This window comes from Zalophus californianus, chromosome 14 (assembly GCF_009762305.2).
Source record: "Zalophus californianus isolate mZalCal1 chromosome 14, mZalCal1.pri.v2, whole genome shotgun sequence".
NCBI classification, from domain to species: Eukaryota; Metazoa; Chordata; class Mammalia; order Carnivora; family Otariidae; genus Zalophus; species Zalophus californianus.
The window spans coordinates 26,552,920-26,661,375 of NC_045608.1; the positions used below are offsets into that span (position 1 = coordinate 26,552,920).

At 53.7% G+C, this 108,456-nt stretch overlaps 7 protein-coding genes across 12 annotated transcripts; 4 read left to right on the top strand and 3 right to left on the bottom strand.

Annotated features, from left to right (window-relative positions):
* The first annotated feature begins 8,678 nt into the window (after positions 1 to 8,678).
* DERL3 (derlin 3) lies at positions 8,679 to 13,962 on the top strand. The gene is made up of 7 exons (XM_027577260.2): positions 8,679 to 9,552; positions 9,666 to 9,731; positions 9,816 to 9,889; positions 10,009 to 10,102; positions 10,587 to 10,782; positions 11,317 to 11,407; positions 11,513 to 13,962. Exons 1-7 carry the CDS (start codon positions 9,460 to 9,462, stop codon positions 11,592 to 11,594), a joined length of 696 nt encoding a protein of 231 aa, XP_027433061.1. The 5' UTR covers positions 8,679 to 9,459; the 3' UTR covers positions 11,595 to 13,962.
* Positions 13,958 to 50,742, bottom strand: SMARCB1 (SWI/SNF related, matrix associated, actin dependent regulator of chromatin, subfamily b, member 1). Of its 2 annotated transcripts, none has more exons than XM_027577247.2 (9): positions 50,470 to 50,742; positions 46,703 to 46,814; positions 44,824 to 44,953; positions 40,398 to 40,535; positions 38,205 to 38,332; positions 28,557 to 28,723; positions 22,128 to 22,318; positions 14,719 to 14,850; positions 13,958 to 14,295 (listed from the first exon to the last, which is right to left on the bottom strand). In XM_027577247.2, exons 1-9 carry the CDS (start codon positions 50,560 to 50,562, stop codon positions 14,256 to 14,258), a joined length of 1,131 nt encoding a protein of 376 aa, XP_027433048.1. In that variant the 5' UTR covers positions 50,563 to 50,742; the 3' UTR covers positions 13,958 to 14,255. The 2 variants fall into 2 exon arrangements, with proteins under 2 accessions (XP_027433048.1, XP_027433047.1); XM_027577246.2 differs by having other exon boundaries at positions 46,676 to 46,814.
* Positions 50,743 to 50,846: 104 nt separating this feature from the next.
* On the bottom strand, positions 50,847 to 62,193 carry MMP11 (matrix metallopeptidase 11). Its single transcript, XM_027577236.2, has 8 exons — positions 61,981 to 62,193; positions 56,720 to 56,949; positions 55,654 to 55,797; positions 55,441 to 55,574; positions 55,059 to 55,300; positions 54,756 to 54,972; positions 53,703 to 53,960; positions 50,847 to 52,759 (listed from the first exon to the last, which is right to left on the bottom strand). The coding sequence occupies exons 1-8, from the start codon at positions 62,089 to 62,091 to the stop codon at positions 52,626 to 52,628; spliced, it is 1,470 nt and encodes a 489-aa protein (XP_027433037.1). The 5' UTR covers positions 62,092 to 62,193; the 3' UTR covers positions 50,847 to 52,625.
* A 2,257-nt stretch (positions 62,194 to 64,450) lies between these two features.
* Positions 64,451 to 66,427, top strand: CHCHD10 (coiled-coil-helix-coiled-coil-helix domain containing 10). Its single transcript, XM_027577266.1, has 4 exons — positions 64,451 to 64,608; positions 64,879 to 65,092; positions 65,970 to 66,117; positions 66,218 to 66,427. Exons 1-4 carry the CDS (start codon positions 64,568 to 64,570, stop codon positions 66,235 to 66,237), a joined length of 423 nt encoding a protein of 140 aa, XP_027433067.1. The 5' UTR covers positions 64,451 to 64,567; the 3' UTR covers positions 66,238 to 66,427.
* C14H22orf15 (chromosome 14 C22orf15 homolog) lies at positions 66,398 to 69,116 on the bottom strand. The gene is given in 8 exon segments (XM_027577270.1): positions 66,398 to 66,956; positions 67,308 to 67,468; positions 67,549 to 67,623; positions 67,861 to 67,998; positions 68,093 to 68,179; positions 68,800 to 68,826; positions 68,998 to 69,083; positions 69,085 to 69,116. Coding segments are annotated over 7 exon segments (585 nt in total). The 3' UTR covers positions 66,398 to 66,956; positions 67,308 to 67,328.
* A 3,731-nt stretch (positions 69,117 to 72,847) lies between these two features.
* On the top strand, positions 72,848 to 74,056 carry VPREB3 (V-set pre-B cell surrogate light chain 3). The gene is made up of 2 exons (XM_027577267.2): positions 72,848 to 72,947; positions 73,599 to 74,056. Exons 1-2 carry the CDS (start codon positions 72,899 to 72,901, stop codon positions 73,913 to 73,915), a joined length of 366 nt encoding a protein of 121 aa, XP_027433068.1. The 5' UTR covers positions 72,848 to 72,898; the 3' UTR covers positions 73,916 to 74,056.
* A 583-nt stretch (positions 74,057 to 74,639) lies between these two features.
* ZNF70 (zinc finger protein 70) lies at positions 74,640 to 84,431 on the top strand. Of its 5 annotated transcripts, none has more exons than XM_027577228.1 (2): positions 74,640 to 74,660; positions 78,625 to 84,431. In XM_027577228.1, the coding sequence occupies exon 2, from the start codon at positions 78,701 to 78,703 to the stop codon at positions 80,045 to 80,047; it is 1,347 nt and encodes a 448-aa protein (XP_027433029.1). In that variant the 5' UTR covers positions 74,640 to 74,660; positions 78,625 to 78,700; the 3' UTR covers positions 80,048 to 84,431. The 5 variants fall into 5 exon arrangements, with proteins under 5 accessions (XP_027433029.1, XP_027433032.1, XP_027433034.1 ...); XM_027577231.1 differs by lacking the exon at positions 74,640 to 74,660 and adding an exon at positions 75,460 to 75,586; XM_027577233.1 differs by lacking the exon at positions 74,640 to 74,660 and adding an exon at positions 75,499 to 75,519.
* The last annotated feature ends 24,025 nt before the right edge of the window (positions 84,432 to 108,456 follow it).

The following is a 108,456-nucleotide window of genomic DNA, read 5'->3' on the forward strand; positions in this document are numbered from 1 at the left end:
AGACGAAACCAGACAGGGAGACAAACCATAAACCTAAGGGACTCTTTTTTTTTTTTTAAGATTTTATTTATTTGATAGAGAGGCAGGCAGAGGGAGAGTGAGAAGCAGGCTCCCCACTGAGCAGGGAGCCGGATGTGGGGCTCGATCCCAGGACCCGAGCGGAAGACAGACGCTTAACCACCTGAGCCACTCGGGCGCCCCAAGAGGCTCTTAATCACAGGAAACAAGCTGAGAGTTGCCAGAGGGGAGGGGATGGGGGGGATGGGGGAACTGGGGGATGGACACTGGGGAGGGCATGTGATGTAATGGGCACTGGGTGTTATATAAGACTGAGTCACCGACCTGTACCCCTGAAACCAATAATATAGTATATGTTAATTAATTGAAATTAAATTTTAAAATAATAATAATCAATACAGTAAAGCCAGTAAGACTCCCATGGGGGTCCACACCCGCCCCTAACCAGCCGGCTCTGATGCTCTTTACCCTACAGAAGCGGCAGGGCCCCCTCTCCCACCCGGCCTGTCCCAGAAAATGCCTCTGCCTGTTGCCCGGGCCTGGGTCCCAGCGCTGGCGCGTTCGGCGGGAGTGGGTCCGTGGGGGGCGTCCCAGAGATCCGGCCTCCAGACCCTCCAGGGACCCGTTCAGCCCGCCCCCTCCCTGCTGGGTTCTCGAGATTTCCCCGCCGCCGCCACCACCCGCTCTGGCCACGAGGGGGCGACAAAGCCCAGGCTGTGCCGGAGCGGGTTCCACCGCGCTCCGCCGCCTCCGGAGGGGTCTTTTTTGGCCGGGAAACCACAAGGCCTCTGGTGCGGTGGCACTTCAGGGGAGGGAGCTGCCCCCCACCCGGGGGGCGTCTGAACCCTGGCCTGTGCGCCCGGGCCGAGGCGCCCCCTCCTCCCCCCACCCCCGGGTGATTCCCCTGCTCTGTCCCGCGCACCCAGCCTGTGTCACACCAGGGCCTGGCCCTCCGCACCCCCACCCCCACGCCCCTCGTCTCTGAGCGCGGGCCAGTGATGTGGGTTAGTGCCTCCGCCCCTGGAACCGGGGCTCACTTTGGACCCAGAGGCTCAGGCCAGGGGAAGGCCAGGCCATCGCTGGGGCTGAGCGGTGGGCGGACCACTACTCCGGGTCGGGGTACCTAGCACCTGACTTAGGGCGCCCCGTTCTGGGCCTGCCGCTTAGCCTCTCTGGGCCTCTATTTCCCGGAAGTGCCGCACAGTGGGAGCAGCCTGTTCTCCCTCTGGTTCAAGGCCACACAAAGGCCCCTCCTCCTTGCAGTCTTTCCTGTTTCTCCCACGTGGATTGACACCTCTGCCCCACCCCCAGAAGCCTCCCAAGGAGGTAGGGGGTGGGGGGGGCACAGGTCAGGAGGCCTGCTGACCTTGGACATCAGACTGAGAGGGTGGCAGCGAGCGGCCACCAAGCACAGCATGTTGGCTACCGGCCTGGAGGCAGCCCACCCCAATGCAACCCCTCCATTTCTAACGGATACCTCCTCTCTCTGAGCCTCTGTTTGCTTACCTGTAAAATGGGGACATCATAACAACTGGCCTGCCCACTGCACAGGCATTGTGTCTCCAGGCCCCTGTGTGTGTCTCGTGACCTTCCCTGCCCTGAGCATCCTGAGGACAGGCACCAGTCCCTCTCTCCATCCCCACACTTGTCCCAGACAGGCCCTACCCTCAGGTATGTGAACACAGAGGGGGCTGCAGCCTAGTTGGCCATCCCCAGCGGGGGCAGGGGTGCAGGCCCTACCCCAAATCCTGCTTCACCCCTCTCCTCAGAGCTGGCGGGCATTCATTCCAGTTCTGGGTCTCATTTCCAATTTAATGGTTCAAAAAAAAAAAAGAAAAGGAAGGAAGGAAGAAAGGGAGGGAGGGAGGGAGGGAGGGAGGGCAGGCTAAACCAGCTGAAGCGGCTCCTCCTGGCCACCGTTTGATATTTGAGGACTGGACAATGAGACTGGTTGTGGCTAGGAAATTTGAAGCCATCGTAATTAGAAGGAAAGAATGTCCTTGTGGTTGGCTGCTCTAAAAATACAGCTGTGCCCACATCTGGAGGGGAAGGGTGGGAGGTCGGGGGAGGTTGGGGGGTGGTCAGGCCGGAGTCTGAAGCACTGATGCCTTCCTTGGGGAGGAGAGGACCCCCTCCCAGCAGGGCCCAGAGAAGAAGGAGAGGGGAGGGCACCGAAGCGGCCATTCCCCTGTGGCCAGGCCACCTGCCACAGTGTGGGGATGTGGGAGCTGAACAGGCCTCCCAGCCCTTCCTGGGTACCCCCTCACGCCTTCACGGAGCCCTCCCCACACCTCCCTACCAGCCCCTGCCTGACCTGCCACAGCAGGCCGTCTGGCCACAGGTTTCTCAAGATGGAGGGATTATTTTTCTGGATTTTATGATGTTGGGTGGTATTTGCCAGCCTTTATGAATTTAGTGTTTGTTTTGTTTGAGTTCTCTTTCTAAGTCAGTGTTTCCTTTCGCACCGAATCTTGCCATTTTCATTTTGCATTTGTTTTGTTAAAGAGGCCCCAGTGGCTGGGGTAAGCCAAGGGCGTGGAGGCGGAATTCTGGTGGCACGGCCATGGGCGGACAGGCCACAGGTGGACAGGCCACGGCCATAGGCGGACAGGCCAGCACTGCCTGGTGATCTGCTAACGAGCAGGAAGACAGCATGGCTCCGGGTTCCACACACTCACCTCAGGGCCGCAAGAACCACACCCACATTTGCGGCCCTCTGGGTGTGCAGACAAGCAGCACACACTCACGGGGCTGTCCGGTCTTTTTACCACGCCTCGCGCTTCTCCTTTCTCAGTGAACTGGCATCCTGGCCCTGCCAGGTGGCTGACTCTGACCAGCAGATATTCTGCTTCTCCTGAAACACCACCCACAGCGCTGAGCCCGAAAATAGCTGAGGGCAGGGAGAGGGAGGCTCCGCCACACGCGCTGGGGACTCTCGAGTGGCAGGCGGAGGTGGCTTTGACCTTCCGGCAGTGGCCACAGAAGGAAGTGGGAATTAAGGGCAGTTGCTGAGGATCGAGACAGCTGGGCCCGAGCTCGGGCTGGCCTGGCAGCTGAAGTTGGGGAGGGACCGGCTCATCTAGCCATCTAGGGTCAGAGACAGTGAAACTGAGGCCCAGGCAGAGAGCCAGACACCCACACTGCTCAGCAGAGGAGTATCACCGAGGGAGCTGAGGCTCATGTTGGAGACACTCCAAAAGCCCAGAGGTGGCTAAGAGGTTTTGCCTCCAAACTCTGGCTGGAGAAGAGTCTGAGGCTGCATGATGCTGGCTGGTCGGTGGTACCCTTCACAGGTGCCTGCAGGGGATGCCCCTCGGCCCCCCGCGCTGAACTCCCCCGTGCCCCACTATAGGATAGGAGCAGCTCACCACCTGGCCACCAGCCCCTTCCATCACGCCTCATGGTGGCCAAGCCAGCGCTGGCCCCTGGTGTCTCGGTACCTCTCTCCCTAGCTGAGTGTCCTCAAGTGGGTGACTTACACTCTCTGAGCCTGTTTCCTTATCTGTAGTGGTAACCTCCTTGGTAAGGTGGTCATGTGATATTGTGTGATTCATAAGAAATAGATATATTTGGTCATTCAAATGACCAAAATATATTTCTTGTATATATTAGGTCTTCACCCACAGTTCCTTGTTCACAGCTCCCCAAACCCTTGGAATTCCTGGAGGGATAAGAGCAAGGGGAGCATCTTTTGATTTGTTCTCTCATCCTCAATTCCTGAAGACTCTTCAAAGCCATAAAGGTGAAATGGGTGTCTTATTACTCATAACAAGGTCCTTTCCATCGCAACTGGGTTTATGTTAAGGAGGTGACTTTCAGAAAGCACTTAAGGATGGGGGCTGGTTGCCAGGGGAACTTTCAGTCGCACCCTGTCACATGGGGGTGGAGGGGGAGAAGAGCTGGAGGTGGGTTCAATCACCCGTGGCCCGTGATTTAATCAATCGTGCCTAGGTAATGAAGCCTCCAAAAGGATGGGGTTCTGAGAACGTCCAGGTTGGGAAACCAGAATGCTTCTCTGTGCCACTGTGCAGAACTCCAAACTCCACAAGGGCAGAAGCGCCTTTGTTTGGGACCTCACACCAGGTATCTCTTCCTGTGGCTGTTGATAGATATCCTTTTTTTTTTTTTTTTTTTTTTAAGTAATCTCTGCACCCAATCTGGGACTCAAACTTACAAACCCAAGAGCAAGAGTGGCAGGCTCTACTGACTGAGCCAGCCAGGCACCCCAATTACTACCCTTTAATAGCTTGAATTAAACCAGTAATCTAGTGAGTAAACAGGTTTCCTGAGTTCTGTGAGTCACTCTAGCAAATTAATGGAGCCCAAAGAGGGGTCGTGGAAACCTCTGGTTTATAGCCAAGAAGTACAGGTAATAACCTTTTGACTCTACCCTGAAGTAGGGGGCGGTCTTGGGGGGGACTGAGCCCTTAACCTGTGGAATCTGATGCTATCTCAGGGTAGAGTGTCAGAATTGAGCTGAATTCTTGGACACCCTGTTGGTGTCTGAGTTGCTTGTTGGTGTGGGGAAGCCTGGACACACACATACACATACCCCACACACACGCATCAGAAGTGGGTCTAGGAACCCGGGCTTAAGTGAGGGGTGCAGAATCTGGTGAGGGGTCACTGAGCAGCTGTTCTGACCATGGCGACTGGCTCCAACCTTGGCTCTCAGGCCCCCACTTGTCCTTGCCTTCCCCATGAGACATGGGATTCTTTTTTTTCAACTTAAAGATTTTATTCATTTATTTGACAAAATGAGAGAGAGAGAGAGAGAGCACAGGCAGGGGGAGTAGGAGAGGGAGAAGCAGGCTTCCTGCTGAGCAGGGAGCCCGATGTGGGGCTCGATCCCAGGACCCTGGGATTATGACCTGAGCTGAAGGCAGACCTGAGCCACCCAGGCGCCCCGAGACATGGATTCTTTCGTGCCTCCACACCTTTGCTCATGCTGTTCTCCCCACCACAACTCTTGTCCTCTCCCGGCATGATGTCTGTGTCTTCTTCCACAACCCCACCCGAGCCAGACCCTGCTGCCTCCCTCCCAGGCCCTTGAGGCCTCCATGAATGTTCTCCACTGCAGCTCTGTGAGAACTCTGGGCCAGGAGGAGGCGGGCGAGAAAACCAGCGTCAGGGAGAGAGTCCTGCCTTGGTGCATTTTCACTCTTTCACGGCAGAGACCAGCCTTGGAGGAGGGGCAGCCATGACTGTGTCACAGGAAGGGGCCCCTGCCCAGAAATCTGATACCCCCCCCCCGCCCCCGCTGCCATAGTAGGACAGACTATAGCTGAAGGAGGCTCTACAGATGGGTTCTTCCCACCAGCCCATTTCACAGACCGGGACACAGAGGCTCAGGGTGGGGACCTGGCAGGGTCAGGTCTCAGTGCCAGCCCTCTAGCACAGGTCTCGGCCTTCTCGAGGCTCAAAGGTCACTGGGGACTTCCGGGGATAGACAGCATGGTGCAGCACGTCTGTGGGCGTGAGGCGCGCTCTAGGGGACAAGGTGCTGGGAGGACCAAGCTGGGGTGGCCAGGGAGGGCTTCCCCGAGGTGGTCATGTCCCACAGCACCCCAGACTTGACCTGTCCCAAGCCAATGGGAGGTCTCCCTCAGAAACCCACGCTCACCTGTCTGCCAATCACTCACTAAGGCTTGTGGCTTCCACCTCCTTGACCCTTTCACTCCCTCTGTCACTCACCCCTACTGCAGGCTGCTGCCATCTTCCTCCACTCAGATGAGCGCTTCTATTCTTGTCTCCTTCCTCCTGAGAGCTGCCATCTGATCGTCACCCACCACCATGCTGAACACTCTGAGGGCTCCTCATTGCCCTTGGGACAGAGACCGCAGCCTACACAGCCCTGCTCAGGCTCACATTGCACGCAGCCTCTCCTCCTTGCCACACCTTCTTCTTCTCTCTGCACCCCCACCATGGTGCCTCAGGACCTTTGCACAGGCTGATCCCCTGATGGGCCTGGCTCATGCTACTCATCCTCTGCCCCAAACTTCCTCCTCCCTTCCCATGCACCCCAGAGACCTGCTGATTCCTGGAAAGTCTGGAATCTGCTACCAAGCTCAGAGGGCCAGGCCCAGGCCTGACACAGCCCACCTGGACAGTTTGTTGTTCTTGCACTCTGGCCATGAGCAGCTGCTGCCTCATAGGTTCCGGATTTGGTGCTAAAAATACCCCGTGACCCAGACAGGAAGGGCCAACAGGGACACAGCTGCTCCTGGGAGGGGCTGGCTGGAGCTGCCGGGGCGGTGGGGGGGAAGCCTTTCCACTGCAGTTTGGGGTCCATGTACGGGAAGTGGGTGGGCACTGAGCTCACAGCCCCTGAGGAAAAGCCCCCGACGGAGGAGGCCCAGGGTCAGAAAGGGGCATGTTTATGTCAAAAGGAAAATACCGCAAGGCCCAAGGGGCAGCTTGAGGAGCAGGACTCATTGTCACCTTGCCCAGGGACCACAGGCCCTCCTTAAGCCACATCCTCAGCCCAGGAGGGAGGGTGGGCCCGGCTGGCAGATCTGCCTGCTTTGGACGGGCAGGCAAATAGACATTAGCATCCGGCACACTGCCTACCTGCATCTCTAGGCCCCTGGGACCGTGGGGTGTCCAGGGCTTCTCTCCATAAATAACTGTCTGCAGGTGCCTGAGTCAGAGAAGTGGACCTGCCCTGGGCCTGACACCGGACAGGAAAAGCCTGGACTGGTGACAGAGATCTGCCTCAGGCTCTGCTGGGCCTCCTGCTGGGCCTCAGTTTCCCCATCTGAGAATACCCAGGCTTCTGAGGAGGGAGCATCTGCAGTGGAATCCAGCCACTGTTCCCCTGGATGTCCCGTTCAGCTGGCAGTCCCCACCTATCCCGGGCTCCTGGCCTCCCAGGGAATGTGCTTCTCCGTTCCCAAGCCAGGCGCCTGCCTTATCGGCCCCAATCAAAGGGGAGACAGATGCCCCTGTCCGCAATGACAGCCCCTCCTATTAGCCCCAGCCTGACCCTGAGTGGAGGGTCCAGAGCTTGCTGGGTGCCTGGAGGCAGGAATAACCTCCACTTACCCATGCTGACATGAAACCTGACCTCCCTGGATGGCTTTCATGACTGGCAGGCGCCAGCTCTGGCGTCTGAGGCCCTGCATCCCCACCCTGCTGCCCTCCCTCCACCTGATGGGATCTACTCTGCTGGGCCCACCTGAAACATGACCTTGGCCTGCTTTGCTGGAAAATGGAGGCCATCCAAGGGGGGGGGGCTCCCAACACCCAAACTCTCAGCACATTGGTCCAATTCCCCCTGTATCAGGCCAGACCTGTTCTCACTCCAGAGTCAAATGCACATCCCCCTTCAATGGTTCCAGCCTCTCCCTCCCCTCCCCTGGGGACTCCTTGAGCCACTCCTTAGGGAACCCCTTTTGGCACCCTTGTTTTCTTAGGATCCACCTGAGATAACTTTGTCAGCTGGTTCTCGGCCTTTCCAGTCTCCTCGGGGGACTTCAGGGCCCTTTCAGGGCATGCCGCATCTCCTACACTTAACGTCCTCACCTGAGCTCCCCACGTTGGTACAGGCACATCTGTCTGGGCACCTTCCTCTCCCTCCTCTCCTCCGTTATCCTGGTTACAGGGGCCTTGGCGTGGCTGCATCCCACTGTCTGTTCCCAGGCCTCATCTCTGTGAGCTTCTCACTGCCTTGCTCCTGAAGCCCTTTCTTGGCTCAGCTCTGGGAAGCCCTCTCCAGCCTCCCCCGGCCTCCCTAACCAGGTCTGCCTTCTCTGACTGCAGAAGGGTAAGCGGCCCAGGCGGAGCCTCTTCTCCTCCGTTTAGCCTCACCCCTTGGACTCCTCACGCAGGCCCAAGACTACAAATGCCATTGGCCTACTGAGGACTGACATCCGCAACTAGACTGCCTGACCAATCTCTCCCCCAACACCACCCTTGGATTTCTCCAGGTGGATGTCACATGGATGCCCCAAACTCAACAAGGCCAGAATGGGATTCCATCTGCCCGCCTTTTCCCGAAGCGTTCTTCATCTCAGTAAAGGCCACCATCCTCCATCTGCCCTGTGGCTCAGACCGTCAAGTCACCCTTGGTTCCTCTCAAACAGCTCTGTCCCATCCATGGGCAAACCCACCTCCCACCCCTCCCCCACTCTCCAGGCTCCACCCTGCCCAAGCCACCACTGTGCCTTGCCACCTCCCTCTGCTCACGGATTCTTCTGACAGTCTACTGTCCTTGCGGCAGCCACAGGGACATTTTTAAAGTGGCAATCAGGTGTCACTTGCTCACAGAGGCTTCCCAGATCACCCCATCTACAGTGATGGCTCACTACCCAACCCTCCACTCTTGGCATTATTTGCATCAGTTCACAGTCCTGTGAACACCAGCTCTCATATTAGTACAGGCCTATGACTGCCTGTCTCATCTTTTCTTGGCTGCTGTATCTCCCGCATCCAGAAAAGCACATAGTCTGTGTTCAAGGAAGGTTGACTTAATGAATGAATAAATGGAGTTTCTCTTTTCCATCAAAACGATGAGGCCCTGGGGCGCCTGAGTGGCTCAGTCGGTTAAGCATCTGCCTTCGGCTCAGGCCACGATCCCACGGTCCTGGGATCGAGCCCCACATCAGGCTCCCTGCTCAGTGGGAAGCCTGCTTCTCCCTCTCCCACTCCCCCTGCTTGTGTTCCTGCTCTCTCTGTCAAATAAATAAATAAAATCTTAAAAAAAAAGAAATGATGAGGCCCTCTCCAGGCCGCCCACTTGCTCTGGCCAGTGTCGGCACTCTGGGGTCCTTGGGAAGACTCCCTACAAGGAGTCCGCGCGCGGTCAAGTGGACCGCGGCGGGGGTGGGGGGTGGCTGGACACAGTGCTTGAGCGCCTCCTCTGTTGTGGGACAGGTGGCACTGCCTTTGGTTCTCAGTAGGGGAGAAAGACCCGACCGAGTCGCTGCCGGCCCTGGGGGCCTCATAGAGCCTCCAGCCCCGACTCGCATTGGTCCCGCCTTGCCCACGCCCTAGGGTGACCCCGCCCCTTCCGGTCTCACAGCTCCTCGGTCCGGTCTCACAGTTCCTCGGTCCCGTCTCACCTTCACTCGCGGAGTAATCTTAGCCCCGCCCCCAAAGTCTTGTAGGTCTTTGCTGTTGGTTCTCTCTAGCTCGCCGCGAAGCGACCCGTTCCTCATTGGCCACACGTTCTCCCGCGCCACCACGACAGCCATCACAACAACCGCCACGTGCTCACCCGTGGGGCCTGCTCTTTGGTCCCGAGTCCCGACCCGCCCACTCCCCTGTCCCGCCCCCGGCTTCCCGCTTCCTCCTATTGGTTACCGGGCCCCGGACTCCTCCCTCGGCCCCGGGCGCGCTGCGCCTCCGACGCGGATTGGCCGAATTCGGGAGTGAGGCGGGGTTTGGAGGCGGGTTAAAGAGCGCGCAGCAGGTTGCGCCACGCGTGTCAGAGAAGTTTCAATGGCGTGGCAGGGGCTGACGGCCGAGTTCCTGCAGGTGCCCGCGGTGACGCGGGCCTATACCGCGGCCTGCGTCCTTACCACCGCTGCTGTGGTAAGCTGGCCGGGTGGGTGGGGCCGTCTCCATGGCTGCAGCCCGGGAGGGGTGTCGTCATGGTTACCGCTGGATTCCCGGGGGCTGTACCTGACGCGCCCCTGGTTCCGCAGCAACTGGAGCTCCTCAGCCCCTTCCAGCTCTATTTCAACCCGCACCTCGTGTTCCGGAAGTTCCAGGTGAGGCGGCCCCACCCATTGCACCTGACAGCCAGGCCCTGCCTGCCCTGCGCCTGACCTCCTGCCTTCCCTCCATCTCCGTAGGTCTGGAGGCTCGTCACCAACTTCCTCTTCTTCGGGCCCCTGGGATTCAGCTTCTTCTTCAACATGCTCTTCGTGTATCCTGCCCCGCGCGGACCCAGGCGTAGGGCGGTGGGCGGCTCTCCGGGCTGGGGGGCGGCCCGGAGTGGGGAAACGGAGGCTCCGCCCGGTGGCACTTCCTTTACGGACGCCGCAGGTTCCGCTACTGCCGCATGCTGGAGGAGGGTTCCTTCCGCGGCCGCACGGCCGACTTCGTCTTCATGTTTCTCTTCGGGGGAAGCCTCATGACCGTATCCTTCCAGGCTCTGAAACTTCAGGCCGCGGCGCCTCAGGGGCCGGCCTGTGCTGGCCCTGGGGCCTGACATGAGCGCCCGGGCCGGTGAGGGACAGAGTAGTTCACTCCAGCTCAGGATGTATTTAGTGTACATCGTGTGCTCGGCTCCGGATGTCAGCGCCAGCTCTTCAGTGCTGTACCCAAAATACCACAGGGTGACGTGCAGGAGAGCCAGGTGGGGTGCTTGGGGGCTGAGCCCTGCTTGCCCAGTGTTTGGAGGCTGGGGCGCGGTGGACAAGCAGACAGGTCATGTGGGGCCTGACAGCCACAGTGTGGCCCTTTGATTGGAAGGGCACATCTGGACAGGGGAATGGCACATGGGGGTGATGAGGGAGGGGAAACTAGGGAGGATTCCAGGGGGTTCACAAGTCAGAGGTGTCCCAGGCAGGGGCTCTGAGGCCTGCACTAGAAGGCCTCCAGCACCTTGACTCTGGCTCAAGCTGCTGGGGCTCCTGGGCAGCCTGTTCTTCTTGGGCCAGGCCCTCACAGTCATGCTGGTGTATGTATGGAGCCGCCGCAATCCCCGAGTGAGGGTCAACTTCTTCGGCCTCCTCACCTTCCAGGCACCATTCCTGCCCTGGGCACTCATGGGGTTCTCTCTGCTGCTGGGCAACTCGATTCTCGTGGACCTGCTGGGTGAGCCTGCCTGTGCACTCGCCCTCCCCAGACAGGCCTGTCTGCCGTGCCAGGGCCCTCCCTCCTACCCGCACTGGACCTCTCACCTGTCCTCCCACACCCCCCCCCCCCCCCCCCCGCTTCCTGCCCTGCTAGTTCCGCTGTTCTGGGCCCTCAACAAGCCAGCCGGCTACAGGCTCCCCACCTTCGGTGTACTGATGCCCGTGTGGGTCCTAACCAGGGTGGGGATAGGTGTGTCCAGTTCCCAGCCTTGGCTCCTATTCCTCCCATGTTCTCAGGCCCTCCCCTCCCCAGGTCCTGCCCACTTCTGGGCCAGGTAAGCCTGTCCTTCAGGGTCAACCCTGCTCTCCCATCCCGGGGCGGGGGCGGGGGCTGGCAGTCTGTGCAGAACACTGGGTGCTCATACTCTGGGGCCTGAGGTTGCTTGGCCTGGCTGTGCCTCCGGAACTGTGCTCGGAGGCAGGGAGCAGGCTGTGCTGGCCTCGGGCTCTGGACTGTGGAGAGTGGCCTCAGCCATCCATGGCTCTCCTACAGGGATTGCTGTGGGCCACATTTACTACTTCCTAGAGGATGTCTTCCCCAACCAGCCTGGAGGCAAGAGGCTGCTGCTGACCCCCAGCTTCCTGTGAGTGCTAGAGATGACAATTCTCCCGCTACCCTCCCTCAGACGGCTCCCTACACCAGTGGGGACGCCTGCTGGCCTCAGCTCAGTGTGGGCCCCTCCCTACAGGAAGCTGCTACTGGATGCCCGACAGGAGGACCCCGATTACCTGCCCCTCCCGGAGGAGCAGCCAGGACCCCTGCAGCAATGACCCTACCCAGGGCCAGGGCCAGCCCCAGCCCCAGCGGCCTGTTTTCCTGGCCTCTGGCAGGCCTCCATTCCACCCCTAACTCCCGCTTACAGGACAGCAACCTGTCCTGGAGATGGGGCTGGTGCCCAGGGCCTGCCCAAATAAACAGAATGACCTGCATCTCTTTGCCCACAGCACTGGCTCCCTGCCTTGGCTGGCCACATCCTTCCACACTGGGCAGGTGTTGCTGGCCTTGACCTAGGGCCACCAAGCCTGGTCTGCCCTCTCAGACCAATTGTAGGTGGTAGGATGAGAAGCCCAGAGGGGGTCAAGAACCTGCCCACAGTTGCCCAGCAGCTTTGAGCTCACAGATGGCATACTCGGGGTTCTCAATCCAGCTTTGTCAATGCCTTAATGGAGTCTTGGGCAAATCCTACCTGCACTGATCTCTGCTCAGGGCCAGGCAGCAAGGGGCTGGCCAGGTCTCATTGGCTGGGGCCAGGACCGGGATGTCCCTGTCATGCCAAGCCCAGTTTGCAGGGGCTCCTGCCCATGGTACCCTCAGGCTGATGCCTCACTTGGCTCCTCCTGTCCCTCAGTGGCAACAAGTGGACTTTTGCCCCACTTTCTAGCTGAGCAGTCAATGGACGTGGCCAAGGCTCCATGGGGTCAGGTGCGGCAGAGGGCCAGGACCAGGTCCTCGGCCCTTTCTGCAATCCCAAAGCTTTGAAAACTTTTCACCTCGGCAGAGTTCTACAAAGCTCTCTCCCTTATATTTTTAGCTGAGAACCATGGGAGCCTGATCTGATCCCACAGCTCACTTTTTTCTTTGGTAAAGTGGGCACCAGACACCCTGGCCAACTTGACCTCAGAGTTCCAGTTGGAACTCTGGTTTATTCCTGGATGATGAGCAGCATAGGGGCTCCTCCAGCCGCAGGCTGTCACATTCATGGATGGCCCAAGTATTCACCATGGAGTCTAAGTTTGTAGGGAACCGTGTGGAGTCACAGCTTGCTCTGCAGTGCTCCAAGGGAGCGCTCAGCCCCTGGGCGGGCCTGGTGGGCTGACCTGCCCAGACGGGCTGAGGCGGGCAGTTTCACTCCATCCCACCAGTTGTAGGGGCACATGGACCAAGCAAACCCTTCAGCAATGGAGCCCACTTATCTCCAAGGCCAGCGGAGCCTGGGCTTGGAATCTTCCTCTTTGTTCAGGGCCTTCCAGTGAAGCCCAACCACCTCCTTGCTGTGGAGCTCCAGCAAGTTACACTCCTGGATGAAGGGCAAGGGGCTTGAGTACAAACTTCCTGGGAGGTAGGAGCCGTTATGTCCCAGGACATGTTCATGGGACCCCCAGCCCAGAGGGCCAGGCCCATCTAACCCTATTATCCTGGCAATCAAGACCCCAATTCCTACTCAAGAGCTCTGCCCTTGGCCAGTCTGGGGCTCAGGTTGGAAGCCAGGTGGCATGATGCTCCTGCCATGCTCCTGGGGAGCAGAGCAGCCCTGACCTGACAGGGGACACCTGGCAGCAGCTGAAGGCACCAGCCCAGAGCTGGGGGTCTGTTCTCTTCGGTAAGACTGCAGCTGTGTGCCCAATTCACCAAGCACTGCTCGGCTCCACGAGGAGACCCACACATGCCACCCGCACGCAGCCCACATCCCTTCTGTAGAGTGGGGACACTTCCACATGAGACAAGGATGCAGACGGGGCAAGCAGCTCACTGGAGGCAGAGGTGAGGAGAGGCCCAGGGCTACGCCTTCTTCTCAACACACCACATCCCCCCACGGCTGGCCCTAGGCAGGCGTGCTGCTCCACGCGCCTCATTCTTCACAACCGACCTGAGAGAGAAGAGCTGGCCTGGCCCATGGTGCCAGCCAGGGGTGCAGCTGGAAGAGCCAAGCATGGGCCCTCAGGCACCCAGGCTGCTGACACCCCTGTAGCACCCACAAAGGACATGGCTGCTGCAAAGGACTCCAGAGAAGCAATGCTCCGGGGCGGGGCGGGGGGGGGGGGGGAGCGACAACAGTCTGGACACAGCAGAGCCCAAGGACAGCAGGAAAGCCTAAGCAGCTTCACAAGGCCAAGCAAAGGAGGCGTGGTGGGGCTGTCACTGCAAGGTAAGTGGGCCTCCTGCCCTCTGAGCCTTGTGACCTCACTTCTGTCCATCGGTACGAGGACGGCCCAGGTGGCAGGTGGAGGGCCTGAGGAAAAGCACGACTGCTGCCGTTGGCCTTGGATGCAGCCTTATCAGCCCCGGCCTGCCCAGATGGGGCTCTGAGGCACAGAAGGGCAAGAGGCCTGGCATGCCAACCTTGGCCATACACCACCCCAGCCAGACCCTGCTCCTCGTCCCTTCTTATTTTTATGCTACCACTTTGAAAAAATGGAACATGACCTGTTGTCTTTATTTAAAAAGCGTTGCTAGCCCTACCTGGGGCTCCTATACAAAAACAAAACACAACCCAAAAACGAGGCCTCTCTCTGACCAGAGACTTGGGTGGGGACTGGGGCTCAACAAATGGAATGTGTGCCCAGGGAAGAGTGAGCGGAAGCCCTCCCCACACCCCATGCTCCTCAGAATAGCCCCGGCCTGCCCCCTTGGCCGCCCTCCTTGCCAGAAGATGAAGGAGAGGCGGTCCGATCTTCTGAACGCTCCGTGGGAGCCATGCACCGATGGGCTGGTTACCAGGCTGGGGCAGTGTTGGCAAGACGCCTCATACGCCTGCAGGAGGAGAGTAGGCAGTGACCCAGATCCCCCCAGGGGATCTCTAGTACAGCCAGGGGAGTGGGGACAGAGAAAGGACACGGAAAGGGGGGGATCCCCAGCCCCTCGCTCACTCTAAGCCTGTCTGCTGCGTAAGGCCCTGAGGCTGCCGTCTCTCCAGCTTGCTCAGGTCCTGTCTACCTCTCCAGGGCTCCAGACACATAGGTCTGGGCTGTGGTCAGACCCAACCTAAGGGCTTAGTTTTGTTCCCGGCAGGGACACCCACCCAGGGGCTAGATTGTGACTTATCACTCAGGGGCCTGCCTCTGGCAACTTGGTACCCTCCCAGAAACCAGGTCATCGGGTCCCTCCCCTGCCTTCAAGACAAGTACCTTTGGGCAGAGCCAGCTGTAGGGGGCCTGGGGGTGGGGTGGGGGGTACCTTGTGTTCCTGTCCTGGTCGCGGATCTTCTTTTCCATCTCGGCATCTGTCAGAGTCTCCAACAGTGGGCACCACTGGTCAGCGTCACCTGTGTTCCGGATGGCAATCTCCACCGTGGGTAGGGGGTTCTCACTGTGGGCCGGGGTGGGGCGGGAGGTAGTAACTGCTAGTGCACAGAGTAGCAGCTAGAAAGGCCCCCAGAAACCAGTGTCCCCCCACCCTGCCAAAACACTGGAGCCAGGGCACAGCAGGAAGGCCCACACCTTTCCTGCCACCTCCTCTGCCTCCTCCCTACCAGGCCGTTTCCATGCCTGGCTCCTCAGAACAGCACTCCTGAGGGGAGTGGCCTGGTCATCACCTGTCACGCAAACCTCAAGGCAGAGTCACTGGAGATGCCAGGTCCCCCCACAACAATAGCTTCTCTTCAAAGCACTCTCAAATACGCCTTTTGTTGCTGCCTAGGTGTCTCTGGTCTATAAGCCTGGGGAGGGCATTCCCCATGACCAGTGTTGCTGGGGAGGCAGGGGAGGGCGGTCTACCCCACTCAGTGCCCACGGCCAGGACCCACCAGCCTCGACGCCTCATCACTGAAAGCCGCTGGGCCAGCCTGCTCCCGAATATTCTGCACACTTGCCCCTCAGCCCACTTCACTGGCCCAACTAAATCCCAGAGAGCTGGGCTATTTGCTTAGGACAGACAGCTGGGCCTGGGACCCTTGTCCCCTGATCACTACAATCCATGGCCCTTCAGTGACCACCCCGATGGCCACCTGCGCACCCTCTTGCCAAGGAGACACAGCGTGGGTGTGTGGGTGTGGGGGGGGGCAGACACACACAGGAGCACCATGGGAGAGAGGACACAGCTGAGCTGCCGCCTCTCTGGGCCTTGGTTTCTAAGCCCATGTGACAGGAGGCTGAAGAGGCAAGGATGCTTCGGAGCTCACAGCTCCAACTCCTGGCCTGGGAGGCAAGCCTCAGAGCGTGGCCCTAACACTGACCTCTCCCACCCCCTTCCCACCGTCACCACCCCAGCCTCACCGGGCCCTTTTCTCCCTCCTCCAGCTGGGCGGCCTGCACCTGTGTCCCGAGGCTCAGCACCCCCAGAAGGCTAGCCCTGCTCCACTGCAGCCCTATCAGGCGTCTGCCCACCTGCATAACAGCTCGCTCTGGGAAGAGTAAAGGCGGGCAGGGCCCGGGGGAGGCACCTGGAGGACACGGACAGAATAAAAGGGGATGGCCCCTGATCGGGAGGCCCTGGTTTTGATACTTCATCTGGGAAACAGAAACAGTATCACGGCTGTGAGAGCTTTTTGGAGGATTACTATTATTTAAAGCAGCCAACGTATGTCCACCAGAGGAGCTCCCTAGGGGCCAGGCACCTTGTCACGGAGTCTCCCTGTAACCTGTGCCCAAGGTTGTGAGTGGCCCACTGGGGAGGGGCGTCCACGCAGGCCTGACCAGAGGCTCTGCTCCTCATGCTGCCAGCTGACCCACAGCAGCCGAGGGCCTGCTCCGGCCTCCCCTGTGCTACTCTCCTCAGCCAGGAGTCCCAGCTCGTGGGCTGAGGCTGCCACCACAACCCAGGGCTACCCCTGGCTCCTCTGCAGAAGTGGGACTCACCTCTTGCTGCCGAAGCTAGGCCCCGAAGCCCCAGCTTGTGCTGGTGACTCAGAGGCCAGTGACAGGGGCAGCACCAAGCCGCCACCCGTGCTTCCCCAAGGCCAGCCCTCCTCAGCAGCTCCTGACAGCTCTTCTGCAGCCAGTGTGGTGGTTTGGCAATCCTCAGCCCCCCAGCCACAGACCCAAACATCATTCCTCACCTCAAGGGCTCCCGGCCGCCTTCCTCGGGAGGACAGACATGAAAGGCGCCAAGCCCACGCTGAGGGGAGCAAAACATGTTTTTCTCTTAATTTAAACAAGAGCTCATGAGTAGGTCCTGGAGGCCCCTTTGTTTACCTCCCCTTGGCTCTGGGAAGATTCCACTCCAGTGGGTTTGTTCTAAAATAAGAACTAACTCGATCCAACCCTGTAAAAATGGGCCTAGAGCCAGCAGGCCTGCCTCGGGTTTGGGACAAATACACAGGCGGGGGAGCCACCTCGCCTCCCACTCCTCTGAGCGGGTTCTGCATCACGGCTTCAAGGTTACCTGGGATCACAGATGCTCCTACCACCCTGCAGAGTCCAGGTGGGGACACAGAGCCTAGGCAGGGGAGGGCTGTGGCTGAGGTGACAGACGGCCCGGGGCCACAGCTTGTAGGGTTATCTTTGGGTGATCTTACTGTTATGCCCTCACGTGATACAAAATGACAGCCAAGGAGCACTACTATGCCCACTTCACAAAGGAGAAGGACAGAATCTTGGAGGGAAATGACCTGCCCACAGCCACTCAACTGGGAGCAGGGAGAGACAAGACTTGACATCACCCTCCTCTTCATAGTCAACTGATTTTTACATGGTGCCAAAGTCCACAAAATGGGGAAAGAGCAGTCTTTCCAACAAATGGCACCGGGGCAAGATGACCTGCTGGGTTAGGCAGTGGTTTCGTAGGTATCGCATTAAAAAGAGCACAGATGGGGGCTCCTGGCTGACTCAGCTGGTGGAGCATGCAACTCTTGATCTCGGGGTTGTGAGTTCGAACTCTACGCTGGATGTAGAGATTACTTAAAAATAAAATCTTACAAAAGAAAGCACAGGCAACAAAAGAATAAATTGGACTATGTTAAAACTTTAAACTTTTGTGCTGCAGGGGCACCTGGCTAGCTCAGTCAGTGGAGCGTGAGACTCTCAATCTCGCGGTTGTAGGTTCAAGCCCCACCATGCCGGGTGTGGAGATTACTTAAAAAATAAATAAATAAAATGTAAAACAAAAAAAATAAAACTTTTGTGCTTCAAAGGACACTGTCATGAAAGTGGAAAGACAACCCGCAAAGTGGGAGAAAATATCTGCAAATCCTATCTCTGATAAGGAACTCATATCTAGAATACATAAAGAACACTTACAACTCAATAATAAAAACACAAATGACCCCATTAAAAAACAGGGGACTCGAGCAGCCATTTTTCCAAAGGTGATATACAAATGCCCAATGGCACCCGAGAAGATGCTCAGGTCATGGCCAGGGAAATGCCAATCAAAACCATGAGATCCCCCTCCCGCTTCCCCTAGGATGGCTAGAATTAACAAGTCAGATAACAGATGTTGCTCGAGGATATGGAGAGACCAGAAGCCTGGCTCTGCAGGCTGGAAAGGAAAATGGGGCGGCTCCTCTGGAAAGGAGTTGGGCGGTCCCTCCAAACACTAAACATAGCTATCACGCGACCCAGCAATTCCACTCCTAGCATCTACCCAAGAGCACTGAAAAGAGGTGTTTAAACAAGAACTTGTACACAAATCCTTGCAGCACTACTCTTTAACAGCCAAAAAGTGACAACAACCCAACTGTCCATCAACTGCTGACTGGGTAAATAAAACAGGGTCCATCTGTATGACAAGATCTTAACCCCAAAAGGGAATGAGGCTCCGATACAGGCTACCACAGGGAGCCGTGATACTAAGAAGCCAGCCACAAAAGACCACGTGTTCTAGGATTCTATTTATATTGAGTACCCAGAACAAGCAAGGCGATGGAAAGCAGATCAGGAGGTGCCCAGGGCTGAGAGCCGTGGGGGCAGGACGATGGCCGGGAAAGGGGGTGAGGCTTCCTTTGGGGTGACGGAAACGCTCTCGAACTGTGATGGCTGCGCCACTGCAGATCCTACAAAGCTCATGCTAGCTGGCTGGACTGTCCCGTACGTGCACTATACCTCAAGGAAGTGGTTCTAACAACGGACAAGCAGGCAAGCAAGCGCTGCAGCTGTCAGGTGGGCAGAGTTCCAGGAGTAACCTCTGTGGCTCCTGGTCCCCAAGTCCAAAGTGACCCTGGTGTCTCTCAACCCTGAGACGCACCAGTGACACCTGCATCTCTGTCCCCCATCAGGCCCAGCTGCCAGGTTCTCTGGCAGGTTCCCTTGCCTGTCCCCAGCTTCCTCCCAGCTGGCACCCTGCCCGGCCACCTCCCTCCAGGGTTTCATGCTCCCTGCCGATTACCTTTGGTGGCCACACACAAGTCTCCTCTACTAGACAGCATACTGTTTCTTCTCTGCCCCCAGCTGCAGGTACAGGAGGGGCCAGGAACTCTACTGATGCAACTTTCCTCACAGGTAGCGGCTCGCGGGTTTGGGTCAATGTCTGACAGCCTAGCATGGGCTGCTCAGCTCAGGCCCTTCCCGTGGTGGAGCCCTGTCCCCTCCTGCCACTCACCATCTTTGTTCCATTCCGCTGGCCCCCGGACATCTATGTCTTGTTCCGGTTCAGCTCTCTAGGAGCTTGGGGCCCCCAATCTATTTGCCACATGCCATGCCCCCTCCTCATGCCTGCCCACATCAGGCCTGCCCCTCCCATGGCTGAAGGGAAGTCTGTTCTCTGCCCTGGCTCCCTTGACTTGTCTGTGGGCATTCTGCCTCCGTTCACACATGCCCCGTGACCAGCAGCTCACCTTGCTCCACCGCGGACACAACTCAGTGCCACCATCACTGAGGAAGGCACTGCAGCCCGACGCACTGGGCTCGGTCTGGGGGCAGACAGACTGCACTGGCTGGCGGGAATTCAGAGCATTTACAACACAGGATGATGGAGGCCCAGGATTTAAAGCCCCTTTTAAGGAGTCACGTGACTTAGCAGTTGCCAAGCTTTGCGTGTAGCAGAGACCAGGCCGGGGCTCCTGGTCCCACCCTCCATAGACCAACTGGTCCCTGGTCCTGGAGACATGGTAGCCCACTCTACTCTCCCCAGGCAGCGGTCCAGAGAGAAGGACTGATATTGGTCTCCCTGGGGAGAGTCAAGAGTGGTTGGAGGGGTGCCTGGGTGGCTCAGTGGTTAAGCGTCTGCCTTCAGCTCAGGTCATGGTCCCGGGGTCCTGGGATCGAGCCCCACATCGGGCTCCCTGCTCCGCGGGAAGCCTGCTTCTCCCTCTCCCAGTCCCCCTGCTTGTGTTCCCTCTCTGGCTGTGTCTCTGTCAAATAAATAAATAAAATCTTAAAAAAAAAAAAAAAAAAAAAGCGGTTGGAGCTCCCAAAGGATGGCGTGGTGCAGCAGTGATAATGTGGGTCAAGGTCAAGAGACAGAAGTTGCAGTCCCCTTCCTTGCTTGCCTTAGAAGGCCACAGTTCTGTTCCCTGGACGATAAAGCCAGCCTCTGACCCTAAGCTCCCCTTCCTGTCCTGCAAGCTCTCTCCAGAGTGTCCAGCTGCCCAGGCCACACACAGCACACACGACGGGCTGGGCCTAGCAGGAGGAGCTAAGGAAGCCTGGTCAGCTGGGAAAACACAAGCAGCCGTCCCGATGCCAGAGAGAGGATGAGGCTGCCTCCCAGATCCCAGGCAGGCTGTGTCCCACGGGCTGAGGCTGCTGGCAGGGGGACGTGTGCTCACCCCGGTCTCTGGGAGGCGGGGTCCTGGGATCGAGCCCCACATCGGGCTCCCTGCTCCGCGGGAAGCCTTCCATCCCGAGGACATGAAACCTGCATAATCAGCACTCGCTGAGTGCAGCGGCCCAGGGCTCTGCGATGCCCCCCAGCCACCCGGCTGGGAATTCATTAAGTGGCTTCTGAGATGGGGGGGCTGGGGGGGATCATCTGTTAAGTCCTGACCTGCTGCCACCAGGGACTCCCGAGGGGGGTCTGCTCTGGAACTGTCTGGCATACTGCCAACGGCCTGAAGCCTTGGCAGGGGCTTTTAGGAGGACGCCTGGGATCACCCCAGAATCAGAGCAGGAGGGACACCACCACATATCCCACCATCCTCCGGGTCTTGCTGCTTTGAGCAGCATGACAACCCCACCCCACACAGCATCTGCCAGCCAAATGTGGATTCTGACCCAATCAGCATCTCGGGGCTAAGGTACCTGGGGTCGATGTTACTCCCACGACCTGTACCACATCACCACCTCCCAGGACCCCAGGGGGCACTCCAGGGAGCGAGGCCACCCCAGACCGGTCTTCAGGCCCATCGGCCTTGGCTCAAGTACAGCATGAACGGACATCCACGGCCACACCTCCAGCCAGACTCTTCACAAGAGCAAGACGCCGCCACATCATGGCTCACAGACGCCTCCTCCTAGGCAGGGCCTGGACTCTGTCTGTGAAGCGAGACCACCTGGTCGGCAGGGCTGCTGGGAGGTTACGGGAGGGAACATGTCTCAGCCCGGATGCCGGGAGTGCAGGCGGTGCTTGGACCCCCACGGAGCTCACTGGTTTCCCAGGGCCAGGATCTCAAGGCCTGAAAGTGTATGGTCATTCCTTCTCTCTTGCTCAGATTTACAGGAAGCAGTCAGAAAGCAGTCTCCTGGGATTTCTGGGAAAATCAGCTGAGACACAAACATACTCACGAGCTCCATTAACTGTCCTATCTTTGCAAAAAGACCTCGGTACGGGCTCCTCATGTGCCATTTTAGGCTCCCGTCCCTGAGTAATGATTGCCAAATGTAGACAATGACAGTTTGATGAGCAGAATAAATCCTAACATCCTGTTTTGACGCAGGGACACTCCACGCCACCCCCAGACTGCACTTTCCCAAGGGCTGAAAAGGAGCTCAGGGAACAGGATGTGGCTCTTTATCTTTCATGGCCCCCAGGTCGGGGTCCAGCCAACATGGGTGTTTGACCGGTCTCTGACTTAATGACGGCGAGCTAGAATAGTAGAAAGAAACTGCTGGGGACACCTGGGTGGCTCAGTCATTAACCATCTGCCTTCGGCTCAGGTCATGATCCCAGGATCCTGGGATTGAGCCCCGCATCGGGCTTCCTGCTCAGCGGGAAGCCTCCTTTTCCCTCTCCCACTCCCCCTGCTTGTGTTCCCTCTCTCGCTGTGTCTCTCTCTATCAAATAAATAAATAAAATCTTAAAAAAAAAAAAAAAGGAAAGAAACTGCTGGAGATCCTTGACTCTCATGAGCTGGGGAGGGCTGTTTGGAGCAGCCCTTGTTTGAGATAGAAGGCAAGTCCATCAGATGACAGCTCCTGGGGTGGGCGATCCGTCCCTGACGGGGGGAGGAGTATGGGCGAGAGTAGAGGCAGCGGGGCGGCAGGGTGCAGAGGGGCTGCTGGTAGCCAAGTGTAGCCCTGGGCAGTTGCAATGGGGGCATGGGTACAGAGTGGGCAGATACGCCACCCCCTTAGAGCCACCCCCCCACACACCGTGATGAGGTTGGGGAGTCCTGCCACTGAGACGCATGAGGCAGGAGGAGTGAGCCAAGAAAGGGCCGCTGAGCGGCTGAGGCTCCAGAGAGACCCAAAGTGTCACCACACATAGGGAGCCATCTTTTCCCCAAAACACGTCTGCAGAGGAATGAGGGCGGGGCTCACGTGGTCTCCTACCTGAAGGCATAGGTCTTCTGATGCCAGCTCAGCTGTCCCCGGATGCTGTACGCAATGGTGGTGACGAACTCCCCGCCCAGCCCCAGCTCTGAGCATAGCTTCAGGGCAAATTTCTCTGGTGAGTTCTCCTTCTCTGACATGTCCCACTCAAACTGGTCCACCAGCGAAATGTTTCCCACGTGGATGTTCAGCTGGGGCGAGAACCAAAGAACACAAGTGAGAGGAGTCAGAACGGCGCCCAACCTCGGGAGGCCTCAAGGAGGTGAGACAGCCCACTAGGGAGTCGCCAGGCCAGGCCGGACCCTGCCCACAACTTACTAGCTGAGAACAGGGGCTGGCCCTTGTCCTTCTGGCCACAGGTCCCCATCCAGAAAACGGAGATGACACCGCATACGTACTGGGACTGCCACAAGGGGGCTCTGGCTCAAGACCTGGCACAGTCACCCATCTTACTTTATAAGTGTGATCACGGATGCACACCCCACTTGAATAGCCCATAAAGGCGCCCTCAAAACCTGGGTGGGCAGCAGAGGCCCACAGCCAGCCCCGCCTACCACGCTCCCAGCAGACACCCTGCTGACACGCAACCTGCCACCAGGAGAGAGTCCGGGCCCTGCCTGTGCAGCACCCAGACCAAGATGGAACACAGCCTGAGCTCCAGGAGCTCCCCACCTACACCTGCACTCAGAACCACCATCTTTACTCGTCACGCCACAGATGAGCAGGCCTGCTCTGAAACAGGAAGGACTCATCAGGGTCTGGCTGTGTTCACTGGGCGCCGTGTCCACAAGGCTCCTTCCTATGACTCTATGGGGCTGGGAGCACTGCTTGCTGCTCTCCAGGTAAGCAGGCCACAATGCACCTGCCCGTTCACCCTACTATCCCTGGGTGCTCAGTTTTTTTTTTTTTGTTTTTAATTTGACAGAGAGAGAGAGAGAAGACAAGCAGGGGGAGCAGCAGAGGGAGAGGGAGAAACAGGCCCTCCGCTGAGCAGGGAGTCCAACGTGGGACTTGATCCCAGGACCCTGGGATCATGACCTAAGCCAAAGGCAGACGCTTAACTGACTGAGCCACCCAGGTGCCCCCGTGCTCAGCTTTTTAAGACAAGGATCAGGGTGGCCACTGCTCAGGACCTACCCTGCTGCCCTCAGAGAAGCGTGAGACCCCACTCCCTGTCCCCGTTCACAAAGCCCTGCACCTCTGGACCCCGCACACCACTTTTCACTCTCTGCAAACAAGCCCCCTGTCCTTTCCCATTTCCGTGTTCTGCTCACGCTGGGCGACTGACCAATGATGGTTAACAGAATGGAACCAGAAGAGCTGCCTCTTGGCCTAATAGGAACCGAATGCCCAGTGAGCCCTGAGGGCATGCTGGGACCAAAGAGATGGGAAGCAGCAGGCAGCCCAAAGAAAAACATCAAACAGGGCCAAATAGGAGCAACCGGTGTAGCCGTTCATACACAGCCCCAGCAAGCTCTGCCCTGGTTGCAACGGCAGGAGTCCTCCTGGCCACCAGGCGGCACCATGCAGACTGGGGTGCCTGTGCCCTGCCAGTTAAAACTGGTCATTAATGCTTGCATCTACTCAAAAATACAGATTGTGTGCCTACTAAGGAAGAGGCACAAGGAATGCAATGGTTAGTACCACCAACTAAACACTGTCTTCATGGGCTCACATTCCAGTTGGGGGAGAGATACCTAAGGAAGTTAATTATGTGAATGTATGGTACCTGTCATGTGTGGCCAAGTCCTAAAGACAAAATGAGGGGAAGGATAGAAAGCGCACAGGAGGCCACGTTAGCCAGGAGGCCCAAGAAGGCCTCCCTTGGGGAGGCGGCATTTTAGGAAGAACTGAATGGGCAAAGAGCGCAGGCCCTGTGGCTCCTTGGAGAGAAGGGTCCTGGGCAGAGCTGGGCCTGAGGCTGTCCGAAGGGCTCCAGCCTCCACAAGGGGCTGGAAGACCTGGGGAGTGTTTTGAGCAGAGAAGAGACACTGACTGCCACTGAGACCTCTGCTGGAGGGAGCCATCTAGCAGTGGGCATGGTGAGGTGGTGAGGAGTGGCTGGACTCTGAGTGGGCTCCGAGACGAGGCAGGGCCAGGACCCCTAAGTAGGCATGCAGCACTGGGGCCAGGCTCCAGCCATCTCCCCAACCGCCAACCCTTGTCACCACATGCACCTGCACAGAATGGGCCCGGTCAGCCCCGCAGAACCTCATGGCTTGACGTGTAAGAAACACTGAGCCTCCCAGCCCCGAGACTGAGCAGAGCCAACCTGCGCCAGGTGCCCTGGTAAAGGCAGCCAGGTCTGGGCTGTAGTCCCAGAGTCCCCAAGAACATCTGTAAATGGCCACTCCGCACTAAGGCACCCCTTCGTGAAGAGAGACACTCCTCAGGTGCCATCGCGGCCAAGATCCTGGCCCTCCACCATGTCCCAGGAGCCAAACAACAAAGAATATCCTCATAGAAGTACCCAGCTCTCCTTGAGTCCCTGTGACCCAAACCTGGGGTGTGACCTTCAGTTTCCTCACCTATAAGATGGGCGCTGTCCCCTAGGCCACCATGCCCATGAGGGCTCTGACCTGATAGACACAGCACTGTCCCATAGCAGCAAAACTTCTCTGGGCCACAGCTGTGTCCGACCTTGGTGTCAGCGAGCCCTTGCGTCAGAGGTGGGCAGAAACCCAACCTGGGGGTGGGGATGACAGGTGGGATGGAGGGCCTGAAGGGGCCCCACAGCTGTCCAGTAGCCAAGAAAGCCTCTGGTCAGGAGAGATGGTGGCAACTCCTGGCAGATTCTCAACTGCCTGACAACTTTCTGTATGGCTGCCCACAAGCTCCATCAGGATTTAAAACAAAAAAAATTCTGAGAAAAGTATCAGGAAGCCAGCTGGTCAGACTCATGAGGACCCTGATCATGGCCGCATGTTGGTGGGTGTGGCTAACTCCATGAGGCCACTTTCCCACTACAGTTACAGGACAAAGATTCGGCACAGAGCAGAGTCCTCAGGGCCATCCTTTAGAGGTGAGAGGCTAGGCATGAAGAATGCAGGTGAGGCTCCCATTTTTGTATGAAGTTCCTCTTCTTTCTCAGTCAGGCTCTTTTTCTGCTGGTTGGCCATAATATGAAACTAAAATGGGTTAAGAAAAAGATTCGTATTTCTCTCAAAAAAATTAACCAGTGGGGCATCTGGCTGGCTCAGTCAGTAGAACAGGCCATTTTTTTTTTTTTTTTAAGATTTTATTTATTTATTTGACAGAGAGAGAGACAGTGAGAGCAGGAACACAAGCAGGGGGAGTGGGAGAGGGAGAAGCAGGCTTCCCACTGAGCAGGGAGCCCGATTCATGACCTGAGCCGAAGGCAGACACTTAACGACTGAGCCACCCAGGTGCCTTTTTTTTTTTAAAGGATTTTATTTACTTATTTGTCAGAGAAAGAGCGAGCGAGCACAAGCAGGGGGAGAAGCAGGCAGAGGGAGAAGCAGGTTCCCCGCCAAGCAAGGAGCCCAATGCGGAACTTGATCCCAGGACCCTGGGATCATGACCTGAGCCGAAGGCAGACACTTAACCGACTTAGCAACCCAGGCATCCCCAGAACATACAATTTTTTTTATCTTAGGTCACAAGTTCAAGCTCCACGTAAGAAAGGAAAGGAAAAACATTAAGGGAAAAAGAAAGGAAAAAGGAAAAAGGAAAGGAAAGGAAAGGAAAAAGAAAAGAAGAGAGGAGAGGAAAAAGAAAAGAGAAGAGAAAAGGAAAGAAAAGAAAATGAAAAAGAAATTAACTAGTAAGGAGACTGAATGAGTAAACAAAAACTTCCCCGCAAAGAAAAGCCCTAGATCCCAATGACTTCATTGGCGAATTCTACCAAACACTGAAAGAAGAATTAGCACCAATCCTTTTCAAATTCTGCCAAAAAATTTAAGAGGAGAGAATATACTTCATAATTCGTTGTCCCGATATCAAAGCCAGATACAAGAAAGGAAAACTACAGACCAATATTCCTTATACACTTGATGTAAAAATCTTAAACAAAATGTTAGCAAACTGAATTTAGTGGCATATTAATAGAATTATATACCATGACCAAGTGGAATTTATTCTAGCAATGCAAAGATAGTTCAATACAAAAACTGACCAATGTAACACACCATATTAACAGACTGAAAAACCACATGACAACCTCAATCAATGCAGAAAAAGCATTTGACAAAATTTAACACTTTCCTGATAAAAACACTCAAACAAACTACAAAAAGAAAAAAAACTACTTCAACATAATAAAATCCATGTATGAAAAACCTGCAACAAACATCATATTCAATGGTGAAAACCAGAAAGTGTTTCCTTTAAGATCAGGAACTAACCACTTCTAGTCAACACAGTATTGGAATTTCTAGCCAGAGAAATTAGGTAAGAAAAAGAAATAAAAGGGATCCAAATTGGAAAAGAAGAAGTAAAATTACCTCTATTTACAAATGATGATCTTATATGTATGTGGAAAACCCTAAAGATTACACAAAAAAACTGTTAGAACTAGTAAATTCAGCAAACCAACAAGATACAAAGTCAACACACAACTATCAGCTGCATTTCTATATACTAACCAATAAACAATCTGAAAAAAAATTATGAGAACAATTTTATGCAGAACAGCATCAAAAAGAATAAAATACTTACGAATTAACCAAAGAGATGAAAGACTTATATAACGAAAATTACAAAACACTGCTCAAAGAAATTAAAGAAAGCATAAATAAACGGAAAGACATCCCATGTTCATGGATTGGAAGACTGAGTATTACTCAGATGTCAAGACTATCCAAATCAATTTACAAATTCATTGTAATCCCTATCAAAATTTGAATGTTTTTTGCAGAAATAGAGTAAAAACCCATCTTAAACTTAAACTGAATCTAAAGTACCCTGAAGAATCAAAACAATCTTGAAAAGAAGACCAAGGTTGGAAGACTCACACATCCTAATTTCAGAAGCTACAGTAATCAAAACAGTGTGGTACTGACATAAAAACAAACACATAGAGCAACAAAATCCCAGAAATAAACCCTCAAATATACAGGTAAATGATTTTTTTTTTAAAGATATTTTTTATTTATTTATTTGACAGAGAGGCAGAGAGCACAGGTAGGCAGAGGGGCAGGCAGAGGGAAAGGGAGAAGCAGGCTTTCTGCTGAGCAGGGAGCCCGATGCGGGGCTCGATCCCAGGATCCTGGGATCATGACCTGAGCCGAAGGCAGTCGCCTAACCGACTGAGCCACGCAGGCGCCCCCAGGTAAATGATTTTTGACAAGGGTGCCACAACCACTCAATGTGGGAAGGACAGTCATTCCCACAGACGATGCTGGGGAAAGAGGACAGCCACATCCTTAAGAATGAAGTCGGACCCTTACCTAACACCATTTACAAAAATTAACTGAAAATGGACGAAAGACCCAAATATAAGAGCTGATACTATAAAGCTATTAAAAGAAAACAGAAAAAAGCTTCATGACATTGGATTTAGCAGTTATTTCTTAGATATGAGACCAAGGGCACAGGGAACAAATGAAACGACAAATTGTACTTCATAAAATAAAAACTTTTAAGCATCAAAGGACACTATCAAAAGAGTAAGAAGGCAACCTACAGAATGGGACAAAATATTTGCAAATCACATATCTGATAAGGTATTGATATCGACAATATATAAAGAACTTGTTAAACTCAACAACAAAAGAACAAAATATCTGATTAAAAAAAGGCAAAGAACTTGAACACACATTTCTCCAAAGATCTACAACTGACCAACAGGCACATGATAGATATTCAATGTCACTAATTAATGGAAATACAAACCAAAGCCACAATGAGATGATAACTCACACCAAGCAGGCACTGCAGCAGGCAGGCCTAAGACCCAAATCTCAGCACTACCACTCATCAGCTGGACAGTATGGGCAGTATGGGGCAGGTGATGTGTAACCTCTCCATGTGGCAACCTCTTTACCTGTAACACAACGGGTAAGGCAGCATCTTCCTCCAGAACTGAGGTGGGTTAATAGACAGTGGGAAGTGTGGTTGACCCAGCTAGTCCACAGGAAGAGTGTGGCACTGCTGTTCATCTCACCGTGGGCTTCCCTGCTCTGCCTGGCAGCTGGCTTCATCTCCTCTGTACCACCCAGGCTCTGTTCAACACCTGGCGGTGCCCCAAATACATCCAGAATACATCTCTTACTCAGAGAAATCAGAAATTAGCCCACAACCCTTCCTGGGGTAAATAGCCACATACTACTTTTAAGACAGCCTTCCAGAAGTCCAATCCCACAGCATGGACCCCAAAACCAGGGCGGTCCAAGGCCTCAATGTACTCTCAGCACCCTGTGACCCACCCAGGACAAGGAAGACCCCGGAGCACGGTGAAGAGCTGCCCACCTTAATGATGACACGCTGGTCTGACTGGTCCTCCAGGATGCTGTCCGTGGGATAGGACTCTATCTGCTGTCTGATGGCAGAGGCGATGGCTGGGACAAATGTCAGTGGGTTCAAATCCAGGTCATCACAGAGGATTTCTGAAAACATCTCAGGGGTCATCAGCTTCTCTGAAATCAGGAGAAAGGGCACGAATTGCCAACTGATCACAGGACCTAACTTCACCATGTTTGGCCCTAGCCGCCCCATCCCCTTCCTCCTCTGCTAGACATCCCCAACAAAGAATGATAACTCAGGGTGACCCTCCCAGACATGAGGTTGGGGGAGGAATCATAGGACGAGCATCACCCCCTTCTGGCCCTCATTCCACACACACAATCCTTTGATACCTTGATCTGGGACTTCTAGACTCCAGAACTGAGAGGAAATAAACTGTTGTTTAACCCACCCAGTCTGGTACTTTGATATGGAAGCCCGAGCAAAACAGCACAGTCTCCTTCCAGGTAAGTCACTTTGAGGTCAGTGTCCCACTGGCACACAATCATTCACCAACTTCCTCCCCAATAGAGAAATCCCTGAGATAGTAGGCTGCTTGTGGCTTTTTATGGACCTTCCCTCAGTTTCTGACTCTCTGGGCAGCACACACACATAACAAGGTGACAAATATGCAGATGTAAATGGACCCTGGATCCTGGAAGTATAGCCATACCAGGAATGAACTTGCAGGGGCCATCTGCAACTGGTCAGATTACAGCAAGGTCCCATGTGGTCAAATGTTTTCTCTCTGTTCTGCCCTGTTGTTGTAACCCAAATTTAATGGCCACGCACCACTTCTGGGATGAGCCACAGACAAGAAGAAAGTCAAGGATGAAGAAAGTCAAGGATGAATCCCCTTATTGGTACATGGCATGATTACATCATCAAGAACCAGGTCTGCTCAACAATTTACCCCACCATTTCCTCACTAGCCCAGAAAGGCTAGAGACCAGCCATCCTAACAGTACCATCAGGACACACACTCAGCCAGTCTATGATCAGTAACTCATATAGCAAGCAAGCATAGTTAATTTCAGAGATTGCCGCATGGAGCTAAAGTGCCCTATGTGAAGCACCCTACGAGTACAATGTGCAGAACGTTATTAAACTTTTTAGTGTGAGGTAATTATAGATTAATATGCAGTCTTGATTACTGTTGCTATATATTAAGACTTGAGACTGGGGAAACGGATTCTCCTACTTTATTCTTTTTTTTTTCAAAATTGCTTTAGTTATTCTAGTTCCTTTGCCTTTCCATATAAATTTTAGACAATTTTGTCTATATGTACAAAAAGTTTTGCTGAAATTCTCACAGGAATTGCATTCAACTTGTGTATCAATTTAGGGGAACTAACATCTTGAGTATTCTAATCCATAAAAATGGTACGCCTTTCCATTTATTTAGATCTTTTTAATTAATTTTATTGGTGTTTTGTAGTTTTTGGCATACAAGTCCTATACATGTCTATTAGATTTACACCAAAGTATTGCTTTTCTTTTTTTAAAGATTTATTTATTTTTAGAGACAGAGAATTCACATGTGCATGGGGTGGGGGGCAGGGGCAGAGGGAGAGAGAATCCCAAGCAGACTCTGCACTAAACATGGAGCCCAATGCCACGACCCTGAGATCATGACCCGAGCCAAAACCAAGAATTGGTTGCTCAACCAAATGCACTGCCCAGGTGCCCCCAAATTATCCCTTTTCTTATTGAGTGAATATAAATGGTAATGTTTTTTTTTTTTTTAAAGATTTTATTTGACAGAGAGAGACACAACAAGAGAGGGAACACAAGCAGGGGGAGTGGGAGAGGGAGAAGCAGGCTTCCCGCGGAGCAGGGAGCCCGATGCGGGGCTCGATCCCAGGACCCTGGGATCATGACCTGAGCCGAAGGCAGACGCTTAATGACTGAGCCACCCAGGTGCCCCAAATGGTAATGTATTTTTGAGTGTCCATGTGTTCACCAATAGTACATAGAAATACAATTGATCTTTTAAAAAATATTTTATTTATTTGACAGAGAGAGACACAGCGAGAGAGGGAACACAAGCAGGGGGAGTGGGAGAGGGAGAAGCAGGCTCCCCTTCAAGCAGGGAGCCCAATGCAGGGCTTGATCCCAGGACCGTGAATTAGTTAGAAATGTGTTACTTAGCTAACAAGCATTTGCATCCATTCTGGTTGAAGAACACATAATTTAAAATTTCAATTCTTTTAAATTTGTTGATGTTTGTTTTATGACCCATGACATGGTTTGTATGGTTTATAAGGCAGCCGCTTAATAATTGAACCACCCAGGCGCCCCAATACAATTGATTTTTGCATGTTTATCTTGTATCCTATGATGAACTCAATCATTAGTGTTAGCAGGATTTTTTGTAGATCTCTTGGAATTTTTTTTTTTTTAAGACTTTATTTATTTGACAGAGAGAGCACAAGCCAGAGGGAGAGAGAGGGAGAAGCAGGCTCCCTGCTGAGCAAGGAGCCCGATGTAGGACTCGATCCCAGGACCCTGGGATCATGACCCGGGCCGAAGGCAGCCGCTTAACCGACTAAGCCACCCAGGCGTCCCTCTCTTGGGATTTTCTATGTAGGCAATCATGTCATCTACAAATAGGGACAGTTTACTTATTTATTTTTTAAGATTTATTTTAGAGAGCGAGAGAGTGTGTGAGCAGAGGGAGGGGCAGAGTTAGAGAATCCTGAAGCAAAATCCCCAGTGAGTGCAGAGCCCAACATGGGGCTCAATCCCAGGACCCCAAGATCATGACCCAAGCCAAAATCAAGAGTCGGCCACCCAACTGACTGAGCCACCCAGGCGCCCCCAAACAAGGACAGTTGAATTTCTTTCTTTCTGATCTGTATGTTTTTTATTTAATTTTCTTGCCTGACTGCACTGGCTAGGAACAAGAGTGATGAGAGCAAACATCTTTGCTTTGTCCCTGATCACAGGCAGAAAGCGTCCAGTCTCTTACCATTAAATATGTTAGCTATAGGATATTTAGTAGATACTCTTTATTAAATTGAAGTAGTTTCCCACTATTCCCATTTTTCTTAAAGTTTTTAATCAAGAATGAGTATTTTGTTAGTTTTTCTGCATCAAATTGATATCATCTGGTTTTTCTTCTTTAGTCTGTTAATATGGTGGATTATGTTGATCAATTTTCAAATATTTAACTAGATTTGCATCCCTGGAGTAATGAACCCTACTTGAGTCATGGTGTGTAATTCTTTTTATATATTGCTGAATTCTGTTTGCTAATGCTTTGTTAAGGATTTATGTGTCCTGGTGCCTGGGTGGCTCAGTTGGTTAAGTGTGTGACTCTTGATCTTAGCTCAGTTCCTGATCTTGGGGTTGTGAGCTCAAGCCCTGCGTTGGGCTCCACACTGAGCATGAAACCTACTTAAAAAAAGGGGGGGGGGGAATTTATGTCTATAATCATCAAGGATACTGGCCTATAGTTTACTTTTTCTGTACCGTCTTTAGTTTTGATATCAAGGTAATACAAGCCTTATAAAATGCACTGGGGAAAAAAAAATTAAAATTCATTGGGAAGTGTTCCCACTTCTATTTTCTGGAAAAGACTTCAGAGAATTGATGTTAATTCTTCTTTAAATGTTTGGTAAAATTCTCCAGAGCCACCATCTGTGCCTGGAAATCTCCTTTTGGGGTGGTTTTTAAATTATGAATCATATTTCTTAATAGTGATAGGGCAACTCAAATTATCTATTTGATACTGAGTGAACTGTGGTAGCATATGTTTTACAAGAAATTGCTCCATTTTGTCTAAATTGTCAAATTTATGTGTGTAGAGCTTTTGTGGTACTCCCTTTTGATATCCACAGGGTCTGTAGTGATAGCCCATTTCATTCCTGAATTTGATAATTTTTGTTTTCATCTTTTGTTGTCAGTCCTGCTAGGTCAGCTTTACTGAGCTTTTCAAATTATCAGCTGTATTTCATTAAATTTCTCCACTGTTTTTCTGTTTTTAATTTCACTGATTTCTGCTCTCTTATGCTCTGCCTTCTGCTCACTTTGGTTTCATTTTGCTTTTCTTTTTCTCAATTCTTAAAGTGGGAGCTTATAGATTTCAAACTTTTCTACTGTAAACACTGATGCTACAAATTACCCTGTCAGTACTACTTGAGCTATATCCTACAAATTTTGGTATGTGATATTTTCATTCAGGTCGATGTATATACATTTATTTCCCTTTAGATTTCCTCTTTGAACCATGAATTAGTTAGAAATGCGTTATTTAGCTAACAAGCATTTGCGTCCATTCTGGTTGAAGAACACATAATTTAAAATTTCAATTCTTTTAAATTTGTTGACATTTGTTTTATGACCCATGACATGGTTTGTATGGTATATGTCCCACATGAAGTTAAAGAGAATATGTATTTTGCTGTGACAGACAGAGTGTTCTATAAATGCCAGATACTGTTGGTTGATGGTGTTGTTGGGTTTATATCATCTTGCTCATTTTCTGTCTAGTTATTCTCAGTTGTTGAGATAGAGAGATGTCAAAGTCTCCAATATAATTGTGGATTTGTCTGTTTCTCCTTTCAGTTCTATCAGTTTTTGGTTCACATCTTTCCCAGCTCTGCTGTTTGGTGCATACATACTTAGGATTGCTATGTCTTTTTGGTAGACTGACCCTTTTATCATTGAAGTAGTCCCCCCAACCCTTATCTGTGGCTTTGCTTTTCACAGCCTGTTATCTGTAGCCAACTTTGGTCTGGAAGCAGATGATCCTCCTTCTGATGTATCATCAGAAGATCACAGTAGGCTAATCCTACACCTCAATTCATCTCATCACGTAGGCATTTTATCATCTCCTATCGTCACAAAAACAAGGGTGAATACAGTACACTAAGATATTTTCAGAGAGACCACGTTCATACAACTTTTATTACAGTATTAATTGTCCTGTTATTGTTAATCTCTTACTGTACCTAGTTTATAAGCTAAACTTTACCATAAGTAGGAATGCTTAAAAAAAAAAACATAATATATATAGGATTTGGCATTACCTGCAGTTTCATGCATCCACTGGGGGCCTTGGAACATATTCCCTGTGGACAAGGGGGTACTACTGTATTTAATCTCTCTACCTGTGGTAATTTGCTTTGCTCTTAAGTCTGCTTTACTAATACTAATGCTACTGTTTCTGCTTTCTTCTGATCAATGCCTGCATAATGTATCTTTTCCTATGACTTTACATCCAACCTACCTAATCATTATATTTGAAGTAAGTTTCTTATAGATAATATATCATTGGGTCATTTAAAAAATGCACTCTGCCAGGGGTGCCTGGCAGGCTCAGTTCTTGGAGCATGCGACTTGATCTCAGGGTTGTGAGGTCGAGCCCCATGTTGGGTGTAGGGGTTACTTTAAAAAACGAAGTGTTAAAAACCATGCACTCTGGGGGTGCCTGGGTGGCTCAGTCATTAAGCATCTGCCTTCAGCTTGGGTCATGGTCCCAGGGTCTTGGGGTCGAGCCCCACACTGGGCTCCCTGCTCAGTGGGAAGCCTGCTTCTCTCCCTCTCCCACTCTGCCTGCTTGTGATCCCTCTTTCACTGTCTCTCTCTGTCAAATAAACAAATAAAATCCTAAAAAAAAAAAAATGCACTCTGAGAATCTCTGCTTTTTTTAACTGGTAATTACTGACCTATTAAGTCCTACATCTGCCACTTTGTTTTTGTTTTTCCTGTTTTCGTTTTTTACCTTCCTGTGGGTTACTTGAACACTTTTTAGGACTCCATTTCAATTTATCTACAGTATTTCTGAATATATCTCTTTGTGTAGAATTTTTAAGTGTCCTTCTCTATATAACATCATATACACATAACTTACCAGTCTACTGGTTTCTTCATTTTTACCAATTCAAGTGAAGTACAGAAACCGTACCTCTCATCATGTCCCTTTACATTTCCTCATTTATAATGTAAGTATCTTAAACTATTTCCTCTACAGGGCACCTGAGTGGCTCAGTTGGTTAAGCGACTGCCTTCAGCTCAGGTCATGATCCTGGAGTCCCGGGATCGAGTCCCACATCGGGCTCCCTGCTCAGCAGAGAGTCTGCTTCTCCCTCGGACCCTCCCCCCCCTCATGCTCTCTATCTCATTCTCTCTAATAAATAAATAAAATCTTAAAAAAAAATTAAAAAAAATTTCCTCTACATACATTTAGAACCAATCAGACAGCATTACCACGTTTGCTTCAACTACTAAAAGTAATTTAGAAATCTCAAGAGGTGAAAGTAAGATTATATTTACCCGTATGTTTGCTTATCGTATTCTTTCTTCCTTCCTGATGTTCCAGTTTCTTTTATCATCTCCCTTTCTTTTTTTTAAAAGATTTTATTTATTTGAGAGGGAGCGAGTGAGAGCACGAGCAGGGAGAGGGGCAGAGGGAGAAGCAGACTCCCCACTGAACAGGGAGCCTGATGCAGGGCTCGATCCCAGGACTCTGGGATCATGACCTGAGCCGAAGGCAAACACATAACTGAATGAGCCACCCAGGCACCCTATCATCTCCCTTTTTTTAGGTTAGGTCTAAAGACGATAGTATTCCTTCATTTGAGGATTTCCACTTCATTCCTGAAGGGTATTTTTACTGGGTGTAAGATTCAAGATTGGCAGTCTTGAAAAACCATGTGCCATTTCCTCCAGCCTCTGTGGTTTTGGATGAGAAATCTGCTGTCATCCCAGGTCTTTCCCTCTAAGTCAGGTGTTCTTTTTCTTGGCTCTCAAGATCTTTGTTTAGTTTTCAGAAGTTCAACTATGACGAATCTTGGCATGGATTTCCTTGGGTTTATATTGCTGGGATCCACTCAGCTTCCTGAATCTGTCATTTGGGGACTTTAGGCATCCAAAGTGAACACATGGACACAAATCTCTAGAACCTGCTTCCTGTAGCCATGCCTTACAGAGTTAACCTGCAGGGCCCGGGTCACCCCTGGCCTGGGTGCAGGAGCAGATTCCACACCTTCTCCTGAGGCAGCTCAGGGCCCTGCCTTGGGATCCCCTCAACCCCTGGTGGGGCCATACTGACATCCATGTGTTCTTGTTCAGCAGCTCATCCTTTCTGGAGGATTTCAACATACCCCAAGGAGGCTGCTATTGAGACAGATAATGTCATACTTCACCAGCAACTCACAGATAAGCTCTCTTTCATGTCCTTCTAAGAGAAGATAACCTTGAACTCGTTGTTAACAGATATCTTCCCAAAGTTTGTTGGAGACAAATCCTGGTTATGAAGAATGTCTTGGTTCTGAAGGACATGTAGTTCATTCATGCCGCTCAATATTTTTAGTCCCTTTGTGATAAAATGTCTCACACCCACCTTTATGGTTACTTGAAATTTCAAAGTAAATTAGATACGACCACGAAAAACACCAGCGATTTTGAACATGCAATTTTAACTCTCATGGCAGGGGCACAGCTTCCTAACCACCAGTTAAGAATTACAGCTCTTAGATATGCTAAATACCACTGTGGGCTGAGGAAGAGTTCACAGAACAAAATTATTTTGGTTCTCCAAGGGTTTGTACCAAATTATACTTCATGGGGGATATGGTATGCTACCGGAGGACTCCTTTGAGGAACAGCCTGGAGAAACTCATGGCAGGGTTCCCAGAAAGATATAGGTCTTCACTGAATTATACTGTGTCCTCCTCCTGAGGGCCAGAGGGAGAGGTTCTCCTGGATTCAAGTACTGTGTATGATTTTGTCACTTCTGAGCCATGAGTGGCTGCTCATCTTGACCACACTGGGAACTGCAGAACCGATCATCCTGTCGCTCTCTGCCTGGTTCTAAAGGTCCGAGCGTCATGCCCTGCCCTCACAACGTACACCTACTCAACTGTGAATATGGCCCAGAGCACTGGCTTCATTTGCTATCTTCTCGTTTCATTTTCCGCTTCATCCGATTTTTCCTCACAACATCTTTTGCATTTGCTTTGTTCTTTCCTACCAAGCATTCTCACGTAAGATGCCTTATCCCTTCTGGACTAGGGTGGGAGTATAAATAGTCTGAGCTTTCTACATGTTCCTCAAAAGAAAAGTAACATGCTAATACATGTAGGGAGTCAACTGGAACAGCTAAGTTCCTATGCCATGGCCTACGGCCAGGTTCTACGCTAAATGTTGTAATAAAAGCAGTGATAAAAAACATGCTCCCTGACCTTAAGGGATTGAAATGGGGGGAGAGAAAGATGAATTAATAATTAACTCTAACAAACGCCAGCTGAGATCAGCAGAGAACGGTGTAACAGAAATGTGCGGCACAGGCCACCGCCTGGCGCTCATCAGCTGTCCTGTGCCCATGTTGGAGTATCACCAATGCACCACGCCTGCCCTGTCTACACTCATCACAAAGTCCTGGAACCCCTCACCACATCTCCCCTTGGCCACATCCTCTCTCACCAGCTAACCTGTGGGCCCTGGAGGACAGGCACCCGGCTCTCAGGCCTTGTTCCCAGAGCTGGGCAGAGGCCCCTGGACTCAGGCCTGGCACATCAAGTGCCAGGACATGACCAAAGGAAGCAGGCTAATGCCTCCAGAAAGTTCCAGGCAACCACGTATCAAGAACTACACATGTTCCTCCCTGAGGAAATCCCCTCTGGGAGAAAAAAGTTGTTAGCGATTATGTTCTCTGCCCTGGAAACGTCTAATAGCAGAAGGAGTTCTAGCAAACAGAGGCACTACAACTCATCAGAAAATTGTGCGCCAATTATGAAGCCCAGAGAAACCAGGAAGATACTTCTAAGCGAAGAAAAATAAAACTATACTTGCACTATAACTACAACTCTGTTAAATATGTTTGCACGTGCAAGTGACGGGCAGGGAAACTACTAGTAGGAACGGTGAGATTCCGGGGATTCTCAACTTTTCTTCATTTAAAAATGATACTCACTGGGGCTTTTTCATTGTTGTTGTTTGGTTTTGGTCTGAATATAAATAATGTGCTTGTTGCAGAAAGTCTGAAAGATTCAGGAAAACAATAAAGAAAAAATAAACACAGGTGCAATCCTCTTTCCTGAATGGGATACGGACGAAACGCTCTGGAGAACATCTCCTATGCTTTCGCTTGCTCATTTGCACAGAGTCATGCTCAGATTTGGGGAGAGAGGCAAGAGCAGGCACCTGACCCAGGACTTATAGAGCGAGGATGGGAAGAGGAAGAACAGACAGAGTGAGGGCAGACCTCGAGGGGCTGAGAGAGGTAAGAGCACATACACACAGCACCGTGAAAGACCAGAGGGGTGCACAGGGCTGATGGGAGATGCGTGGAGGGCCATGCCCCCAAACTGGTCTAAGCAGCATCAAGGTCATCATCGAGCTCTGTGGACAGACAGCCTGCATCGTGACTGGCCCCTGACCCACCCAAGCTCACTGGGAGAGGAAGGAACCTGAGGCTCATGTGCCCAACCCACAGGAAATGGGGGCAGAAGCAGGATTTGAACCCAGAGTCCACACCCTCCCCATCTACGCCATGAGGCTCTGAATGTCGCGTTCAGAGTCCAGGATCCCAACGAGCAGCAGGCAACAAAAAGGACTGTTCGCACCGTAGCCGGCCCTGGGCTGCGCGCAGCCCAACCGCCCACATACCATTCATGTTCCAAGTAAAGGCATCTCGAAGCTTCTGCCCGTCGATCTCCATGTCCAGCCGGATGGGGACCAGCACCTCAGGCTGGGATGCGTTCTCATGGATCACAGCTGGGTCGTGGTCATCAAAGCTGGAAGTGAAGTGGCAGCAAAGTCAGCAGGGGGTGCTGTGGGTCTCCACGCTCAGGGCCTCCCTCTCTGCACTGCTGGTCACTGCAAGTCTGGCGAGAGGGGAAAAGCCCACTTCTTATGGCGACTTGTCAACTAAGGGCTGAGCCAGCAGAGACGAGCCAGCAGGGGTCCTGCAGCCACAGGGGCAGAGCTCCACACTTCAAGGGCACACAGGGAAGGGAGAGGGAGTTGCAGCCTTGGGCAGTGAGAGATGACCTTGACGCATCCCAAAGGAAAGGAGATTTAAGTCCCAAAGCAGGCCGAACTTTCACAGAAAACTGCAGGAAAGGAAGGGTATTTCCAGAAGAGGAAATACTTGAGCAAAAGCCAAGGGGCAAGAGCGGTGAGGAGCTGTTGAGGGATCGAGAGCAAGAGCACCGAAGGCAGGGTGCACTTTGGCGGGGGGAGGAGAGCAGCGTGGAGGACGCAGAGATGCTACAGGGTGTCCAGGTACCCATGCTTCTCCACCTCAGGCTACAGAATCCAGCTTCTACCCTGAGGGAGCCCCAGGAGAACCCAGAGCAAGGCAGTTCTGTGGTCATATCTGTATTGTAGGCAGACAAAGAGGGAACAGGTTGGACTGGTGAGGCAGATGGGGGAATGCCGGCCGGTAAGGGGACCCTAAGGGTGTCTGTGGAATACAGAGGGCTGAGACCTGCTCTCAGGAGGGGCACAGATGACAGACAAACCAATGAGGAAAACACACTGCATGCCAGACACCAATGCTCTGGGAAGCATGGACAGGGAAAGGGACAGGAGTGGCCATTCTAAAGAGGGGGAAGCAGCTCTGGGAAAGGGACATTCAAATACTGATGGGAAGGAAGAGGGAGAAGGGGTTCAGCCATGTGGACGGTGGCAAGGAGTGAGTTCTTGGCAGAGGGAACTCCAAGGGCAGAAGCTTCTGGGTGGCTCTGAAAGCAGCGTGGAGGCTCATGGGCCTGAGGGTGAGTGAGGGCGGCAAGAGAAGAAGCCAGAGAGCGGTGGCCGCTGTGAGGACTCCCTGGTGGACACGTGACAGGGTATCTGGAAGACCTGCGACAGGAGTGGTACCATCTGCCCTGGGCAAGGGAGCCCACACCTGAGTGGGGGCTGGCCAAGGGCGGTCCAATTCCAGACACTTGGCACGCTGAGAAGGGAATCTGCTGAGACTAGCTCTGTGGCATGAGAAGGAGGAAGTTCTGGGATTTCAGGCTGAGCGCAGGAAGGATGGGATTACTGTGTCCTGAGTTGGACAAGTCTGCAAGCAGTGTGTGACGGACACCCGAGGACAGCATGTAGGGGTGAGGCTGGGCTGCAGAGGTGAAAGTGGAAACTTGAAAAAATGCCTCCCAAAAGATATCCAGTGCTAATCCCTAAAACCTGTGACCATTATATGGCAAAAAGCGGGAGAGGGGACTTTGCAAATGTAATTAAGGATCTTAAGAGGAGAAGATTCTGCAAGTAACCCTGAATCACATCACAAGTGTCGTTTTAAAAGAAGACAGGGCCATTTCACATACACAGAGGAGGAGGCCCTGTGATCCACTGAGACACAAACTGGTGATGCAGCCACAAGCCCAGGAATGCTGGAAGCGACCAGAGGCCAGAAGAGGCAGGAACAGCTTCCCCCCGAGAGCCTCCAGAGGGAGTGGGGTCCAGCCAACACCCTGATTTTGCTGCACTGAAACTCCTGCCCCCAGAACCGTAGAAATAGATTTGTGTTGTTTTAAGCCACCCAGCTTGCAGTGATGTGCTCCAGAGGCCACATGGAACTAACAGTAGGGATCTCAGTGGGATGGCGTCTCAAACCACAAGATCCAAGGGCTGCACCTTCAGGAGCACCACTGGAGGCGCTGGGGACACAGGAGAGAGCGGCGAGAATAAAGCAGGCAGGGCCCAGGGCTGGAGTGAGCCGGAGACTGGCTGTTCCAGAAGCCGAGGGGACAGTTTCAAGAAGGCAGCATAGTGTTTTAGGGAACACAAGGTCAAGGCAGAGGGAAGAGGCTAAAACTGAGGTGGAATCCGGGGGGGGTGAGGCATACTCACCACAGAGGGAAGGTTCTCTTCTTGTCCCGGCCCATGCGGTTCCTGTTGATGGTCGTGGAGCAGGGCACAGCGTCCAGATGGTGGGAGCTGTTGGGCAGGGTGGGCACCCACTGGCTGTTCCTCTTGGCTTTCTGTTCCCTGGGGAGACACGAGAAATGCCCCTGCTCAGTCCAGGAGCCCACTACTGGCGATCAGCCTCCAAGTCATGGTCAGTTGACACCCACTGCACCCCTGCCAGGCTCCAGGACCCTGTGGGGACCCCTAAGCACCCCAGATTCTGCATGTATCTACTCCTGAGGCTCCCACTGGCACCCATTCAGAGGCACCCGTGCTAGGGGAAGGGTGCAGAGCGGCCCCAGACACAGCAGAACAGCGCCCAGCCCAGCACACGAGTCGCAGTATAACACGGTATGTGCTAGGCATGACTCCATGGAAGCATTATCCCCTCTGCAGGGAATGCACATGAGGAGGAGGCTTCCCAGGGAAGCAGACCCTGGAGTGGGGCCTTATGCACTGAATTGGGGCTCACTGGGAGTGGGGGGTAGGGCATTTCCGGAAGTGCACAGGTGGCAGCAGAGAGGAGGCTTGGATAAGTTGTGGGCTTGGCTGGGGCTGGAGAGGCGGGACAAGGAGAGGGTCCCGATCCTAGGGCTGGCATGCTCCGTGAGAAATGACTGCACTCGGCAGGCGACTAGGAGTCCCCGAGGAGTTTGAAGAGGGAGAGACAAGATCAGACTAATCTTTTAGGTACACAGGCCAGCTTGAGATGGACAAGGCAATGCTTCTGGCTTCCAGGTTTCCAGACCAGGAGGGCTGAGGAGAAGCTGTGTTAGTGAAAACTTTCTATAAAGTGAGGCTCAAAGCAAATAGCATACCATAAAAGGGCTCACTCTTCTCTGCAACTTATAGGTTCCTCTTACTACCAGGAAAATACCAAAAGGCTATTTTAAACCAAGGCTCCAGGGCTGGGTTGGTTTAAAAGACAAGTGCTCGGGTTCCCACTATGCCCTGTGTATCACTTTATCATCCTCAGGGCCACCTTCCCTAGTGAGTCTGAGCAACGTGAGGGCAGCGCTGACTGTGTGTCATTTGCTTTTATATCCCAACACCCACACCACATCTCCTTCAATAACTGTGGGCTACCGTTCAGAGAACATGACAGCAACTGCGCGATTTACCTCCCATCCATGTCCCCACAGGAGGGGTGGGGAAACGCGGCTGGCAGCCCTTCTTTCTATGGGGTGGTGGAAGGCAGAAGCAGTGGCCATGACCTGCCAGGCCCCAGGCCCTTTGACTCTTTCCTCTTCTAAAGCTGGGGCCACCTGCGTCTCCAATGCTACAGTTCCAGAGTGCCCCTTTTCTGAGGGTGGGGCAGGGAGAGATATACAGTACCAAACTCGGCTGGAACTCTGTCAAGTCCCCCATACCCACATCTTACTCTCATCTGATGACCGGCCTTAACACATACCAGAGGCCTGGGAGAAGGAGGAACGTGGAACTAATTTGGGCAGGGCTTACAGGACAGCAAGGCTGGGGTCCCCTACCACAGTCCAGCTGGGTCAGTGGTTTCGAATCTTGGCTACACAGACTCACGTTAAGAGTGCAAAATTTCTGGTAGGAAATCTCCGAGCCTGAGGAAGGCCCAGGAATACAAGTTCTTTACAACTTCCCTGGGCAATGCTGGTGCAGCAGGGCCTGTATTTGGGAACCTCAGGTCGAGACCACCACCTCTTTCCCGAGCCTCCTAGAGCTGGCATTAAGGTTCCCCCTCTGCCCGAAAAATCCTGCCTTATCTCAGCAGAGATCTCGCTCATTCCCAGGCCTGGGCAGCTGTGCCACGCCCCTGTCAGGTAGCTGTCTCAAGGAGCGTGCAAATCTTGTCCCAGACACGGCGAGGAAGCCAGACACTAAATCTGAGAATCTGGCGGGATTCAAACTTTCTTCTGCTACACGTAGGTCTGCCCAAGAGGGGATATCCAGCCTCTGCCCTACCTTTCCAGTGACGAGGGGGCATGCCAGTCCTCCTGTGGAGCTGACTGGGCAGTGGGAAGGCACTTCCTGAGCACAGGGCCCAAGGAAAGCAGCTTCACTCAACCTCTACTCCCAACCCTCCCGGCAGTTTATTTATTTTTTAAAGTAGGCCATGTCCAGTATGGAGTCCAATGCAGGGCTGGAACTCCCGACCCTGAGATCTAGCCCTGAGCTGAGACCAAGAGTCGGCCACTTAACCAACGAAGCTACTCAGGTGCCCGCCTCTCAGTAGTTTTGGGCTCTGGGGTAACTACAGTACTCTATTCCCTCAGCTGTTGCTCATATGAAGTGTTTGTATGAAGTATGAAGTCTCATCAAGAAGTGTTTACTGCCCCATAAAAGGTTCCTGGCTGACATGTGCAGACTTGAAAGCCCCAGCCATATGTACATGATTTCCTTCTGCCACTTCCCTAGGAAAGTCTAGCCATCCTTATGTTCTTACCACATCCCTTGGGGAAAGAGGAATCTGCAGAGCACACATCTCTAACACTGGCCAAGTGGGATGTGTGTCACCTTTAGGTGAGGGTGGGGGGAGGATTATAAAAACGACCCAAGAGTAAAGTTGAAAGAAAATCTAGAAAGAAATGATTTTTCCATAACCACATCACTCAAAACAATAACCCTCCTTCCCCCCTCTTCAGTGTCCCCAGGGTTTTGCGCATCTAAATGCATGTGTTCTTGAGAGCTGAGAGGGTAACGGAGGTATCCTGCACAGCTCACTCACACGAACCATGTTTCTGGTTGCCACAAAGTCTACTTAACAGTTACCTTATCCCAGTCTATCTGGTTCAAGGATATAGTCTCTCCTGGTCTACAGCCTAGTCTGTCACACCCTAGTCTACTCAGCTGGCTGCACGTTCTCTCACTCAAGCCTCTCCCTAAGGCTGGATGCTCAAGTGGCTCCATACTGTCTGTCATTACTCATGATGCTATCGAGTGCCTCTCAATGCATATAATGATTTCTGCTGGTGGTGGTGGCCTTCTAAATTATTTGTCTGAGACACATTCCCAGGAGTGACATTAATGGGCTAGAGAACAAAAACAGGTTGGTGTCATCACCATGGCCTTGTACAAGGCCTCTGCAGGGTGCCTGAGTGTGCCAGCTCTATCCTACCTTCTCCAATTCTTTATGTCGCTAGTCATTTATTTTGTTTTACTTTGAATTCTTAACATTACACAAGGACAAACATCGTCTCCTCTATTTGTTTACTCTGTGTGCTTCCAGGGGGGCCCACTCTTTACCTATTTAGCTACCGGGGTATCTAGGTTTCTCTTATAAACGTGAATGAGTAAAAGCCAAATAAAACTACCTATGAAAATGAAAAGATAAAAAAATTTAAAAATAGGGCGCCTGGGTGGCTCAGTCGTTAAGCGTCTGCCTTCGGCTCAGGTCATGATCCCAGGGTCCTGGGATCGAGTCCCACATCGGGCTCCCTGCTCAGCGGGAAGCCTGCTTCTCCCTCTCCCACTCCCCCTGCTTGTGTTCCTGCTCTCACTGTCTCTCTCTGTCAAATAAATAAATAAAATCTTTAAAAAAAAATTAAAAATAAATCTGAATGAACAGACTCTATAATGTAACCACCGTCCAATTACTTACCTAATTATTACTGTAAATACTCTTTCAAAGGTTCTAGGCTTCTATATTAAAATCTATCATTCACAGGCACCTGGGTGGCTCAGTCAGTTGAGCATCCAACTCTTGGTTTCCGCTCGGGTCATGATCTTGGGGTCATGGGGTCAAGCCCCCTGCGCTCAGCACGGAATCTGCTTGAGAATCTCTCCCTCCCTCTCCCCCCTCCCACAAGGCTTACACATGCGTACTCTGTCTAAAATAAAAGAATAAATAAATTTTAAAATCTATTGTTCGTTTCTTTTGTGAATTTATCTGGGCCACTCATTTTTCAAACAGATTAGTCCCACTTTCAAAGCATTCCTAATGACTTTCCAGAACTCAAGACTTGGCTTATGTTTCTTAGAAATTCCAAAGATACAGAAGAAACTTGGAAACCTGGCTAAGACAATTTGTAAACATAGCGGGTGAAGTGTTTAAAAGTATTTTGGTTCAGGGGTGCTTGGGTGGAGCAGTCAGTAGAGCTTCTGACTCTTGGTTTCGGCTCAGGTCGTGATCTCAGGTCCTGAGATCGAGCCCGGCACCCAGCTCCGAGCTCAGCAGGGAGTCTGCTTAAAAAAAGACTCTCTCTCCTTCTCCCTCCGCCCCATCCCACGCCCTGGATGTGCACGCACACACTTGTGCATGCACTCTCTCTCTCTCTCTCTCAAATAAATATACCTTTGAAAGTATTTCAGTACAACTGAACCGCAATCAGTTCTAGAGTATGAGAAAAATACCTGCGGGTGTCGTCCCGAGAGCATGCCCCGGCTGGGGGTGTACTACCTGAGGTAGGTGGGCGGCTCCGTGCTGATGGACACTGCCTTGTACTTCTCGTCGTTGCCGTCCAGAATCTCTTCCACCTCTGAGGCTTTTAACAGCGTCACGCTGGTGGCCAGGGTCGTGTACCCGTGATCTGCAAGCAGAGACGCCGCTGCGGTCACCCTGCTGGCGGGGCAGCGAGGAGCGGCAGCCGGTGGATGCAGCACATCGAGGTCCTCACATGCACGAGGGAAAAGCAGGTGTCAACCTTACTACTGCTAAATGCTGGCCTCTTCCAAAAGGGCAATCTGGACGGAGTGCTTTCGGGGTCCTACTGAGGAAACACTCCCAGAGGACTGACTCATGCTAATTTGTGCCAGGAGCACCGGCTCAGGGCACAGAGGAAGCGCCCGGGACGGCAGCAGCCACGGCACGGCACAGCCAATGGGTGCTCTTGGGGGGGCGGGCGGGGAAGGAAGCTCCAGAGTAATACCACCAGTGGGAAGAGGTCTGACACCACGGCAATCCATGACACGAAGCAAAGTGGAGAGATGGAATGAAAGATGAAAAATACTTTTCTTTTAAAACAAGAGCCCAGAGAGTTAGAAAGAGCTGCTTCACACCGAACGTCAATTCCCAGCCTTGTACCAGTCAATGCATGCCATCTAGGAAGCAGGACAGGTTCTAGGCAGCTTGACCCATAGCTCTTCTAGGGAACCTCGGTCAAGAGCTGCTACCTGTCAGCACGTTCAGACTGGCTTCTCCTGGAGAAACAAATCGGTTATGGGAACATGTCTCCAAAGCACAGGGCAGAAGAGCCACTGAGACTTCACTTGAGGCTTGCGGGGGTGAAAGCAAAGCTAGGAACTCACTGCGTTAGTGACTGGTGCTCCACTCGGGGGGGGAGGGGGCAGAGGGAGGACAAAAAAGGAGACTTTTTAAAGGAAGTGAGTGGCAATGTTATAGCAGCAGATAAAAAAAGCTCCGGCTCCTGCATTAAAAGAACCACTACTTTGCCCACAGTGGACAAGACCATAGCAGTACCTACAGACACAACCAAACAGGATAGACGGACGTGCACGCACACGCGTCCACACACACACACGCGCGCACACACACACACGCATGCACAGCTTCAGGCAGAGTCTTCACCCAGGCCCGGGCAGCTGTGTATAAGGCGCCACTGCCAAGCTGAAGCAGTTTCGCCACCTGCCAAACGCCACGCCGCGTCCAACCCGAAAGGTAAGGGGAGATGCTCCCGTCAGAGCCCTCGGAGCGTCTGCAGAGCATCTTCTGGCCCCGCGCAGAGCCACCACTGCCAAAGCCCGCTCATCTCTCGAGTGTCGGGCAGTTCAGCCAGCGAGCCCCAGGCACGCCTCAGTCACACCAAGCAGGGACATGCACATGAGCACTAGCACGCTGCTCGTCAGATGAGGTGCTACGGGATGGATGTGCTCTGGGAAGCGAAGCGGTGAAAGCCCCAGAGGGGAGTGGGAGCTGGGGCCACCACCCGCCGCTTGGGCTGCATGGAGGGTGACTATGGCGACAAGCCCACGGCAGATGGCAGAGCATCACAGCATTCCTAAAACGTTTTGAGACCAACATGTCTTCACAGCACCCGCTCGTGTCCCGGCCCTGCCGCCCTCACGCCCCCGCTGGCCCTGCTGAAAATACCTGACGAGGGACCACCGGCTCCCTGGAGCCGCTTTCTCGCCTGAGCTTCGCGGCGAGCTCCGGGGCGACCCTGCCCCTCGGACGCTCCCTGCCACACTAAGGTCAGGGCTGCAGTGAAGACACTCTGGAGTGAAAACGTTTTATCTTCATGACATAAGCGAGTGGTTTTGAAACAGGTTTACAAACCCTCGTGAAGACGCACCCTTAGTGTTAGGTTTTGTTTTTTTACCATGTGACGATGCAACTATTTTCTTCCTCTCTTCCACAGTGGCTAGTCGCCTCCAGAGCGAGGGGTATCTCTTGTACAGAGAACCTCGGAACATACGGAGGTAGTTTCCCACCTATGAGTAAAGCAAGAAGGCTCATTATGAGGGTCATGTCTCGGCGCAGAAAGAGAGGGTCGAGGTGCAGAAGCTCTGCCCGACTGAGTGACAAGCAGAACACGAGTTAGCCTCCGGGCACCAGGCTTTCTGCAGCCATAAAAACACATTCTGCTGACATGGAGGGTTCAACCGCAGTGCACATCTGGCCCACATCTGCCCCTCTAGGCAGGGGCCATGACATCTGCATCCTGACGACAGGATCAAGTTCTGAAAGGCCTGACCAGACACTTCTGAAGCAGGCCCCCAGAGCTCACTGAGAAGCTCGTGGTGATTTTGATTTTAGACTAAGGATCCCAGGCCCTTTCCAGAAATGTAAGTCCTCTTTGACTTTCTTTTATCTTAAGAACAGACTTTGATATTTTTATGATGTAATAAACACCAAAAAGGTCTTTTAATTTTAGACAGATGCAGGATAATTTTCCCCATAGCCCCTGTTGGCTTTGTTTAGTAACAAAACTCAAACCAGGAACACGAAAGGAATTTTCCAACGAGTTTAAAAAGCACTTACTGGCAATCAGCAGATTACTATATAAATCATTGCTGCCCCAACCAACTGCTTCAGTTTGTCTGTACCGGATACTCAAAGTATGACTTCCTTAATGAAAAGAAATCTAGTCTCCAAGTTTTCATCAAGAAACTCGATTACTGGGACACCTGGGTGGCTCAGTCGTAAGTGTCTGCCTTTGGCTCAGGTCATGATCCCAGGGTCCTGGGATTGAGCCCCACATCAGGCTCCCTGCTCAGCAGGAGGCCTGCTTCCCCCTCTCCCACTTCCCCTGCTTGTGTTCCCTCTCTCTATCAAATAAATAAATAACATCTTAAAAAAAAAAACTCGATTATTTAACTGACAGTGACCACTTGGGTCCCCTGAAAGGGGACAGTCGGTAGATTGAGTGCCATATGTGGCTCCACCTGGGGCCACGAAGCACAGCCCTTTTCTGGGTCTACTCAGTCATCTGTCAGACATGCAGCAACTCTGAACTTTGACCCATGGAGGACCATTTCCATTATTCTTCCCATTTACCTACCCAGAACGATATATTTGTTAAATTAGAATCGGTTTCTCCCTTTTTCATGAATCAAAGATTTTTATGATCGACAACCAGGGCTGCTGAACAGCCTGACAGAAGAGTGGCCACAGCAAGTTGCTCATGCTCCACACAGAAGGCATAGACCCCTTTCTGCATTATTTGGCTTGAGTACCATTATCATCCAAGGGCAAATGGATAGTTTCCGCTAGGTTTTTCGAAAGAAATTGACAACAATGCCCCCGACCATTACCTTGCAGGTCCTGTAGGGCTCCAGGACACCTAGATCCTTCCCAAGACCCCTTTGGAACTTGGGAGACCGGGGCTTGCCTTCCTGGCTTTCCCCTAAACCGGCCCTCACCCTCTCTTGATGCAAGTGTCCCAAACATAATATGAAGGTTGGGGCGCCTGGGTGGTGCAGTCGGTTAAGTGACCAACTCCTGGTTTCGGCTCAGGTCAGGATCTCAGAGTCGTGAGATCAAGTCCCGAGTCTGGCTCCATGCTGAGCGGGGAGTCCGCTTGAGATTCTCTCTTCCTCTCCCTCTGCACCTCCCACTCTGCTTGTGCTCTCTCTCTCTCTCTCTAAAATAAGTAAATAAATCTTAAAAAAAAATAAAACGAAGGTGTGAACCTGGGGATTTCTTAGGGTGTTCTCAGCTCTGTGACTCTGGCTTGGTGAACACAGCTGTCTGCAGATGGCAGGAGAAGAGTGACATACACGCTTGCTGCAACTGCAGATGCCTCCCCAGAGCCGCTCCACAGACGTGGAATGGCAGCCCTGGGGCTGTTGCTATGGCTGACCCAACCTCTCTGAATATGGTGTCTGTTTTCCAAGGCGAAGGGGACTAGAGGCCATCTATTCAATGCTGTCACAGGAGCTACTGGTTATCTATAGTCAGCCTCCTGATCTTGAATCCTTTGCAGACCTCCAGAGACCTGACAACTGTTCAGCCCGGCCCAAGAGAGCAGACGCCTCTCCCCTCTCCCATCTGGGTTTCTACAGACTGGGTCTCAGGACGACTCTCACTCAACAGGGCTGAAAAAGAAGCCTACAATTAGCCTTCCAGAAACAAAGAGGTGTTATGGGGAAGATCTTAGAGACCATCGTGTCTAAGCATCTCTCACATACATGAGAAAAGTGAGGAGGCAGAGCAGGGCTGGAACCAGGCCTCCTTCTTCCCATCTCTCAATATACTCCACCTAATAACTGAAAGCTTGCTTTTCAAAAGTAACATCCACTCACAGTGAAGGCCAAACTGAGTGCTTTTCCTGTCCACTAGATCAGATAAGGGCTTCTTTAAACAAAGTGCCCAATATCAAAGGAAACTCCTCAAATGCCTTGTATCCTGCATTTAGGCGCTTCCTACAGGTCACTGAGCTGTGACACACAGACAGGCACAGACTCTGCTTCCCTGCTATGTCTGAAGAACAGCACTGATGTGATAATGTGAAAAACTGATTTATAAATCCTGCCCTTGTTTTATAAAAGTTGATGAAAAATGGACAGTAAAGTCCTGACGCTACTGACGATACTGGTCTCCTAACCTGATATACCTAAAACAAGCCAGGAATCACAGGGTATCCTGAAAGCCTCAGTGTGACCATCATGAGGCTCCATTCATTCATGCTATGTTCAATCGCGAGGGAAAAAAATCCCCCATTATTTTAAAAACGGGAATGAAATGCTGGCATAGGACACTGAACACTGCTACAAGGAGAAACAACCCTAGGCGTCTTGTAACTGTTTTAGCTCTCCAGGATTGGCACTTATCTCATTACAAAGACTCTACAGCTTGGTATTTGCACATCTGAACTGCATATCCCCAATTAAAAAAGGGGGGGGGGAATATACACTAGCTTGGGATTACTTTTGGATCAAAAAGAGCTGGTTTGAGGCAATCTAGAAAAAAGCTTAGTTTTTAGTACAAACTCCCACAGAAAGACCAACTGCAGGGTTTTCCTGAAGTCAGCTGTCCAGCTGATTCAACAAAACGCTGTCACTTCTGGTTAAGAATTGAAAATATTTAGAATCTCTCCCTCAAAATTCAGAGTAAGTTCAGGATAGTCCAAGTGTCAATTTCTTCTGAACTGCTGATTGATCTAGCTCAGGGACTGGGGCCTTATCTACGCAAAAGCAAGCATCCTCCTCCTTATTTCTCATTGGTAAATAAAAATAACCAACACAGAGAGGAATGAGACGTCAGTGAGCCCGTTTCCAACCTGCGATTCCAGGATCCCAGATGTAGCAATAGAGGAGGGATGCACGGGAAGCTTTCAAAATCTCTCCCCCAGGCGCTCCAGGGGCTAACCGAAACATCCTGTTTCTCGGCGGCTGCCTGGAGTTGTACCAACTCAGGGCGGAACCAGCGGCTCCTCGCGCTGCCCTAAGCCCTGACAGCGAACAGAATAAGCAAACCCTGAACAGGGAGGTGCGCGGGGCGGGGCCAGCCGCCCCGCCCCTTCCTACAACCCCGCGCGCGCGCCCGCCCGCGGCGATGAATGGAGACGCGCGTTCCCGGCGCACAGACCCGCCCCGAGGCTCCCGCGGGGCCGGAGCCGGAGGGCGAGGACGCGCCGCGGGCTACCTCAGAGCCGATCATGTAGAACTCGCCGTCGTCCTCCAGCTGGAACTTGACGGGCTTCTGCCCGAAGGTCTTGCTCAGCGCCATCATCATCATTGCTGCGGCGGAGGCGGGCGGCCGGGGCCGGGCTGCGAGGGATCGAGAGGACTGAGGAGGAGCCGCAGCGTGCCGAGCTGAGGAGAGCCGAAGCCGGGAGGCGACGGGCGGGCCGATCCGGTGCTCGTGCCGCCGCCGGGCTCCTCAGCCGCCGCTGCAAACGACGACCAGGCCGCTGTCAGCGCGCATGCGCGGGGCGTTGACGCTGACGCGCGCGCCGCCGCCGCCGCCGCCGCCAACGCCGCCCAAACAAAAGGCCGGGGCGCGCCCCTTCGGGCCCTTTAAAGGAACCACGACCCGTTTGTCCTCCAGGCTGCTTCCCAAGTGGAGGTACCGTGTAGAACTTCTCACGGACAGAAATAGCAACCGAGGCCCTGGCTCAAGCGGTGGCTTTCCCAGCCTCGCAGCTGGGAGTAGAACTCAGTCCAGTGGAGGAGGAGTGAAATGAGGTCTGAGGCCGGTAGGAGGCCAGAGCTCTCCGTGCCTCAGTTTCCCCATCCGGAAAACGCAGTGTAGTTGAGTAGATAAGAGGGATCCTAGGAACAAATACCCTATTTCCGGGTCCACAGCTCTTCCTGCGGCTGTGGAGATGGGCAGAATGACAACACTGGGTGGGGAAGTGGCATGGGCAAAGTTTCCCCAGGCTTGGCAGCATTCCAAGGCCCAGGTGGTGTTTGGTTTGGCTGGGGCATCAGTGAGCTGGAAGGGAGGCAAACTTCTCCATTCCTTCCTTAACTCTGCACTCTGTGCCTACAACAGGCGCAGCTGTGGGGTGGTGAGCGAAACTAGATAGCCTTGCCCTGCAGAGCTTACAGCTGGGAGTGGAGCTGACACTAATGAAAGCATCAAAGTGTCCGTGTGGCCGGCTGCACAAGGCAGCAGATCAAAAACGGCCCACTGCTGACAATTTCACGTAGTTCAGTCTAGTACAATTGCAGCTGTGATAGGTGAGGCTGGGTGGCAGGGCAAGGCCACCCTTCAGAGTTAAGTGGGGTCGGCTGTCGTAACCATTGAGTTTTGTTCTGTGTCCTGACAGCAGTGAGAAACAAAGTATTACAGGATCGGGGCTGGGGTGGGACATGATCAGATAAAGTGACCACCACTTCGTGGAGGATGCCCTGAGGGGCCAGCAGGGGAAGCCTGGAATCAATTACACAGCCACTCCAGGTGTCCAGCCAAACAAGATGGAGGAATAGAGCAAGAGGAGCCATCAGCATAGAGTCCGCCCCCAAGGACCAAAAGCTTGACTAGGTGGGTGGAGTAGGTCCTGAGCCTGCTCCCACCTCCCCAGCTCTTTTCCCCTCCTGGCCTCATAATTACAGAAAGAACTCAGGCAGGCAAGTAGAAAATAACCATATTTAATGACAGTACTCAGTAGAAAAAAAAAAAAAAAGGCTTTGTATACACTGTACACACATTTACATGACTTTGGAGGGTCCCAGTGCTGCAATGAGGGCTGGGAAGGATCTAGCCCAAGACAGGATTGAGGTATGTTGGGGCTTCCAGGGCCCGGGGTCTCCAGCAGGAAACACCCCCCCTCCCCCAGCTGACTCTGGACCTTTTGGCCTGCATCCTGGAGAACACATCTCTAGGATCACCAACTAGAAGGCAGCCAGTTCCAAGCACCTACCCAGAGCTGACCTCTCAGGAAAAGGCAGAAGGGCCCCCCTGTGCCAGCACCCTGCAGGGACCTCACAGCAGGAACAGAATGAGGGCTTCGGCTCCCCCAGCCCTGCTGAGGTGCTAACCTGAGGGACAGGGATGCAGACAGGGCAGCAGGGTTTGACTGTGACCTGCACAGTTTGAGTGGAGCTGGCCTGAGAAAACCCTCACCCTCAAGGAACACCAGAGTCTCCTTGCCCAGTCTGAGACAGTTGCTGGCAGGTGACCACGACCTGCGTGGCTCTCCCTGCAGTTGTCAAGATGACAGCACCCCCTCCCCACCCCCCTGAGGAAACACAGGCTCTATCCTGTGCCTGAACCCACAGCCACAAAGATGGCCACTGGTCTCTATCCGCTATCAGTGGCCTGGCAGGGGTCAGGAGCCCTGAGAGAAGTTGTGGTTAGTGGAAAGTGTTGGCAGGCTCGGTACAGCCGAAGAAGTCGGGGCCCACGAGGCGGGGGAAGCCCTCCAAGGCTTTCACCTTCACAGGGTCGAACTTCCAATAGAGGCGACCGCGCAGAAAGTAGGCATAGCCTGAGGAGAGAGGAGGGTCAGGCTGGGGTGAGTAGACACTGGGCCCTGCACCTGCCAGTCAGGATGTGCCCAGGGACAGGCACAGGGGGAGGTCAGATTGCCAGGGCTTGACCACTGTTGAATTCCTTGAAACCTGTAGGTGCAGGGTGGCCGTTCCAGAACTTTCCATCCTTCGGAATCCTTCCCGCCCCCGGGTCTGAGCTGAACTGTTGTCCAGCTTGACAGATGCCTGGAGTCTCAGAAACTCAACCTAGGAAAGCAAGTCTCCCTCCCCTCACCACACCTCTTCCCCCCACCCCACCTCAGTCTACTCCTGTACCTGCCAGCCAGACTATAGACAGATATCCTGAGGCAAGGTGGACCATGCAGGTGACCCAGAGCCCCAGAGCCACCACAGGATTGCTCTGCCAGCAGGTCCTGAGGTGGGAGTGCAAAGAAGCAAGCTTGGGGGTATGGGGGAGAAAGTTCCAGACTGCAAGTCAGTCCTACTCTAGTCCCTTGAGATTGTGGGAGGCCAGCCAGGTGGTTCGGTGGTTAGGGGCAGGCACTGCCTGGGTGGGAGGCTTGGCTCCCCACGATCCACCTGAGTGGCCCTCATCACCTGAATCTCTGTTTGCCCCTCTGGAAACTGGCTTCGTAGCAGGTGTTATGTCAGAGGGCTGTTCTGCGAACTGCCAGAGACACACAGGGAGCTTAGCATTGTGCTTAGAAACATCATCGGTCCTCAGCATGCAGCAGTTATTATTATTTTACCAGTTATGACTCTGGCTCTCAGTCTTCCCATCTGTAGCATGGGCGCATAGCACTGGCCTGGCGCAAGGAGGAGGGTGGATGGGGAAAGCACTGGACAAAGGACCTGCGATGAGGAGCTAAGGCCCAGCCACCACCGGGTGGGAGACGTGGCTCTTGCACCGCTCGTACCAGCCTCTCCACCCCAACGCACCGTCAGCATCCCGGAAGGCGGCGTCGATCTCAGAGGGCACCCCTCGCCAGTCAGTGGCCCGGCGGGGCACGGGGCTGTCCACTCGGCGGGTGCTGAGGTGGAAGCGCCAGTAGTCTCCGCCTCCAAAGAAGTAGATCTTGTTCTTCTCGGGGCCCCAGGCCAAGGCGGCCTGGATGGGGGACCCCAGCAGGCCCAGCTCAGAGAGGGGTGCAGGGCCCAGGACTGGCTTCTCACCGTTGTACACCCAGTACTGAGCACCTGCCGGAGAGGTGAGGCTGCAATGGAGCTGCCCGACTGCTGCGCCCAGCCGCTGGGGACCCATGTGGCCACCCCCACTGCCACAGACTTCCCCAGCCTCGGTTTCCTTGTCCGTAAAACACTTGGGCCAGTAATCCTGCTCAGCTCCCTTTATCCCCAGAGGGAAGTCAGAGCTAGAGGGGATAAGCTGGGATGATGCATGCTCTGGGAGGTACCATGTGGGAAAGGTCATTCTAGACAGAAAGGAGGCCTCCTCAGCTCCCACTCCATCCCCTGGAATTTAGCTACCTGTGACAAGTGCTTCTGACCAGTCCCTGGGCCCCATCCTTGCCGCGGCAGGCTTGGGCCTCTTGCTGAAGTCCCTGCCACCTAGAATGTTCCAGGCTCTTGTCTCTCCCAGTTGAAAGTTACGGCACACGCTCCGGGGTTGCCAGAACTAGATGGAATCCCTACTCTGTCTTTTCCACACTGTGCCCTCAGGCGAGTTGCTTAACCACATCTACTCCCCAGAGATCTCATCTCTAGAACAGGTATACTAATCACACAGGCTTCAAGGGTTGAATGCACTGATGCATGGCCCACCGGTAATACCTTCTATTCTATTCCCATCTTGAGAGCCACCTCCTCTGGGAGCCTCCCAGCTGCTCCTGGAGAAGCGAGCCATGCTCTCCCTTGGCCCTCAGGCTTCAGGGCACCCTCCCCCTGCCCAGTATGTCTGGCTGGTGGGCCCTCTCCTTGGCCATGATGTTCCTGGCTCCTGGAAGTCTCTTGAGCAGGAACCCCAGTCCACCTCACCTTGGAAGAACCAGATGTGGCCCTGGGCATCTTCGAAGGCTGCATCCACGGGGCTGGGCAGTCCCTGCCAGTGACGGGAAGCCAGTGCAGGGTAGCCAGGCTGCAGCCGGCCCCCACGTAGCCGCCACACGAAGCCCGCCTTGAAGAAGAAGAGCTCGCCACGGATGGTAGAGACTGCATCAAAGGTAATCTCGCAGGCATCTGGTGGGGCTTCCGGCTGGCGTGGGAGAGAAGGGCTAAGAAAGAGCCCACATTGGAGCCATGGAGGCCAGAGGGTGAAGGGAGCTGGGAGCAGGGCCTCACCTCCAGGGGGGCAATCTCGTTAGTGTCCACCCCAGCCTGCGGGCCCACAGCCGGGGGACTGGAGGTGGGGGCTGGCCGGGGTCGGCCATAGAGGTGCTGGATGCCCCTGCGGTCATCTGGACTGAGGCTCAGTGGGTAGCGGAAGGTGTAGAAAGGGGACATAAGTGCCTTGGCAGCCGTTGTGTGCTGCAGCCCCAGCACGTGGCCAAATTCATGGGCCGCCACCTGCAGGAGGTCTGTGCCTGAAAAAGGGAGATAGCCCAGCAATCCTCAAACTTCCTGCCGCAAGGACACCCAAGCTCCAGAGCCCAGCTCAAGGACTTGTCCTCGTTCGTTATGATCTTTAGTTGCCCCATCTGGAAAACGGGTCCCCAGCCCGTACCCTGGTTGTTCCCGATAGTCCAGGTCTCGTCATAGTCAAAGTGGACATCTCCTTCTCGGTGGGTCTTGGGGAAAAAGGCGTGAGCCAGGATGCCCCCAGGCCCATCAAATGGCAGGTTGTCCCCATGCCAGTACCTGCGGGTGGGTGGGGCAGAGTCAGTGGCTACTGACCGGTGGGGCTGGTGCCCGGCGGGGTCTTAGGCCACTGGTTCACCTGGTAAAGTCGATCATGATGTCAGCATGGCCCTCATGCACCTCGGTGAAGGTGAGTGGTGTTACCTCGCTCCACACCTGTAGGGCATCTGCCACCGTCTGCCGTACCTGCTCCCGTACCAGCTGCCACGGGAACCGAAGGATCCTGGGGGGAGGAGGAGGGGCCTGGGCCTCGCTTGGGACAGCCCCCTGCTGGCTGATGGGCCAGAAGTTGCCCCTGGATGCTCAGTGGGGATGCATGCACGTGGGACACAAGCCAGGTGTGCTCTAGGCCTCAGCTGCGGTCCCTCTTCCACGGGGGAACATCTTTATGTGGGTTTGTATGTCCTTTGGTGCACACAGGTGTCTGCATTTGGTGGAAAGAATGCAGAACCAGGAGCCCCAAGACCCACCTTCTAGACCTGATTGTGCCACTCACTGTGGGGAGACCCAGGCCCCTTGACCCCACCTTGGTTTCAGTTCCCCATCCAGGACATTTCTGAGCTCCGATCTGTGTGACACCATCATTCTTCACATGCCTTCTGTCCCGGGCCAACTCCCCACCTGCAGAAATCTCAGCTTCTGCGTCACTCCCAGCGTGACCTGTCCTGCTCGCTCACCACCGTTCCTACCCGCATGGATTCCAAGTTCTGATGGTAGGTCTGAACACTGACATGGTGAATGCCTAGCTCCCTGAGAGGGCAGGCCATGTTTCCTTCATTTACCGCAGAGTCCCAGGGCCTGGCACTTACTAGGTCCCCACTAGAGGTTGCCTGGGTGACTGAGGCCATGCCCCACATGTCGATGAAGCCACCAGCTGTGTGCTGAGACTTTGCATGTTGACAGATCTACTGCCCCTCTGCCGTGGGCAGGCCTCGCTGTGGTAGGGTGTTGCCTGTGTGTGCATCTAAGTTGGGGTTTAAGGGAGTTGGTCCACGGATGGCTCGGGGGGTCAGTGGACACACAGGTCTGTGAACCACAGAGATCTAGCTCCAGCGCGTGTGTCAAGAAGCAGAAGAGGGTGGCAGTTCACACACAGACACACAGGTAGAGGTCTAGAGCCTGCTCGAATAGCCACTGGCCCCTACCTGTAGGTGAGGTCCGTTTTTTCCCAGCGCCCGCCTGACAGCACAAACCGCTTTTGTCGGTTGCGGGCACTCAGCCCTTCAGGCGGGTCAGGCACACCGCAGCGGGGAGGTCTGGGGGTGCTGGCAGGCTGGGGAGTCTCCTGGGCAGTAGGGGCAGGTGCCAGGCTGCCAGGAGCAGCTTCATGCCAAGGCTGTGGCCCCTTCCTCACAGGGTGGCGGCGGTATGCATCCTGGGCAGGAGATAGGATGCAAAGGCTTGGTCAGGCCCCGGGTCCTCATGGCCCATCAGCATACCAATGCTCAACCCCAGCCCATCCTGTGGATGGGCAAACTGAGGGCGAGGTATGCAAGCCATCACACGGCAGGGCCCTTTGGCATGGACTGGCTCAGATTTCCCAAGGCCTTGTTCTGAGGCATCCTGCTGCCTTCCTGCCCCCTCCTGGAGGGCCTGGGCTGCCTATCCAGCCCCTTGGGCCAGTAAGGTCTGGGTCAGGGTGTAGCCCTCTCCACACTCACCCAGGAACTCACCCTGCTCCCCCTACTGGCCCCTAACCCAGCAAACACTCGTTCCCCTTCCTTTCTTCCTGCCTCCCCCCTCCCCCCACGGCCCCACCAACTCCGCCCTCTCTTGTTACCTGAATGGGCTCCCACCCAGGACACCCACCACCACCACTCCCCAGTGTGGAAGAGCTGCAGCCCTGCAGTGCAGCCTTGATTTGCTCACCTGACAAATGGGGAGAATACCTCCCCAGTGTTATCCATGTGTGGGTGGGTGGCGGGGGGGACAGACAATTAGCAGATGCCCAGCCCCACCCAGCCCTGACCTGCTGGAGCCCCAGCACCACAGATGGGCATTCTGACCTGGAGCTCCCACCTTCTGCAACATCCGGGGCGGGGGTTACAGTTCTCATGCCTTAAAAACAGCAGAAGCTCGGGGAGGTTGGGAGACCCTTCAAGGTCACCTAGCAAGGGCACGGGCGGGGCCAGGTGAGGACTCTGGTGTCCCAGGCAGGAGGCAAAGGCTAGGCTAGGGATGCTACGCAAAGCTGGAGAGGCATGGAGCCATGCTGTTTGTTAGAGACTAAGCGCCTGTCTGGTCTGGGGCTGACTGGTCTGGGTGGCTGGGGCCTCCCCATAGCCATATTTGGGGTGGGAGCCAGGCCATGCAGGCTCCACCCTCACCGTTAGCCTCTGGCAGCTCTCCCAGGCCCTAGGCATCCCAGGACTCTGATCACTGTCCCAGCACCCCCCATCTCCCAATTCCGGAGCCACCAATAACTCAACCTCCCAGAGCCACCCAGACTCAACCCCAAGAACAGCGCACTAGGAAGGGGTCTTCTCAACACCCAGCGACACAGCTACCCGGGGTATGAGAAGAAGCCTGGACCAGCTTTCTAATTTCAGAGCTTGGTTAGTTATCTGGCAGAGCCCAGCCTCACTGGCTTGTAGGTTCTGGTCAACACTGGACTTACTGCTAGTTAAGTACTTATCACTTGCAGTTCACCTGTATCTAGGCTAGGACCCTACCAACAGTTCCACAGACATGCTCTTAGCCCCTGATGGGATCTCTCACTAACTCCATTGTCATCATCCCCCATTTCTCAGATGAGAAAACAGAGCCCAGAGAAGTTAAGCAACTTGCCCAGGTAACAACTGGCAGGTGATAGGCTCTCTGTGCTCACAACCCACTCCCTACCTGCTACCTCTGCTGTGCTCTTCAGGCTGGAGCCACCCTTCCCACCCTGGAGGAGGGATCCAGGCTGGCCTCACCTTGGTGACAGAAGAGAAGGAATGGGAAATTATTAAGCACCTGCTACTTCCCAGGCACTCTGTCAGCTTATTGAACTTCCACCCTCATACCCCCAGTACGGCGGGGAAGTTACATAAGCGAGGTCTCACACTGAGGATGTGGACCCCAGGTCTGTGTGCCTAGCCATGAGAGCCTGCCCCTTCTCCTCCCCAGACTGCCCCCTTGACTTCCTGGATAAACAGATTCCTTCCCCCAACCCTGGAAAGGGCAGGACTGGGTTGTCCCCTGGGAGCCCCAGACAGCCCAGGGCCCAGCCTACCAGCTCTATTCACACCTCTGCGCAGAACTCTCTCATCTCCTCTGCCCTCCAGTGAGGCCTGGAGCAGCCGGCCATGGAGGGAGGGTGGGTAATGGACACACACACCATCCCTTCCTCTCCTGCCCCCATGAAGCTCTAGGTCCATGCCCAGAGCCCTGGAGCATGGTACTCTCCCAGTCCAACAGAAAGAGCCATAGTCTGAGATTCAGAGGCCCCAGTCCTATGCCACGGTCACCCTGGAGGGAAGGACCCTGCGCAAGTCCCTTCCCTCTTTTAGCTTTGACTTCTCTGTCCAATGGGGATGGCACCATAGCAGAGGGATTTAAATAACCTCCTCTACTGCCCACTGCAGCCTATTCCCTGGCCCAGCTCCTTGCCCCTGTGGGCCCTCCCCTCCCACACCGAGAAATCTGCTCTTGCCAACTGTGCTATAGCTCCCACCGCTCGCCTGGGGGCCAGCCCCCCAAAGTTCCCAGACTAAATCATAAACAGGAATTGCAGCTAGCAGCAGGGAGCTTGCAGGCCCAGAGCAGAGGGACTGGTGCAGGGTCTCCCCCAAAGCCAGAGGCTCAGGCTTATTGTCCGTGTCACATTCACTGGTCTTGGAGTGAGTGAGCAGGAGGCGCTAGAATCAAGGTCTCCTTTCAAATATTTGGTGTTTGGAGCCCATCATTTAATGGCTCTTGGCCTCAGTTTCCCCATTACTGGAAAGGGACACATGCTTCCTGCCCCGCAGACCTCCCACACTTCATCTTTCTGAGTCTTTTCTGGCCTGGGGTCAGGCACCTTAACTGCAAGGCCTGGCGCAAAGCCCCTTGCTGATCCCTAAGGTGTGCTTCATCCTCCCAAGGCTTCTGGGATTCAGTGAGATGGGGTGGTGGGCACAGACCATGCCTGGCCTCATCTGTAGCTCTGGGAGGGCTGGGGAGCAGGCACATTTCTCAGAGGAAGAAACAGCCCAGAGAGGTCAAGGACTGCCCAGGGTCACACAGCAAGTCAGAGAAGAGGTGGGCCTAGATCTGGGGCTCGTGCCACCCTCCCCCCACCTCTTCAACTCTTGGCCTATCTCCAAAACCCACATTCCTGGGAAGTGTTTCTTTTTCCGATGCCTTCCCTTTTCCTCCTCCTCAAACAGGAGCTTCCCCTGGCCTGCCCTCAGTGGTGGGCACTGAGCTCACTCACCCCGCCTTCCTCTTGGGGGCACCAAACCACAGCCTCAAACATACTTGAGGAACTTCTTAGCTAACTCTGTCTCCTGGCTGAACTAGAGGCTTGGGGTCAGCGCCTGGGTCAACTTCCAATCTAGAAAATGGGAGGCACCCCACAGAGGGGAGATAAAGGACCCCAAACCAGAAAACTGCTGGGTAGGCCAGGCTAGTCTGAGCCTCAGTTTGCTATTGGTCCAATGGGGATAATTAATAACAGCAGGAGGCGACCCTGATGGAAGGGCACTTTGTAAGGCGGTGAGAAAGAATGGGGAGCATCACTGCACCCGTTCTGTGGAGCACCACGCCCCTCTGAGGCTCAGAGAAGTCAAGCAACCTGCTCAAGCCGTGCACCAGGCAACAGGCAGGTCCATCCACTGCCCCCCTCCCCTGCTGGCTCCAGGAGGGAACACAGCATCGGTCCCACCAGGCTGCGGGGCTTTCATCAGCCCTGAAAGCTGCAAACTGGGATGGATAAATATTTATAGAGTTTTCCTGGCTCTGCGGATGGCAGCCTGGGGATGAACATGCGAAGGCGACCCCTAATGCTCCCTGCATATCTTCAGAGTGACAGACAACAGCCCAGCTCAGACCCGGCCCCAACTGACCCTGCACGAGTGTCAAAGTGGCAGTCACAGGTGACAGTGTGTGTCCGGCTTGACTGGCTGTGCCCTCTCCTCCCATTACCTCATTTAATCCTCAGTGGCCAGCAGTGGGCACTGTTATCCGCCCCCCACAAGACTGAGGGGTGGGGTCCTAAGACAAGAGGACTCACCTGGGGCACATGGTGCAAACCCAGATCTCCAATTCCTGAACCCAGGGGGTCAACTGGCTACCCACGGGGATTCTGGACTCTGCCCCAAGTTCAAGGGGACTGGGAGGAGTTGGGGAAGAGGCAAAGCCTCTGGACTGAGGTGCCCCCCCTTCCCTACCCACCCATCCTCTCCTCTTCTGCTCCCACAGCCAGGATGGGGCAAGGCTGGCCAGCGCAGAGATGGTGTGACTGGACAGAGGGGGCCCAGCTGGTCAGATCTCCCTCCTCACCATCCCACGACTCTTGCCTGTCACACCTCCTAATGCTCCCATCCCAGCCTGAGCTGTCTGGATGCCACAGCCGAGGTCCAGGGGGCCTGTGGGCCTGCAATTGCCCGGGCTCTGCCTGGCCACACTCGTGAGTGGTTCCTCGAGGCCCCGGCTGGGCACACACAGGCCGTCACACAACAACCCGTGACTGCCTTTCCTCTAGTCACTGGGCTGCCCTCTCACCCAGATTGTCCTCTCTCCTGATCACACATTCTTCTCTCTTCCCTTTCTCTCCCCACCCCCATCCTTTCTGAGGGTCTCTGCTGCCCACTCTCGGCTCTTCTTTCTTACTTTCTCTGGCACACATACATGCACACACGTGCACCCTCCCCGTAGCTCTCACACTCGCGCTGTCCTGGCTTCACACCTCCCAAACTTGCCACTTGTAGGTGCCCAGGTTTTGCCACCTCTTCTGGACTCAGACCCCATTTGTCCCGGCGCAGTGCTGCCCTCCCAGCTCTTCCTTAATCCTCCAGCTCACTGCACCCCTGGAGGTGTGCTCACTGAGGCCACACACCTGGAGGCTGACACCAGCCTGAGGCTTTGTCCCCGGAATGAATAGGAGGCCCTGTAACCACTCCCTCGGCTACCTGACCCCGCACATAGCCCAACATCTGCAGCTGGGGCGCCGAGAAGCAGGTCCCCACGCTGGGAGGGGGCGTGCGTCTAGCTCGGAGTCTCGCCTCACCAGCCTGAGCGATCCAGGCGCAGGCTCCACTTGCACACCTCCGGGGACGGGAAGCTCACTATCTTTCACGTCCACAGGGACCCAGAAAGCGTTTCGGGGAACGGGCCACTCCAGGCCACCCCGAGCGCCCCCGTGGGTCCAGCTCGGCCGCTGGGCCCAGCCCGCGTGCCCGACACTCCCTCGGCCAGGAGCGGTCGACCGGCGGCGGGCACTCACCGGGGACCGCGGGGCCCAGGCCAGCAGCGGCGGCGGCGGGAGCAGCAACAGCGCCAGTGGGAGCAGGAGGGCGCGCAGGGCCGCGCCGCGGAGCCGGGCGGCCCGAGCCATCCGCCCCGGGACTGCTGGGCCTGCTGGGCCGCGCCGGGCCACCGCCCCTTATAGCCTCCGCCCCGCCCCTGGCCCGCCCCGGTCCCGCCCCTCGCGCCTTTTGTTCTAAACTCTCCCCGCGGTGTCCACGGCCAGGGTGGGGGAGGTGGACGGGGAGGGGCTGGCCCGGCTGGGGCCGGGGGCCGAGACCCAGTCCTTCCCGGGGTCATGCGGAGCCTGACGTCTCTGAGGCCTGGTGCGGGGTGACCCAGGCTAGCTGCTGCGCCTCCGGGCCTCAGTTTCCCGTTGTGCTTTGGGGAGTCTGCGAGAGGTTGGGTTTCACTCCTCCTGGTCCCTACCCCCCACCTTTGGAAGGCTTTCCCTAGCTGGTCTCCCTGATGGCCTGACCTCAGACCTACTGCTAGCCTATGACAGGTGGTTGTTCCTATGGGCAAGTTTTCCTACCCCTTACAGCCTTAGCTGGTACAATAGCTGAGACAAGGGATGTGTCCCAAGGGAAATTGAGGCATAAGGAGGAGGCTGGCCAGCCCCCCAGCTTAGAATAGAACTACAGACAATTTATAAATGGGAAAACTGAGGGCCCAAGAGGAAGGGACCAGATCAGGCTTTCCCAGACCAGCAGGCAAGTGGAGGGGGTTGGGAGGGAGGGTGCTATCAGCAGGCTGAGGCAGGTGGGGGGACGTTGTCTGAGTGGGGTACTGGCTGCCCAAGAGACTAACTTGCTCCACAGGGGCCCTCAGGGCCAGCCTCCTGAGACCTGAGAAGAGAAGAGGTGAAAATCAAAGGAGAGGGTGGTGTCCATATTCTGGAAGGGATCCTCCACACTCATGACCTGGGGCCTCATCATTTCACCAGGGCAGTCTGCTCCATCATGGGCAACCGTGTAGAGCCCAGACCCAGGTAGTGGCTCCCATCCTGCCAGGCAGGGTCCTGAGAAGCTGCAAGGTGAGGCTGTGGGCACCCAGCCTGGGCCGAATAAGGGAAGGAGTCCAAGAGGGACAGGAGGGCAATCAGACCCACGCAGCTCTTCCCTCCAGGGCCCAGTCCAGGGAGTCCTCATAGCCTCTCCAGGAAGGCTCCACAGAGACTCCTAGAGGGCCAGGAGACACGAGACCCACCTGAAGTGTTAGCAATCTGTTTCTTTAAAGTGACTCACTTTTGCTTAGGGTGATTTCATCCTCTCTACAATCCTGGTGCCACAAGCCCTCCCTCCCCCCCCCCCCCCCCCCCGCATGCGGGATGGTGATAGGGGAGGGTAAAGAAATCAGAGCTCCTCCCAAGCCCAAGGGTAATGATATGGTCACCGAGAAATCACTCAGAAAAAAACATAAACCTCAAGTTCCTGAAGGGTTGGGAAGCGTCCTAAATCTGTGCCTCCGCCCTTCCCTTGGCCTGGAACCAAGGTGGTAAAATCGCGAGGCCACAGGATTCAAACCTGCGCAAACGCCTCTGGGCACCTTTGGAATGGGCATGCTGCTTGTATGTCCCGTAAACGCTGTCACCGTCCCGCGCTGCATCCGTTCTGCGGGGTAGGGTGTCAGGCGGGGTGCTGGGCCGCATGGGGTGGGAGGCGTTCATCCCACCCCAGGAGGGTGCTGCTCAAGGCTTCCCAGGGTTGCGGCGCTTTTGAACCGGGATGGAGTCGAAGAGAGGCTCCGGACGCCCCCTGGCGGGGTTTCTGGATACCGGTTGCGCCAGGCCATCCCCTGGGTATTTCTTCCCAGCTCTATTCCTCCACACACCCCCCCACCCCCGGCCCGCGACCCTGAGGCCAAGTCGTAGTCGGTAAACCCAGTCCGTAAGAGGGGGACCAGAGCCTGGCCTGACCCCTCCCTTGCTGGCTTCAACCGGTCGCCTCCCTATTTCTGCCCTGGCGCTCGGACAGCAAACCAACTCCACTCACTCCCTGCGCCCCGCGGTGGTTTTTGAAGGGACTTGGCCCAACGCCCCGGCGTAAGCCCTCGACACTTTGCAGCATTGGTCCGTGTCCCCAGGGCCCACACAGCTCGGGCCAGGCGCAGGGAGGGCGCAGGGTAACGCTGCCAGCTAAGAAGGGCGCTGAGAGGGCGCCTGGGTGGCTCAGTTGGTTAAGTGACTGCCTTCGGCTCAGGTCATGATCCTGGAGTCTCTGGATCGAGTCCCGCATCGGGCTCCCTGCTCGGCAGGGAGTCTGCTTCTCCCTCTGACCCTCCCCCCCGCATGTGCTTTCTCTCTCATTCTCTCTCAAATAAATAAATAAAATCTTTAAAAAAAAAAAAAAAAAGGGCGCTGAGAGGAGGTGATGCTGTAAGGGACAGGTCCCGGAGGTGAAGGTGAGGGCTGCGGGTCGCCCGGCGACTCCCTCTGGAGGCGTGTCCCTTAGGCCCCGCCCCCTTGCGCCGGCGGTGTTTAGCGGTGCCCGGTTTGTCCCCGAGACAGAACCGCTGCTACGGTAGCCGTCTCCGCCTGCCCTTGGCCGAGTCTCACCGCCACAACCATGCCCCGGGGGAGCCGAAGCGCGGCCGCCCGGCCAGCCAGGTGTGAGCGGGACAGGGGAGGGCGGGGAGGGGGCTAGGGAAGCGCGGGCGCTCCCCCGCAAGGGCGCGAGAGTTGACCTTGGCGGCTGCTGCGCCATCTTGGTGGGGGGAGGGGCGGGGTGCCGCAACCACGTGTCTAGGACGGTGGTCGCCCACCCTCGGCGGGGAGGAGGAGGACGGGGTTCGTGTCCAGGAGCTGCAGGCCCCTGGGGCCCCAGTTCAGGGATCCGGCTGGGATTAACCCTACTTCCCCCCCACCCCCACCCCGCAGCCGCACTGTTCACCCACCCGCGCACCCGCCGCCCTCGGCCGCTGCACCGGCCCCGGCCCCGGCCCCGTCGGGCCAGCCTGGCTTGATGGCGCAGATGGCGTCCACGGCCGCTGGGGTGGCCGTGGGCTCGGCTGTGGGACACGTCGTGGGTAGCGCCCTGACCGGAGCCTTCAGCGGGGGGAGCTCAGAGCCCGCCCAGCCTGCCGCTGAGCAGGTGAGCAGCGGACTCGGGCGAAACTGGGGCCGACTTCCCACGAGGGTCATGTAGTAGGGTGCTACTGGAATGTCCAGCGAGAAGTGCCCTGGTGTGTTCAGAGCTGCCTCAGGCCCAGGACTCATTCCTCACTCTGCTTTTGGTCTCATGTCACTCACAGGCAGGTTCTCCTAGCCCCTTTCCGGAGGCCGAGGTCCCTAGACTCGCAGGGACCAAGCAGCCCTTTAAAAATGGGGAAACCAAAGCCCTTAGCGGTTCAGAGACTGGCCCAAGGTAACCTAACCCTAGTGGAGGGGAGGGATGTTGAAGTTCTGAGTCCCTGTTCGTCCCATTCCCAGGTTCTGCCCTGCAGTCCCTGCATCCCAAGGGCAAGGGGGTAGCCAGCAGCTCTGAGCCCGCTTCCTGCTCACCTATCCCCTACTGGGCACCCCACCAGTCCTGAGCCAAATGTGGCTTAGTGGCAGGGTCAGGGGTCATGAGGATCACTGTGGCTGAGCCTGGAAGCTGCTAGTACTTGTGGAGGTGGGGCTTATACTCCAAGAGTACAAGCACAGCACCTTGCTTTTTTAGAGTCTTCTCCCCCCTCTCAGGCCCTACTTGCTCAGCGATCCCATTATGAGGCGATCGGGAAATGCTGTCCATACCGGCAGTAGCATCCGCTCAGTGGGTTTGACAGGGCTGTGGGCTCCCTCTGTTTCACAGATGGAGCAGCTGGGGCTAGACAGGGCAGGCTGGCCCCCAAGTCAGTCAGCCTGCCAGGGATCCCAGGGGCCCCTGGGCTGGGGGTGTGGGGAGGGGCTGGCAGCCCCCAGCTTTGGAGCCCACTTTCAGGTGCCAGCCTGGAGCTGACGTTGCTGCGTCCTCTGTCATACTCCAGGCTCCCACCCGCACTGGCCCCCAGCCCCTGCAGATGGGGCCCTGCGCCTACGAGATCAAGCAGTTCCTGGACTGCTCCACCACTCAGAGTGATCTGTCCCTGTGTGAGGGCTTCAGCGAGGCCCTGAAGCAGTGCAAGTACAACCACGGTGAGTGAGCAGCCCCTGACCCAGGAGGGAGTGGGAGGGACAGTCCCTCATCCTGCAGCTGCAGGCTGCCCACCAGCCTGTGCCACTTCTCTCTCCGCAGGTCTGAGCTCCCTGCCCTGAAGAGACAGGTGCGGACTGGTGCAGATCCATGAGCCAGCCCTGCACCCACCTTCACCCCTTCACCTGACAGCTGGACCATGACGTCAGATTGTACCCGTGTAGCTGGGATTTGGAGTGAGGAGGGGGTTTCTTACCCCACAGATGACCGGAGACGCAAATGTGCAATTAAAAGAGTTTATTTTAGACCATAGCCTGCTGTGTGCCCTCTCACTAGCCTGTCTGCTGGGGTGGGGTCAAGGAGCACGGATGAATGTCCAACTGTGGGGTGCAATTGCTTCACCTTAAGCTGACATCCTGGGTGGGGGAGGGGGAGGAGCCCTGTTGGAATCTGATGACCTTGGACAGTCCAGATAGGAGTGAGGCATTAGTAGGGACCCCAAGGGTATCTGACTGACTCGGGACTAGAATCCTGGAGGGACAAGCCTGTTTGTTGTCTCCCGCTCTCAGGAATGCTTGCCCTCTTCACCCTCCTTGTCTCTGCCTCTGGATCCCTTTCTCTGCACCCACATCTTGGGGGGCCCCCCTTGGTGGCCTCACATCCGGTCTGTGACCTTGCCCCTCAGGCTGATGCAGCTTCTCAGTAAGTCCACATTCTGCAAGAAGAATGCCTCTGGGCTGCTGTTTGGGCCTGATCACACACGGCAGAGGTCACCACAGCCAACCCCCTTGGATCAGAGTCCAGCTCAGCCACTTGGCTGTGATGTGCCAGATCACAGGACCTGCCGGAATAGACAAGCAGGCCCTTCGAACCCAAGGCAGACCTCACTATCATGTACTCTTGGCTGCTGCCTTCATTGAGTTCATCAGCTCTGCATTCAGCACCTACTGTGTGCCAGGCTCTATTCGATATCTCCAGGGCACTGAGGACGTCCCTGCCCTTAGGTACTTATAGTCCAGTGGAGTGGTGGGGATGTCTCTTCATGCGGTGTGTTCCACCTTGTGGGTATTTATGTGTATACGTGTTTGCAGGGTGTGGGGGGTGGTGTTTGTCGTGTATCAGCACACCTAAGCCTGTCCCCTGGGACTTTCAGGTGAGAGCATCCCCCCAGATATCCATGTCTCCTCCTTACCTGGCTGGCTTCTGGCCCCGGCTAGCGGGTCCTGGATGGCAGGGAGCCCATCCTTCGTGGCCTTGAAGAGGGGCCTTGCTCCTGGTGGCCACGCCGAGTGCTCGTGCGCTTCTTCCGGCAATCACTCATGGGGTGTAGGCCTGACAGGTAGCGAAGCTCCTCTGGAAGGCCCAGGAAGCCCTCCCTATGGGTGCTGGGGAGAAGGTGCACCCTCCCCCTGGGGCTCAACCATGACACTCACCTGCTAGCTCTGGATACTGGTCGTCCAGGTTCTCCAGGAGGGACTCATAGCGGGTGGGAGCCCCACCCTCCCCCTCTGTGGAGGCAGGAAGACCAATTCCTGACTGTCTTGCTGGTCCCCACCCCCACCTCTCACTCTCGACCTGTTTGTTGGTCCTGGCTGGGGCCACCAAGGCATTGGATGGGAAGGGTCAGGGGCTAGGTCCTGGCCAAAGTAGGGGGTGCTGGCCAGGGCCTTGGGTGGTCTCTGGAACTGCTGCCCCCCTCTCACATTCCAGCATAACTCCAGGGGGAAATCTTGGGCCCCACTTACTGATGATCTGCACGAGGACATAGGTCCCACGCTCCTGCAGCAGGGCGCTGCCCATGGAAGGGGCCTGGGAAGCCCCCTCCTCCAGTCCCTCATCCAGACTCACCAAGTGCCCATCCTCAGCCAGGAGGGCAATGACCGCTGGGAAAGCAGAGAGGGAGGCAAGGCAGGGCTGGCACCTCTGCCTGGAGGGCCTTCGGCCCCTCCTTCCCAGCACCCCTCCCTGCCCCCTCACCATCTGGGGGCACCTGCCCCCTCTGCCTCAAGTGGGTGGTGAGGGTCACCGGGCTGCACCAAGTGTTCACCAGCTCCCAGCAGCCAGCTGTAGGGGCAGGGCAGAGGTGAGCGAATGGGACCCTCTGCTTCCCCCAATCTGGGACCATCTGTCTCCCATCTCTTCTCTCTAACCAGAGCAGGGAATAGGACTCCAGGACTAAGACTGTACCCTCCTCCATCCATCTCTTGAGATGCTGGTGACCAGGGCACATGGCTCTTGCCTCCTGCACTGGATGCCCCCCTCCCGCTCCAACGCTACCTCTGCACAAGATCTCCCTCCAGCACCGGACCCCCCACCTCCCATCCCGGCCCCACCTGCCACCGAAAGTCAGGAAATCTGCACCTGATGTACCCTGAAGCTTGAGGACCACTGATCGAATTAGAGATTGTGTAATTTAAAAACATACCCCATGGTGATGTGGTGGGTGCTCTTCTAGAGGAGCCCACGGGAACTTCCCAGGACCCAGCCATCGGGGTTGCCCCTCAAGGGACTCCAAGCATTCTGTCTGCTTCTTCATAGAACTGTTTCCCTAACCACCCCCATCCTCTTATGTAAGTGCATCCCCCTTCCCCACACTGCCTCCCCAATCTCCCCAGGGCAGAGGGAAGCACGCTTCTGAATGTACCACCCCCCTACCCATCTGAGGGACAGGGGACCCCACTTACCTCCAAACATCACTTTGATAAACATGGCTGCAGGGGAGAGGAGACAGATGTGGGGGCTTTGATCCCCTAACCCCTGACTTTCCAACTAAGGAAGGATCTACGGCTGAGATCTATTCGGGGAGGGATGGCACTGCCAGGAAATGTGTATGTGTGTGGGAATGGGTGGGTGGATCCGGGCTTAGGTCCTTGCTTGGCTACCCTTGGGGCTGGACCCCACAAGTGTAGAGGGGTCCCTTTGGCTTCCTCTTCCTCCCGCCTGCTGGGTCGGAGCAGCCTGAGGAGACTGAGGCCTTCTCAGCTTCCAAGCTGGTCTCCATGGCAGTGGGAGCTGCCAAGTCATCTAGGCAGGAAATGCCTTCCCCTGCAGTATCCCGGTAACAGGATCTGGGGCGGGAGTATGGGCACTCCCTAAGGCGGGGCTACAGTGGGGGCTCAAGCCTTGTGGTCCAAGGATGGCCCAAGACCACATCCCCCCACCAGTAGAGACCGAGTTCCCAGGCTGAAAAGGGGGAGATTCCTGGATCGGGGCCCCTGGCCCTGGGAAAACCCCCACTATGAGCTGGTAGGGATGTGGCCGTGGCCGTGGTGGAAGCAGGGGTTTTTACCACCCTTGCAGTTCCCTACCTACTAAGGCTCTCTTCCCTGTGTCTTTCTTTCTTTTCTTTCTTTCTTTCTTCCTTCCTTCCTTCCTTTTTCTTTCTTTCTTTTCTTTTCTTTTCTTTTCTTTCTTAAGATTTTATTTATTTGACAGAGAGAGCACAAGCAGAGGGGGAGAGAGGGAGAAGCAGGCTCCCTGCTGAGCAAGGAGCCTGATGTGGGACTCGATCCCAGGACCCTGGGATCATTACCTGAGCCGAAGGCAGACGCTTAACCGACTGAGCCACCCAGGAGCCCTTGTGCTGTCTTTCCTCTCCTCTGCCTTCCTCCTCACCTCCAGCCTCCCCTCTCTTTCCTCTGTCTTTGGGCAAGTTTCTTGAGGTATGATTTACATACAGTAAAATTCACCCTTTTTCGTGTTTTCGAGTTTTGACAAATCTCATAGAACCACCACGACAGTTGGGAAGCAGATCATTTCCCTCACCCCCCAGAATCCCTTTATGCCCCTTTGTAGTCCATGCCAGTCCCTGGCCACCACAGCTCTGTGTTCTGTCCCTGCCTTTTCCAGAATCATATAAAGGGAATCATAGAGCATGGAGCCTTTTGAGTCTGGTTTCTCTCACTTAGCATGAGATTCACTCAATAGCTCATTCCTTCTTACTGCTGAGGAGGGTCCCATTGTCTGGATGTGCCAGTTTGTTGATCCATTCACCTGCTATTGTTTGGATTGTTTCCAGTTTTTTGCAATTATGAACAAAGCCATATAGACATTGGCAGACAGGATATTGTGTTTCTCTGCCTCTCCATCCATGCCCATCCTTTCTTTGACTTTCTCCCTTTCTCTCTCTCTTCATCATCTCCTTTCCTTCATCCCCCTAACACCCCCTCTGTCTCTGTCTCTCAGTTTCTGTCTCCTGCCCCCTGTCCATGAGCCCCTACCAGACCCCTTCAGCCAGGGTGCCAGGTAGGTGTCTGGAGCAGGCTCCTGACCTTTGCCAGCTCCCTTTCCCCAAGGTTTTGAAAATGCACCCCCCACCACCACCAGGGTGATTAGGCTATTTGTCCTGCCCTCTGGGCCACTGACTCAGGAGGAGGACTGAATCCTCTGCGCAGCTTGCCCAGCATCACACTGCCTCTGGATAAGCACTCAGCTCAGTGCTTCCCCCTGTAGAAGGTGGGGGGCAGGGGGTAAGAACACGGCTCAGCAGAATCCTTGTGAGGATTAAATGTGGTAACACTTTCTTTCTTTCTTCTTTCTTTCTTTCTCTTTCTTCTTTCTCTCTCTCTCTCTCTTTCTTTCTTTCAAGTAAACTCCACACCCAGTGTGGGGTTTGAACCCTGAGATTAAGAGTTGCATGCTCTACCGACTGAGCCAGCCAGGTGCTCCTTAAACGTGGTAACACTTTAAAGTGCTACCTTGGTGCTCAGGATGCAGGAGGTGCTCAGAATCAGCACTGTGCAAACAAGCAGTGTTTCGCAGATTTATTTAAACACAAGACACTTTCTTCCCAGGACACCACTGTCACTGGGGCCCTGTGTCCTGCAGAGCACAGCTTAGGAGGGGCTGCAACCATATTCCAGAAGAATGTCCATGCCAAGCCCTGGAGCCTCAGCTAACAACCATCACTGTTGTCCCAAGGGTTCATTTTCACTGCTGCCATAACAGAGTCTTTGATCTTGAGGGTTTTGGAGATGCCCTAAGGAGATGTTAGAAACAGAATGGGACCCGTTGGAGGGGGGCTTTATAACCTCCCCCAAGGGAGCTTTTAAAGCTTTGAGTTAATGAGAGCGCACCGTTTTAATTACTTTTATTATTATTTAGGTATGCTAAGGCCAGCAGACCAGGAGATTGCCATTGAGAAGACAGTTTGTTCCCCACAGATCTCTAGGGGATGGGGTGTGCCGCACCGCAGAGGGACACATGGGGAAGCATCCGGCAGGTCAGCAGGCAGAGGGCGAGAGGGAGCCTTGTGGTTTCTGAGGGAAAGAACAGGTGAGGCAGAGTGAGCAGGCTCCAGAGTGGCTAGTTTGAATAATTCCAGGGCTCTGGGGCATAGGGGCTGCCCCTGGTTGTCAGGTACCTGGCCCTTGGTGACTAAGGCAGGAGGACAGTAGCCCAGAGTATGAGAGCCATAGAAGAGGTGGTTGGGGGTGTGGGCTCTGGATTGGTTTGCATTTCACAAATACCCGCTCAGGTGAATTATTTACTATCTCTAGGAACTGGCTAGCCCTGGGAGGGTCAGTCCCTCCAAGGTCAGCAAGGCCCCAGATATCAAAGCATCAAAATACAGAAAATGCAAGGCATGATCAATACACGCACTGTGCCTGGCACTGAGCAAATAAATCCCATCTACTTCTTCACACCCCTCGGGCTGGCACTATGCTCATCTTCATTTTCCAGAGAGGGGAAGGAACTCGGCTGCAGTTGTGTAGTTAAGGAGGATCTGAGATCCACGTTTGAACCCCAACTTGGGAAGTCAGGTCCTCCACCCATCTGGCAGATTAAAGGGACTGACCATGTCAGGTGTTGGCGAGGGTATCTCTGTACTTCTCCTACCTGCTGGTGGCAGTGCAGATCCGTACAACCATGTGGGGGACACTGGTAGTATCTGCTAAAGCTAAATGTACATTTTCCCTCCGCCCAGCAACTCCAGTCCTGGGTGTCTACTAGAAGAAATGAGAACACAGGTGCATCAAAGACACTGACAGGGATGTTCACAGCAGTTTTATTTGTAATGGCTAAAGACTGGAAAGCACCCAAATGTGTGCTAACAGAAGAATGGAGAAGCTGTGGATACGCTGTGGTTTATCCACATGTAACTATGAGAATGAATTAGACATTGCTGCACACATATGGATGACTCTCCTAATGTTGAACAGAAGAAGCAGGAGCAAAAGGAACGCACTGTCATTCCACTTAGAGTTGGTGTTCTAGAGCAAGCAAAACGGATCTAAGTGATTGAAGTCAGAATGATGGTTACCCTTGGGGTTAGAGAGCCTGTTACTGATGGGGATGGCACATGACGGAGCCTTCTGGGGAGATGGAAACATTCTAAATCGTCATCTGGGTAGAGGTTGCGGGGGTGGAGATATATATATATCTGTATAAATAAAATCATTAAGCCATACACTTAAATATGTGTAAAGTCTAAAGTCTTAAAGACTTAAGAGTCTTAAGTCTAAACATAGACTTAAAATCTATGCACCTTATCCTACAGGAGTTACACCTCAGTAAAAAAGCATCTGCCTGCTATAACTGCATGTGTATGTGTGGATTTCTAGACTCCTGTTCTCAGAGGGCCCTGTGGAGCCAGGATCCCGACATTTGGGAAGATAAGGACCGGCTGTTGGGCCCCAGCCACTATACCCCCATGCTCCCACCCCTAGTCAATGGGTTGATTTGCATGCCTTGTCATGGTCCAGGGGCTTCCCCTGCCTGTGCTCTGAAGCACCTGGAGCACTTCCAACAGAACAACTCCTGTCTGCCTTCCTGCCTCTAGCCATGGCCTGCTGGCATCTGGCCCTCCTTCTGACTGGGGCCCTCCTGTCCGGTGAGCTCCCCCTAGGCCTGGCTCAACTGGGGTGGGGTGGGGGATGGTACTGGCTCCAGAAGGCCCCTGCAAGGAAGCAAATCAATGTGGGTAGTGGGAGGGTTCTAGAAGGGGCATTAACGTGGAGGGGAGAACTGGCTACAGGTGGCTCTGCCCTAGACCTGGGGCAAGTCACTTCTCTGTGTGGGCCTCAGTTTCCCCATTTGTGAATGACCAGATTGTTAGGATCCCTTCAGGTTCTGATTCTTTGGGGACTCAGAAGAGATTGGAAGTGGTCGGTCACCTTTTTAGTTTTTCACATGGGAAGCTATCCCGAGGTGGGACGGCCCAGGAGGCTTCCTGGTGGTGGTAGCCAGAGTCTGGAAGAGCCAGTGTGACTGAGGGGTAAGGAATGGGGGTGGGCAGAGAAGAGCCCAGAGGCCACCAGTCCCATACTCTGAACTCTAGGTGCTCAACTGAACACAGATTCTTGCGAACATAGAACAAATGAGGACTTAGGGGTTGCCATCTTTGTTCCCCATCCATCTCAATTCCATGGCACTGGGCTATGAGGCTTTCAGGAGTCAGAGTCTCCTTGGAATCTGACCAAGCCTTCGTGGGGTGGGGACAGGAAGAAAGAAGCCCATGGGTCTCTCTCTCTCTCTCTCTCAGTCTCTCAGCCAGGCTTGGCCCAGCCAGATGCACTGCTGGTCTTCCCAGGCCAGGTGGCCCAGCTCTCCTGCATGCTCAGCCCCCACCATGCCACTGTCGGGGAGTATGGCGTGTCTTGGTATCAGCAACGGGCAGGCAGTGCCCCCCGATACCTCCTCTACTACCGCTCAGAGGACGACTACCACCGGCCGCCTGACATTCCTGCCCGCTTCTCGGCAGCCACAGACGCCGCCCACAATGCCTGCATCCTGACCATCAGCCCCGTGCAGCCTGAGGACGACGCAGATTATTACTGCTCTGTGGATTACACAACCTAGGGGTGGAGTGTAGGATGAGTGCCTCTCGTCTGCCTCTCATTTCTGCACTCTGACCTTGGGCCCCCCTCTTTCTTCAAACCTTGATTTTGCTCCTCTGTAAAATGGGTTAATAATATTAAACCTGTAAAAAATAATATCAAACATGTGAACAATAACTATTCGGAGGGCCATGAAATTCCTGCTGAAAAAGTGACTGGGAGTGTGAGGGTAGGGATTCTGGGGATTGTTACAGAAGAGGAAGCACCTGAGACCCTTGGGGCAGGGCCCAGCCTCTCTACTGGCCCCTAGGGAGCTTAGACTGGTGGCCTGGGCTTCCTGTGACCTGAGGAGCTGGAGGAAGAGAAAAAGGAACCAGCTCCTAGCTCTGCATGGCTGGTTGTGGTTCAGTGCTCAAGGGGTGACTGGACAGGGTCCTCATGGAGCCCAGGCTGCTAGCATGGGGGCCGAGGGGAGCCCCTGCTTACTCCTTGATAGGGCAGGAAGGCAGGTGTGAGTATGTATGTGGTGTGGGGGCACTCAGAGGCACCCCTGGGCTTAGACGGAGGATTTTTTTTTTTTTTAAAGATTTTGTTTATTTATTTGAGAGAGAGAATGAGAGAGAGAGAGTACATGAGAGGGAGGAAGGTCAGAGGGAGAAGCGGATGCGGGACTCGATCCTGGGACTGCAGGATCATGACCTGAGCCGAAGGCAGTCGCTTAACCAACTGAGCCACCCAGGCGCCCAGACGGAGGATATTGATTGCAGGTGGGCAGCATCTCTCCAGTTAGGAATGTGTGTTCTACTGATCCCGTGATAGGGCTGTGCCCCCCTCCCCCACCAGTTCTTCCACAGGGAAGGTTGTACCTGAGCAGCCGCACCGAGTGGGGAACACTGGGTGGAAGAGCAATCCTTATTAGCAGAGCTGAGCGTCTGGGTTGGGAGGGGCGGGGCTCAAGAACACACTCTTCTTCCCTCCCGGTTCCTTATGTCTGGAGGTCATCCCTCACATGCACTGGAGTTGGGGGTCTCCAGGGTCCAGCCTACACTCCCAGCAGTCTCCTGGGCCCTCACTCGGCCCCTTCTCGTCTCAGTCTCTGCTGATACCAGCTGGGCAGGCAGGACCGGGGCTACCCAGGAAGGGTGAATCATGCAGGACCTCTGGGCCTGTGCGGGGTGACGGGCTCCACAGCTCTGGGAACCCCTTCCCTTCTCCTGAAGACCCCACCCCCCGTGGCCTCTGGCTCGCCCCCACCCACAGGGCAAGTGCCGCGGGAACTCGGCCGCCTGCCTGCTGCTCTAGGCCCGCCCGGCCTTCCCGGCCTCAGTTGCCTCTTCTGCACTCCCGCCAATGGCTGACCAGCTGTGTTGCCCACGACCAGGATTTGCGTTGGGAAAGGCCCGGGGCCCAGTCCCTGTCCTGGTGCCCCGAGCGGGAGCTGCTACGCGCGCGGACACCAAGCGCCGCAGGAGCACCGAGACGCGGGGACCTCCACGCGGCCTAGAGCGGTCCCGGAAGTGCCCGCGGGCGAGGGGGCGGGGCTCCGGGCTCTCGGGCCGCCGCGGGCTTCGCGTCAGCAGCCGCCGCGGAGCGCGGCCGGGTCGGCCGCGGGTTGGAGCAGCTCAGGTGCGGCCCCGCCCCGCCCGCCCGCGGCCCCGCCCCGGCCCAGGTGAGCGGCCCCGCCCCGGCCCAGGTGAGTGGCTCGGCGTCGGCCGGTGTGACCACCTGTCCCTCCGGTGGCCTGGGGTGTGGGCGTCCCTCATCGGTGGGAAGCATGTAGGGGCTCCCGCATCGCCGCTCGGGCGGCGTGTGCGTGTCCGCAGCCGCTCGCGGGCTTCCAGCCAGGAAGCCCTGCGGACCGAGGGTCTCCAGGGTGCCCAGGCCCTGAGGGCTCCCCGAAGGAAAGGGTGGCGGATGCAGGAGGAGCCGAGGAAGGCCCCGAGAGAGGTGGGAAGGTGGGGTTCCAGACCTTTGAATCTTCGGTCCAAAAATATTTAAAACGTTGAGGACAGATAAAGAATTGCCAACTTTATAAACAGAGTGGAGACTTCAGCATGTAGGTGGTCCATAGTGGGAATGGAAAACCCCTAAGGAGGGAACCTTGGAAACACCAGGATTTAACAGGTGGGTGGAAGAAGAGTTGCAATCACAGATACCAAGAAAAGGGGATCAGAGAGCATTAAAACTGGGGGGGGGGGGTAAGGGAGAGGACTTTCAGAAATGAAGGGAATAAAGAGCAGGAGGTGGGAAGGGGGCTGGGGGGTTCAAAACCTTGAGGCGTTCAGGTAGGCAAGGTGGGTTTAATGAAGGGGTGGATCCGTATTATCACATCTTCCAGGTTTTCAAGAGAAAGCGTGAAACCTACAGAGTTTCCAATATTGGCAGCTAAGTCAAACAAAAAGAAAAGGTTCCAACTCTTTTCGAGCCAAACAAAACGTGTCTGTGGCAGGATCCCCAGGCTGCCAATTTGCAACTTCTGAAATGAAAGGTTTTGAGAAGGGAGCTATTGGTGAGCACGGCCAAAAGGGGTGGGAAAGTGAGGGCTGAGAAGAGAGGGATTGGCCATAAGGAGGTCACTGGATGCAAGAGCTGAAGATGCTGAAGTCCCAGCTGAAATTGGAAACCTGAAATTTGTCTCCGTGCGGTACACAGTCCTATGATTTTCTTTGGCAACATTTAACATCTTAGGAGGAATTGACGGAGAACGTTGGTATTTGGCAGCTGGTTGCAGCAGGGCAGGGAGGTGAGGAACGTGATGCTGGTCAGAGTCTATAGTTCGATCCATGATAGAGTCTAAGCTAGACGGGGAAGGGTGGACTAGAAGAGAGAACCAGAGCGAAACTGGTGGGTTGTTAGACCTGATGAGATCAATCTAGAGAACCTGAAGGACTGGAGATTATGGTTGCTGAAGAGGGAGGGAAAGGGAGTTAAGTGGTCAAAGAATTTTTGAGAATACTTCAGTTCTGTGCTTCTTTTCACACCTGGCCTTTTTACTGCCTTATAATTCATTTAAAAAAAATCATTTCCAAGTAGGAATGAGTTCCATTGTGACTATGCTGATTAACTTAGTGTGTTTTTATTTCACTTTATTTATTTGACAGAGAGAGAGACAGTGAGAGAGGGAACACAAGCAGGGGGAGTGAGAGAGGGAGAAGCAGGCTTTCAGGGAGCCCGACGCGGGGCTCGATCCCAGGACCCTGTGATCATGATTGAGCCGAAAGCAGACGCTTAACGACTGAGCCACCCAGGCGCCCCAACTTAGTGTGTTTTTTGAGCTGCTTAACTATCTGTGTTTCAGTGTACTGCTAATAGTACCTTTGTATAGAGTTGTGAGGATTAAATGCAAATGTGCTTATAGAAGGTCTAGTAATGCCTAACACATAGTAGATGCTCCATAAACATGAGCTGTTATCATTATCATGGTACCTGGGGTTTCCCTTTAGCTTGCATGGCCATTTCTGAATGGGGTCCTGAGGGGCTCCCTCAGAGGCCACCACAGTGGGATGGGGGTGTTCCAGGATCCGTCCATGTCCTTATGAAAACAACCCCCATCAACTGGAGCAGCTCTGCTTTTGTCTTTTATTTATTTATCTCTCCCAGACGATTTATTTGAATAAAGAGTTCTGTGCTCTCCTTCCCTCAAAACTGATGTGGCCATCAGTTCTAGCACAAAACCAAGTGGCTTTTCCTCCAGTCTTGTATTTATGCAACCAATGTGTGTGGAGATTGTCCTGTTGTGCTGGGGGCTGGGGCTGGGGCTGGGGGCTCCACAATGAAGGGAGCTCTCAGGCAGTGGTGGCAGGAGTCCTGACAGCCCATGTTTGCCATCCAGGATGGTGAGTGCTGTGATGCACACGTGCACTGAGCTCTGCAGGCACTGAGGGGGTGTGCCTGAGATTAACAGTCTTAGGGTGCAGAAAAGGGGACGTTAGGACTGAGTCTGGGAAGATGGGCCAGTGGCAGTCTGAGAAGAGAGGGGGACCTGTTAGGAGGAGGAAGCATTTAGGGCTGTGTGGAAGGAGAGGCTGGAGATGGGGCTGGAAGGGCTAGTGCTGTGAAGGGCTTTGGGAAGGATTTGGGCTGCCGCAAGATCCTGAGACAGATGATCAGGCCTGTGTTTGGGGTATTTGACACTGGTGTCAATGTAGACAACAGACCTGAGGGAGGAGTAGAAGCTGGAGGCAGGTGGTCATTTGGGAGGTGAGTATGGAAGTAATCCTGGGGAGTTGCCCTGAGGCCTGGGCTGCTGACTGACAGAGAGCCAGAAGCCTCTTAATAAAGCTTCAGGAAATGGACAGACTAGGCGTATGGGGTGAGAGAGGGGGAAGGTCTAGGCTGACTCCCAGGGTTGTGGCTTGGGCACCAGGCTGGAGGGGGTGCAGCTAACCTAGTATAGAAGGGAAGTTTGCGCTCTCTCCAAAACCCCCATCCCCAAGGTCCTCCATTAGCCAGAATCTTGCCCCCTTTCCACAATGGCCCCACTCCTGCTCTCGTCTACCTTTCTGAGCACCTTCAGTCTTTAGATTCTAGACCCCATGGTGTAGCACTTGATTCTGTCTGTCTGTCTTCTTTGTAGTTGTTTCTGATCAATCAGACTTGTCCCTAACTCAGTGGGGATCATCTCAAGGGCAAGCTTGTATCTCATTTTGTCTTGTCCAGGAAAGATTCTGGCACAGGAAGGAGGTATGTACTAGGTGCTTGATTTGACAATATCCCTTGTTTTCTTCTCAGATTGGGAGAACAGTGTGTCCTTAAGAAGACTATCTTTCAAGAAATACAGTCACTGGGGGGTGATACTAGAGTCACAATGGAGGTTCCCCCAGCAGCCAAGTTTGGTGAGACCTTTGTGTTTGAGGACGGCTTAGAGATGCAGCAAGAATTCTTCCCAGAGGAAGACCTGGGGGACCCTTTTCTTCAGGAAAGAGGTTTAGAGCAAATGGCTGTTATTTATAAGGAGATCCCTCTCGGGGAGCAAGACGAGGAACATGATGATTATGAGGGCAATTTCAGTCTGTGCTCAAGTCCTGTTCAGCATCAGAGTACCCCCCCAGTAAACAGATCCCAGGATGATGAAATCTTCAACCCAACCTTATTCCAGAAATCAGACCTTAGTATGTGTCCGATAATCCACAGTGGAGAGGAACCCAATAAACACAGTTGTGAGAAGGCAAGCAGGGCACACTCAGGACCTAACGAACCTCACAGAACTGCGCCACCTGCAAAACCCTATGCGTGTCGGGAATGCGGGAAGGCCTTCAGCCAGAGCTCACACCTTCTCAGGCACCTGGTGATTCACACCGGGGAGAAGCCCTACGAGTGCTGTGAGTGCGGGAAGGCCTTCAGCCAGAGTTCACACCTTCTCAGACATCAGATAATTCACACTGGGGAGAAGCCCTACGAATGTCGGGAATGCGGAAAGGCCTTTCGCCAGAGCTCAGCCCTCACACAACACCAGAAAACCCACACTGGGAAGAGACCGTATGAGTGTAGGGAATGCGGGAAAGATTTCAGCCGGAGCTCAAGTCTCAGAAAACATGAGAGAATCCACACAGGAGAGAAACCTTATCAGTGTAAGGAATGTGGGAAATCCTTCAACCAAAGCTCTGGCCTGAGCCAGCATCGGAAAATCCACACCTTGAAGAAGCCTCACGAATGCGCTCTCTGTGGGAAAGCCTTTTGTCACAGGTCCCACCTCATTCGGCACCAGAGGATTCACACTGGGAAGAAACCTTACAAATGTGAAGAGTGTGGGAAGGCCTTCAGCCAGAGCTCCAACCTCATTGAACATCGCAAGACCCACACCGGCGAAAAACCCTACAAATGCCATAAGTGTGGGAAAGCCTTCAGCCAGAGCTCCTCCCTCATCGAGCACCAGCGCATCCACACTGGGGAGAAGCCCTATGAGTGCGGCCAGTGTGGGAAGGCCTTCTGCCACAGCTCTGCCCTGATTCAGCACCAGAGAATCCACACTGGGAAGAAACCCTACGCGTGCAACGAGTGTGGCAAAGCCTTCCGGCACAGGTCAGCCCTTATTGAGCACTATAAAACCCACACCAGAGAGAAGCCCTATGAGTGTAACAAATGTGGCAAGTCCTTCAGGGGAAGCTCACATCTTATTCGGCATCAGAAAATCCATGCTGGGGAGAAGCTCTAGAAGGAGGCGCTCACACCAAAGCTTGAAACCCTTTCCCAGATGGAACCCACACCCCATCGCCTTGTCTGTAAGACCCCACCCACCTCCCTGATCCCAGGGCCGAATGGAAACGTGCTATCCCCAGAGCTTCTGGCCACCCACGCTGGCAGCCAGGTCCCCTCGTTCCCCCCGCCCTGCCCAGGCGCCCCACACGCAGCAGGTTTACTGAATGGGAGGGAGGGTGGAGTAATGGGAAGGCTGCTGAATCAGAGGCACACCCAAAAAGAGACCTGGCCTCTGATTTGACTCCCAAGCCTGTGAAATTGAGTTTTGCCATCTCTTCGCCTTTGTTAAAATCCAGAAGAATAAACACCAGAGGGAGAAAGTTGAGTTAAATGTACAAATATGTCAGATGAACTCTCTAACGTCAGCTGCAGTCTGGCACTTTGAGAAGACAGAACTGTGCTCACAGTCTGAATCCACTAAAAAATGAATCTGAAAGTAGCTATGTTAACAGCAAAATGGAATCTTCCACCTGGCTTGGGCACTGGTGGGGACAACCAAAACAGGTTACAGAAGAGAGGGAGGGTCTGGAAGGATTCATTCTGGGTTGGGGAAGGGCGTGGCGAGCCCCTGGTGTGGTCTCTTAATCCCTGTTCTGGGTTAGAGTAAGGGTGGTTTCTGGCAGATGGCCTTCACAGGACAGTAGAGGTTTGGTCCTGTAGGCCAGAGGACATTTGACCCTGGCTTTGACTCAGCCTGGCATAAGGCATCAGTGCCCTCCAGTTATGACCCCTCCACAAGACCTAGGGCTCCCGAGACCACAGTGTGCCTTGGTTGGCACCGTTTCTGGTCTGGGTGCTCTGCAGCCACCTCTCTGCTCTCCAGTGCTGGGGGACCTAGGAAGCAGGGCGATTCAGTCAGAGGTCCCAGTTCAGTCCCCAGGTCTGCCCCTCCTACTTGTGTGATCTTGAAGAAGCTCCAACGCTCTGTTTCCCTATCTATGAGATGGGGATATTGGGACCTGGCCAACTCCTGTTCAGAATGAAACCACCCATGAAGTGCTTTGGCAACTGGCAGTTGAGGATGGAGACCCAGAGGGACCCTTGCCCCACCCAGAGATCTATTTCCTAAAAGCTGGAAAGGCATCCCTGCTGTTCCCCAGATGGCAGGGCCTGCAGCCCACCCTCTCGTTGAACCGGGGCTTAGGCTTTTCTTCACTCCCTCCAGCCTGTATACTGGGCTGTGGATGCCCTTTGGGGCCACCTCCCAGACAGGGACCCTTTCCAGATGCCATCCTGAACCTCTCCCCAGAAGCAGTGTGGTCTGTGTGGTCTGTGTCCCCATACTTCTGTCCTCTCCTCAGGCATTGTTCAAAAAGTACCATTGTCTATTGCCTGCCTAGACCAATTCAGTCGGCATCCCCAGAGGTGGGGCTCAGACAGTGGTGTGTTTTTAAAGCTCCCCAGTGATTAGAATGTTCCAGTAGGTAGCCAGGATGTGAGCCCTATGCTAGGCATCTTGCAACCCCAGCATCTCCCAAATGTCAGGCCTGCTTGCCGTGAGCAGAGTTTGAAGGTGGCCATTCTGTCTCAGTCCCCATGCCTCCCATCCGCCAGGAATGGGCTCAGGCTGTGCAGTGTCTGGTGGTTGAGAGGTGTTTGTCCCAAGTCCTCAGGCCTTCATGTAGCCACCGGGATCTCTTTGGTACTGCCTTCCCCCAGGCTCCTCAGAGGCAGACTGAGCGATTCTGAAGTTTTCCAAAAGTTTATATCTGGAATCCCATTACCCCCATCATGGGAATACTGGCTATTTCAGCTAATCAGAAGCTCAGTTTGGTGGTCATATATAGTTTTGATGAATAAAAATGGACAAGTAATTGTTACTTAGCAAGTGGAGCTTGGCAGGCTGGAGATTTTAAAAGGCCAGGTCTCCGGCTGGGGGGATGACAGTGGGCGTCCCAGCCATGAGGACAGCAGCCACTCCTGTCCAGCTCCTCTCTGTTGCGTGAATGTGTGAAACCTTGAGCCAGCACCTGGGTCTCCTAGAACCTACCATACCACCAGCTAGACTGGCCTGACTGGCTGGCCCCGGGCATTGTCTGCATGTGGCCTGTGCTGCAGGTCTTCAGTCACTTACTAAGAGTGCAGAGAGAATTGAGACCCCTGCTCGGCGTGGGTGGGAGAGCAGCCCCCTCCCCAAGATCTACCTCCTCGCGCCCCCGCCCCCCATTCGGCCTCACCTTGGCCAGGCCTGACCTTATCTGGCAGTCATTGATTTCCTACCTTTGATGTCTCTCTCCGTGTGCTTCTGCACACCCTAGCCAAATTGATTTTCTTAAAGCATCTCTTTGCACATGCCACCACGCTCCTTAAAGCCAACCCTCAGGGGCTTTTCTGCACATAAGCCCCCATTTCAGCCAATCTGGTTTGCTCCTTCTGAACAGACCACAGGGGGTTCACGCCACCCTGCCCAGATGCTCCCCCCTCTCCCAGCTTCCCTTACCTCATTTTATGCCATTCTTGCATTTTGGAATATGCACTTTCTCCTCCTCCTGGTCCCCCCTCGCCATCTCCTCCTTCCTCTTAACAATTTATGTAACATGGGGATTGAGACCCCCTTTCTGAAGGGTTGACAGATTCTCACATAACCATGGTAGGACCAGGTACTTTTCAAAGTGTGAGCAGTACCTTCTGTTCACATTCCTTTACTGTTTTACATATTTTTAAATCCTTCAATTTATTTAGGTTCTTGAACAGTGTAATATTACAAGAGAACATCCTGGTAATATTTTAATCATCCTTGGATTTAGTTGTTGTTTTATGTTTGTCTTACATTTTTTTCCTTATGGCAGATGTTGAGTGTTGTAAAGCTCCAACTCTTGATTTTGTTGACTAATCGAATGGTTTTGTCGAAGTGTATGTACTCTGCTCTTTTTTTTACTTCATATTTTACATTTCTGAAATTATTTAGGTATAGCTAATCATATTTTTAATGTTTCTAGTAAACGCAGGTACTTTGGTCTAGGACTTTTTTCTTAGAGCTTTTTCTGCACTCTGTCAGTTTGACATGTGCACGTTTTTGTTACCATATGAGGAATTTTCTCTTGGCCCAAGTGTTGTTATTTTTTCTATATTTCCAAGTGATGAATGCATAGGTCATTGCTGTTCTTTCTTACTGTGTTGTGGTGTCAACATTTCTAAGTGTCCATAGAACCTACTCTGGGCCTGAAGATATGATCAATTTTTATAAAGCATTTGTGTACTCTCAAGAAATGGGTTTGTACTCCATCAGTTCTATTTGTTAACTTGTTTTTAAATTACTTTATTCAAATTCATACTTCCTCTGTTGTTTACAGTTCTTAACTTGGGTCTGCAGACTGCCTAGGAGTCCGTGAGCGCGCAGGTTTATTTTAGAGGCAGCATGGAGGAATGGAACAAAACTGGGTGGTTACATGTGTGAAAGAATTGTTTGGGGCTGGGGGTTGGGGGACCTGTAGCATTCACCACATTTTGGAAAGGCTCTGTGAGCCCCAAAATAGTTAAGAACACTCATTGACATGATCAAATCATAGTCTGATTTTGTGTTTTTTACTTTATTTCTGTTTCACTTAAATTTGCTTCTGTTTTATGTTCGTTGTTGCAATGTTAGATGTGCACTTTCTCAAACCCTTTTTGAGAAATAGGGTTATCATTAAGTAAGTACTAGGATATTTGGAGCATATATATTTAATAGTAATATATTGAAAAAAATTGTGCCTTTTAGTGCCCTTTGCCTCTTTTAATTCTTCTAGCTTGAATTTTTCTTTTCCAGATACCATAATTGAAGCCCCTTGCTTTTTTCAATTTGCATCTATCTGCATGAGAGTTGATTTTGCTCAGCATTTTCAAAATTTGTGTATATATTTTGCTGTATAACTTATAAACAGCAAAGTGTTGGATTTTATTTTCTGATTCTTTCTGTAATTTTTCTTTTTATGCAAGAAGTTCTCATATCACAATTTAGAGTAAGGCATAATTTATCTTCATACCTCTATTTTAATATAGATGAACTCATTTAACCCAAAAAGGCCATGCTCATTTAATGTCCATCTTTAGGAGTTATTCACCATGTGTGGAATTTTATTTCTGGGGAGGCTGATGGTCTGCCGTTGGGCACACCTGCTCCTTCCTGCCTTTGTCAGTGCCAGGCTCTGTCCTGATCCCACTCTTAAAGTCAGCCTCTGGCTTCAGTGCTCTTGGCTCTAACCCGGAGGAATGATGCCACCTCACAACCCTGTGGAGCTCAGGGGAGATAGAAATACAAACCTGCATGTCAGACTGGGGGCATAGAGGATTTGTACGCTATTAGTGTTTTGAAATGTTTCTTTAATTTGCTGTTCTTCCTCCCAAAGTTCTTTCAGCATAACTTGGAATAGTATATTGTGGTTTACTTTTTAGAAAACACTGCCAGATGTAGCGAAGAATGAGACTTCACAGATGCATCCCACACTCCCTGAGTGAACGTGTATGGTAATCTGTATGAGAAGCGGGGAACCTGATCTCATAACCCCCATCCCCATCACCTGTGTGTCCCAGGTGGGCCCCCTTGTCAGCTCTCCCCCTTCCCCTGTGGTGGTGGGGAGAAGCACTGTCACAATTGCAGAGATTAAAGAATATGGTCACTCTGGCCCCTCCTGTGGCAGGTGGGGAAACGGAGGCCATGACTTAGTGGAAGTGAGGTGCTTTAGTGTCAGATCTACCCGGCAGCCGTGGCAAAGAACAATTTCGGTTGTTATGGTGCAGCCTTGGGCAGCTGTTGCCAGGACTTTTCAGTTGGCAAGTGATTTAGTCACCATAGGCGAAGTGAAAACCAAGTAGTCTGTCTGCTCAGAGTTGCTCAGCACTTGTACAAGTGGACGTCCACATATACATTTGCCAGAATGCCGATGCACAGAATTACTGGGGGTGGGGAGAGAGAAGCCCTTTTCTCATGGGAGAACTCCATCTTCAGTATCTAATAACCCAGGATGCTGCATCAGAAGGTTGACTGATGAGTGTGGAATTGGGGTGTCAGGACATGGACCTATCCTTCTGCACCACAGGCCACACACTTGCACAACACTCAGAATGCTGGTGGGGGGCACACGCTGAAGACCCTCCAGTGTCCATGACCTCCTCCCTGGTGGGTGCCTGCCCTCTGAGGTCCAGAGCGCCTTCTGGTGGCGACTTACAGACACATGAAAGGCTCTTAAAGTGAAGTGTCTTTCAATCCCTGCTTCCTTTCTCCACCACCCTTATTAGCCAGGCTTCATCTTCTCCCTGGGGATCACCAGAAGCACCACCGTTTCTGCCCTCTGGACCTCACTTAGGTCTTCCAGGTCCTGGAACCCCTGAAGTGAGAGAGAGTCACAAGCAACCAAGTAATAATATGTTAATAATGTGTGTAATCTTCACGTTGCCTCGTCTTTCGGAAAAGGAAGCGGCACCTTGCGTGGTTCTGGATGGGTCTTCTCCTAGGACCACAGGCACCCTCAAAAGTGAAGAGTTGTCCTGGGCTCATGCTGTGGGGCAACCCCAGTTACCTTCCTGGTGGCTGGTGGCAATTTATGTGCGTCTTATAAATAAAACCCATGGCCTCTCCTTCTGAAGGCCCATCTTGGAGTTCCCTGATAGGGACCTCCCTCTCTGCCCATCTTCCTTTCTACCTGACTAAGCCCTCTAGGGGAGGGACCTGCCACCATGTCCCACAGTGGGCTGGGGACTGGAGCCTGTGCTGTGTGGACAAGACTTACTCCTGTCCGTTCTGCACATCCAGGATGCTTTTCAGTGCTCTATCACCTGTTCTTTTCTCCAGACTTGCCGATTTCAAGCCAAGAGCCAGATACCACCTCCTCTTCTGCCTTCTCATTCACTCATCCCCACCCCAAAAGTCTGGCCCTTAATCTCTTGATGCCACCTTCTCCTGTCATTTGATTGCTCCTACCCGGGGCTGCTGCCATCCACTGTGGGCCCACTGCACAGCCCCTTCCCCTGGCCTCCCACCACTGGCCTGACTTCCCTTCTGCCCACTCTCCCTTCAGCAGCCGGAGTGATCGTTCTGACTCTCAGTCTGATGGGGTCACTCCCTTTCTGAAACATCCCCGTTGGTTTCTATGTAAACCTGTGTTGAGGCTAGCCTGTAGGCCCTTCCTGATGTGACACCTCCTCCTCACCCAGGCCCTCCATGCTCCAGCCACACTGAACCCCTATGTTCCCAAACATGCCTTCCTCTGGTGGGAAGAGCAGAAGGGTGGCCTTCAGGGGGCAGCTGTCTCCCACCCACAGGAAGAACATGGGCTGAACGTGGGCCATCCTTCTCCAGGGTCAGGTATTCTGAGGCCAGGTTCCCCCACTGCGCCCTTCCCGGCCCTGTGCTGTATTCTAGGTGTCAGGTGCAGCTGGACCAGGGAAGAAGGCCAAGTTTAGGGTGAGGGTCAACACTTTGGTTAGTGGAGAATGAGAAGATAAGAGCGGGTCCAAGATAGGGTGACTGTTGTCCTCTATGTCTCACTGTGACACTTGCACATCATAAGACCTGGCATATTTACGTATTTCCTACAAGTGACTTTACAAGCACCCCAAGCACCCCCAACAAAGGTTTTGCCTGAGCCCTCACCCTCCAGAGCCTATCTCCTGCCCAAGACAGCCAGGGCTCTCAGATCCTCACAGTGACTGAAGCTCACCTCATCCTTGGTTTCTCCCCAGTGTGATGGAACCAGGGGCCAGCAGGAATTTCGAGGTAAAGCCAGTTCATAGAAGAGTGAAGCGGAGAAGAGCCTGGAGTCAGTTTCAAGATTGTAACAGGAGACCTTAGTGTTTTGTGTTCTCAGGCACCGATGTTGAGAAGGCGGGCAGGAGCCTGTTTCCCCAGAGTACCTGGAGCAGGGGAGTGAAAGGAAGGGAGATGAAGAGACCCACCAATCCACGGGGACAGAGGAAAACGGGGCTGGGACAACAGCGGGGTCTCCTTGTCTGAGACCTCAGTGCCTTCCAGAGGCTAAGTAGCTGACATGAAGCAAGAGGCCACCAGGGGAGCGCCAGGAGCCTGTCCCGCAGAGCTACCCGGAGCAGGACCCCGCCCACCCGCCTGGTGCTCACCAGCCTGTGGGACCGCCAGCAGCTGCCTCCCCTCCCGCCTCTCCACAGGTGCAGATCCAGCACCTCCTTCTGCCCTTTGCTTCAGCCATGCCACTGGTCTGAAGCCAGGCCTCCCTGGGGGAAGCCCGCCGCCAGCTGTGGAGTCACAGGAAGCCAAGCCTGGGGACTCCTACTAGATACATGGGTGCTACCAGATTTTCACACATCTCTGCCAGTAACTGATAGAAGAGGGCTGTGAGTGAAAAAGGCTAGAGAGGACCCGAACGAGACAGCCTCATAGCCATCCATGGAGCAGAGTGTGCCAAGTGCAGAACACACATCCTTTCCAAGGACATATGGAACAAAAGTGCACACATGCTGGGCTAGGCCGAAGTACAGATTATGTTCTTGGAATCCAGCACAGTGATGCTAGAAACCATAAAAATGTAACAGAAAAAGTGGTGCCTCTTCGCCCCCTAGCCAGGATTTACAGGCGGGGACGCCAGCAGTGAGAACATGTTTCCCATACACACTTCAGGCTCTGCTAATTGTGAAGTTTCCATTCCCAAGAGAAGCATGCTTTCTCCAAGGACGCCCCCTTGGCCACTGTGGGCATCTTGTGCCAGTGCACAACAGGCACGGGTGATCAGCCCGTCGGTACTGGGGGCTGGGAGGAATGTGTCCGGAGCAGGACAGTTCATGCCAACTACCCTGCCTCCTTCAGTCAGAAGGGCTCCTGTCCTGGATCCTCCGGAATGGAGATTTGGGTTACCTCACTGGACCACTGGGGTGCTCGCTGAAGGCAAAGGGAGTACAGAACGGGCAGTGGGAGCCAGAAACACCAGCTTGAGCTCGCAAACAGGCATAGAAAAGAGTTCCCAGCATTTCTTTCTTTCTTCTACGTGAACATACATGCACTTATTTACTTATTTCCTTTATTTTTAAAGATTTCATTTATTTATTTGACAGAGACACAACAAGAGAGGGAACACAAGCGGAGGCAGAGGGAGAAGCCGGCTTCCCGTGGAGCAGGGAGCCCGATGCAGGGCTCGATCCCAGGACCCTGGGATCATGACCTGAGCCGAAGGCAGATGCTTAACGACTGAGCCACCCAGACGTCCCTACTTATTTACTTTTTAAGATTTTATGTATTCAGCTATTTTTAAAGATTTATTTATTTATTTGAGAGAGAGAATGAGAGAGAGAGCACATGAGAGGGGGGAGGGTCAGAGAGAGAAGCAGACTCCCTGATGAGCAAGGAGCCCGATGCGGGACTCGATCCAGGGACTCCAGGATCGTGGCCCGAGCCAAAGGCAGTCGCCCAACCAACTGAGCCACTCAGTCGCCCTGTATTCAGCTATTTTTAGAGAGAGAGAGAGAGAGCACAGGCACATGGGGGAGAGGGAGGTGGGGTGAGGGGAGGAGCAGAGGGAGAGAGAAAAGTTCAACCAGGTTCCACGTCCAGTAGAGAGCCCAATACGGGGTGTGCTTTCACAACCCTGAGATCATGACCTGAGCCAAAATCAAGAGTCCGATGCTTAACTGACTGAGCCACCCATGTGCCCCTACTTTTTCTTTTTTAAAGATTTTATTTATTTATTTGACAGAGACAGAGACAGCGAGAGCAGGAACGCAAGCAGGGGGAGTGGGAGAGGGAAAAGCAGGCCTCCCGCAGAGCAGGGAGCCCGATGTGGGATTCGATCCCAGGACCCTGAGACCATGACCTGAGCCAAAGGCAGACGCTTAACGACTGAGCCACCCAGGCGCCCCAGGTGCCCCTACTTTTAAGAGTTTATTTTTTTAAGTTATCGCTACACCCCACATAGGGCTTGAACTCACAATCCTGAGATCAAGAGTTGCCCGCTCGACCAACAGAGCCAGCCAGGTGCCCCTGCATGTATTTATAACAGCCCCCCTCCGTCTCCCCCTGCAACCTAACGCTAGATGTATTAATAGTGGGTAACCTTCTATTTTGATATCTAAGTTGCAGGATATCGAATGGGTGTGTGCGTTGACAAAGATTCTTTCCTTGACCAAACTGTAGTCAGGCTCCTGAACCTTCTCCTAGGCCCATCTGTACACTTCCTTCTAAAATCTGTTTTTGTTTTTGTTTTGTTTCATTTTTAAAGTAGGCTCTACACCCAGTGTGGAGCCCAACACAGGGCTTGAACTCAAGGCCCTGAGATCAAGACCTGAACTGAGATCAAGAATCAGATGCTTTCAGGCTCCCTGCTCAGCAGGGAGTCTGCTTCTCCCTCTGACCCTCCTCCCTCTCATGCTCTCTCTCTATCATTCTCTCTCTCTCTCAATAAATAAATAAAAATCTTTAAAAGAAAGAGTCGTGGCTCAACTGACTAAGCCACCCAGGTGCCCCTAAAATCTGTTTTTTCCCCCAAGATTTATTTATTTTAGAGAGAGAGCATGAGTGGGAAAGGGAGAGGGAGAGAGAGAGAAGCAGACTCCCTGCTAAGCACAGAGCCAACGCAGGGTTCAATCTTACGACCCTGAGATCATGACCTGAGCCGAAATCAAGAGTCGGACGCTTAACTGACTGAGCCGCCCAGGCATCCCATCTAAAACCTGTTTTTCAGCAAGAAATCTCCGAAGTCAATTTTACCAGAATCCCGCACTCTCGATATTGATTGGGTTCCTCATCCTCTGCCATCCCCCAGGTGAGGTCTGATCGCCCTGGCCTGTCTTCAGCAAAGAATCCAGTTAGGTTCGGGTCAGCCAGAATCTGCCTTACCCATGGTGTCCGCTGTTAGTAATCTTCCATCCACTGCCCCTCACCCTGCTCTTTGGTAATAAATGCCCTCTTGTTCATGCTGTGTTTGAACTGAGCCTGGCTTTATGCTAAGTCTCTTTCCCCCTATTGCAGTAGTTCCTGGGTAAAACCTGTTTTTGCCACTTTAATTTGTTGACCTTAAAAATAAGGCAGTCACTGTTATTTTACCAGCAAAAACGGCATTACATAGAGCAGAGAATTATAATTTGGGATAAGTAAGCTATGGCAGAAATCATAGGCTAGTCCAGCAAACAAAGCAGAGGAACATTATTTCATGGAAAAGAAAGAGGAACTTGGGAAGGATTGTTTTAAATGAAAGTCCAATGGAGAAAGTGAGTTCAGGGTGATGGCCATTTTTCACTGCCTGAATTGCTGGGGTAGTTGATTTTTTGTAGGAAATTTATTTTTTTTAAAGATTTTATTTATTTATTTGACAGAGAGAGACATAGCGAGAGAGGGATCACAAGCAGGGGGAGTGGGAGAGGGAGAAGCAGGCTTCCCGCGGAGCAGGGAGCCCGATGCGGGGCTCGATCCCAGGACCCTGGGATCATGACCTGAGCTGAAGGCAGACGCTTAACGACTGAGCCACACAGGCGCCCCTTTTTGTAGGAAATTTAATGTACGTCTTTTCCTGTGGGCCTGTAACTGATGATTCTTTCCCCTTGAGGATTCTTCTTTGGGGGGAGCAGGTGGTCTGTAATTGACAACTTTTGAGTCAAGTGGTATGACACCAGAGCTTCCCTCTTCTGGCTTCCCGACTCCATCTCAGTGAGGTTTTCCTTTATCAATTTTCACATTTCCTTCTTTTTGACTAAGATATTTCTCTGAAAGCATTGCTGATCAAGAGTCAGGTTTTCTTAAATTCATTGGCCTTTTGTCCCTTGGTGCCAGGAAGGACCTTCCCTGGGTGTCATGTGTCACGTTGGAGAGAAATTGTACCAACTGGAAACCTACTGAGATCATGTTCGAGTAACAAGAAGGGGGAGCAGGAGAACTCTCAGGCACTTCCCATCTGTAGTCCATACTTACTGAGATCATAAGCCCTGGAGATCGTCTCCTCCTTGGGTATCTCGTGTTTACAAAGTTTTGACAGCCAACAAGTACAGAATCAAAAGTCACAGGACAATTCCAACTGCATGATGATCCTAAGGTTTCAGAGTCCTGAGACCTAGGTCTGAAAGCAGCCAACTGAAAATATTTGTTAGCACTTATACTGACTTAGGGGAGAAAAGTTCCCTTTGTGGAGGCAAACTTGGAATCACATATGCCTCCTGGAAGTCCCCATTTAAAGCGGCCATGAAAGCAGAATCATGTATGCTGCAAGAGCACCCACTCTTACTTGCAATTAACCAAGTGCATTTGAGACGATGTAATGCAGGCATAAATGTGAAGCGATAGCTGGTGAACTCTTTGCAAAACAGCAAAACTTCAAAGACATTTTAAAACAGTATTGTTATCTCAAACTGGAACAGACTGTATTTAATAAAGAAATTCAGAAACCAGGGCGCCTGGGTGGCTCAGTTGGTTAAGCGACTGCCTTCGGCTCAGGTCATGATCCTGGAGTCCCGGGATCGAGTCCCGCATCAGACTCCCTGCTCAGTGGGGAGTCTGCTTCTCCCTCTGACCCTACCCCCTCTCGTGTACTCTCTCTCACTCTCTCTCTCTCAAATAAATAAATAAAATCTTTAAAAAAAAAAAAAAAAAAAAAAAAAAAAAAAAAAAGAAATTCAGAAACCATGAACTTGTGTAAGAATCCAGAGTCATTCAATGGTCCAGATGAAAAAAAGAAACTTCTGTGAATCTGGAACCTTCTATCAGGCCTGGTCTGGATATCTTGGCAAAGTGGTCTCGTCAGATGTCGTCTGCTTCAATTCCAGGTCACCAGATGCTGTGCGAGTCCAGTGAAGGTTTGGTGCTTTCTTTACCCATTACATGAATCCAAGAGTCTGTTCCCTGGAGTTCAGTGGCACAAGGGCTGGTTAGCAGTACCTGATAAGGACCTTTCCAGCAAGGTTGAAGAGTCTTTCTGGAGGTTTCTTTTCCAACAGACAAAATCTCCAGGTTGCAAGACATGATGCTTAAGATCTTCATCTCCTGGGAGTGCACGGTGGACAGACTGCTCTACTGAAGCACAGTTATTTTTAACAGAAGCAACTAAACCTTCACAATACCAAAATATATCTTCTATCAATTGTGGGTCAAACGAGACAGGCGCCAAGTGCATTTGATGTCTTGGGACTATCTCAAAGGGTGAGAGTCTACAAGTTCCAAAGGGGGAAGATCTGAGATTTAGAAGGTTCAATGGCAATGCTTTTGGCCATTTATTGCAGGGTCTCTACAAATTTTGCCAGTCACATCTTAATAGTGCCATTAGTGTGTTCAACCAACCCTGAAGATTGAGAATGGTATGCATCATGAAGTGTGGTAAAACCGGCCAAACACACTTGCTGAAGCACCGGGTCGGTAAAATGGGTTCCCTGGTCACCATGAAGTTCTAGAGGGGTTCCCCTGATAGGGATAATCTTTTCTAAGAGAATTTTAGCTGCAGAAGAAGCAGTGGTCTCTCTACAAGGGATGAGTGAGAAATCATACAAACCATGACTAAAACATATTCCTATCCACGAGACTGGGGAAGCTGTAGAAATCCATTTTCCGAACTTCTACTGGTCCAATGGGCAGTTCAATGTGTCTGGGAGCAGTTTAAACAGGGTTCCCCAGACTGTACTTTGGACAGTTGGGACAAGTGAGGTAGGCAGTTTCTACAGCCTTATTAATATTTCCCCGCCAATATTGGGGAATGCCAATATTCATGAATGCCATAATTTTGTCAGTGCACCAATGGTTTGTATGTACAATTATAGGTAGTGGAAAATTTAGCATTTCTGATCAGGCCGGATTGTTATTTCATCCAAATCAGAGTTCTCACTGTTTATAAATCAAACAGCTATTAGATTTCCAATTTCATTTTTCTTTTTTTAGGGCCAATTGCTGGGTGTCAGTTTTTCCAAATTATCATTTGGGAAAACATCTCTTTGGACCATGACAGAGGTTTGGCCATTGCTTTTCTCTCCTTTGTTTTTTTTTTAGAGAGAGAGTACACATGCAGGGCAGGGGGAGGAGCAGAGGGAGAGAGAGAATCCCAAGCAGACTCCCTGCCAAGGGCGGAGCTTCACACAGGGCTCGATCCCACAACCCCGAGATCATGACCCGATCCTAAATCAAGAGTCAGATGCCCAACCAACTAAGCCACCCAGGTGCCCCAGGAGAGAGAGAATCTTAAGCAGGCTCCACACCCAGCAAGGAGCCCAATGAGGGGCTCAACCTCACAACACTGAGGTCATGATCTGAGCAGAAATCAAGAATAGAACGCTTAACCTACTGAGCCACCCAGGCACCCCTTGGCTGGCTTCTTTGATTACCATTGTCAAATTCTAGAAAATTATTTCCCCCTTTTGATATTTCCTAAGAAATCTTGGCTCCCAAAATGATGAGGAGCAGAACTGAGGAGAAAAGGGTGGGCATCTCTCAAAGGACCTAAGCAAAAGGGGATAGGTTCTGAGACAGGAAGCTTTCAAGGCTTATTAGAGCCCCCCACTGTTTGAACTGCTTCAGTACTCTGAGGCAGAAGCTGCTTTATAGCAGTGGGGTTGAGCACCAAGAGTGTAGCTCCAGTGTGAATAATGACGGATTTATTGCCAGATTGGATGGAGTGCTGTTTCTCTGAGCCCATTAAGAGGGAGGACTGGGGATGGCCCCATTGTTGGGACTTAGGAGGACACTGGAGAAGCTGGCTAGAGAGACTTACCCTTAAACTCCAGGGTCAGCAAGAAAGCAGTGAGCTCTGTGGGTCCCAGCACCGGTTTGCTCACAAGCCTCAGAGTTGTTGGGGGTCTTTTCTGGATCCCACTTTTGATCTCCAAGTAATGTTAAATCTTAAAAATAAAGCAGTTTAGGGCACCTGGGTGGCTCAGCTGGTTGAGCAACTGCCTTCAGCTCAGGTCATGATCCTGGAGTCCCGGGATCGAGTCCCGCATCGGGCTCCCTACTCAGCGGGGAGTCTGCTTCTCCCTCTGACCCTCTCCCCTCTCATGCTCTCTCTCTCTCTCTCTCTCAAATAAATAAATAAATAAATAAAATCTTTTAAAAAATAAAGCAGTTTATTTTAGCAGCAAAAGTGGGTTTGCTAGGGAACTGCAATTCGGAACAAGCAAACTAGGGCAAAAACCACAGGCTAGTCCAACAAAGGAGGGGAACATCACTATATGGAGGAGGAGGAAGTTGGGAGAGGTTGTTTTGAAGGAGAGCACATTGGAGAAAGGCAAGAGTTCAGGGTGATGATGGTTTCTCACTGGCTGAGTGGCTGAGTCAGTTTCTTGTAGGAGATGCTGGGTACAGCTTTCTCTGTTGGGACCTGTAACTGATGATTCTTTCCTGTTTATGCTTCTGTTGGGGGTCTGTAACTGACAACCCTTGAGTCCAGCGGTAAGTCAGCTCCTGCCATTCCATTTCAGCAAGCTTCCCCTTTTATCAATTTTCACAAACTTCTGTTCAGCTCCGGTTGTTCTGTGTGTGTGTGTGTGTGTGTGTGTGTGTGTGTGTGTGTGTGAACTAGAAGAACGAACGTCACCTACATACATTCTCACTTGCTCACACACACAGACACCTGCACACACTCACACCCCCACACACTCACACACCCTCAGAGTGGTATTTCCTCTGCCCCTCACAGTCCTGTCCAAGCCTCACACTCTTTCAATCTCATTCATTGGTCCTCTGGAGACAAGAGATGATCCGTGCTATACATGGAAGAACCTCGGGTTTAGGAAGAGAACCCCACACAGGATGGGAACCTGATGAGGGTGGGCGGGGCTGGCGATGACCCGCGCCTTGACGGGAGGAGGGGTTCCTTGGGCCTCGGGACCCTTCTGCCTTCAACCCCGGCGGCCCCGCTCACGACGGAGGAGCGACCTGGAGAGGGCCCCCTCTCTGGGCACACCGCTGGCCCAGCTTCTGCCCAGAGTGTGGGTCCCAGGGGGGGTCGCCCTGCCCCATCCCGCTCTAGCCACCATTAATCTCGCCTGGGCTCCCGGACCCGCCTCACCCTCATCGGCCACCAGGGGTCTCTGTCCCCTCGCTAGATCCTGCGCGCGGACCCAAACAAGCGGAGACCAGGACGGTGGGGTGGACTCAGGGACCTCCGAGTGACGCCACGGGAAACTGCGGCTCGAGAGTCCAGAGTCACACTAGGCGGGGCAGAATGGAAACCAGGATGGCGGGGCTTAGTGACCGCCGATTGACGCCTGGGGGGCTTTACCGGGGTTCTCAAGGCAGCGGGGAGATGCGCACCGCGGGGGCAGCAACCTGCGAGCGTCAACAACCCAAGGAAGGGTGTGAACATGGGGAACGGGGGCCGCGACCTGTCTCCGGGCTGCAAATGAGTCTGGCTGCTCCGGAGAGCCGGCTGATGCTTAGAGTAAAAGTGACCATAGACGCCCCGTGTCCCCGCAGTTGCAGGAATACAGACGCCCTGGGTTCTCGCGGTTCCACGTCTGGTGTGCGCCCCCCAGAAGCGCTGGTGTGTGCACCGGGGACGCGGGGTTCCCTGGCCCAGTGTTTGTGAAGGAGGAGCCGGAACTGCCCCAATGTTCATCCATCTACCAGGATGGCCAGTACCGTGCTGTCTATTCACACACAGAGGCATCCAGCTCAGTGGTTAGATCCCAGTCGTTATCTGTGTAGCAAGTTAGAAGGAGCACGATATGTCGACGTGATGTTTGGGTACGTTTGAAAACTTGGAATAAAATGTAAGGTGCTCAGCCTAAACTGAAAGGCCCCAGGGACATGCTGGCTCCCTCTTCTGCCTCCTATCCTTCCTTGGATGGGGCCACACTGGCCTTCTTGCGATTCCTGCAATTCGTCAGGCACACGCCACCCCAGGGCCTTTGCACTTACTGTTCCTTCTGCAGGGAGCACTCTTCCCCAAGCACCTTCCTGGGCTGGTCCTCTCACTTCCTTCACGGGTGGCCTCTCCTGATCATCCATCTAAACTAATCGTTGTCACTTTGCTCCGGGACTTGGTGTCTGAGGCGACAGCCATGTTCAAGCCCTACAGCAATGCCAGTTTTCGCAGCAGATCAGTTTCTACCTGGGGAATGAATGACACTGGGTTTCTTTCCAGAAAGTAGGGAGTACAGGGGACTGGGGGCAAGGGCAGGAACAAGGGGAGTCCAGTTTGACCAGTTGTTTTTCTTTCTTTTTAAAAAAAGATTTTATTTATTTATCTATTTATTTTGAGGGAGAGAGAGAGAGCACGCGAGTGCAGAAGTGGGGGGAGGGGCACAGGCAGAGGGAGAAGCAGACTCCCAACTGAGCAGCAAGCCCGATGTGGGGCTCGACCCCAGGATCCTGGGATCATGACCTGAGCCGAAAGCAGACGCTTAACCCACCTAGTCACCCAGGCGCCCCGACCAGTTGTTTTTCTTCTCTTAGTGAAAGATCTGAGTTGGTTGACCACAGGTTAGGATTTGATGCTTCTGTGTGTGGCATATCTAAGTCAGTGTCCTTGGTATTTTTGTGTCCCCCCCGCAAATAGCGTGGAGGAGACCCCTCCCGGGGACTCTCTGGTCTGGAAATTCCTCTTCCCCAAGGTACCTTCTTCCCTCATGGGGGGCTGTGCACCCTGTGTGTGAGGGAGGTGGGGTAAGAACCTGCCAGCTCCTCTGCCCCAGCACCTCCCCTGGGTTCTGGCAGGGTCCTGGGAACTGGTGTGTGTGTGTGTGTGTGTGTGTGTGTGTGTGTGTGACAGGACACTGTACAGGGACACTCGGGATATCTTGGCCAGGAATGTATCTGGGACACTCTGTGGCCCATGGAGGACAGTAGGGAGGGTTGTGACATCCTTGTGTAGGTGACACCTCTGCGCTGTGCACAGTGACCTCCTGGCTGGGCTCCTGATCACTGGGCCATCAACTCCTGATAGGCCCAAGCTCCTCTCCTCAGGCATGGACCTGAGGCCCCTTGGGGAAGGGACCTGGCCTGTGGGGTGTGAGGTAGTGGGCTCACTCTGCTCCCCCAGGCCTGGAAGGAGGAGTGGCAGGAGGGGAGGGTGAAGATAGTTTCTCCTTGGCTGAGTTGCAGGGGTAGTGGATTTCTTTCTTTTTTTTTTTAAGATTTTATTTTTTGACAGGGAGAGAGACAGCGAGAGAGGGAACACAAGCAGGGGGAGCGGGAGAGGGAGAATCAGGCCTCCCGCGGAGCAGGGAGCCCGATACGGGGCTCGATCCCAGGACCCTGGGACCATGACCTGAGCCAAAGGCAGATGCTTAATGACTGAGCCACCCAGGAGCCCGGAGTTAGTGGATATCTTACAGAAGATTCAAAGTAGGTCTGGTCCTTTTGGGGCCTGTAATCAATCATTCTTTTCTGTTGATGATTCTTCTGTTGGGATCTGTAACTGACCTTGCATCCTGTAATTGACATTGAGTGGTAGGGTTCCCCTATCCAGCCTCCCCTTCTATCCTCCCGAGTCTGCTTTAGTGAGGTTTTCCTTTACTGATTTGCACAATGACAAGTGTCAACTGAGCCAGGATGTGCTTAAATGTGCTTCGGTTCCATAGCCCAGAAACAATGCTAAGTCTTAGGGTACAGGTCACAGGGCTGGAGCCCAGTGGAGAGGGGGGGGCCCTCAGGGCCAAGGACATATGAGCACCATGTGAGAAAGAGCACTGGGCATTGAGGCAGGTAGCCGGGCTCACAGCGTGACCCAGACAAGCCCTTCACCCCCTGTGGGCCTCGGTTTCTCCTGTGAAAACTGGGTGCATGGAGCCCAGTCTTTAAGGTCCTTTCTGGACTTTCCCAGTGACCCCCACCCCCAGCTCTTCTCTGGCTCCTGGGGCAGCCAGGACCCCTGATGGGCCTGACAGCCCAGGCTCTGAGACCCTCCCCACCAGGGTGAAGGCACAAGACCCTCCTGCTGGAGGTCTCCCCTCCAACCTCCACATCAAGGGCAACTGCCCCAAGAAGGCCAGATGGGTCTCTGGCCTCAGAAACGGAGGGGCCATGTGTTATCTGGGGCAGAGGGGACCAAATCCCCTCCTGGGGCCCTGACTGTGGGAACCACCAGCAGGGCCTCTGGTGCCTTCCCAGAGCCCCACACATGTAGGTTCACAGCCCCTGGCCCACAGCCCCCCATTCCAGCACTCACGCCCTCCCAGCCCCCTCAGAGCTGCCAGAGGCCGAGCTCACAGCCCTGAGCCCTCTCCTCCCACCCGGGGCTCGGGGCTCGGTGGTGCCAAGGAAACACAGAGTAATCACTGCGGAGAGGGGGTGGGCAGACCCGCCCAGTGTTGCCCAGGACCAGGCACGACCAGATGGTGGTGCCAGCCGAGCAAAGGAGCCTGGTCGGGTCCGCAGGGCCGGACAGCACAGACGCTGCGTCAGGAGAGAAAACACACGTGGTCTCAACTGGCTCTACTGGAAGTTCAAAACCAGGCGAAGCTGAGAAATAGCTGGTTCAAGGGCACACAGAGCCCTGAAACTACGGGAAAGAGAAAAGGGGCGGTTAAGCCGGGGGCGCTGAGGTCCTGGGCCCGTTCTCATTCATAGGCGGCGCGTGACAGCGATTTTGTTAGTACTTTTTAAACTTTACAGATACATTTCCTGTATATGTCCTTATAGTTTACGGCTAGAATAGAGGAAGTACATCACACCAGAGCAGTGGCTCTTCTGGGTGAAGTATGAGGGGTGAATTTTTTTCTCCTGTTTGCTTTTCTGTACTTTCTGCATTATTTGACTGAGCTGTTGTTATTTTTAAACTAAAGGCCAAGATGAATAAACTGTATTTTAAAAGGAACTCAGAAAGCAAATAAGGCAATTTTCCCTTGTGTTGAGCTGAGCTCATCGCACTCGATTGCCTCCACCTGGGCCTGAAGTTCAGGGGCCCCAGAGGCACCCCAGACCTTTGTGCCAGGATGGCACTGAGGTAGGAGAGAAATATCTCCCCAGGCCTGGATCCTTCCCCGCAAGTTAAGCCCCTCCAGGTCCTTGGGCTGACTCCCAAACTTTTGAAGGCACAACACCGAAAGGGAGCCCTAGTGTCGACTGCAGGCTTTGGGTAACAAGGCCATGACAGTGTAGGCCCATCACCCCTCCGGAGAGGGAGACTGATCAAAGCGGAGGCTGTGCGTGTGGCTCGTGCCAGTACTGTGTGGTTTTGGTTCCTGTAGCTTTTAGTAAGCTTTGAGATTGGAAAGTGTGAGCCCTCCAGCTTTGTTCTCCTTTTTTAAGATTTACTTATTTTTATTTTTTAATTTTTGGGGGATCTTCAGGGTCCTTGCATTTCCATATGAGTTTCAGGATCAGCTTTTCCACTTCCATAGTGGAAAAGGCCACTGGGATTTGGGTAGAGTTGTTAAACCCGCAGAGCAGTTTGAGAAGTGTTGCCATCTTGACAATAGCAAGTCTCCAATCCATGAATAGATTGGATGGAAGGTCTTTCCACTTATTTAGGTCTCTTCAAATTTCTTTCAGCAACGTTCAGCAATAGTTCTCAGTGTACAAACTTCACACCTGCTTGGTTAAATGTATTCATAAGTATTTTATTCTTTCTGATGTTATCGTAAATGGAATTGTCTTAATTTCCTTTTTGAGATTGCTCATTGCTAGTGCGTAGAAATACAAATGACTGGGGCACCTGGGTGTCTTAGTTGGTTAAGCGGCCAACCTTGGTTTTGGCTCAGGTCATGATCTCAGCTTAGGCTTTTATTTTTACTCATCCCAAGGTATTTTCAATATCACTTGTGATTTTTTTCTTTGACCCACTGATGACTTAGGAGTGTGTTGTTTACTTTCCACATATCTGTGAATTCACAAAATGTCCTTGTATTATTTTTTTCTAGTTTTATTCCAAGGAAGTCAGAGAAGATACTTCGTATTATTTGAATTCTTTTAAGTTAATGAGATTTATTTTATAACTTAACAAATAGTCTATTCTGGAGAATGTTCCATGTGCGCTTGAGAAAAATATATGTTCTATTGTTGGATGGATGTTCTATAGATTTTTGTTAGGTTTGTAGTTATTAGATATGTATTATTAGATGTGTTTTATAATGTATGTAGTTCCTCTATGTTCCTTTTTTTTTTTTTAAGAGAGAAAGCGGGGGAGGGGCACAGAGAATCTTAAGCAGGCTCCATGCCCAGCATGTAGTGTAGTCCCATGCGGGGATCTAAGATCATGACCTGAGCCGATATCAAGAGTCAGACACTTAACCAACGAAGCCACCCAGGCACCGCTCCTCTATGTTCTTATTAATCCTCTGTCTAGACATTCTATCCATTATTGATAGTGGAGTATAGAATTCTCCAACTATGATTGTAGAACTGTCTATTTCTCCCTTCAGTTCTATCAGTTCTTGCTTCATAGATTTTGGGCCTCTGCAGTTAGATGCGTATATGTTAATTGTTATATTTCCTTGTGGATTGATCCTTTTATCAAAATATAATATTTTTTCTTTGTCTCCTGTAATAATTTTTGTCCCAAAGTCTATTTTGTTTGGTACTAGTTTATGGTCTCAGTCGCCTGCCCAAGGTTGCACACTTGGAAAGTGATGTAGTCAGGAGTAGAACGCAGGTCTGTCTCGGCTCCAAGCTCAGGCTCTCCCCACAAGCTGTGATCCAACTTGGGGGTGGGGGGAGGAGTCAGCTCGATGACCTGCAAGGTCCTTCCACACCAAGAGCGCACCTGGGAAGCCCTCTAGAGTTCCTAAAGCACCTTCATGCCTGTCTATCCTTTCAGCTGACTTCCCAGCAGCTGAGCTGGTGAGGTGGGCAGGGCAGGTACTGACCCACATCTTTGTTGCCCGTGAGTGGACAAGGCTTAGAGACACTGAGGTAAGGACAGCCCCAAGGTCACACTCCAGTTAGCATCAGCATCAGCATCAGAACTGATGTGAACCCAACCCAAGTGTTGGGTTCAGTCCGTTTGCACAGGACTGCCAGGATGGGTCTACCCATCCACCCAACTATCTCTCCATCCATTCACACATCCAATTACTAACCTATCCATGAACCCACCGATCCACCCGCTCTACCTATTAATCTACCTATCCAATAATATCCATCTATCCCTCCACCCAGCCACCCAGCCACCCACATATCCACCAAGCATCCACTTATCTCTCCGTCTATTCACACACCCACCCACCCACCTATCCGTCCATCCATTCATCCATCCACCCACACATCCATCAGTCATTCACCCCCACACACATCTATCTACTCCCCCATCTCTTCCTTCCTTCCCTCATTCACACTGTTTACTGGGAGCCTTGCAGTTCCCAGGCACTGAGCCAAGGATGAGATAAAGCGTCTGCAGACCCAGGAAGGGGCTGCACCCCGTGGGGGCAGTAGCTTTTCCTTTGTCAGTGAGGGTCCTGGAAGGGGAAGGGGAAAGTCCCTGGGGTCCAGCCCTCCAGGATTCCGGGATTCAGAGTGGAGCTCAGGGAGGCAGCCAGGGGGTATAACCAGGCCCCCAGGTGGAGTGGGGGAGGGGGCTGGCTGTAGGGGGAGGGCTCCCCAGGTGGAGTGGGGGAGGGGGCTGGCTGTAGGGGGAGGGCTCCCCAGGTGGAGTGGGGGAGGGGGCTGGCTGTAGGGGGAGGGCTCCCCAGGTGGAGTGGGGGAGGGGGCTGGCTGTAGGGGGAGGGCTCCCCAAGTGGAGTGGGGGAGGGGGCTGGCTGTAGGGGGAGGGCTCCCCAGGTGGAGTGGGGGAGGGGGCTGGCTGTAGGGGGAGGGCTCCCCAGGTGGAGTGGGGGAGGGGGCTGGCTGTAGGGGGAGGGCTCTTCTACTCCCTCCTGTGAGCCGCACGAACATCCAGCTATAGCCCCGAGTCTGCTGTGTCCTCTTCCTGGGCCACACCTGGCTCTGTTTGCCACCTGTCCCACGCCCCGCTGACCATGGGGTCAGTTTCTCTTCCCCTTACTTCTCCCCATTTATCACCTTGAGTTCTGGTTTAGGTCAAAGTTAAGATTAACTTTAGCCTGGGGGTTCCCAGGGGTGGCCAGCAAGGCCACCAGGGTTGGGGAAGGCAACTCAGCCCAGTCCCCTTCTCTTTCAGGCTTCAAGGCCCCTGCAGGCCCAGGGCCTCCTTGCCCAATGCCTTCATTTAGGAATCTTATGGTTTCCTGGCAGGCTGGCCCTTGGAACCTCTCACCCAGCTCTCCTTGAACAGGAGGGAAGGCTGGGGTGCAGAAAGGGGAAGCAACTTGCCCAGCTTCACAGAGCATGTCAGAGGTGTCCCCTGGGCAAGAGCCCAGGAGATGACAGCAATAGCTGGTGGTTGCTGAGGGTCACCATGGGTCAGGCACGTCACAGGCTTGAATCTCCACACCCACCCTGTGGGGGGGAGATGAGTGAGCTCCCCCTTGTACAGACGAGGAAACTGAGGCCCCCAGAGGGGACGCAAATCACCCAAGGTCAAGGGCGGAGAAGGGTTGTGTGTGGGTGGGGACCCTGGGGTCTGGGCTCCCACCGTGAAGTCTCCCCGAGGCCCTTCGCCTGCTGGCCCTGTCTCCTCTCAGGGGCCTGCAGTCCTGGCTCCACCTGATGTCCACTCCTGGGCCTCCTTTCTGCACCCCTGAAAGGGAGTTGGGGCCGCAGAATGATAGAGGGAGGTCACCCCCCGGGAGCATGTCTGGGCCCCGGCAGAGGGCAGCTCTCCCCGTGCTCTGCTGGCCTCAGTCTCCCGCCCCGTCAGATGGGAGGCCCCAGGCTGGGAGTCGGGACATGCAGACGCTGCTCCAGCTCACTCTGGGAGGTTAACCATTTTGAGCCTCAGTTTCCCTACCGGTGAAATGGGATGATGATCCTGGTTGTCAGCCTCACAGAATCCCTGAGTGGCTCAGCTGAATACCACGTGTCCCCATGTTTTGTAAGTGCTACAGGGACGATAGGCCACTCACTAGGGTCTCAGGGATCAGTTGATTTTGGAATCAAGGACCTAGTCAGTGCTGAGGCCTTCAGGGCCCTGCCCCTGCCCCTCTGCTAGGCTCCAGGGCTCTGCACACTCCGGTCTGCTGACTGGGCTCAGCATGCGCGTTCAGGCCCCCGCCCTGCTGTCCCCTACCTGCGGCACTGACCACTCGTCCACCCTGGAGAACTCCTGCATGCCCCTGCGACCCCGCCCTGGCCGGCTTCCCAGCATCCCCTGCCCTGTGGTCACTGTCTGGGTCTGATTCTCCTTCCTCCCCAGGGCAGGACCCAGCCCCGTGGCACAGAATCCAAGGGCTTTCTGGGTGGTGAGCAGGATGGCGGGCCAGGCGGCATGGAAGACAGGAGTCTGGGGTCTTCGAGGTGGAGGGGTCAGGGGGCTTCAGTGGGGCTGGAGAGCACCAGCTGAGGGGTGCTACGGTCCCCCTCTGCACCTTTGCTCATGCTGCCCCCCCGCCCCCAGGATGTCCTCCCCACCTCGGTCCTTCCAGCCCTGGGGGTCCGGCTCCCAGGTCCTGTTTTGAGGTTACCGAAGTCACTGCTCCTGCCAGACCACCTTTGCTGACTACTCAGGACCCCCAGAACCCCCAGCCTTGTCTTCCTTACAGGGGTCTCAGTGCCATGAGCTCCAGCACGTGCCTGGAAAAGTCTCCCCAGAGCACCCCAGCGCCACAGCGCCCTCTTCCTGGGATAAAGAAGCACATTCCAGGTCTCATTTTGGCCTCAGCTGGGCCAGCGCCACCTTGCTCAGGACGCAAGGAACCAAGAGCCCCACACAAGCCAGGCCCCAGGAGGCCTCAGGGAGGGTTCACGGATGGGGGGGGTGGATGGTCAGATGAGTGACTGGCCAGTCTCTTGAGGGACAACTGTGCTTCTACGTTCCCAGGGCAGCGATTGGGAAGGTTCACCTTTCACACTAGAACTGAGTTGGAGCCCCTGTCTGACTAGGGACCCCTGAGGATGGGGCTCCCCTGGCTGGTCTGGGGTCCCACCTTCTCCAGCCCTGCGGCCCCGGGCCCAGTACCTCTTCCCTCAGAGAGCTGCGCTCCACTGCCTGGCCCACGGCAGCCTTTCTGTCCTCTGCTGGGAGTCACGCCGGGTCTGGCCGCAGCTTCCTCTCTCCTCCCAGGGTGGTCGGGAGACCCCACATCTCCCCACGAAGGATGGGCACCTGGTGAGGACACATGGCTGGTCCAGGCTCCGGACCACAAAGCACCGGGCACAGTGGATGCTCAGTGGCCCCTCAGTGGCCGTCAGCCCTGACATCAGATGTCCCTGGGCTGGACGCTGAAGAGCAGGAGGGACCTGGGGCCAAGTCAAGGGCGTTCATGTGGCCACAGGAAGAGGGTGTGACGACAAAGGTGTGCCCTGGTGGGTCATGCTGACCATCAGCTACTCTGTCCCCAGAGTGGACACAGGGGCGTCGGATGACCCCAGCTCTGTGATGCTGGCCACAGAAGTCACCCAGCCCTGTCCCTGGGCCCTGTTCTGGTTCCTCAAGACATTCTCTCTGATTCCTGCTGGATTCCTGGGGACAGGGCTGCCAGAGGACCCCGCCCCTTGTTGGTCCCCACACACGCTGTACTGTCACTGGGTGGGAAATAGAGTGTGGGTCACACCCGGGTCTCTCAGGGCCTGGGCTGGTGTGAGCTCACACCCGGGGGCTCTGGGTTGGGGCCCACAGAGACCAGGAACCCCATGGTGACCACCGGGTGTGGCCCCTGGTGAGGTCAGCCGGGGGACTGTGGGTCCCATCGTGGTGCCTCTGCCAAGGCCGGCCCACAGGGCACTCGATGGGGCTGTGCTGTCTCAGCTCTCTTGTCTGTGAAATGGGCATACAACACCTGCCTCTGCTTTGTTCAGGAGTCTGTGGCCCTCGAGGGGCCGGTTGACAGGCTCTGACACCCTCAGATCTCAGGCCTCCGGGGGAGCTCAGACTCAGCATGCTGGAGGGTTTGTGGGCCTACTGAGATACCCCCTGGCTGAGAGGACAGGAGTGTGGAGCCTGCCCTGGGAACTTGAGAGTCAGAGGGAGGAGGCCTCTGGAGACAGTCAGGAAGTGGCCAGCACCTCCCTGAGCCTGCGGGTCTAGTAGAAGGAGGGAGTAGGGGGAGACCCCTGGGTCCGTGGCTGTGGTACAGAGGGGCTGCTTCTAGTGTGCAGAGCTCACTGACTGACTCTGTTTCCTGAGAAGTTGCCCGTGAGGTGCAGAGAGATAGGCACAAACCCACACACCACACTCATAGCCAGTCACGCCCGCAGCTCCAGACGCACACTCACACACACTCACACACACTCACACACACTCACACACAGGGCCGCTGCCGCACTCACCACGTTCCAGTGCTGATCTTTTTCTCACCGTCTGAGACCAGAGGGCCAAGGAGCCCAGATCGTTCCACCCCACAGATCCTTAAGGATAGCTCTGATTTCTGGAGATTGAGGGGGTCTGTGTGCTCAGCACCTTCTCCTGGCTTGGTATAGTCATGATCTCTTCAGGAAGGAGGGTGACCTTGGGGTGAGGGAGTGGCCTGGGTGCCCGCCCTCTCTGTGGCTCTGACCACCTGGACCTCAGCAGGCCGCCAGCGCTCAGGGAGCCCCAGTTCTCCTCATCTGTAAGGTGTGGGGGTAACAGTGCCTGCCTCCGGGGCTGGTCTGCGCATCACATGAGGTAAAGCACGAGCCTCAAGCAGCACTCAGCCAGGGGGTCACCGTCAACCCGTCCATGGCCACCGCCCACAGTGACACACCTAACCTACCCCCTGTCACCTGCCAGAGTGCAGGGGGGAGCGGGAGCCCAGGGGCCCAGCACAAAGGGTTGAGGGTGCTGGGGCTGGGTCCACTCGCCACCCCTCATGTCCAAGAGCAGCCGGAACCCCAGACCCCTGGAGCCCCACAGCGCCCCCCAGAAAGTCCCCAGATTGACCCTGCTTTTCCCAGTGACTTCCAGGGTTGGGTGGAGAGGATTCGGAATAAACGATGCCTTCCCTTCCCCCAGAGGATGGCAGGTGACTTTCTGAGCCACACACCTGAGACAGTTCCCCATCTTTCTTTGGCAGAGCTGGGGCACGAGCGGGACAGTGGCTCACAGGCCCCGGAATACCCAAGGGGCCATCAGGCAGAGGGGGCGTGGCCTGGACGTGCAGTGGGTGCAGGGCGCTGTGACGTGGCGCCAAGGGTCCATTCTGGATCCAGGGGCAGGAGCTTGCCCGGCTGGGCTGCACTGGGCCAAATCAGGGGACTGTAAGTAGGTAGGCATCCCCGCCCCGCGGGGCCATGGTGACCTGGTGGTAACGGAGACAGGAACACGGGGCGGGGGGGGGGGGTCCCCGTGCAGAAGCAGTGGTAGCGTCCTCATGGTCATTGCCATATCCTGAGGCTGCCAGGTGGTTATCTGTGTGCATGTCAGAGCCCAAGTCCCATCAAAGGGGAGGCCTCGGGTGAAACAGTTTCCCCACTTTTTGTTATGGTACAAGACACCTGGCCTCAGCATTGAGACACCAGTTTCCCTCCAGCAGGTATCCCTTTCCAGAGAACTTATAGGGCACCTATTTCCCTCCTTGCACTGGTTCCTGGGGAGCTCAGAGTTTATTTTGCTGGTGCCCGACTCCCCCGGCAGGCCTTGTGTGCGACAGTTTCCTTCCTGGCTTCCTCCTATTCCTCACATCTCTGAACCTGCCATCTGGTGAGGAATCGAAGTGGCCCCCAGATTCAAGAGCCTGTGAAGCCGAGCTACTGGGCTGTCCTGGACCCCATGGGTGGTCCAGTCTGAGGGAGCGACGGGGAGGGGGTAAAGGTGGGCAGAAGCTGAGCTGGGCAGTGTGGGGGGAGGAGGGCATACGGGGGGGCGAGGGCCAGGAGCGGAGGGGTTCCAGGCCAGAGCAGGGTTTCCAGGCTGAGGAAAGAGAGGACACCAGGGTGTGGAGGGTCCCCACAAGGTCAGGGAGGGAGGGCTGATCTGGAGGTCACCAGCCATGGCCGCTCCGACCAGAGAGATAGCAGGGAGTGGGCATGGCTCTGTGCCGGAGGAGGAATGGTGGAGGGCCAGGACAGAGGGACTGAGGTTCTAGTGGCCAGACTCCTCATGCCCCAGCCAGTTTTCCGGGAGATGCCCCAGGGAGACTGTGAGCCTCTCCTCTTGGGCTACTTTCCTACCGGGCGCCTAGGATCCCATGCATCTCACCCTGAAAATCCTGGAGAGGCTGCAAATTAAATCTGAGACCAAAAAAAAATTAGCAGAGAGCATGATTTCTGATTGACAAAAGGACATTTTATTGAGAGCTGATTGGGTGCTGGGAGCAGGGCTGGGGATGACAGGTGTGACCCCAGGTCTGTTGGGAACATCCCAGTGCCCAAATCAGGGGAGCCCTGGCACCCTCTCTTTGGTCTCAGTCCCTCTGCAGGTTCACCTGTCCTCAAAACTCGCCATCCCACCCCTGAGCTGCCCTGTTCCTGGCTGGCATCAGCCTTGAGACCTTAGAGCTTCTGGAGAAATCCATCTGTCCTCCAGCATTGGTCTGTCTGAGTTCTCCCCCAGGTAACTCTCCCTCGTACCTTCATATGGGGCTTCTGTCTGGCTGGCTGGGTCTGTCTGTCTTTAACACGGTATCCACCTTTCAGGCTCTCCTCCCTTCCGAGGAGAGGCTTCTTGCCTCACAGTCCCAGCCTGTGAGACCCCAGGATTCAGGGAGGAGCTTAACCTTTAACCGGGAGGCCATGGGGAGCCATGGGCAATGGGCCCCAAGACTGCTCGGGGTGGACATGGTCCACACAAGGAGGATGAATATAGGGAGGGAGCAGAGGATGGGCTGCCCTGCTGGCTTACCTTCTATTCTGGAACATTCTCTGGGCTATTCTGGGTAAGAATGAAACTACCCCAGAAGGAAAACTGAGGATTCCTACTAACCCAGAGGCCAGAGGAGATGGTCAACTGGAGAAGCAGCTCTGAGTCACAGCGAGGAGGGGCGTGTGGCGGGGGGCGGGTCACTGGAACCGGTGCATCCTGTCTCTACCAGGTGCTTCAGAGCAGGAGCAGGCTACAGGGGGTGAGATGGCCAGACAAGAAGCTGAAGCTTCCAGAATGCCAGAGCGATTCAGAACCCAGTCCTAGACTGAATGGAAAAGAGAGAAATTCAAATCCAAATTTCACTTTGGTCCCCAAAGAGAGAGAAAGCACAGTCAACTGGGTCCCTCCACTGAACACATAACACGGTGATACAGCCTCGAACACGACCCTCTGTCACCCGTGACACCCCCCCACTTCCTGACCCAGGCCCACCTGCAGCTGCTTGGGAGGCTCAAAGTCCAGCCTCCTCTTTGTGGGGGCTGGTCTGGCCCATGGGAGCTTGAGAGGGGGGCCCCCCTCCCCCCTGCATCTTCAGTTCCTTGTGGGGTGAGCTTCCCCGCATCCCCAGCCATGGAGGGGTCGGAGGGAATGTCTGAGTGACGTATCACATCCCAGGTAACTTCCTGGAAGGAGCTCGGTCTGTGGCTCTGCTTGCTTGGGGAATGTCACCTGGAAGAACTGACAGTCCTCTTTCCAACACAGACATGATGGGGCCTGTGCC

Coding starts and splice junctions, on each gene's coding strand:
- DERL3 (XM_027577260.2), top strand. CDS start 9,460: ATGGCGTGGCAGGGGCTGACGGCCGAGTTCCTGCAGGTGCCCGCGGTG. Junction 9,732..9,815: donor TCGTGTTCCGGAAGTTCCAG/GTGAGGCGGCCC, acceptor CCATCTCCGTAG/GTCTGGAGGCTCGTCACCAA. Junction 9,890..10,008: donor TTCTTCAACATGCTCTTCGT/GTATCCTGCCCC, acceptor CGGACGCCGCAG/GTTCCGCTACTGCCGCATGC.
- SMARCB1 (XM_027577246.2), bottom strand. CDS start 50,562: ATGATGATGATGGCGCTGAGCAAGACCTTCGGGCAGAAGCCCGTCAAG. Junction 28,724..38,204: donor CTTTACTTGGAACATGAATG/GTATGTGGGCGG, acceptor TCCTGATTTCAG/AGAAGCTGATGACCCCTGAG. Junction 14,851..22,127: donor CAGAAGACCTATGCCTTCAG/GTAGGAGACCAC, acceptor CCCGGCCCACAG/TGAGAACCCCCTACCCACGG.
- MMP11 (XM_027577236.2), bottom strand. CDS start 62,091: ATGGCTCGGGCCGCCCGGCTCCGCGGCGCGGCCCTGCGCGCCCTCCTG. Junction 55,301..55,440: donor GACTATCGGGAACAACCAGG/GTACGGGCTGGG, acceptor TCCCTTTTTCAG/GCACAGACCTCCTGCAGGTG. Junction 54,973..55,058: donor ACGAGATTGCCCCCCTGGAG/GTGAGGCCCTGC, acceptor CTCCCACGCCAG/CCGGAAGCCCCACCAGATGC.
- CHCHD10 (XM_027577266.1), top strand. CDS start 64,568: ATGCCCCGGGGGAGCCGAAGCGCGGCCGCCCGGCCAGCCAG. Junction 64,609..64,878: donor GCGGCCGCCCGGCCAGCCAG/GTGTGAGCGGGA, acceptor CCCACCCCGCAG/CCGCACTGTTCACCCACCCG. Junction 66,118..66,217: donor GCAGTGCAAGTACAACCACG/GTGAGTGAGCAG, acceptor CTCTCTCCGCAG/GTCTGAGCTCCCTGCCCTGA.
- VPREB3 (XM_027577267.2), top strand. CDS start 72,899: ATGGCCTGCTGGCATCTGGCCCTCCTTCTGACTGGGGCCCTCCTGTCC. Junction 72,948..73,598: donor GACTGGGGCCCTCCTGTCCG/GTGAGCTCCCCC, acceptor TCTCTCTCTCAG/TCTCTCAGCCAGGCTTGGCC.
- ZNF70 (XM_027577228.1), top strand. CDS start 78,701: ATGGAGGTTCCCCCAGCAGCCAAGTTTGGTGAGACCTTTGTGTTTGAG.